The sequence below is a fragment of the Amborella trichopoda genome, chromosome 7, assembly GCF_054954075.1.
Source record: "Amborella trichopoda isolate Santa Cruz 75 chromosome 7, AtrichopodaSantaCruz75HAP2 v2.0, whole genome shotgun sequence".
NCBI classification, from domain to species: Eukaryota; Viridiplantae; Streptophyta; class Magnoliopsida; order Amborellales; family Amborellaceae; genus Amborella; species Amborella trichopoda.
This window is the reverse complement of record NC_142342.1, coordinates 33,132,552-33,276,730: the sequence shown is the minus strand read 5'-3', so window position 1 is coordinate 33,276,730 and position 144,179 is coordinate 33,132,552. Positions and strand designations below refer to the sequence as shown.

General features: G+C 36.1%; 2 protein-coding genes, 1 non-coding gene and 1 pseudogene across 10 annotated transcripts; all 4 read left to right on the top strand.

Moving 5' to 3' along the window:
• Positions 1 to 30,767: 30,767 nt before the first annotated feature.
• ABCG3 (ABC-2 type transporter family protein) lies at positions 30,768 to 76,078 on the top strand. 8 transcript variants are annotated; one of them, XM_088872749.1, is made up of 13 exons: positions 31,082 to 31,275; positions 31,368 to 31,416; positions 31,556 to 32,080; positions 32,370 to 32,449; positions 49,459 to 49,745; positions 49,907 to 50,078; positions 50,458 to 50,571; positions 50,668 to 50,796; positions 51,403 to 51,594; positions 59,118 to 59,204; positions 75,176 to 75,448; positions 75,611 to 75,696; positions 75,803 to 76,078. In XM_088872749.1, exons 3-13 carry the CDS (start codon positions 31,606 to 31,608, stop codon positions 75,852 to 75,854), a joined length of 1,947 nt encoding a protein of 648 aa, XP_088728875.1. In that variant the 5' UTR covers positions 31,082 to 31,275; positions 31,368 to 31,416; positions 31,556 to 31,605; the 3' UTR covers positions 75,855 to 76,078. The 8 variants fall into 8 exon arrangements, with proteins under 8 accessions (XP_088728876.1, XP_006833150.1, XP_088728875.1 ...); XM_020662463.2 differs by having other exon boundaries at positions 75,589 to 75,696; XM_088872750.1 differs by lacking the exons at positions 31,082 to 31,275; positions 31,368 to 31,416 and adding an exon at positions 30,768 to 30,878.
• LOC148781355 (U6 spliceosomal RNA) lies at positions 33,044 to 33,149 on the top strand. The gene has a single exon (XR_016060044.1). It is a non-coding gene; the product is annotated as a U6 spliceosomal RNA (small nuclear RNA).
• A 3,550-nt stretch (positions 76,079 to 79,628) lies between the features above and the next one.
• On the top strand, positions 79,629 to 82,388 carry LOC148781354 (glutathione hydrolase 2-like). The gene is made up of 3 exons (XM_088871050.1): positions 79,629 to 79,773; positions 81,519 to 81,589; positions 82,086 to 82,388. The coding sequence occupies exons 1-3, from the start codon at positions 79,629 to 79,631 to the stop codon at positions 82,386 to 82,388; spliced, it is 519 nt and encodes a 172-aa protein (XP_088727176.1).
• Positions 82,389 to 82,779: 391 nt separating this feature from the next.
• On the top strand, positions 82,780 to 85,197 carry LOC148781353 (glutathione hydrolase 1-like; annotated as a pseudogene).
• The last annotated feature ends 58,982 nt before the right edge of the window (positions 85,198 to 144,179 follow it).

Below are 144,179 nucleotides of genomic sequence, written 5' to 3'. Positions count from 1 at the left end.
AGTTCCATATTACAGATCCGTTACAATGAATTGAAATCGAAAAGACCATAGATTTTGGGCCATAATGTGGGCCGATTTTGGGGATTTTGGGAAATCGAGTTTTAAAATTTAATTATTTTTTAAAAAAATAGGGCTTTTAATGAATATAGTTTATTGATGCATATGGTGTGTGATTCAATTTTTTGAATTTTGATATCATTATTTTCCTTCTTTTTTTTTTTAGAGAAAAATCGTTTTTTGAACATTTTTTTAATGTCATAATATTGAAACTTATAAGAGGTTTTATTTTTATTTTTAATCATATGATATGGAAATGTTTTCTATTTTTTAATCATATTTATTATAATATCATAATTAATAATTATATATTCTATAACCAAATCTTGTATTTTATTTATTAATTTATTTTTTACTATAGTTGTAAATGAAATTTTTTAGATTAGATGATATTATAAGACAAAGTTTAAATTTATTCTTATTCATATAATAAAATAATTATAAAATATAACCCAATAATTCTAATTCCAGTATATAATATTATAGTTAGTTAGGTAGTAATAATTTCGGATGAATAAAAGGAATTAGTAAATGTTGGATATGATACTAATTTCACATTACCAATGGTGTTATTTTGGTAATATTATAATGTAGAAGTGTTTTTCATATTTCTTTGAATCATTTTGCCACAATATTAAAATATTATAATAAATAATTATACAAACAGAAACAATATCTCAATATTGCGTATTTTTGCAAATAATGAAAATACATAATGTAACACCCCCATTTTTTTGAAATTTAAAAAACACTTTTTTTAAAAAAGAAATAGTCATTTTTTGAACTTTTTTAAGGCAAAAACTAAAGATCCAGCAAACTCTCTGCTTCGAATTGCAAATCTACCGATCCGATATGGTTTTTAAAGTGCCTGATCTGGATCACTGATCTCTTTTTTTAAACCTTCTTGATATATACAATTCTAACAAATAAATAAATAAACATATTACGCTTATCATGTATCTTATAACAGTCCGCAAACCTACATCCACCAAAGGCCACCTAGGATGGGCGACTAGGATGATCCCAATTGTTCCTATTGTCCATCGTGGATATCCGGATCAGCTCCCGAACCATGCTCAATGGGATGCGGATGCATCCTCCCAATAGCCATCGTGTATGGTACTGAAATTTGCAACAAACGTATATTCATGATAAATTTTATTGAAAGATATTATTCTATAAGATTATTTGTATCTAGTATAAGAAGTCGCAATCACTTCTAGCTATAACATATTAAATTGAATGGCTAAGGATGTGGAGCAAAATTTCAAATAAATTTTACTTAGATTTTGAGCATGCAAATATCAAACTTTCAAATTATTCGATTTCACATCTAAGAGTTAAGAATGATTATGGCATTTTATGTTAATAGTGAATAGCATTATTGAATATTTTTTGCTATCAAGGCTCTCATCCCTGTTCATTTTTACCTAGGTAACATGGTCACGCATGCATGTACTTTTCAATTTGTCCAAACACACCATGGACATGACATTTATTTCCGATAACTTTGACACTCCTTGGTAGCCTTTGTCATCGCCAGTTATCTCAAGGTTATATAAATGATGTATAGAGGTGTAATGACTTAATAGCTAATTTTGATACGCTAATACTCGTATACATGTTAAATACTTGCTCACATATTATTATATAGGGAAAATTATATAAATATCTATTTTATTTACTATTATTATCAAAATATCGAAAACTTTTCATTATTACACATATATCTGTTTTTTCAACTTTGCCCATTTCGATGATATTGGACATGTCGGTTTAACTACTTTTAACCCTACTTCTCTCTCACTATGAACTTTTAGGACTCCTCTCTCTTCTCCCTCACCACAAAAAAAAAAAATGGTTTTCTGGGTGGTATGAAAGTTTTCACAAGTTTTCTTTAATATCATTAAATTTGGGGAACCAATGGCTAGTACACTCTAGGTTGCCCTGATATCCAAAAGTATGAAACTTAAGCTTCCTTAAAATCGTCGATCCGATCCGGAATCAAGCGATTCGGATCAGATATAAGCTACGCCGTTCCTGTTCAAACGAAAAAGCAGGGTCCGACCCATCCGTACCATTTTAAACACCATTTTCCTCTTGTCTCCCCATATTCATGATGTGTTTCAATAAAAACACCATTTTCCCCTTGTCTCCCCATATTCATGATGCGTTTCTATTTTCATTTTAATCAGTGGTTTAAAAATTATCGATTCGATCCATAATCGAGCGTCCTGATCGGATATAGGCTACGTCGTTCCGTTATAATCCGATCCAAAATCGGGTAATCCAGATAAGATATAGGCTACACCGTTCCGGTTCAAACGAAAAAACGGGGTCCGACCCATCCGTACTACTTTAATAATATAAAAACACTACCATTACCATACTAACGTCTTTAATAATATAAAAACGCTACCATTCCCACACTAACGTCAGGAACCGTGACTATTTATGTCAGCCATACACATCCATGCACTTGACCCCAGCTTCAACCCGATTGGTGTTGATTTTGCTCTGCAATTGGTTATATATGTTTACTTTGTCCCATATCACTTCGATGTGGGACTATTTCTATAGCCCAACATTGCTACAAAAGCGTGCACTTTATTTTTAAACAATAGTTACAATTTGTTCCAAATTATATATAGTGTTCGTATTAAGTAGGGATATGTGTGTTCCATAAATAAATCTTTCTCTCTCATATAAGGACAAATGAAATGGTGTATAGTTATTTTTAAGATTAATAATATTTATTTATTTTTAATATTTAATATTTATAAGATTAATAATTTTTATTTTATTTTTTATTTTTATAATATACAAACATAAAGTACATATAATTAATCTTTAATTATATATAATTACAAAAATAAAATTTCATATAATAATTTACAAAAATTAACATAATTATATGAAATTATTTCACTAGCTCATAGGATATTAAAAGAAACAAAAAATAATTATAATACTAGGTTATAGATCATTAAAAAAAATATTAGTTTATGAGATATTTTAAGAGAGAAAAATAATACTAGCTCATACAGCTTTAGAATTTATTTCAAGTTGCTTTATCAATTATCTCACATTGCAAACATAAATTTCTTTATTTATTTTTCTAATTTTATTAAAATATGATTGCAAATTTATGTTAATAAATTCTATATTTATATCAACACTAATTATTATACATTATATTTATTTATTTGTGAGGGTCATACCCTTGTTTTTTAATCACATTTATTATAATATTGTAATTAATAATTATACTAATTACAAAGATAATCAAATCTGGTATTTTATATATTAATTTATTTACATTAAAAATTATGCAATATATTATTTTTTGTTGTAGTTGTAAATTAGATTTTTAAATTAGATGATATTATAAGACGAATTTCAAATTTATTATTATTTATATAGTAAAATGATGATAAAATAATAAAATACAAACCAATAATTCTAATTTCAATGTATAATATTGTATTTAGTTAGGTTTTAATAAATGGTTGATAAGAATCTTCATACAGGAAAAGAACATCCTAATATTCGCATATTGATGAAAAAAAATAAAAAGTTATTAATATAGCACTCTCATTTCTTATTGGATTCCTAAAAAACAACATTTATAATCATTTTTAATATTTTTTTAAAAAATTTTTAAGGCTGAATCCGACCGATTTGATATTTTGGTGGTCATTTTTTCATCGTTTTAATCTATTCTTATTGTAGTCATATATGATTATATACTTCATCTATGATAATTCTATAATTTTTATTTTTTGTGATATAAATTTAATGGTTAACATAAGTTCATACAGTAAAAGAACATTTCAATGTTCACATATTGATGAAGAAAATGAAAGTTAATAATGTAGTACCCTCATTTCTTATTAAATTCCTAAAAAACAATATCTATAATGAATTTTAATACTTTTTTTGGATTTTTTTAAGGCTTAATCCTACTAATTTGGCTGATTCTCGATCCGGATGGGATTTTGGGGTGCCCGATCCTGGCCACTAATTTGGTTTTTAAACCACTGCCCTTGACAAAGGCCCCTTTTGTCTCTGTCCTCTGCTTATTCTAATAAATCTATGGGTTTGTAGAATTTGTAGGCTTCTTTCCGGTAAATCTTAGGGTTTTCTTCAGTTTTGACACACCATTTTTGGCCTCAAAGCTCTATATCTAGTTTTTCTCTGGGTATTTAAGTTTATTTTCCTTCCTTTTTGAGAAGGCTGTGAAGACTTCGATGGCTAAGAAGAAGGTCGCTTATGATAAATTTGATAAAAATAAATAAAAAAATGATATCTGTTGAAGAAATCGTCGATGATGATTAAGGGTTTTTCAATATCAATTTTGTCATTTACTTGAAGAGTTTCAGCGTAGGTTGGAAGTGGGATGGCGGCCATTGACGCAAGAAGATTGACTTGAAGAGTTTCAGCATAGGTTGGAAGTGGGATGGCGGCCATTGACGCAAGAAGATGAAAATAAGATTTGTGTAATGAAAAATGCTTGTTGGGGTGTGGGTTTTTGCGGTTTTCAGGGGGGGGGGGGGGGGGGGAATTAAATTTAAATTTTTCAAAATCTTAAATTTTAAAAATTTCTGTTTTTTAAAAATTGAAAATTTTAAAAATTTCAGTTTTTGAAATACCAAAATGGATAGTTTCATCTTTTTTTAAAAAAAGTGTTATGAGGTAGAAAAAACAGACATATATGTAATAACAGAAAATTTTAGGTATTTTAGTAATAACCAAAAATAAAATAGATATTTACATAATTTTTCCTATTACAATCCTAGGTCTTCATGTGTGTGTATATGTGCCACACACATTGCAATTTTTTTTTTTTTTTTTTTGATAATCACACACATTGCATTTCAAGGTAATTATATTAGAAGGATAATGTCATTTAAGTGATTAGAACCCTATACAAAATATTCTAATTAATATATCTTTAAATCTACTCAAATTGTCCCAATTGAAATTTGGGACCTTGAGCAAACATGCTATTTTATTAATTTGACATACCCAAGAGGCTCCAACCAAATGATGTGACTTTTGCTTCTTCTAGGTAGGAAATGTGTCTACTTGCTCAGGGTTCGCAATCTTGAACAAAAGCATTTTAGACATTTTTGAATCACTTTTCAAAGAGGTAGTGAGTGAAATGAAACTAAAAAATATGCACCCCTCATGTTAATTGGGAATTTGTTAGTTCCTTTAGAGCACAACCGTGCTGGATTATTTTCTAAACCAACACCTTTTTTTCATTTGAATGTTTTATAGTTCATTTAGGGAAATTTATAAAAAATCTTATTTTATTATTAAAATTTAAAATAACCCTCTATATGTCATCTGTTATACTCAAGTCCCACATTTTAAGAGCTTATAATCCATTTTAATTTTTTTTCTATACATTAGATTAAGTTCAAAATTTGGGGTCTACCATCAGATACATGTAAAACAAATAATAAAAACAACTCAATAATAAAAATAACCAAAATACGCCTACAAGATTGAGGGGTATCTTTTGTAATTTTATTTTTAAATTTTTATTTTTTATTTTTACAAGTGTGTGATAATGAGAAGTATGCATGTTTGAAATTTGAGCTTAAATAAAATGTATGAAAAAGAAAAGAAAACTAATATGCATTATATGTGGTGAGATGAGTATAAAATGTGAAATATAGGAGACTATTTTTCAATTCCAAAAAAAAAAATTTATTTCTCTATAAGTTTTCCTTTCCTTATGTTGCTATGAACTTTTTAATTGCTTTCCATTAAATCCAGGATGTCGTGGACTAGACCCTAGTGACCATGTGGTGGTTTCCATTCCCACCGACAATATCCTATTAACACCTTAAAAAAAAAACTCCTAAACTATTTTAAAAAATGGGTAGGGGCATGTCTTTCTCATTGAAATGCCCCAAAAAAAAAATATATAGTTTAGACTCTCCCAAGGATATTTTTCCTTCCATTATCATGGATAAAAGGAAAAATTAGGTTCCTTCATCTAATTGTGCCAAATATCTACTATTTTGTGGCAAAAAAGTGAGACAAACGCGATGGAGAACTATTCCAACACAGGCAGAGGCAGATACGATAGAAAGGAAAAAGTTTATATAGAGCCGAAGCTCTAAAGAATCAAATTAGAGCCCACCTCAAACCTTTCACTTAGGAAGTTGTTTTGATGCCTAAATATCCTCAAATTGATTATCTCAACATTAAGATGCATGGACATGAAAAACAAATGGATTTCAAGTTTTGGAAATAGTGCATCTTGTAATTCATTTTTGGATTGTCAATTTTCAAGATTTCAAGTTTTTATAGATATGCTCGATTTATACTATTTTTGAAGCTTTAAGTTTTATAATTAACGATAAAAATATATTTTAAGGCTATCACAAAGATTTTCAGTATTGAAACCACATTTCTCGACACTATTTGGAGGTGCGCTTTATTTTGATTGTTTAGAGCCTCGGCTCTATATGACATAGCCATAAATTTCAAATAGTTAACTATAAACCACCCTTGTATAGTTTGGCGTCTTCTACCACTAAATAAAAGCTTGAATGACGATAACGAAATGGTGGAACACGATTCATGTAGCCGATCCCAAGTAGTTGGAATAATGACCACTTAACAAAGGCTAGAAAAGACCAAACTTCTTAATTTCTTGAACTTACAAAACAGCTGCTATTGAATTGCTAGCTATTTGATATTTTTAAAGCTAAAATTTAACTATTAAGTTCAAGATATTCATACCACTAAGCAAATGCATTTGAACTAGCAAGTAATTATTCACATTAGATGGAATTGTGATCAAGTTTGAAAAAGTTGGGTGGTGATGTACAAATTAATTATATAGAAATACTTTGTTGACATAAAGATCCTTACCGAATCCCTAGTTTGGACTTATAAGTTGACTTCAACGAAACTTAAGGAACCTATTTTATTTCTAAAAACCGACTTAAATGCGCCTTAGATTTGAATGTACCCAATTTTGCCTATTCTAATCAATCCAAAATATAAATCAATAGGCAAACTTATTTTTGGGTTCTATTAATTTTTTCTTTATTTTATTTATTTCTCAAGAGCATGTAAGAACAAGTAAACTTGGAGTCAAGTGGAAGAAAATGATGATTTCTCTAAGGAAAAGCTATTCCTTTTAATTTTTGGCCTTATCACTTTGTACATATTCTCACTCCCTTTAAATTTTCCCTTAGAAGAGTAAAAGAATATAATGGTATTGATAGCTGACACTGGTTAATGGTGGATTGTGGAGCATTGTAGAAGCTTTTTGCCAGTTGGTCATGTGGTTAACATCTAGATTTTGCTAAGTAAGAGATATAGTAATGATCATGCCCATATCAATATAAATAAAGGAAGTATTTGAACTTAACATAAAATTATTTAAGACATTGCTTGCACTATTATTGTTGAACCCACCGTTACCACTAGCCCTAAACGCCACAAAAGTAGGGCATGTCAAAGATAATAATCTTATTTCTCACCCCTTGACAAAAATGTTGTTCATATTCATCGATTTTTTCATCCGTCATCATCATCATCATCATCGTCAAACCCTTTACTCAACTAGTTGGGGTCGGCTATAGGAATCGTGATCCACCAATATACTCTATTAATGGTCATACCTTCAGTGAGACCATAAGTCCACATATCGCTTCTCACTACTTCCAACCATGTCCTTTAAGGCTTACCCCTTGCTTTTTTTTTAACATTCTAATTGAACTAAATTGCACCTCCTAACATGTGTTGTTTGGGTCAACCTATATGGACTTCCTATTCAGGTCTACTCTCCCCCATTTTATTGGCTATTGGTGCCATACTTAAATTTTCCTAAATGTATTTATTTTGAATTTTGTCCCTTCTTGTCTTGCTACTCTTCCATTTCAATATCCTCGTCTCCACTACACTCATTATATGGGTATATTGTTTTGTGACCTCCCAGTAATCTGCCACATAGAGCAAATTTGGTCTCACAGTTGTCCTATAGAACTTGCTCTTCAGCTTCATTGGTATGCGGTGATCAATATATTAAAATGTTAAACCAATTTCAATGATCTTATAATGAGTGGTACTAGGATTCTACAAGGTAGTGGATGTATATCCCAATGCTTTCCTTTTCACATTTGTATCCTAATTGACTAGAATGTGATTCGGATATTGTCTTCCCTCTATTATATTTTTTGATAAGATAACAAGTTGGCATGCATTTCGTAAACAACTACACTTAGACTCAACACTATGAAATTCAATAAGATCACTAAAAATTAGCCCACACAATAAATTTTCATTTTTGTTACTAATTTTCATGATATCATTCTTGAGTTGTAACGATTTTAAGTTTATTTTGTATAAAAATATTTTCACAAGTGATACTTTTGGTAACAAGAGCTGCAATATATGATATGCAAATTAATTAATGGGTTCATACTTTCATACAAGAAAAAGTTTATATAGAGCTGAGGTCTAAACAATCAAATTAGAGCCCACCTCAAAAATTTCACTAGAAGAGGTAGTTTTGATATGCACATATCCTCAAATTGATCATCTCGACATCAAGATACTTGGACATGAGAAAAAAATGGATTTCAAGTTTTAGAAATAGCGTATCTTATAACGCATTTTTGGAGCGTCAATTTTCAAGATTTTCAAGTTTTCATAGATCTACTCGATCTACACTATTTTTAGAGCTTTAAAGTTTATAATTAAAGTTGAACATGTATTTTAACGCTATCACAAATATTTTCAGTATTAAAACCACATTTTTCGACTCTATTTGAAGGTGCGCTTTACTTTGATTGTTTAGAGCCTCAGTCCGAAGTCCATTAATTTTAATAGAATTTGAGTGCCGGAATGACCCATTTGACCTCAATTGAAAAATACCGAGTACAGGAATGACACATCCCAGCCATCCACCATCGATCCATTGTTCGAAAATTATGTAGGAAATTTCGTTGTGGCCATTTGCATATGTAGGCTTATTTGTTTGTGTTGACAATTGCATCCACCACTTTGAATTCAAAACATACCGTTGAACTACCTGAAGAAGTAAATGACTCATGAGTTAATTTTCCTTTAATAAGCATAGTTTGGAAAGGCAGGGGTCAGGGTGGCAACATGCCAGGCTTGGGCCGGCCCTGGCCCTTGTCTCTAAAGGGATAGCTCAAGTCGGGCACGGCATTACATGCCAGAGCCGGGCCAAAAAAATAAAGAAGAAAATAAGAGAAAAAGAGTCGGGCCAGGCCGAGTCAGGTTTGCACTGGCCCTAGACCTCCAGCCATAGTTTGGGACCTAGGCCCTTTAAGGCCGGGCCGGGCTGGCCTACCCAGCCCATTGCCAACCCTGGGGTACAGAATTACAATTCACTACCCTTAAGGATCCAAAGGTATCGACGGGGTAGGGTTTACGGTGCTTTTTTTTTTTTTTTTTATGCTATTGAGTGGACATTCAAAATGCTGCTAATAGGTGGCCTTTTATAATGAACTAGTCCAAGCTTGGCCTGGACCAGGGCCATTTCGGCTCTCTCCAGCCCGAAGGCCGGCCTAGGCTGAGGCGGGCCCGTCCTAAGCCTTGCTTGCTATCAGCCCAACTCTTAGACATCAAATGTGAAAATTCAAGAGTTCAAGAAAAATGTTTTGTGCTTCGGACCCGGTTTCATATATAATATGATTTCATAGATAATAGTACATCCCCATCCTATGATTTCATAGTACTAGCCAAAGGACCCAGTCTTATGCAGCCAAGCCCGCATATGTAGAAATTTTAAAAACTAGAAATAATAATTCTTATAATAAAACATTTGGACCGTTAGTTTCTATTGTTTTTAGATGGAACACCTATTTGCATCCATCTTTAAGATTGATGCTTTGCACTTTCTGGACCTCATATGTAGAAATGAGGTCCAGCTCGCATGAAACAGTTTTCAATAGCCAAGTGACCTTGGCTACTTTTTCACTTTAAAAAACATTTCCTCTTTCCCGCTTCCTTTATTCTTTGTTATCTAAAAGAGAAAAAATTCCCATTTTACACTAACCAAATAAGTAAGGAAAAAGTTAATAGAGCGTTGAGGTTCTAAACAACCAAATTAGAATGCACTTCAAAAATTTCACTAGAAGTGGTTATTTTGATGCCCAACTATCTTCAAATTGATCATCTCAACATCAAGATGCCTAGACATGAGAAAAAAATGGATTTCAAGTTTTGAAAATAGTATACCTTGTAATGCATTTTTGGACCTTCAAATTTCAATAGATCTGCTCAATGTACACTATTTTTTAAGCTTTAAATTTTATAATTATAGATGAAATTATATTTTAAAGCTGTCACAAAGATTCCCAATATTGAAAGCACATTTCTCGACACTTATTTGAAGGTGCACTCTACTTTGATTATTTAGAGCCTCGGCTCTATACAAACCACACCCAATAAATAAACAATTAAACTCCTTTATCATTCCTATATATCTTAGTGAGAGAGAAAGAGCACACCATCTTAGTTGAATTTCACTAAAAAAAGGATGCGATGAGAAATATTTTACATTTGTTGGACTTTTAGTACCAATAGGAAATAATATTAACTTTAAATTATTTAAGGCTGCAATTGTAAATTGCTAATCCTTGTGACCTATTGGTTGTTAAAACAAAGTTGCTTCCAATACGTCTTGGGAACGAGCAAGGAAAAGGAGATGAGAAGAAGATGAGAAAGGTTTATTATAAAGGGGGTGGTTTGTATAGAGCCTAGGCTCTAAACAATCAAATTTAGAGCTTAGAATAGTGTCAGACGAATAGTGTCAAGCAAATGTAGTTTCAATGCTGGAAATCTTTTTTATAGTCTTAAAATATTTTTTTTTATAGCCTTAAAATATATTTTCATTTTTATTTATAAAGTAATTTTTTTTTTTATAGACTTAAAATATATTTTCATTTTTATTTATAAAGTAATCTTTTTTATAGCCTTAAAAATATTTTGTTTTTCTAGCCTTAAAATATATTTTCATCTTTATTTATAAACTAATGTTTTTTATAGCCTTAAAATATATTTTTATCTTTATTTATAAAGTTTGAAGCTTCAAACATAGCGTAGATCGAAGGATCTATGAAAACTTGAAAATCTTGAAAATTGACAGTCCAAAAGTACATTACAAAATACACTATTTAAAATATTTTTTTTATAGCCTTAAAATATAATTTCAACTTTATTTATAAAGTTTGAAGCTTCAAAAAGAGTGTAGATCAAAGGATCTATAAAAACTTGAAAATCTTGAAAATTGACGATCCAAAAGTACGTTACAAAATAAACTACTTCCAAATCTTGAAATCTATTTTTTTCTCATGTCCATGCATCTTGACGTGGAGATGATGAATTTGAAGATATTTAGGCATCTAAACTACCTCTTCTAGTGAAATTTTTGAAGTAGGCTCGAATTTGATTGTTTAGAGCCTCGGCTCTATATAAACTTTTCCCTATTCTAACATACCTATTTTTTGTCATTTGCCCCTAACTCCGGGGTTTTCATAGTATATTACTCTATTTTAAATTTTCTCCTCTAATATCTTGGTTTTTTGTTTTTTGAATAAAAACCACTAGTAGAATTACATGCGTTATATGTAGAAATGAAATATGCGGTCGTATAAATATTTAAAAATTTAAAATTTATCATATTAGCCAATGTTTAAAGATTGGATCAATAGGTCACAAGTCATGGGAATTCGAACTCTATGTAAACGGTTAAGAGGAGCTAGCACCATATTATATAACGCTGACTAAATAAAATGTTGATTTAGCCCAAATTGAGATTGCAATTTTCAAAACATTGGTATTAATGCTCTTAAATAGTATATTCATGTCCATCCACATTAAAGACCAATAAAGTTAAAAAAAAAAAATTACAGAGAAAATATAGTTAAATGACCAAATCACCTTAAGAATATACTAAAGTGGTTAAATGATCTTTTTTAACATTGCAAGGGTTGCTTACTCATTTCTTTTTCAATTTATTAGTGAAATTAATGGTTATTTGCAAGGGTAATTTGGGTACTTTTGGCATATTTTTTTTTTTGAAGAGGCACCGAAATGAAATACAAATTAAAAAGCAACACTTGCAATCATAATTGGGATTATTGCTCTTGTAAAATGGTTTAACCCATTACTAATATTTTTTTCAAAGTCTAATATGATCCATATGGTCGTGATTAACAAGATTATGGTGAGTGTTAACATAGTCTAGCTAATATGTATGATGGGAGAGGAGGATTCTAGGTGCAGCTGTATGAATGGGCTTAGGCTAGGCGGTCAGAATGGTGGGAGCCACAATATGACATTTTGACCACAGGTAAGGGACCCATCCCCACTTAACTAAACAATCCATATATAGTGGGACCCCTCCCACTTCCATAAGCATGCAATATATTGATTAAATGGTTATAACCTTGTGGCCAAGATGACCATATGGATCATTATGTCTAATGTTTTCAGGTCTCTTCATTAGGGCATACCCAATTAAGATTTTGGTACGCTTTCTTTATGAACTGACATATATTATACTATTTTGTAATATGCCTCATCATTTTAGAATTTCCAGAACTTCTTTTCACTAAAAGCCTCTTATTGCCGATTTGATAATTGGAATTAATAATTCCTTGGGAGCTATAAATTTGAACTCATGAAAGCTCAATATTTGATGTCTGAAACTAGCAAATATTATATTTGATAACCTATTTTGAGTTCTAGAAAGTATAGTAATCTATATTTGATGGAACTTAGGATTTTGAAAATTTACAGATATGATAATTAACTAGTTTCAATGGTTCTCTAAAGTTTTTATCATGAGATGATGATATTTGTTCAATGACAGAGTTATTAAAATCATTCGTCATCCACAGTATAACTCATTCAAATCATGAAAAAATAGAAAATAAAAAGGTTATAGTCTTGCATTAAATTATATTTGATTTATTAAGTTTTATTTCAAAATTACATAATTTATTGTGCCATAGCCTATTCATGATAGTGAATGCCCATTTTTTATTTGAAAATTATGTTATTTATATAATTAATCATCTATATTTGTGGGAAGTTGGGCCTAAGAGATTGATTTCAACTATGAATAGTGTATTATAATTCTTACACTCCAACGAGCCATTAAGAAAAACCAACTTAAAGCCTATTTGTTGAATAACTTTTCTTAGATCTAAATAAAGTGTACATTAAGTTGCAGAATGAAGGTATTCTCAAGGGACCAGGGATAGCAGTTCAAAAGAAGCTAATCTCTAAAATGGTTTTATGAAAGATGTAATAAATAAGATTGAAGGTATTGTGTTAATCTATAGTGCAAACAATTCCTCCACTGCTCATTTGCTTACATTTTTTTAGGTGAGAATGAAAATAAGAAATTTATATTACTAATGATCAAATAAATATATCCAAGCAAATAAAACAATAAAATTAGCCACATATTTCAATAAAAAGTAAGAAATACAATCAGACATAAGACCATTAAAAATATCAACCACAGAGTCCACTAAACATAAAAATAATTCCAATAAAGATATCTCTAGACATGAATAGATGCTACATAAGATAGACAATATCCTTTTACATGACATAGAATAAGAAGACAAAAACACACACTACTGTAAAAAGTAAGACTTTAAATGGTGGCTGAAAAGCACGACATAATATCTTGTTTTAGTCAGGCCCTTTAATAGGCTGCATAGCTCCACATGATTAGCAATATATCAACTAAAAATGTATCTCAAGTATTTAGAAATTATGACTTAAAATTTGACCATTGTTGCACAACTACAAAAGATGCCATTATGAAAGGAAAGTCAGTATAATCAAGAATAAACATAGATGAGATCTTTCAAATATTAAACTAGATGTAAATTCGAAAGAAATGATTAAGCCATCATTAGAAAAATGTAATTTGATACTAATATGCAAGTTGTAGTTACAACTTTTTTGTTTTTGTTCAATGCACAACATCCTAAGATGAAGAGAACCAAATCATATGCTATTTCCATAGTAACAAACTACCATAAAGAAAAATAAAACAAAAAAAACTAATAAAGCAATGGCCATAAAATATATATCAATAAAAAATGTACATAGTATTAACAAAATCACAGAATATCCACAATGTTCATATAAAATCAGATAAAATACCATAATTTTTTTTTAATGTTAACAATAAGATTTCATTAATATAAGCAGATGAACTCCAAAATTACAGATACATAGAGTAAAAATAGGTAAAGAAGCCATAATTCAAAGAAAGACCAGCCAACTCTACCGAAACACAAATAATCACTAAACCTTGAAGAACCTACTCTATCGACAAGCTTAGAAATCCCACTGACCACTTGAAGCAAGAATGCATATTCCTCACTAATCACTGAGCCCAAGACACATCAACTCAAAACCACTTCAAAGCATCAGTCTTACTACAAGAAACACACATGCCGGGGTTGGGGCGACACCCAGATGGCATCTAAAAAATCTCGATAAATCCATGGCAGTATCTAAAAGAAGGCGGCGAAACCGCCGACCAAAAGATGGGTTAAACATATAGAGCAAGATAGGAGAAGGTGAGAAGAGGAACCAGATAGGGGGCAGACGAATAATCAAGACAAGAAGACAAAGATAAAGGCCGTTGACATCTCGTATAGGATGTTGTATAAGGCCGGAATTAGAGATCTTACTCCCAAAAGGAGCACAAACCTCCACGACAGGGAGAAATACCCTTCAGCAAGGCCTATCCTGTCTTGGGCATTAACCACAAATGACAACAGGGAAAGTGGCCTTCAGCAAGGCCTATTCTGTCTTGGGCATTAACACAAATGACTTAATACAGGGAAATTCCAGTCTCATGAGGAACTCAGGAGCCCTGAAAAAACCACAATAGGATCTCAGATCCCTAAAAAAAGAAGACCTCATATTAGGCTTTAACCTTCATAGAGGAGGTGAAAGTCAAGGAAAAGTGAGGAAGAGATAGAAGACCTAGGATGAGGGGTGGAGAAGGTAAGAGATGTAAAGAAAAGACAAAAGGAGAAAAAAGAAAGGGAGGGGGCGAGAAACCCCCTTCAACATATCAAGAGACTATCTGATAACCTAAAAGTGAGATAGCAGTCTAGAAAGGCAAGGAAAAAAAGGTTGGAAAGCCTAGCCTTTAATGAAGAGGAGGAGAAAAAAAAAGGGCTAGAAAATCTAGTCTTTAAGAAAGAGGAGGAGAGAAAGAGAGAGGAGACGAGAGAGAAGAAGAGAGATAGAGAGAAGAGAAGTGTTAAGCTAGAAAAATAAGGAGAAACATAAGCTAGATTTGCCTTGCCGTAGTCTAGATCTAGCTCGCAGAAAGCTTAATTATAGAAGATCTGGAGGTGTAGTTGTTAGGCAGAGGTGACGGCGGTTACTGCTGCTACAAGGCGGTGGCTCTCTCCACCAAGGCAGTGGCGGGGGCTGGGGCTAGGTAATGACGGTCGCAATCAACTCTTAGTTTTTGGTTGCAGGGAGGAGAGCGACTAGGGTTTCCGGTTCGACGACCTTCAAAGCATTTGAACATTCAAGGGAGAGAGAGAAAGCAATATAATTAAAAAAGAACATAATTCTTTTGGATTTAAATGCATAATAGTCTTCAAATGGAAAAATGAAGATTACGGATCAACGTAGACTAATAATAAATCAAAAAATATAGGCAGTATTGACACAATCACCTAACATCTATAATAAAAAAAGGTCGTAACCCTTTGCTGGTCCTGCCTTCCCAGGGTCCTGAGAGGGGTGAGCTGGAAACAATCCTAACTTTTGGCTTTTTATGCACAAAGTGGCCACTTTGGGGACTTGACCCATGCACTTTTCGTCACGACCTCGCCCCTTGACCACTACCGTACCAGCCGGAGGTCGACAGAGTGAACAATCGCAATTAGAGGTCACGAACGTCACTCAGGTAGGAGTAGCTCAACATGTTTAGAAATGCGGAATCAAATCAAACCACAAAAGAAATAAAAATCTATTCAGCCACATAATACCGCCCAAATTAGAACCATTATCTACATATAAAATCTCCAAAGGTTCTTTACAATTCTGTCCAAGGCATTACCAACCTGACAAAAACAAGACAGTAATACATCAAAACAACATTGTGGCACATCCACTCGACACCTACTATCAAAAAGTTCCTTGATCAATCTTGAGCTTCAGCCGCCTGCCACCATTGTCTAGTTGACCCCCTCAAGAATAGTCGGTTATCACTCAACACAAATAGAAAAATAAGAAGAATGAGCCAAAAGCCCATTAATTGGATCAGTGCCCTTGCATTCCCACCTAGATGCATATACATAATAACATGATCTACGGTTCATCAGAAATTATACTGGCATCACATAGTAGGATCGTGCATCAAAATATATATTTGGCATATAAAAAGAGTAATATTCAGATTTCAAAGTATTAATTGTTCTTGAGATGGAAAATACATCTATGCTTATCATAGTTACAATCAGATGTTCATACAGAAAGCCTAAGTCAAACAAGCAGAACAGATCTATTTACTCCCGAAGTAGAAGCCACATCAATCAGGCTAAGCTAATCCTGTAACTTGAGACTTTCTACCATCATTCGGGAGGGAGGACAATGATAAATGAAGGCCCCATTTTGAAATGTCATCACTCATGCACACAATCCCCTACGCTCTTTAGGGTTTTTGATAGGCTGAGGCCTTGCAAGACACGGCCCTCTCTTTACGTCTTCAGGAAAGATGACGTTATACTATCATTAGAGGGCCCAATGCGTAGTGCCCATAACAATTTGAGGAGCGTGACCTTTCATGTCATTTATAGTCACTTCTTGATTCGACCCCTATCATAGGAGTTGAGATACAGTATAGCCAACTACCAATGGATGACTCATTGCGTAGTGGTCATAGCACATATAACAGTTTCAATATAACAGAATCACAGTATCCACTACCAATGGATGACCCATTGCATAGTGGTCGTAACTCATATAACAATTTCAATATAACAGAATCACAATATCCACTACCAATGGAGGACTCATTGCGTAGCGGTCATAGCTCATATAACAGTTTCAATATAACAGAATCACATACAATAGAATCACAATATCCACTACCAATGGAGGACCCATTACGTAGCGGCCATGACACATATAACAGAATCACAGTATCCACTACCAATGGAAGACCCATTGCAAAACGGTTATGGCACATAAAACTGAATCACATAAAACAGAATCACAATATCCACTACAAATGGAGGACCCATTACATAGCGGTCATGGTTCTTAAAACATAATCACAGTATCTTATTTTGTTGCAATTTCAAACAGTGATGTCTTGTCACAAATAGGGCTATAATGCTTGATGCATTTGTAATTCGGAAATGGTTTCAGGAACAAATTTTTACTAGACAGGCTTATATTTCAAATGGGGGTGGTTTGAAAGCGTTTAGTCCCCGTTTGACCCCTCAAAAGCTCATTAGAAAGGAGGCATCCCATTTGAAACCTGTTGTGCAATTGGGATAGTGACATATCCCATGTAGCACAGTTATAACTTTCAATCCATAAGGAATTTTAAAGTGTTTTCAAAACCAAAATTTGAGTAAAAACATGTATCTTTCAAATAAGGGTAGTTTGAGAACATTTGGACTCTATTTGGATATTCAAAAGTTCGTGACAACCAAAGTAATGATTATGGATTTTATGATATATGTCCATAGTGACATATCTTCGCAAATAATTGTATAATTCCCAAGCTATGAGGAATTTCGGAATGTGTTCAACATGTGATTTCAAGCATACTCATAGATATTTCAAATGGAAGTGATTTAGAAGAAAACAAACTTCATTTGATAAGTGAAAAGCTATAGTAACAGAGACAATAGTTTTAGATTTCAATGAAATCTGCTAACAGTAACATGCTTGCACAATTTGAAGCATATCTCCTCATTTATAAAGAATTTGAGCAAATCTTAAACATGAAAATCACAATAGACACATACATATTTTCAATGGATGTGATTTGGTGTTATTTGGATGTCATTTAATAGGTTAATAGAGTGCCACAAAAACATGAAACTTTCCAAGAATTTCATAGTGCAAACATGACATCTCTCAAGTAACAATCAATTACTCCCAATTTAGGTTAGACATTAATATGAAACCTTTTTCATCTTGAATCACTTATTTTCATGATCAACAATAGTAATTTCAGTGCTCATCTTGTCTTGCAAAGGAGGCCTAATTTCTGGAAAACAAGGCACAACAAGATACACATGCAACTATTGTTCCCCAAAATTCATACAAGTTCATGCTTAATTTTCACATTTCCACAACTAAATGCAAGGTTTTTGATCCACTTACCTTATGCGTGCAATGGTGTTCCTAGATTTCCTCCCACAACTCACTCCTCAAGCTCCTCAATTTAGGCTCCAACAAAGGTTAGAAAGGGGGCTGCAAATGCTAAGTGCTTTGGCTTGTAAGAGTAAGAGCATGACGTGAGGGAAAGAGAGAGAGGCTTATGTACTCCAAAAGTGTGAGGTGGAAGCTTGGGGTTGCCAAGTGGCAGTTCAGCGACATGCAATTTGACAGGTGGCAGTTGTGGCAGCATGCAATAGGCAAGTGGTATCCATGAGTCATGCACAGGCTCGGCGATATCTTGCACTTCTCTTCTTCTCACTCTTCACTGCCGTGCGCACTTTATCTTCTTCTTCTCTCTCACCGCCTTGTACACTTTCTCTTCTTCTTCTTTCTTACCGTCGTGCACACTTTATCTTATTATTCTCTCTCACTACTGTGAGCACTTTCTCTTCTTCTCTCTCTTCACCGTCGTGCACACTCTCTTCTTCTCTTTCACCGTTATGCGCACTTTCTCTTCTTGTTCTCTCTTACGGCCATACACACTTTCTCTTGTCAAAAAAGTTTGGGTCATTACATCATCCCCTCCTTAAATAGGATTTTGTCCTCCAAATTATGTCTTAGTTAGTCAAACAACTGGGGGTACTTATCCCGGATTTCATCTTCTCGTTCTCATGTCGATTCTTCTTTTGAGTGATACTGACACACGGACCAGAGAAATTTCTTTATTGCGTAACACATGCACTCTCCTGTCTAGTATTTCAATCGGTCGTTCAATATAAGTCCAGTCTTCTCTGATCGAAATTGGTTTATAACTCAGAACATGAGACAAGTCTAGCTGATATTTCCTTAAAAATGATACATGGAACACATCATGAATATTCGCCAACTCAGGTGGTAGGGCAAGTCGATAAGGCATATTCACAACTCTTTCTAGAATTTCAAAAGGCCCAATAAATCATGGGCTCAATTTTCCTCTCTTGATGAATCTCATAATACCCTTAGTTGGCGATTCCTTCAAGAAATTTTCGATCACCCACCTCAAACTCGAGGTCTCTCCTTCGATTATCAGTGTAACTCTTCTGCTGACTCTGAGCAGTCTTGAGTCTCTCTCCGAATCAAGAAAATATTTTATGAGGTTGCTTAAACAATTTCTGGCCCTAACAGCCTCCTTTCACCGACCTCATCCTAACAAATAGGTGATCTACACTTCCTCTTATACAGGCCTCAAAAGGCAACATTTGAATATTGGCTTGGAAGTTGTTGTTATAAGCAAATTCTATCAGAGGCAAATGGTCATCCCAGCTGCCGTTAAAATCAGTAACACAAGCCCTTAACATATCCTCCAGGGTCTGAATAGTCCTTTCTAACTGCCCATTAGTTTGGGGGTGGAAAGCAATGCTAAACATAAGCCGTGTCCCTGTCGGACACGATGCTGACAGGTATTCCATGTAACCTTACAATTTCTTTAATGTATAACTGGGCAAATTTATTCAAAGTATAAGTTGTGCGGACCATTAAAAAGTGAGCTGCTTTAGTCAGTCGATCCACAATGACCCCAATACTATCATGCCCAGCACATGTTCTAGGCAAGCCAGAGACAAAGTCCATAGTGATGTGTTCCCATTTCCACTCTGGCGTGGGTAAGAGTTGCAACAGTCCGGTGGGTTTCTGATGCTCAGTCTTCACTTGCTGGCATATCAAGCACTTTAGAGACAAATTGTGCTACTTCCTTTTTCATATCATTCCACAAGAAAGTCTTCTTCAGGTCCTAATACATCTTAGCATTCCCTGGGTGTACAGTATAACGGGAGTTGTGTACTTCCTCCAAAATAGCCTGCTTCACAGTCTCATTATTCGGAACATATACCCAACCTTTAAATCTTAACGAATCATCACTGATCACAGAGAAATTATCATTTCTTCCCAGCTTTATTTCTTCTAAGATTTTCATGAGTTGGGGATCTTCCTTTTGTGACATTCGGATCTGTTGAAAGAGCTGGGGCTCCATCCTCATACAAGCAGTCATTCTTACCCCATCACTAAGGGGTAGGGTTGGGTGCCACTCCACTTCATCTTCTAATAGTTTCATCTCTCGAACCATCAGATGTGCCATTGATACCATGGGCTTTCGCCTCAAAGCATCTGCTACTATATTGGTCTTACCCGATTGGTAATTAATGGTACAGTCATAATCACTCAGTAGGTCCATCCATCTTCTTTGCCTCATGTTTAACTCCTTCTGAGAAAATAGATACTTGAGGCTCTTATGATTTGTAAATATTTTAAATTGGGCCTCATAGAGATAATGTCTCCAGATTTTCAAGGCAAACATTACGGCCGCGAGTTTCAAGTCATGAGTTGGGTAATTTTGCTCGTACGACTTTACCTGTTTGGAGGCCTATGACTTTCCCTCACTGCATCAACACACATCGAAGCCCTTTATGAGAGGCGTCGGTATAAACCACAAAATCCTCACTCCCTTTTGGTAAGGCCAGTATCGAGGCTGTGGTTAGTCTCTTTTTCAGTTCTTGAAAACTTATTTCACAATCATCTGTCCACACAAACTTCACTTCTTTCTGAGTTAGGCAAGTCAGGGGGAGCGTTATCATTGAGAACCCTTCTACAAAGCGCTTATAATATACTGCCAGTTCCAGAAAACTGCGGACCTCAGTCACATTTGTCGGTCTTCCCCACAGAAGTACAACTTCAATTTTACAAGGGTCGACTGCAATCCTGTCCTTAGATACAACATGCCCAAGGAAGGTCACGCTCGGAAGCCAAAATTCACTCTTCCCAATTTAGCATACAACTTCTCTGCCTTTAGAGTCTGAAGGACCATTCTTAAGTGCTGCCCATGCTCTTCCAGGTTTCTTGAGTATACCAAAATATCATTTATAAGGACCGCCACAAAATCCTCCAGAAAGGGTTTAAAAGCTCCATTCATCAAATCCACAAAGACAGTCGAAGCATTGGTCAACCCGAATGACATTACCAAGAATTCATAGTGCTTATACCGGGTCTTGAATACGGTTTTAGGGACATCTTCTTCCTTGACCCGCAGTTGATAATAGCTTGACCGAATGTTAATCTTAGAAAACACTTGAGCGCCTTGAAGTTAGTCAAAAAGGTCATCAATTCTAGGCAAGAGGTATTTATTCTTTATAATGACTTGGTTCAGCTATCATAAGTCTATACAAAATCTTAAATTCAGATGTGTAAATTCTATACATCTTTCTTTTACACAAATAGGACAGGTGCACCCCAAGGTGACACACTGGGTCAAATGAACCCCTTTTTCAACAAGTCTTGCAATTGTTCTTTTAGTTCCTTTAATTCAGCTGGGGCCATCTTATAAGGGGCTTTACAGATGAGAACGGTGTCTCAAATTCTACTTCTCTGATTGGAGGCAAAGAGGACAACTCCTCAGGAAAAACTTCAGAATATTCCCTCACCGCTGGTATCTCTTCTAACTTGGTCTGGACATCCTGATTCTCTACTACATAGGCGAAATACCCAACACATTTTTTGGCCAATAGGCGGGAAGCCTGAAGGGCCGAGATAAGGTGTAAAGGGGAGCCATCCTTAATGCTTACAAAGTTCAACTTAGGCTGATTTGAGCGTCTAAAGGTTACAATTTTATCATAGCAATTTATTGTAGCGTAATGTGTGGACAACCAGTCCATGTCCAAAATATCATCAAAATTTGAATGTATAACAATATCAAGTCTATAGGTAAGACACATCCTTCAAGCAAGACTCTACAGTGTTTATAAACAATATCAGTTTCTAAAGATTCCCCCATAGGTGTGCATACTACCATAGGTGCGAGAGTATGGCGTGAGGGAAAGAGAGAGAGGCTTATGTACTCCAAAAGTATGAGGTGGCAGCTTGGGATTTTCATGTGGCAGTTCAGTGACATACAGTTTGACAGGTGGTAGCTATGGCAGCATGCAGTAGGCAAGTGGCATCCATGAGTCTTGCATAAGTTCCGTGGCGTTGCACACTTTCTCTTCTTCTCTCTCTTCACCGTTGTTCACACTTTTTCTTCTCTCTCACCGTTGTGCTCACTCTCTCCACCGCTGTGCATACTTTCTCTTCTTCTCTCATTGTCGTGCGCACTTTCTTTTCTTCTTTTCTCTCACCACTGTGCGTACTTTCTCTTCTTCTCTCTCTTCACCGTCGTGCACACTTTCTCTTCTTCTTCTCTCTCACCTTCGTGCACACTTTATCTTCTTCTCTCTCACCGCCACGTGCACTTTTTCTTCTTCTTTTCTCTCACTGCCGTGCGCAGTTTCTTCTCTTCTGTCTCTTCACCATTGTGCTTACTTTCTCTTCTTCTTCTCTCTCGCCGTCGTGTGCAATTTCTCATCTTCTTCTCTCTCACCACCGGGTGCATTTTCTCTTGCTGGGAAAGTCTAGGTCGTTACACTTTCGCTAGTTACCTGAGCGTTTAACTGTCACACCAAGTGACAACCCCTACCTAACATCTACAATGTCCTTATAAAATAAGAAATAGCACCATTTTTTTTTGTATTCATTGCACATCCTCATTCAATGGAAAATAAAAAGAGAACAAAATGTGCTGCCACTTTTATAGTATCAGCTTCTCATAAACGAACCTAATAAACCAATGTCCATAAGTTATAGATCAAGAAAAATATGGATTGTGCTGACAACCACACGATAGATACAATGTCCATATAAAATTAAAAACAACACTATAGTTCTTTAGTCTATTCTATGCAAAATATCCTTCAAATAGAAAATTGAATCGAGAACTAAATAGAGAGCTCTTCCTACAACAACAATCAACATAAACAAAGTTAACACACCAACATCCTTAAATTATAGATCTAGAAAAAATATGGATAGTATTGACACAATCACACATAATCCACAATATCCAAATAAAATTAGAAAGTTTTATATTCAATGTGCAACATCCTTCAAATGAAAAAACAAAGACATAACCAAATAAGCTATTATTTTTATAGTAACAAATTGTCATAAACAAAAGCAACATTCGTAAATTGTAGATCACAAAAATAAAATAACATGATAAACATGTGATAAATTATAGAATAAGCAATATAACTATGAATCCCACAATAACAAATGAGTAAGGAGTTAGTAGAAGTCTCAGTTACATCAATGTAATTTTGTATAACAAGTGATAAAACTAAAGAAGTGAGAAAAAAATGAAATACAAAACATCATGGGGTTGGGGCTAGTACCATAGGCACTGACAATACTTGATTTGGAGCCAATCCCTCAAGCACTAGATGGTGGTGCAAGTTTTGGAATTAGTTCCAATGGGGCCAATGCTAGACAAAATGGAGCTAATCCCCATGGGCCCATTGAGAAAAACAATGGAGCCGGTTCCAAAGGGTCAGTCGCAATGAGGTGTCAAGGAACATGAAGCTGAAATCTCCTGACGAATATTAGCACGAGGGGTAGGAACCCATACTTCTGAAATCTATGAAAGAAAAAAAAACAAAAATGAAACAAGAAAGAACTGACACACAAAGGCAAAAACAACTATAGGGTGGAGAATCTCCAATCACTTCACCAAAGAATCTGTCAATGCAATGTCTCCCAGGTATTAATCATGAATGTGTGAGGGTGTGAAGTGGTGGTTTGCCAATTTAGCCAATTGTTTCTTGATTTGAAAATACGATGACCTCAAGCAATGGATAATCAAAATAAAATAAGCACATATATAAAGACGCAAGCACTCGACATTAACAATCGAAGATAAATTTTATTGATAGAGACAAAGAGTACGCAACGAGAATTTTTACTCTATATTAAAAGATTCAGACTCTTCTAGACCGATTTTCTCGAATCCCATAAGACCAACCTAATTGTTGGATACCATGGGAGACCCAGTAACCAGTGTAAAAAAACCATAGGAGAAGTGATAATTTTTCTTCATAGGGGCCAATGGTCAATCCTCCTCTATGTCGGAGTTTTGAGCTCCAAGCGAATGCAGTGCTCTACAATCCATTCACCAAAAAGGCTTTTGGAAGATGATGGATCTCACCTATGTGGGTCTCTCTAGCTTTCTTTCATTTTGGCATAGGGGAAGTATATGTTCTCAGGTTTTTTCACTCACTAAACTTTCTCACTCTAAAACCTCTAAGGCCGGAGTTAAGCAAGTGAGACTAACCTTTAAAAACTGGAGAGGTTGAATGTTTACATAGATGGGTTTTGAAAAGTTGGTGTATTAGATTTTGGGTAGAGAAGAGGGAAAAATTTAAAAACAATTCTTAGCCAAACTCAAGATTCAAAAAAATTGGGCATCATAAAGCCCAAAATATCACCCTTAATTCCTCCAAAAGGCGCTCCAACTCATTTTATCGTATGGGGGCCTTGTTCTTCATCTTCTAACGCCAAAATGACCATTCGTGGCCACCAAAATGCAGATCAAAGCGAGACAATTGTTTTGTAATAAATTGATATAAAAACTCCAAGATTTTGAGGGAATTTTTATCTATTTTTAGTTTTTGGAGTTTCATACAATTTTCATAAACACATTCCGCTTTATATCATCCAAAGATGACTAGATTTCTTTATTCGAAAGTCGAAAAATAAAAGGGCTCACCGTCCCTGGTGTTTCACAACAAAAACCTCACCAAATTACCCAAGTTATGGTCTCTTGAATGCTCCAAAATCACAAAACTCTACACAATCACAAAATTAGACACAATTTGGCCCTTGGATGTACTTCGATTCACCCCTTGATCGTGACTTCGCATATACCAAGAGTAAAGTCTTTCGAGTCACGATCGCAATGCACCAAGTCCCATGTGCAGGTGTTCGATGCATATAGAGATCTCATCGAAATACTGACAAGAGATCTTATAGGCTGTAATTGGCATGTCATGAAATTCTATAGACTTCTCTCTAAGTTTATATCCACCTTTCAAGCGAGCATATCTCTCGTGCTATGTATAAAAAATGAAGCTCTCAGTGAGGTGAACATATGAGAATTTTAGCTTGGAACTCCACTCTATTTGGGAAAAATCTTGGTGAAAAGTTCACCCAAAATTGGCTTATGTCTTGCATACTTATTTTTCTATCCCATTTCACATAACTTTCTAACTCGTGAGTTCTATGCAATGCCATTGGTTCCTTAGAAAATGAGGGCAACTAGTGCCAAAATGACACGGGATTCAGAAGTCTGAGCCTCTTTAGTTCACTCATGAGGGTCTTGGGACTATCCGAGGTCCTTTTTTTGAAGTTCCTTTGTAATTTGGCATCTTAAGATCATATACAACCTATTTATTTGTAGATAACCCCCTCGAATATTTTGGTTAAAAGAATTCTTAAAAACCTCGATTCCGAGCCAAAGGACTACAAAAAACGTGGTAGACCATAGGTGACCTAATGCCAATATAATTGTCCCAAACCCACCCAAAACCTATCTAAACTGTAGAAGACCCCAAGATCTTTCTAACGGTTTAAGGATCGCCTGAATCTAACTTACCGTTAGAAAGTTAAAACCTGAGGGAACTTGTTTGATAAAATCATCATTCAGTCCCTCTAGGGGCTAGACATATGTCAATGTATGACTACTAATGGGCTTGGGAGACCCGTCTGATGCACTGAGCACTGCTTGAGTCACCTAGGCCTGCGTCGTGTAGCCCGTTGGGTGCAGGGGTGGACCAATGACATAGTAAAGGCATTTTCTAATTGGGATAAATGCGAATAAAATTAGATAAATCAGGAAAAATCAGAAAAAAAAAAAAATTCAAAAGTATAAAAAAAAATCCCCAATTGAAGCCTATAAATACCCCCTTCCAAAACCCAAAAAATACGTAAGAAAAATTTCTGAAAATAGAAAAAAACTATAGAATTTTTTTTAAAAAAATAGAAAAAATCCTAAAAGACTTCAAAAAATCTAAAAAAATCCCAAAATTCATATTCAACATTAAGAGATCCTGAAACATCCAGAAAACTAAGGAAATCCTCCTCCAATCCCTAAGAAAAGCTTAGTAGAATGTACCTAAAATTCTTAAAATTTTCCTCTATCTTAGGAACCCTAGATCTAGGTCAAAAAACCTTAAATCTACTAATTCCATGAGTATAATGCATCCAAAAAGAGATGGTGGCGCAAATTAGAAAAATGATATGATCCAAGCTTAAAACTACGACTTCTAGGTTTTTAGAGGTAAATATCCCTTTCTTTCTCCAATTTATTCTATTTTTTAATGGACACAATTTCTATGTGGTCAGCCCACATATTGTAGAAATGCAGGCTTGACAATAACTCTATATTTCATATAATTTGATCTTAATTTTTAGAGAATATATAATCTTTAACATAGAGATCATGAATATATATATAAAAAAAAGAATTTTAAAACTAGAAATAACAATTATATTAAGAAAATATTTTGACCGTTAGTTACAATTGTTCTAAGGTGAGTGATTTGAGGTAAGACTTTGTTTTGTTTTCATAAAACCTAGGCCCTATAGAAACCGCATCCTTTTTTCCTTGCATTGACCATTATTGCAAAATATGCATTTTTTTTCCATCCCGTTTCCATTGTAAAGGGAGGTAGTAGGTGCAAGTCTTTCCACTAAAATCAGAGGGAGGTTAAGTGATTTGCTCAAAGATTTTTCCCTTGGACTCGCTCATATGGTCTTCAAGCAGTGATGTGGTTGAAATTCTTTTAACTCACACTTCCGTGGTTATGACAACATATCTTGGCCCATGTGTGTGCAAAAAAGAAACACTTATATCTTTTGATAGATTGGAAATCCATGGAAATAAAAGGGGTCCCTTCTCCACACTTTTTATTATTTTTGTATCTATCTGCCAATAACGTGATCTGGTCTTGGAGATATCTCATACCATGAGCAATTAGGAATTCCATAGAATTAAAAAGGAGGGCCCCTTCTCCATACTTTTCATTCGCACTCTTCTTTTTATAATTTTTGTAGCAACCCAACAAGATAGTATGTCCTTGAAATAAGCTCACATGCTCCCTACATGCTCAATTGAATACCTAATTTATGCACAGATTTGAAGCATTTCAGGGGGAAATTACTAAAACTTTCCCCAAGTCCGGTTGTATTTGGGCTAGTATTCTTTGTATTATTTCTTAAAACATAAAATCGAGGTTTGGATCTAGGGCTGAGAATGGGTCGGATCCATTGAGATCCAAATTCGGATATGAAAAGTATGCATGCGATCAGGATTCTGATCCCCCGTTTGTATCCAGAATATTCGGATTTGGATTTGGATCCAAAAAGTATACATGGGATCTAGATCCGAATCCAAACTTGATCGGATCCAAAAAATTCTTTTATATATTATTTTATATTCATAAAATAATATATAACAAAAAAAACTATATAGCATATATGTATATATAATCTAATATATAATATTCTAATAATTGGGATGTATCCAGATCAGATCCACTTGTACTTGTATCCGATCCAAGCACTATTTGGATCCAGATTTTGGATTCAAATCTGACCCATCATATCCAAATCTTGGATCCATCTTCCAGATTCGGATAGGGTTTAAAATTTGGGTTTCAGATCCAAACTGGGTAAATTCTCAGCCCTACTGCTTCTTCTTTATTGGTCGTGGGGGATCCAAACCAATTATTATTTCTATTAAAAATGGATACAAGAAATCTTAGGGAAACACAAAGTAGGGGTGACAAAGGGTCGGGAAGGGGTCCAGGTTTGGCTAGATGCCGACCTAGACCTAAAAATATACTGTGAGAAACTAATACGGAACCAAAAATAAACGAATATAGACTCGAAAATATACTATGAGACTCGGACCTGACCCAAAAATCATTATATATATATATATATATATATAAATGATCTTACTTCTCTCCCACCAATGTGTGTCAAATCCCAAAGGATCACCATTAAAATTGACACAGATTTTTAGAAAAGTCAAGTCTTACACCTAGGTGATAACATTTGTAGAGATTCGTATCAACTTTGGTAATGGTTCTTTAAGGTCCTACACATATGGGTGGAGGAGGGTCCTATAGGATCATTACTTTTATATATATAGATATATATATATATATATATATATATATATATATATATATATATATATATAAGTCACACTCATTTTTTAATTGTGGTTTGTTTTTTATGGCATTTACTAAAAGGATTTTATGCTCTGGTGGGAGCACACTCCCCCTTTGCTCGCCCACCAAAACCCACTTGGAGTATTTTCAAGCCATGTATCTCTTGAACCTAGTGACTAACTTCGCAAAAAAAAAAAAATCTATCATATACTAGATATTCTTGAATAAAATAATGCTCCAATATTGTTCAGGACAAAATCCAAGTGTTGAAGAACTCGATATTAAAAATTTTTGTGAAAATAACGAATATTAATAAAAAAAAAAATTCTCTACAGCACTATTTTGTCAAGAAGTTCACAGCAAGCTCGTGAGAACATACTACAAGAACTTTATTAATTATGAAATAAGGATGTTCAAAGCTCAAGGCCAAACAACCGAGTGGGGTGGCAACAGGCTGGTCCTTGACCAGCCACTATTGGCCCTGGCCCAGGCCCTAGTCCCCATAGGGCCGTTATAGACCCGGCCTACCCATGACTAAGCCAAAAAGGCCCTGGCCTAGGCCCAGCAGGACTAGGCTAAATAAAATTAAAAACAAAACAAAAGAAAAAAAATAAAATAAAATACGGTTGGTCAGCCTTACCCTCAGGCTGTTGTTATCTGAGTCTAACCCAGCCCTCAAGCCACATTTTATGGCCTAAGCCCTAATCCTTTTGGACTGGGCTGAAGGCAGGCAGGTCGACCCGGCCCATTGCCACAGTTAGAGTTCAGTCTTCTAAGAAGGTTTGCTCCCTCGGGCACCGAAATCTTTTCCGTGCACCGAAGAGGATGTTGGAACTGGTGGGTATTTTGGTCATTATTAAAACTTACCGAGGATACTTTAGTCCTATCTTATTACTTTAAGCCCACATTCGCGCCCTTTCCCTCGCATGACCATAAGCAGCATGCACAGTGAAATGAAGGCACAATAAATGAAGGCTTTATTCAGTCAAAGGAAGAGAACTCTCTCTCTAAATTTTGTAAGCATTCACTGTCTCTCATCCCTCTAGAAACGTGCCCTCAAATTTATTTTTGTCTTTGTCTACAACAGAGAGCACCGTTCAAATCACTCTCACTACAAGCCATTAGCCCCTTGTCAACTTACTCCCAGTCTAGGACTGCGGGTAGAACTAAAAAAAGAAATTATAAAATACATCTTAAAATGAACTATCGATGCAACTTACTTCTATTTTAATTTTTTTTCACACTTTTTTCTTCCAAAGAACCTTTCCTCGCAAAACCGCCCCAACCCAAAAATAACATAAAATAAGACTAAAATACGCTCGTTTCTTTTCACATGGCCTTCGGCTCCGGCAATGGAGGACCACTCGCTGGCAGTCCTAATGTGCACTCTGGTAATCACAATGTGCGCTCCGACAGTGCTTTGTTTAACCTGCATTGTTCCGGCAAACAGAGAACTGCGCTCCGGCAGTGATACTGCACGCGCTCCAGCAGTCCGCTCCGGCAATCTGAGAATGCGCTCCGACACTGAAAACACACACTCTGACAGTTCGCTATGGCAATGTAGTACTGTGCTCCGGCAGTGCTTCTTGACATTCCACTTTGGCAATAGTATACTGCGCTCTGGCACTACTTTATTTGGGATCGTGAATTGATTTGGTTTGTATGAAAATGGCATTTCTGTCAAAATATTAAGAACTTTTTACCTTGGAGGGTTTTGCGATGAAAGGTTGTTTGGGGAAAAAAATGTGAGAAAAAATTGGGGTGGGTGTAAATTGCATAAATAGTTTATTTTAAAGTGTATTTTGTAATTGTTTCAAAAGAATAAAAAAATAAAAAGATAGGGGCCAAGCCGAACGAAGCGAGCCCATGCCCAACTCTCGGGCCACATTTTGTCTCCAAGATCTTAGTTTTTAGAACCTAGCCAACTAGGGCTGGCTCGGCCATCTGACTAGGGGGCGGAAATGGACCAGACCCGAATGGTATACCTGATCCGGGTCCAGGTATGGATAAAAAATTGGACCCAGCAGATCGATCTGGATCCAAGTCTTGGACTCGAAAGCCATTCCGTCCGGGTCCAGTCGGCCGATAATACGTTTTGAGTCCCTATATGACATACATTGAAATATAATTCAATACATAAATGTTCTAATTTTTGTGTCCTATCCAAGTCGTTGTTTTTTATAAACCCAAACCCGACCCGTTGCTTCCCATTCTTATGCCCAACACAAGTGGCGTAGCGAAAGCAAGGTAAATGGGGGCTCTTTAATTTGAGTCAAAAGAGAGTCAACCTCTCGTCCCTCCAGACAGCAGAAAACGGTGTCCGAAGAAGGCTCTCTCTCTCTAAAAACGGTAAGTACTGTACAAGTGTCATGCTTACTCTTTATTTCTTCACTCACTATGGCAATGTTTTTACGATTTTGTTTGTTTCGTGTCTCTTTTCATAGCTGCATCTTGCTTTATTGCAGCCTTGGATTGCAATCACTGACACTATATTCTCTTGCTTTCCATCAAGGCCCACTTTCTCTTTCTAGACTTAGGGTCCTGTGCTTCCTTCGCATTTTTGTGCTTTGGGGTCTGTGTAAACATGAGAGAGATGCTTCATGGAAGCTACCGCTTTCTTTTCGCTCTCTGCTTTTCGGGTTTGAAGCAATGAGATACAGAGAGAGTAGATTTCTCTCTCGAAACATATTGGGTTTTGGGTTTTTGGCGAAGATAGGTTTCGTTTTGGAGTGGGGAGAAAGAAATGGTTACTGATATTTTCTCTCTCAATCATTTTAGGGTTTGCGTTTGTGAGAAGCTGCTTGTTTTCTCTTACTGGTTCCTTTTTTACTGTAACAGTGCATTTCTCTCTCTAATGGAGTTCTGAAAGTATACAGAATGGTTGCAGGCACTTTCTCTTCTCTTCATTTTGTGACATTTGGTTTCTCTCTCTAACTAGTGCAATAGAGTGATGGGTTTTTGAAATACATGTAATAATCACAGAGGTTCTCTCCATTTCTTCATTTTGTGGCATTTTTTTATTTCAGATGAAGCTCTGAGCACATGGACTTGTAGGTTTATCTGAAGAAAAAAGAAAATGGAAGAAATACAAGCTTCTTCAGATCATTATAGATCTTCATCTTCATCCGCAAGTAGCCCTGCGACTAGTAGGGTTCCATCAAGTTCATTCTTCTATCTGAGAAAACCAGGATCAAGCAAGCAACCCATTTCATTTGAGGACTCTCCAGAATGGGAAGATGCAGAGACTGATCATCCACGACGCGAAGAAGATGCAGGCGATTCAATTAATGTGGAAACCATGTCTCCTTCTCTGTCTAAAATCAACAGTGGATCTGTTCCCTCTCCTCCATTGCAGGGGACTTCGACGCCTGTTCGGAGGATAGCAGGGGCTTCTCTTGTTTGGAAGGACCTCACTGTCACCATAAAGGGGAAGATGAGGTACTCTGATAAGGTTGTGAAGAGTTCTAATGGCTATGCTTTGCCTGGGACCCTCACTGTGATAATGGGTCCTGCGAAATCGGGGAAGTCGACATTATTAAGGGCGATTGCAGGTTTGGTTTCTGGAGTTGTGTGTGTGTGTGAGAGAGAGAGAGAGAGAGAGAGAGAGAGAGAGAGAGAGAGAGAGAGAGAGAGAGAGAGAGAGAGAGAGAGAGAGAGAGAGAGAGAGAGAGAGAGAGATGGATACGTGATTATTTGCTATTTCCATGGTAATCTAGTAATGCATTTTAGAGATTGTTTGCAATCTGGCGTATGAAAACAAATTTTTTTGCTATCTGGGTATCTGTTTTCGAGATTGTTCAGTGTTAAAAGAGTGATGGTCCTTTTTCCTTTTTCATTTAGGAAGATTGCCTGATTCAGCCAAAATGTATGGAGAGGTGCTTGTGAATGGGGTTAAAACGAGGCTTCAGTATGGGTCATATGTAAGTGACTGATTTTGTTCAATTGTTTACTTATATCAATGGTTTATTCTTACTTGTCATTTTCACAAGAACAAACTCTTAGTGGCTTGAGATTTTTCCCTCCTTCTGTATTATGTTCTCCTCTTAATTACTTTATTGGATAACGTTCATGGTTAGTGCTGATCTTGATAGATATGCTTTGAATCAAAGAAATGTTGTTTTGAATGAAAATATTTGGTTCATTTATCATTATAGTGATCCCTGGCATTTCCAGAATTTGCAAAAGTATTTTAATAGAAAAAAGTTAAAAACTGAAGGGGATGCTTATAATTTTCTAATACACATGGTGGGTGCAACCTGGCCTCTTCATTAACTGTAAGTGTCCATGCATTAGTGGGACCTCTGTGTTTTGTAGTTTTGGTATATTAAGTTTAAGCTTAGGTTTTCCATATCCTACACAAATGCAAAGACAAATTTCATATTCAAGGATTTTAATATAAAAATTTGATAGTTGTTTTGGATAATTATATAGTTGCTGCACAATTTACTGCATTCCTCACATAAATTTTTCAGTTTAAGATTTTCAGCTTATTGGCATTTCATTTCAGTTGATGATTTTTATCTCTCGAGACATCCAATAAAATTGGAACAGTACCGAGAAGATTAGCATGGCCCCTATTCAAGGATGACATGCATGATGTAAGAAATGTGCCCTTTTTTGTAATTGAGCGAAAAAAGATGATCCATTTCAGAGACTTTTATAGTTGCTGCTCAATTCACTACCTTCTTCATGCATGTAATGTAGGTTTTTCAGTTCATGATTTTCAGCTTATTGAAATATGGCTTTTAATCAAGGTTTCCCATGAATCAGTACAATGATCCTATAGTGGATAGAGCTTGCATGTATATGATGGCCATCACTTCTTGCAGTTTATGAGTAACTCTGCTCAAGGATGCCATAAAAAGGCTTATTGTCCACGTTTGATTTTCACTTTCATGTCTAGCCCAACATTGTTTTCTATCATTTTCCTTTCAGTGTAGGTGGTAGTGGTTGAAATTCATAGTTTCAAAACTAGCTATAAGAAAGTGGGAAACATGTAACTTATACACACACACATGCATACGAGATTGAGAGGATAGCTCTGCGAAGTGATTGTCATGCTACACCTAAACTGCTCTTGTCGATGGTTACAAAGATTTTGAGCAAGTTACTCTGCAGAGCTTCAAATTTTCGAGTGGTTTCAGGTTTTCATACTGGACATGGTGGGCCTAGTTTATCACACTCCGAATTTGCGGATGGTACACGTATATTTTGAGATGCATATGTGGATCAAGTAGATATATTGTGGTTTGCATTATAATGGTATGAAGTGGTGACTGGTCTTAAGATTAATTTGGACGATGGTGGTTGACATAAGGGGGAAGAAATGTTGTTCATGGCATAAATTAAATTTGGTCTCTTCCTGACAAATATTTGGGCTTTCACTTTGTATTGGACAACCACAGAAGAGTTTGTGGATCTTGTGGTGGGGAGTATGTTGGGAAATGTTGGATGTTGTTCTTTTTGGGGACACTTCCACTTAATAAAGCTACTTTGGATAATCTGCCTGTATACTATATGTCTCTTTTCTGTACACCAGCTGGTGTGGTTGATAGACTGGAGAGATTGCAATAAAATTTCCTTTCAAGTGGGATTACTGAGGGGCATAAATTTCACTCGTTTGTTGGGAAGAGGTGTGTCATCTAATGCGATATGGGGGATTGGGCATTCTGAAGATTTAGGTATATTTTGAGATGCATATGTGGATCAAGTAGATATATTGTGGTTTGCGTCATAATGGTATGAAGTGGTGACTGGTCTTAAGATTAATTTGGACGATGGTGGTTGACATAAGGGGGAAGAAATGTTATTCATGGCATAAATGTTTGGATGTTAAATTTGGTCTCTTCTTGACAAATATTTGGGCTTCCACTTTGTATTGGAGAACCACATAAGAGTTTGTGGATCTTGTGGTGGGGAGTATGTTGGGAAAGGTTGGATGTTGTTCTTTTTGGGGACATTTCCACTTAATAAAGTTACTTTGGATAATCTGCCTGTATACTATATGTCTCTTTTCTGAACACCAGCTGGTGTGGTTGATAGACTGGAGAGATTGCAATAAAATATCCTTTCGAGTGGGATTACTGAGGTGCGTAAATTTCACTCGTTTGTTGGGAAGAGGTGTGTCATCTAATGCGATATGGGGGATTGGGCATTCTGAAGATTTAGCCATTTTGGCCAAGTGGCATTGGTGAGTAGGAGAGAAGAGTGAAGAGTTGTAGAGGGAGGTTATTCTCTGCAAGTATGATTTATCTAAGTTCTGTTCGAATACGAGGTTTACGAGTAGACACACTAGAGTTTCTGTGGTTTGGGTTGCCATCTGGATTGTATGATGATTTTTCTAGACAATTATATTTGTGTTTTGTGGATGGAGCACAACATATGATTTAGGCTAGACATTTATTGTGGGGACAGTGCACTGGGGACTATATATCCAGCATTATTGGGGATTTGTGTGGACTTTGATGACTAAGTCATTGATTGTTTACAGAGGTTAGGGGGGCAGGGTGACTGGTGCCTGACTTTTTATGAAGGGTCTTTCAGATGATGTAATGGGAGAGTTAGTAAGATTCTTGTCTAAGTTGTGAGGATGTTTATGTCCCGATTCAAGGGGTGGATAGGCTGTTTTGGAGTTGGGATAGTCGAGGATGCTTTACTGCTAGATCCTTTTATAGCCTCTCAAGTGATGATGACCAATTATCTTGTCTTAGGGTCATGGCTCCATCCGGGTTTAGCTTTTGGATGGTCGGCATGCTGTGGGAGTATATTAACAATTGACTGCCTTCAAAGGCACAAGGTATGCAGATTCCCAGTGTGTATATTTTATGCTCAGTCGAGTGAAACGACAAGTCGCATATTCATTGTAGGTATGCCTATGTTCATAGCATAGTTGGCATTTAATGATCGATCCCGGCTTCTGTGGAGGACCTTCTGGTGATTTGTTGCTCTATGGCAATCCCACCTGGATTGAATACTGTAGAATTGAGCATTATGGCCATAATTTGCTGTATTTGGAAAGAGCTGACTAGTCGTATTTTTAGGGATCAAAGGGTGCAAAATTTGGTTCGTAGGGAGAAGAGTAGGAATATGGTTATTTCGCGCAACTCTGCTTTGATGAGAATTTCAAGGATTTAAGGCCATTGACTTATTCAAGAGTTGAAAGATTTTGGCCTTTTAAATTCCTCCCTTGCTTCACCCCTTATAGTTTGGGTTGCTCAGATGGAGTATTCTGTTGAGCTAAATTTTGATGGAAGTTCATGGGGTAATACAGAACCAGCATAGCAATTATGCATGACTTATTTGGAGATTAAGAAAGTAGGAATCTTAAAAGCTATTCGGGAGCGCTAATTATATGCGATTCATCAGTGAAGGCTTCTGAATTGCTTAGAAGTCTATGGATCTGCCCTTCTGTCTGAGGGATCGATTTGTAGTAGAAGGGGATTGTGTCAGTGTCATAAGATTGGGCCTTAAATGACTACCCTATTTATGTAGGGTGACTATGGTATTTCGTTGGGTCTTCAGACATTTCTAACAGGAAGAAGGTGACCTTCGTTCAAATTCTTAAATGAGGTACCTAGGGTGAACCCTTGCTAATCAAGGGGTTCTTCAAAAATCACTCTATATTGGCACAAGTTTTTATTTTTCAGTTTCTTTGTAAAGTTTTATTTTATTTTCTGATAATTTCTTTTTATTTTATTTTAGTCATAAATTTTATTTTATGATAAGAAAGTTCCAAACTGCCCTTGAGTCCCACAATATGAACAGTGTTTTTTAATCAGATCTTTCTGAGGAGAAGGCATAATGTTTGTCAGTATCCCTATGATCACAGCTGATAAGTTTCTCCTTTACCATATTAAAAGTGGGTACTGTTTTTAAAGTAGTAAAAGACCTATGAGGCAGGCTTTCAATAAAATGAGTCACTATAACTCAAAGGGCCTTTACTTAGATTCTGTGCAAGTTGAAGCAACCCACTTAATGTGGCACAGATCAATATGATCTCTACTCATAATGGTTTTAATGAGAACACAGGATGATATATTCCAAGTGTGTGGACTCTCGCGGAAATATCTTGAAGCTCAAAGGATGTAGGTGATTTGGATAAAGATATCACTCAGTATAGGGGTCCTGTTTCTTTTGTTTAAGAAGTCTTGTTGGTTCCCCTATGATTTGCTCATATTGATTTTGCAAATTCTTTGAATAAAGTATGTCAGTAAATGCAGTCTCAAAGAAGACTCCATCAAGAAGCAACACAGAGAATTCTGGATACTTGGAAGGAGCTGTTAATCGTGGTGTTTTCAATTTGTGTGGAGATTTTTCCGTATTTGCATATTGAGATGTTGATTGAGTAGGATGCCAAGACAATCTGTGACTGACATCAGGATACTATATTTTCTCGAGAACCAGTTGATTTCTTGCTGAACCAACAGATACATGAATAGTACCTGATGAAGTACTACAAATTATAGACAGTACGGCTGTTGATATTATGTAGTTTAAATTTCTTTCGTCGTGACAATTGTGTAAATATCAAACACCCAGCTAGATAGTTGAAGTACGCTAAAATATTGCTTGTAATCCTCCTGTTTTAAAATACGAAAATGAAATGCATTTGTAGTGGCTGAAGACTTTCTTTTTCAATTGGTGCAGCCACAAGAATGTCTAACTCAACATATTCCTTTTGAGCTGCATAATCCAGATATTCTCACCCAAGTTCCTTCCTAGTGATTCCATTATTTAGAGAAAGATATCCCACACATGTACACATCTTTAGCTTGATGGAAAGTGTTAATATTAAAATCATTTATGTCAAACCCTAAATATGAGTGTTCTTATGACCCTAGATGTCGAGGATGTAACGTCCTCAATCTATTGAACAAACTCTAAAGAGTAAAGAAAAAAACATAGGAATTCTATGTTCTTGAAAAGAGGCAGTGGTAAGACTGAACAAAAACTGTGCGAGTTGTGAACGATCATATCCTAGGTTATTTAGAGCAGACCGGACCTACCGGTTTGGATTGAGAACCACCGAATTTGTGCCCCTGTCTGTCAGTCCAAAGCCCATGAACCTCATAGAAACAAAATTCAATAGGATAGGAAAGAGTATTACTCTTTCCTTTTGAGACGAGAATGTAACAAGATAGGAAAGTGTATATTGCATGTAAAGAGACAGGAAAGTGTATATTACGCCATTGTATGATCATTACATATACAATGAAATAACCACCACAAGAATTGTGTGGGGCACAGTTATTTTTTTCAAAGAGTTTCTCTTTCTAAAATTTCTTTATGCTATCAGAGCCATTGCTGCTTGTGATGCAATTCGAGAAGCACAGTCGATAGAGGGTCTCCAAAGGTTAGTACCTATTTTCACGTTGCTTTTATCTTCACGTCACTCACCATATCAAAGAGCTTCACTTTTATTTTCATCCATACAACACTCTTTCATTGATGCATATCTTACTAAACTTCAGACGTCCCTATTTTGCAAACTCATACAAAGTACAAACCTCTAATGCCTAGCCCTTCATACTTTTCCATCCTACATACTAATCCCATTATACTTTCCCCATCATACCATCATATTTTCCCATCATACAAACTTTACATCTCATCCATAACCAAATCTGTCATTGTGTCACACAAACCTCTCATATCTAGCCCATCATACGTACTTTCCCCATTATACCATCATACTCTCCACAATCATACGTACTTTACATATCATCCATAACCAAACCTCACACGCCTAGCCCATAACCAAACCTTTCCCCATCATAATTTAATCTTCATCCACAGCTCCTATACTCTCTTTAAAACTCTCGCTCACCTTTCTCAGTCGATCCATCTATCCTCAAAATACCTCTTTATTCTAATGGACACTTCATCCTCACCAAACAAATATCCCTATCCCTCCACCCTTAATATAGGAAACTTTGTGTCTATTAAGTTGACACAAAACAATTATATATTATGGGAAAATCAAATGCTCTCTCTCATTGAGAGTCAGGAACTTTTTGGATTCGTAAATGGTGATTACCTACACCAAGTCAAAGGATTTCGTCTCCGGATGGTAAGAGTGAAATAAAAAACACAGACTACAAATTGCTAAAGTTCGACCAATTTCTTAAAGCTTGGATCACAGGGACACTGTCAGAAGAGTGTCTTAGTCTTGTGGTTGGCCTTAAGACTTCTACAGAAGTATGGAAGGCTTTGAAGAATGCCTATGCAGGTAATTCTCAAGTTAGGGAGTTCCAACTTACCTAGCAACTCCAACTCTGCGATAAAGGGAATTCGACTCTATCAAAATACATATGCAGATTCAAGAGTTCAAGAGTATTTGTGATGATTCGGTTGCTATTGGCATACCTGTACCAGATGAAAGAAAGGTATTTTGGCTTCTTAATGGACTTGGTTCAAAATATGAGAGTTTTTCTATTGCCCTGCTTAAGTCTCCGATTCCTTCATGTTATGAAATTTTATCAGTTCTTTAAAGCCATGAGATTAGAAATCAGCCTTTTGTCTTAGAAGAACACTCATATCCAAATCAGAATATGGCCCTTGTTGGACAACATAAATTTTGGACGTAATAAAGGTACTAAAAATTACAGAGGTAGAGGCATGCACAACTTTGGTTGTCAACAATTTTTCGATTCTTGGGGGCGTGGATTTGCTGAAACGTGTCAGAACAATAATAGGAGACGTTGTGTGCCTCAGAGAAACCAAGAAAGTGGTGGTGCTTAGAAGCCCTAGTAAAAGTGTCAAAGTTTTGGAAAATTTGGACATACTGCATTAAAGTGTTAGCATCGATTCAATCATATATACCAAGTAAAAGACATTCCTCAAGCTCTTGTTGCAATGACTATAGCAAATTCCCAAGACTTGGAATGGTTCCCAGACATTGGTGCCTCATCTCACATGACAGGAGATCCAGGTAAACTGCAAAACCTTCTCCCATATAGTGGTAGAGATGCAATCATGGTTGGCAATCGTGAGCAATTGACTATTTCACATGTTGGTGATGCAAATATTGATATTGGGTCTGAAAAGTTTAACATTTTTAATGTTTCTTTGGTGTAAGAGATAAAAAAGAATTTACTCTCTGTTAGCCAGTTTACAAATGTTTTTCCTTGTTTTTTAGTTCTTATCAAATGGTTTTCGGATCAAGGAAATGAGCACAGGGAGAACTCTAGCCAACGGGAGTAGAAAGGGTGGACTTTATGCACTTGAGGATGTGAAGGACGCTTTATCTTCTAATCGAAATAAGAGAACATCAGAAGATGTTTGGCATCAATGACTCGGACGTCCTCAAAATAAAGTAGCATGTTACTTGGAATCTAAACAATTGATTAATGTTGATGCATGTAATAACACGCATTTTGTTTGTGTTAGTTGTCAGATGGGAAAAAGTCGCAAACTCCCATTTAGTAGTACTGATAAGACCTATACGAAACCAATTTTTAAGATTCATTCAGATTTATGGAGTTTTGCTCCAGTTTTATCTAATCAAAGGTATCACTTTTATATGGCATTTGTGGATGATTATATTCGTTTTTCTTGGATTTATCATTTAAAAAGAAAATCTGAATTTTTCTTTGCATTTGTGAAATTTCATCGTATGGTTGAAAGGAGACACGAGAAACTAATACAAATAATTGTGCAATATATATCATGTCCAGGAATTGTGCAATAGAATTGTGCAATAGATATCATGTGCAGGAACCTCAGAACAAAATGGAATAATTGAAAGAAAACATAGAAATATTGTAGAATTGGGTCTTATAATGATGTTTCATGCCGGAATTCCTAAACAGTTTTGGGTTGAAGCTTTCCATACCACAATCTTTGTAATAAACATGATTCCCTCAGCCAATTTGCAAATTGGATTCACCATATTCTTTCTTATTTGGCCACCTACCAGACTATTCTTCACTCCGGGGTTTTGGTTTCAGTGTTTTCCGTACCTTCGAGGCTATGCTGCAGATAAGTTATGCCCTCATTCTCTTCCATGTGTATTTTTGGTTTAACGTATTCAACATAAGGGTTACAGGTGTTTTGTATTCACCCACAGGACAAGTCTATATCAGTGTTTTAAAATGCGGGCTGCGGCCTTGATGCAGTGGGGGGCCGATGCGACGATGCGGCTCGATGCAGCCCGGATGCGGGTGCATCGCAATGATGCTGTCAATAAATGTAAAAAAATTCTAAAAAATCTAAAAAAATAAGTTAATGCATAGAAAAAAATTATGAAGGTCATATATGTGATAGTAGGTATTTTAGTTTAATGATTAACTTCAAAACTATAGCTGTCGAAGATTCTGTATCCAGTTATCCACTATCCTCTGATAGAAACTAGAAACTTGAAACTAGCTTCATAAAGCATTCAACAATCAACAACCATCAGCACAAATTTGCACCATAAGCACAACTATAATTAAACACAACTATCAACAACCATAAGTACAACCATAAGCACAAAATAATGATATTACAAAATACAAATCAAAAGTCAAGCTCAAGAAGAGTTAATAGTTAATAAATAATAACTTAATACCATCATCCATTTTGAGAGTCAATTTTGAAATTTGAACTTCATGTTTTCAAATATCAATCAGACATGTCATCTTGAGAGTCGTCATGCGCATCATCAATATCATCCTCGACGGCCTCCATGTATTCTTCTTCATCGGTCTCCTCTGAGTCAGCTTTTCGACCTCTAAAGCTAATGTGTGAGTGCGACTAGACCCAACAGCTCCTCTACTCCTTTGTGCTCTAGTGTTAGGTCGATCTTCTTCATTTGCCCTTGTTGCTAGCTCGACATCAAGCCATGTAAGATCCTGACCCTCAAACACACGCTCTTGTCTTGGATCCATGGTCCACTCACTTATGGAATCACCATCAGCTTCATATAATTGAATAGGGTTGAGCTTCGTGCGATTTTCATACCTCTCCCTAAGCTGCTCGTTATACTGAACATAAATTGTATGGAGCTGTGGTAGAAATTTGAAATCAGATAAATTAGATTTTAGATTAGAAAATTGAAATTCAAGAAATAAGGATTAAGGATTAAGGAATTAGGAGTAAGGACTTACATGCTCAAATGCACTCTAATTGCGCTCACAACCAGATGAGCTACATGTGAGATTCAACACTCGAATAGCGAGACGTTGTAGATTTGGTGTCTCGCTTCCATATAATGCCCACCATACAGCTGTATAATATTTTAAAATTTAGAATATAGTTAAAAATTAAGGGTATAAAATAAACAATGGAAATACATAAAGTAAGAGATAAGTAAGATTATTTTTGGTCTGTAGTGTCCCTATTTCGAGTGGCAATATCTCTCCCAAAGTTTTTCAAGGCTAACTTGAACTTAATCAATTCATGGCTCTGGATCTCATCCTGGATATCTTTGTCTGGCACCAATCTCTCCAGCACATCTAAGAACCCGCCATTTATTACACGATCTGACTCAATGGATGGGTGCTTGTAGTGTAGGGATGGGTTTAGAAAATAACCGGCTGAATGGAGGTGCCTGTGAAGTTGGGTTACCCATCTCCTATAAATAATTTAAGTATAACCTTGCGCATATTTTCATAATCCTTTAAAACATCTTTTATTTCAGTTCTTGCCCTAGTCATTGCCTCATGTATGTAGCCCATGGCGGGTTTCGCATCACCATCAACCAGTTGAAGGACTCTCACTAAAAGGTGAGCCACCTCCAATGCAATAATTATTTGACTCCAAAAAGATGTATTCAGAATAATTTTTTCAGCCTTTCTCCCATCCTTATGCTTTGACCATTTGCTTTGATTCCATTGCTCTGAAGCAAACATGGTTCTCAAGGCACTTTTTTGCTCGGCTAGGCTTCGAAGAGTGAGAAATGACGTGGCAAATCTAGTGATACTCGGTCTCACTAATTCTCTCTTCTTTTTAAAAGACCTCATCATGCTTAGGACTATGGTGTGATTGTAAATAAATCCAACAACAAACATAGCTCTTGAAATCACCCCATTAAATAAAGATGTTGTACCCATTTCTTTAAGCATAAGATTAACACAGTGAGCTGCACAAAGAGTCCAAAACATATGTTTCCTTTTCAAAGTCAAGAAATACCCAGTTGCAGCATAGTTGGCACCATTGTCAGTGATAATTTGTACCACATTTTGCTCCCCAATAAAATGGACAATCTCATCTATCAAGCCAGATAAGTATGTACCATCATGTGACTTGTCTGATGCATCTTAACAAAAAAAGGACCTGTTGGGCAGTTGACCAAAAAATTAATGAATGCCCTTGATTTCCCATCGGACCAACCATCACACATAATAGTGGCCCCATATTTCTCCCACCCTTCTCTCTGAGAAATCAAAATTTTATTTGTATCAAATTCAACATCCTTCAACAAGGGCTCCTTAACCTCATGTAGTGAAGGAGGAATAAGTCCTGAGCCATATTGCCCAATTGCCTGGACCATACATGCAAAACTATCTAGAGTTATAGCATTAAAAGGAATGCCGGCCATGTAAATCCACTTTGTAATCCACTTACATACCGACTTCCTTTGTTCATTCTTTTATTTATTGTCAATTGTGGTTTGTTTTGTTTTTTTCTCTCTCCTGAACCACAATTTCGGGGTTAGGGGTGAAAAAAGAATCCATTGGCCCCTTAGAGAGAGGTATTCTTCTCTCAGCACTACCACCAATATTTATAACCCTCTTTCTTGAGGTTGGAGTATGAGTACCCCTTTGCCTCATAGCAACTTCAGACATATCATCATCATCATCATCATCATCAACATCATCAAATAATTGCAAATCATCAAGTAATTCCCTTCTTTTTTTTTTTTCTCATCTTTTTTCAATCTATCCAAATATTCTCTAATATCCTTTTTTATATCATCTGTAGCTTGTGGGCATGCTCTTACATTCGCAGAAATTCTACCTAAATGCTCTTTTTGTCAAAAAATACCACCCATATAAGTATTTCCACAGAGCACGCATATCACACAATTTCTATCTTTCGGATTTTTTAGTTTAGCATATTTCCAAGCCGGATCCTTGTTACTAGAAGATTGGGAAGAAGACATTGCCCCAAAAATAAGTATTACAGTATTATTGTACAAGAAGGAATAAAAAGTTACCGATTCTGTGAAATAGTGCTCGAGTTCTTCACGGCCTCTGAAATCCCCAATTTCTTGTCACAAATTCACCTTAACATCCCCAAATCAACAATCAAAGGCATCAAATGAACATCCAAGTATCAAACAATCGCCAAATCGAAGATTTGGATGAAAAACAAATTTTCACCAAATTTTTTTTTCCTTCAATTTGATGCAAAAAAGCCACAAAAGTGGCTGGAAATCTTCGTTTTGGGGGTATAATCCCCCCCCAAACAGTTTCCCTAAACTTTGGAACTACAAAAAGACCATTTTGCCCCTCCATGAGGGGCAAAATCAAAATTTTTTTCCACGAAAACAGATGTGGTGCGATGTGGGATGCGGCCTTGATGCGGCCTGATGCGGCGCATATGCGGCCGCGTCTGTCAAAAGCGCATATGTGCCAGTTCGCGATGCGGTTGCGAGCCGCATTTTAAAACACTGGTCTATATCTCTAGACATGTTATATTTGATGACAATATCTATCCTTATGCTAACCTCAATTCTTTGTTTGATAGTGCTCAGGTTCAGGGGGAGTTGTTCGCTTATACAGAATGGTCAGAGTGTTATGGGCTTGACATATAAACTCCTTCCACTTCTGATTCGTTACCTCCACATAAACTATCCCATATGGGATGCCCTTGATGTATCTGGTCCCTTAGGTCTTGCTTTGCCCATCACCAATGTTAGTTTCTCCAATTTCTTTTATAGATGAAGATGTCACCATTGCAACACCAATCCAAGATATCTAGGATGATACAACACACAATCATGGTGATGAAAATGTTCACTCAAGAGACCAACCAATCTAATTTTTTACTAGCCTCTGAGCATTCTCGTCATCACATGGTCACAAGATCTCAAGATGGTACTCGAAGACCTCAGATTCTCCTATCCATGGCGGGAATCTCTAGTGCTCTTACTTTTGAATCTATCCCTTTTAAACATAAAACCATTAAGTCCGCGTTGGGTCATTGTGCGATTGAAGAGGAAATTGAAGCCCTACATGTTAATTCAACTTGGGAGGTAGCTCCTTGTCATCCAGGTATGAATATTATTGGTTGTCGTTGGGTCTGTAATATTAAATTAAAGTCTGATGGTAGTCTAGAGAGACTTAAGGCCAAACTAGATGAAAAATGACAATCAGGTTGCTGGAATTGATTTCTTGAAGCATTTGGTCATGTTATTAAGCTTGCTAGTATTCGGATCGTGTCATCATAGCTATTGTGTGCCACTAGCCTATCAAACAGATTGATGTGAAAATTGCTTTTCCTGTATGGCTGTATTTATGGAACAATCTCATGGCTCAAAATATCTCAATCATGTCTGCAAATTAAAAAAAAGCGTTATATGGTCTCAAGCATGCACCACGGGCCTGGTTTGATCGGTTTAGTGCATATTTATTATCATTGGGGTTTTATTGCAGCATAGCTGATTCATCTCTATTTGTTTCTCACACTACTCAAGACACTATTATCCTTCTCCTTTATGTTGATGATATTATTATTACTGGTGATAATTCAAATGTTTTAGAATGGTTCATGTCCCAACTTGGAAGGGAATTTGCAATGAAATATCTTTGACCCCTCTTCACTACTTTCTTGGCATAGAGGTATCTTATTTTTCGGTTGGAATTTTTCTATCATAAAGCATATATGCTTGGGATCTGCTTTGATCGTGCTTAGATGATCGGTGCCAAACCTATTTCAACATCAATGGCAATGAAGAATAACATTCATGAGACTTCTGCTCCATTTCTTGGTCCATCCCTTTGTTGGAGCATTATTGGTGCACTCCAATACATTACTATAATACGGCCTGACCTTTCCCATAGTGTTAATACAATGCGTCGATTTATGCATGTCCCTTCAATTGCATATTTTCAGGTAGTGAAGCGAAGTCTTTGTTATCTCAGTGGTACACAATCCTGAAGTATAAGAGTCTTATCTGATAGTTCCTTTGAGTTATATGCTTTCTCTGATGCAGACTAGGCTGGGTGTCCAAACACTCGCTGTTCGACTACTGATTTCTGCACCTATCTTGGTTCCAATTGCATATCTTGTAGTGCTAAAAAGCAATTAACTGTGGCTTGTTCAAGTGTTGAAGCGAAATACTGATCTATGGCATCCACTGTCGCAGAATTGACATGGCTTTCTTTTATTTTTCGGGATATTGGGGTGCCTCTTCTTCAACCACCAACACTTTTTTTGTGACAATATTCGTGCTCTCTACATGAGAGTCAATCCTATTTTTTATTCGCGGACAAAGTACATTGAGTTAAACTATCAATTTATTCGTGAAAAGGTTGCTCTTGGATTACTTATCACTCGATTTGTTTCCTCTCGCAATCAAGTAGCTGATATCTTCACCAAGTCTTCGCCATGAGATATTTTTCGAGATCTTTGCTTCAAACTTGGGCTTCAAATGGCTCCTTAGCAGAGTTCGAGGGGGAGTAATAAAAATAAAATTCAATAAGATGGGAGAATGTATTACTCTTTTCTTTTGAGAGGAGAATATCACAAGGTAGGAAAGTGTATATTGGCATGTAACAAGATAGGAAAGTGTATATTACGCCATTGTATTATTATCATATATACAATGAAAAATCCACCACAAGAATTGTGTTGGGCAGAATTATTTTTTTAAAGAATTTTTCTCTCTAAAATTTCTTTAGAACCGCCCTAGCCATTGAATTGGAAAATATCTGGTTCAATGCCTTGATTTGCGGATTCGACAGGTCTAAATTTAAGAAGCTGGTCTCTATATGGGTCAAGAATGACGATAATCGACCTTGTTCTTTTTCATCGTTAATGGTAATTTTAATAAGTTTTGGGTGCTTTTTTCATCCTTCTGAAATTGTTTAGGGTGTTTTGCTCCCTTTGATCTTTTGGAAGGGTTTAAGGGTTTAAAAACAAGATTTTGGAGAGAGCAAGTTTGGTGAGTTTTGCTTTGTCTCTCTCTATCCAAAAAACTCCAAGTCATGGAAAAAATGTGGCAATTCTTCAAGGGATTCCTACCACTGTCTCTGCGTTAGTTCAAGCCCCAAGTAAATCAATTTATCCTATTTTTTGGTTTATTTGTTTTATATTTACAAAAAAGTAAAATTGATTTTTTCATTTTTAGGGGTGTTTTTTGGGTAAATCAGTAGAGGAGAAGGCCCCTTACCATTTTTTTCATTGATATCATGAAGCAAAGGAAGAGCTATAAAATCTAGTGGTCTAGAGTGCCAAATGGTGGCTTTTGAGAAGGCGGTGGCTTTCTTAGCAAGTGTATCGGCTATCATGTTGGCCTTCCGGTATATGTGAGAAATGGTCCATGCACGATCAAAGAATTTGTGTCTGCAATTGGCTACAACCGTATGGAGCACCCATAGAGCTTTGCATTGATCATGTAATGAATTAACAAGCAAGGAGGAATCACAGTCAATTTGTAGGGGAAAACAATTCAATTGGATAGCCTGGTCTACTCCTGCTTTGCAAAGCATGGAACTCTGCATAATTTTTTGAAGCACCATACTGAAGTGGTTTCCAAATGTAGCAATAAAAGACCCATCATCTCCTCATATGACACCGCCTCCACCTGCACGTCAGGGGTTTTGAAAGGAAGCCCCGTCTACATTTAATTTAAAGTAACAGAGAGAAGGGAACGACCATGCAACCGGTTGGGGATCTTTATTCTTTGCTGGCGCCATGTGATCTGCAGGTTGTCTATGATTGCTTTCTCTGATAAGTGGAAAGGCCAAGCTTTGCATCAACTATTTCTCTGACATGAGTTATAATCCTTCTGAGTAGCTGCTCATGTTTGGAAACCTTCCTTGAAAAACTCGATGATTACATTCTTCCCATAGTAGCCAGACTGTGGTAAAGATAAGGATAACCAAACATTAAGGAGACCATTTGATTTAAACCTGAGTGTGACCCAAGTCTTAAGCATAGTTGCAATGGATGTGTCTAAGATGAATCTTTTGCTGCATGTGCATGCAACCAATGGTGGCAAACACTATCATCATTAGTCTAGGAAAAGGGGCATAGCAGCTCCCCAGAGGATGTCATGGAGATCCCTCTCTGTTATAAAAGAGAGAAGGTTAGAAGTTGATGGTGAAGAGCCAGCCAAGAAAACCATTTGGCCTTGGGGTGACACTTGGAAGACCATAATCCTTCGAATATTGATTGAATGGAACCCTTTCGCCAAATAAAACTCCATGCCTCCTTAATGGAGAACCGTCCATTATGAGAATGAACCCTTATCAGAATATCACTCTGGGGATGTAGAGGAATTGTAAAAGCTTCGACCTCCTTCCCTCCTTCCAGATTCCAATCAAAGGAACAGATGTAGGAGATGGAAGCCTCCAAGTCTGAGGTTAGCCCTGCAAATAATATGCAAAAAACTGATTTTCATTTTCAAATCTATGCAATGGTTTGTTTCTTTTGTTCAATATAATTTTTTTTAAATCCTTAATAGTCTAATTTTTAGGTATCTGGTTGATTATGTGCATTTTCTTTTGTATATAAATATTAGGATGTTTTGTTTTCATTTACTTCAATGAAACTATGTAGAGTGCTGATAGATGAATATTCCATATTATGAATTATGTATATTTTTATTTTTTTTGTTTTTGTATAAAAAGTTTTTATATAAATTTTTTATATTGTTTTGGGTGGTTAGTGCGTACATGAATCTTTGAAATATGTTGCGTTGTGGAAATATTTTCATAGTAAGGATCTTGTGTATTGATATTAATATTGATGTGATTATACAAATAATTGATTTTCTTGTTCAATTGTTTAACTCAATACTCATTTAATATTTTCCAATACAAGTAAGGGTTTCTTTGTGTTTTACTGTTTTATTCTTATTGGGTATGTCTATAATTTTGCAATGGCCGATGTGTTCTTGTTCATGTATCTTTTTGGATGTAGGATTGTGATTGGTTTGATGTGTCATTGTGAAGTATGGACTCAGGTGATTAATTTGCGTGGTTTGGTAATTTTGTAATGTAGTTTGGAGATGGCATTGGGGCTTTGGGTGGTCTTGGTGTAGGAGATTGGGAGTGTTTCTATTTTTTGGTTACTTGGTTAAGAATCAAAAGTTTCTTCAAGTGGTCTAATAAATCTAAGTCCGAGCATGGGGGCATGTCAATGGGGTACCAACTGCGAGTGGAGATAACTATGAAAAATGTGTCCGTTTATTATAGGAAAACAATAAAGGAAGGAGGCATACACAGGTATAAGGATCATTTGGCTCAGAAGACTGCGAACGTTGCCAAGTACACCAAGTTCCTGCTCATGTCATGTATGAGATTTCAAAAAGCATTGAAAGTGGATTCATTTGTTTTTATCATGTATGTATATTTTATGTATATCAGTTATGTAACAAAGTAACAAACTAACTTGTGGATGCTTGGATGTTGACTTGTGGAGTTGTGGAGGGTGAATTGTTTTGTTGCATTATAGTACATAACTTCATAACTTTATGACTTTTTGCTCTCAATTTCATTATATTGCGTGATGAATTAGTATTTTTATTGGAGTGCACTATGACATGTGGTGTGTTACTTGGACATAGTTTGTAATTTTGGATTCTGACCTTGTGTATCTATAAGAGTATAATTTCTTATCGGTTTTTGTACTATTCTGAATTTTTTTTTTTTTCAGAATTTCCCTACTTTTCTCCTTTTTCCCCTGTTTTTGCAGTTTTATTTTTTTTACTTTTTGATCAATGAACCTGTTCGAGAAATGCTTAGGCTCTTAGTGATGTATAGATCTAACTTTGCAGGGATATGTTGAGAAAGAAGACACTTTGATTGGATCCCTTACGGTTCGAGAAATGCTTTATTACTCAGCACTTCTACAGCTTCCAGGCTTCTTCTCTCGAAAGAAGGGTGTAGTTGAGGATTCCATTTTGACAATGTCTTTGGGGGATTACTCTGATAAATTAATAGGTGGTCATTGCCGTATGAAAAGCCTTCCAAGAGGTGAGAGGAGGCGTGTCAGCATTGCTCGAGAGCTTGTTATGAGGCCACACCTATTGTTTATCGATGAACCTCTCTATCAACTTGACAGGTTCTCTCAGAATTCTCAATCCAAGTCAAGATTTCCATGCTATTTAGAGTTTACAATCTAAATTACCCCTAAAACGTTATACATTACCCTGTATCTATAGATAATTCATCAAGTGCTTCATTTTGTTTGAACTTTTTTTTTTGGGTCTATCTTCACTTCAGTGTGTCTGCACTCCTTATGATGGTGACCCTAAAGAAACTTGCCAGCACGGGGTGTACAATTATTTTCACCATGTACCAAAGCAGTACAGAAGTATTTGGACTGTTCGACAGAATTTGCTTGCTCTCAAATGGAAATACTTTGTTCTTTGGAGAAACCCTGGCATGCCTGCAGGTTTGTTTCTCCTCAAATTTAATTTTGTTAGCTTGTGCATTGATTTAAATTTAGGCTAGTTCTTTATCTCTCGGGCTCATGAATGACTATCTATATGTTAGTGTAACGGGTTTTCCAATTTTGACAAAGCCTTTCAAGTGCTTTTAACTGGATGAGAGAAGATGGTGGTATACTATACATGCCTACAATAGAACAATTGAAACTTTATAACTATGAAAAAAGAGGAAACAAATATAGAATTCAAAGTATTTCTCTTGTGAAGAAGGTCTCTTCTCAGAATGAAATATGTATGATCTTTTGAAAAAAAAAAGAAAAAACGAAATTTAAGTTTCCAATATATTGATTTATTTTGGAAAAACTGGTTGGATTGTTGATGCAGCATTTCTCAAATGCTGGATTTCCTTGTCCTATCATGCAAAGTCCTTCAGATCACTTCTTACGTGCTATAAACACAGATTTTGACAGGATCATAGCCATGTGCAAAAATTGGCAGGTAGCTTCTCTTTCAGTTGAATGTTCTTATTAATTCTTTCCATTTTAAACTTCTAGCGGCTTCTATGTGATTTATATACATAACAATTTTCAACAGGATGACCATGGGGACTTTTCATCTGTTAATATGGACACTGCTGTTGCGATCCGTACCCTTGAATCTACGTATAAAACATCTAGTGATGCTGTCGCAGTTGAATCTATGATAGTGAAACTGACTGAAAAGGTGAATTTTTTCCTTCTCCTTCTTTCTCTTTGTTTTAATTTTCAATGGGATTTCTTGCTCCTCTGGTTCTCGCCGATCTGTCAAATACTTTTTAATACTCCTTGTGATAATTCCAATGTGATGCATAGAAATCCTGCATAAAGTGTGCAATTGCTCTAGAAAGGAATTATTTTCTGATGGGTGCTCTAGAGAAGAATTTAAAACATGCCAGTTAATATACTTCTGAAGTGACCGTTGTCCTTTCGGTCGAATGCATTTATACTAAATTACACGTCTTTTAGATACCAGACTCTGGGAAAAATTAGTCACTAAGAGAAAAAGAATATTGATCCTGGCACTGTTTTGATATACTTAAATTCTGGAGCACCTGTCTGACTTATGCTGATTTTCTAGGCCCTGTTTTGATATTTCATATTCCTTTATCTAGACATGAATGCTAGCGGACTTGTGATAGGTACTCACTAGAGTTATGTCTGTTATTACACTCACTAAGGAATCTCTATAAAACTACATGGTTTTTACAACTTCCAAAACCTTTTAAGGTGGAATTTCTTCTGTATGTATGTTGTTTTTAATTGGCTCGTTCTTTTTGGGATTATGGTGCAGGAAGGTCCACTCCTCAAAAGCAAGGGCAAGGCTAGCGGTATCACACGTGTCGCAGTTTTAACTTGGAGGTCCTTGTTAGTAATGTCCAGGGAATGGGGATACTTCTGGATTCGACTTCTGCTATGCATACTTCTTATGCTTTCTGTTGGTACAATATTTTACAATTTGGGGCATTCTCTGTCATCTGTAATGGTGAGTTTTCCGTCTTTCCTATCATGCCATATGAAGCTATATTTCTAGTACAACTATCTGATACATTTTTTCCAAAGCAACTCTATCCAATTGATACAAATTGAAATTTCCTAGAGAAGACATAACATGTGGATCTATTGATAGAAGTTGTGTTTATTAAATATATAGCTAAATATTGACTACTCATTGATTATGTACATAATTGTGGCATTTTAGTGATTGTCTAATTTGTGTTAATGTCCTGCCTACAAGGGTTATTTCAGTCATTTTATGTCAATACATGTATATAAGGTACTCCACCATCCTGTTCCATCTAGGAAATTATTTTAATACTTCATCAAGGTTCTTAGTGATGGAATCCCAAAGTTTTTATTTTTCTTTTTACGAGAAGAGGTTGGCTATGTTTGATAAGTAGGAAATTGTACGGCCACCATCAAGGCTAGTTTTCCATAAAAAAAGGGTGTAAAAAGAAAAACAGTAAGAAACAGAAATCTATTGCAATGACAAGGCTGGGTGCTCTATACAAAAAGGGGTGTAAAAAGAAAAAACTGTAAAAATAGGAAGGGTTTTGAGAAGGAAAACAATGCATCAAAGGAACTAGCCCAAAAGTGGTGGACTGTGCCAAAAATATATGGGTCTGTTAAGGGTCAAGATAGGAGAAAGAAATGGTGAGGTGAAGAAAGAGGAAGGAGATGGGCGAGAAAACGAAGGGAGAAAAAGAAGACCAATAACAAGGGAAAGAACAGAGGCTCGTCATGTATTACGGCCTGTTTTTTGGTAGGGGAAGAGAAAGGAAAGCCGTGAACAGCTGCTGGGTGGTCTGTGGAATTACCCAGAGTAGACCAAGAGGCGGAGGAGTTCGGACCAAAAAGTTGAGGTGGCCTGGCAGTGGAGGAAAAGATGGTCAGCAGTCTCTTCGTCTTGCAAGCATTTTATTTAGTGGTTTTGCTAATGGTAGCCCCTCTTTTGAAGCTGGTCAACAGTTAAAACCCCCCCGTGGGCCAAATTCCAGGCAAAGTCCTGACCTAGGGGGAAATGGATGCGGACCATATCCCTATGAAGGTAAGGTTTGAAGATGGTCTATGCTACAGGGCTGTGTAGAGGGAAGCAACTGCAATGATCCTGTTAGTTGTTGGTAGTCGTCTCCTTCTAGAGTAAGGAAGAAACCATGGAGTAGATCTAAAAGGACAGTAAGATGTGTGGCTTTGACTTCCGAGAGTGCCCTCCTAAAAACAGGGGCCCTAACAATACAACCACAGGCATCAATGTTAGCAGCTATGGAGAACAGGAAGGGTAAATGTCCAGCTAAAGTTTGATTTCCGATCCATATGTCTTTCCAGAACTTGATTATTCCCTCGACTACTACACTGGTCCAGTCCCCAGAGGCATGTTGGCGAGGGATTTTGGGGAGCCACAGCCCCCTTCTTCAGTGCCATATTTTACAGAAATGACTTCCTTCATCAGATGCGCATCTTTCACTGCAAATTTCCTCCCCCAGTTTCCTAAGAGGGCTAAATTAATGTCTCAAAGTCTCTTGATCTCTAGGCCCCGTTCTTTCTTGGGTTTATGCACTTTATCCCAAGCAATGGGGTTGAATTTGTGTCCTTTCCACTGCCTGACCAGACGAAGTTTCTCATGAGGGCCTCAAGTTGTTCAATAACAGCGTCCAACAAGTGCTTCCTGGATTAACTTGAACAAAGGGGTAGGCCTAGACATTTTGATGGCAGGGATTCAGTGGTGCACCTCAGATGGCGACCAAAGGATGGCACCTCTTCGTACGTCATTCTAGTGCCTATCATACTAGTTTTGGACAAGTTAACCCTCATCCCTGTGGAGACCTTGAAGAATCTGTGGAATAACCAGAGACCATCCAGCTGTGATGGGCAGGCGTTGCAGAAAATTATAGTGTCGTCAGCTTACAGAAGGTGGGAAATGTTTGTGCAACTACAGGACATCCTGAACCCATGTTACATACCCTAGTCGTGAACAAGAAGGGTAAAAGGGGTCGCTTTGTCTTAGGCCTTTGGAGGCCAAAAAATACCCTTCAGGAGTCCTGTTTATGATGATGGAGAGTGACGGGTCAAAAATGCATCCTCTAATCCAATTCTACGCCTTTGATTGAATCCCATCCTTGCCTGAACGTCGACCAAAATTGTGCAGTCGACTTGGTCATGGGCTTTCTACCAATCCAATTTAATAACTAAACCCTGTCTGCAATCACCTTGGCCTCCATTTAAGTTAGGGACCCTTTTCTCTTTGCTCATATTCAATCATCATGATGCTGTAGTTGATGTAATGTTGTCTATGTTTGATAAGGTGTGTCATAATCCTTGTATGTTTATTTTTACATGCAATGCATCAGCTGTACTCTAGTCGCTAGATGTTTATTCTTAAGGCTCTTCCCAAGTTTGAATTTTGGGATGAGAATCTTTTGTTTGCAATCAGGATTTCACTTCTATTTGCAAAACTGACCACCGGGGGAGCCATCATTTCTTAATTGATGCTTTACAAAATATCTTTCAAATACATGTGAAGTTGCAAACAATGTCTTTATTAGAAAAAAAAGTTGTGAACAGAGTCTTTTTGGCACTGAATTTACAAGATTTGTAACACTTACACATGAGAAGCCTGCCGAGTCATGGTTTCTTTAATTTAGGTCAGGGTAAAGAGCATGGTCTATAGACTCAGATTAATTCCAGGTCTGTAGCTCGAGATATTCTGGATAAAAATTATCTAGTAAGGTTTGAGTTTTGATCAAGTTCCGACTTTTTTCTATATTTGATGAGGGAAAACATACTCAAGGTCTTCTAAATTTATTTTTCAGTATTAAATATATATGTGTAAGACGTTCACTCTTACCTTAACCAAAGAACCTGAACTCAATATCCACTTCTGCATTGATTTAAGGAATTTTTTATCATCTGGATTTGTTTTTATCATTGAACGCAATGTCCACTTCCAGATTGATTTAAGGAATTTTTTATCATCTGAACTCGTTTTATCGAAATGACCAATGATATGCCTACTTTTTTTCTTTGCTGAAAATTTCCCCTACTTTGCCCTATTATTTCATTTTGATGGTTGATGATTCCGTTGTTTAGGATTTTTTATGCCAGCGTCTTGCAGTTCCTTATGTGATGGGCACTGTGTTCTATTGTAAATAATACAATAGAGTTGGCCCAAATCTTCTTTTTCATATCTCTATTGTTTTAAGGGGAATGGAGTGATATTTTAAACGAACTCTTCACCAGTGTTTCAAAAAGCGGATCGCCCAGCGCCTGAGCGGCCGCCTAGGTGGTTCTGGGGGCCTGGGCGCATCGCCTAGGCCTAGACGCCCAAAAAAAGTGGATATCCCTAGGCGCCCAAGAACCCGCCTAGGTGGCCACTTGAACTAGCCTAGGCGGCCGCTCGGGCGGCTGCCCAAGGCCTGTACCCCGCCCAGGGGCAGAAATGCCCCTTGTTCAGGGTATTTTTGGGTTTTTTTTAATACGAAAGGTACAAAATTGTGGGTTTTAGGTTCATTTGAAACCTAAGACCCATTAGAGCCTATTTTAGAGAGAGAAAAACCCAAAAAAAAAAAATTATACTGGGCTGCCCATGTTCTGGGCACCCGCCTAGGCACTGGGCGGCCTGTACCCCCCCGGCCGCCTAGGTGCCACCTAGCGCTTTTTGAAACACTAATCTACACTATTTTTGGTGTTGGTAGACACTTGCACCTCCCCGTTGAGTGCAATGGAAAATTTTGACCTATTGCACTTTTATGTAATTGAATGTCCTACTCAAACCTATCGTTAGCGATATATGATCAATGAATGATAGATATCTCTTATTGGAGTGACTTAGATTGTGTCGGTTAGCCTCATTGTTTGTTATTAATTTTGTTAATATTATTTTTTGGAAGGAAGTTGTGTGTGTGCTTGCGCGTGTGTGCTAAAAGAACTGGTTATGTGGAACTCAAGGTATTAAATTTAACATTTTTTTTCTTTTATTTGTTTTGGTAGTGAAAGTAAAGATCCCAAGTTGTGTCTAAGGTATTAATTTTGATTTACAACAATATTTAGTGGCATTGTTCCAAAAGGCGGACCGCCTAATGCTTAGATAGTCCAGAGGGCATGGGACCTCGCCCAGGCCTAGGTACTAATAATAGGCGGCCTGCCCCTGGTCAGCTCTCTCTCTCTCTTCCTTCTTGATTCTATTCTCAATAGTTGTTTGCTTCTTTGTTTTCTCTCATGCAACCTTAGGGTCCGGCCAGGACAAAAAAAAATACATAGGCCCTCTAACCCGAGGCCACTTAGGTCTCCCACTCCTAGATGTAAGTACAACTCCCTTTCCCTTCTCCCTTGTCTGGGATATAGCAAGCTATTCCACCTTTTGACACCCCTCCTGATCCTATCATCATTGACACGAACCCCAGACCTCTGGTCTGCTATGGATGCCTTTGTCACCCCTTTTTTCTCTTTTACAATACTCATAAATTTTTTTTTCTCCTATTTAATAGCATCAGGAACGTTTTCACATGAGGCAACATCCCCTTGATACTGGCAAGATGTTTCTTAAACCGATTTACGCCCCCATTTGTATCATTTTCACAATAATTGCATCTTATGCAGTTTTTAGATCGCTTCTATTAGATCACGACGAAGACATCTCAAAATAATACAAGCAATCTAAAAAATAAAATTTTCACTAATTTTGATTGCTCGATCTCCAATCTTCTACTGTTGAGATATTTTCTAATCCCAAAATCTTTTAAAAAACCCTCTAATAGATCTGTAAAACCTGCAAAACTAAATCTAATATCAATGGATGATGTTTAGATTAACTCTTCGATCCTATGAAAATCACAAAAATCTAGTTTGAGGTTTCTCTCTCTCTAAAATGGGCTCTAATAGGGTTTAGATTTGAAATGAACTTAAACCCTGCCTTTTTCCCCTCTTATTTTTCTAAAAGGAACCTTTGGGTGGGGCGCCCGCCTAGGCGAGTGCCCAAGCGCTTAGGTGGCCGCCTAGGGGTAGGTCGTCTATTATTACCTCCTAGACCTGGATGAAGCACCCAAGCCCTCTGAACTGCCTAGGCAATAAACGGTCCGCCTTTTGGAACAATGATGCTATCTCTTGGGCTACCAGAAAAACCAGTCCCCCCTCCCCCTGCTGCCCTCTCCCGCCGGTGAGGCTAGCTTATGAAGTTCCACCATATTCACTCTTTTTTAATGGGGACTTAGGATTATTTTTAATCTTATTCTAGGGGTGGCTAATGTAGTAGCAGAGAGACGCGCCAAGGGAGCTACCATGCAGAACCAGCCACCATACTTCATTACTTAAAAGCTCCGACTTCCTCTCTTCTCCTTCACCTCTACTCTCACTTTCTCATCCCTCCTCTTTCTCCTCCTTTTCTAATCTATCTAGGTTTGTTGTGACCTACATCTTGTAGGCTGACTTTTCTTTCACTTCTTGGATAACTTTCTCTTTTATTTCTGTACTCCATTTTGCATTAGAGCATCTGATCTTGTGGATCGCCTAAAAAGTGCATTTTTGTCCTACACATTAATACTACAGTTAACATTTCTCTCTAAAGATAGAGTGTAGGCTCGTTTCTTTCGATATTTGCTGTGCGACTCGTTGCTTTTCTGAATCTTTATATATAAAAAGTTAATTATATATTTTTCTTTTGGCTATTTGTGATGCCTTTTCAGATCTTTGCAATCCTATCATTTCCCTCGATTGCTGAAGGTTACGAATTCTGGAATAACTAGTTGTAAATGAAATGATGCTTTTTCGAATTTGTAATTTTCTGATGGATCATGTTCAACTTGAATAGCTTCAGCTTGAATTATAGCTACTTCCAATTTGGGAATCTGATGTAATGGCTAGTGTCGCAACAAATAGAATTCCTTTATAGGAATGGATTTTCCATAATATCGGGGGTTGTGGATTAGGTGGGCCGACCTGCCCTTGGAGTGTGGTTCAGCGACCTGAGAGCAGAATTGCAGTTGGAGGGCACTTCCATCTGACAGGGATGCTGCTCCCATCTAGTAATGACCAAGGACCAACGTTTTTCTTGTGTTTCTTTCTGCATTTGCCATTTATTTACATTATTCTACAAAATCTACTGTATGCCTCCAGATTTTTGCCATTGATGAAGATGAATTTGCTATTTTTCCCTTCACAAGATATAGGGTAGATGCCTTGTGTAATATAATTACAAGGAAATTTTTAATTCTTCACTTCTAAGTTCAAGTTGCGGTACGCCTTCAAATTCAGTCACATATCAATAGGAGTCCCTATTACAGACCAGTTTATTATTTTAGTCTCAAATAGATCTTGGAGGTGTGTTGTGTTGTAACTATGCACTAGCATCATATGTCCAGCTGATTTGTTGGTTGTACTCTTGCTTTTTGATCATAAATTCTATGTTTAAAAGACCCTAAGTTGAATGGATAAACATAGGGATTTATTTATGTAATGGATATTAATTTATTTTAATTATGTTTACTTAGTTAACACTGTGTTCGATGATCTAAGAGTTTTATGGAAGGTCAACTGCATGGTTTTGTGACTCACCCGAGTCCACTTGGACATGGGCTATGGGCGATTCCGAGTATCTCTGAGTGGTGTGTACAACTCAGGTTGCATAAAAAAAATTAAAAAAATTCAACAAATTGTCAAAAATGTTGGAATAGCGTAGAATTATTATTTTTACATTATTTGGATGTTTTTGGAAATGATTGGTGAGTTTTTTTTCCCATAATCACTGTTATATATTTTCCTTTTTTTGGATTAATCTGCAATTTTCCTTTATTTATTTATTTTTGAGTCTGATAACATTGTATTGAAGGAAAAGAGAACATACAAAGGTACAAAAAACTCCTCTGGGGCAAAGTCACCGAGAAAGGTGACAAGAAAAAGCGAAATTCAATAAAACAGAGGACTATTCTCGCGAAGTGCAATGTGCACCATCAAGCGCCCTTGTGCCTTGCGCATGCTTCACGTGCTCTGCACAAGTGGCCACACTTTCTCCTTTGTTCCATGAACCATTTTCGTTTACCTGACCCACTACCAGATTTGTATAGATGGGGCTTAAGCATTCACCTTACCCCAAAAGGCTTGGGAAAGATAGGTGAAGTTTTTAAATTTTTTTAATTGTATTTATCGTACAAATGATGCTCCCGACCTTGGGAACTTCTAACAAGTGATGATCCCCTGTTCCTGCTCCTGCTTCAGTCCGCCCACCCAATGACTGTGGGATTCTCTAGGTTATGAGAAACTAGACACGGGAATTATGGATCCTTATAGATCATGTAATTGGGCTTAAGTGGCCATTCTTTGTTTCTGTGTATTTGGATTTGAAATTATTTGCATCTTATCTGGTATTTCCTATGAGTGCTGAGAGGTAAATTGTAATATGAAGATACTCATTATATGTCGAATAACCTGGTTATTCACACCTATTATTCTTAGGTAGTTACTGTAGATACTACATGCATGTTGCCCAATGATTCTTATTTCATCTTCTCATGGTTGCAGGTCAGAGTTTCTGCAGTATTCGTCTTAGTGTCATTTCTATCTTTGATCAGTATTGCTGGAATGCCTGCTCATATAAAAGAAATCCAGGTAATCAAGTTCAACAGGTTCTTTTATAGCTTGATTCCTTTGCATAAATTTAATCGTTGGTGCATATAGTTAATTTGTAATACACTTGTATGAGGTTCTCTGATTTGGTCCTTAAGTAAGATTTCCATGTCATTTCTGTAAGAAATGTTTCTTTATTCCATTTAGTTTATGTGCTTGTTTATATCTATACTTTATCTGGTGGTATTATAATTGTTAATTCATCACATGGATGCTATTTTCAATTGTAATATGAGGCTGTCTTAGTTATTTTTGTGTTGTGTGAATGAATTTCAGTGCTTGGACTAATGTGCATATGGTGTACTTTATTTTGTTAATACACTTATCTTTCTTTGATTGCATATGAAATATTCATGTTTGATTGTTGATTTGTCGGAAATGGCTCTCCCTTCTTTTATATGTTCCTGGATTACTATTTATTGCACTTGGGAAGTGCTTTTTTCACTTTAGATGTTCTCTTTGGTTCAGTGGAGTAGAACTTTATTCTTTACTATGTCTGTTGTCTCACAAATTGTTGTTGATGATGGTTTGCTACCCTTGCTGCCTACTGATCCTCTCTGTGATGGATGCTTTCCTGTCGAGCTATGGGATCTCAAGGGCACTTGTGTTGTATGACATGGATAATATGTCTTGACAGCATAGGCTCTTTGAGCACCTTAGAAAGGATTTTGCCTATGTCAACTGAACACTGTTTCAAAAAGCGGACCGCACAGCGCCTGGGCGGCCGCCAAGGCGGATATTGCTGGGCGCCCGTCTGAACCCGCCTAGGCGGCCTCCCAGGGCCTGCGCCCCACCCAGGGCCAGAAATGTGGCTCTTTGAGGGTATTTTTGGGTCATTTTTTAATATTAAAGGGGCAAAATTATGGGTTTTAGGTTCATTTGAAACTTAAACCCATTAGAGGCTATTTTAGAGAGAGAAACTCCAAAAAACAAAAACTTTCTACTAGGCCGCCGGCCTAAGCGCTGGGGGGCCTAGACCCCCCCGACCGCCTAGGTGCTACGTAGCGCTTTTTGAAGTACTGCAATTGAATGAAGGAGAGGGACTTCCTTCTAGAGATGACTAGAAGTAGAACTGTACAAAGGTTTGTAGGGGTATCCAAATGTGGTTGTAGGAAAGCAAGCTTGAAAGATATGTGGAATAATGAAGGTCGTTCCTATTGTGGCCATTTCTAACCCCCTTCGTTTGATGTTTTCTTTGACCTGGAGGAGGAGAACTGCCATCTCAATTAGAATGAGTTGCAAACATTGAGTTGCTGTCCCACCTCATTTCGGGCTCAAAGGTTAGCAAATCCTAGTGTGAATCAGAGTCACAATGGGAAATAATCTTTTTTATCTACACATTCGAACTTGAATACCCTCAGGTGCATACTCATCACCGCTTAGGCTTAGGTTAGAGTTTTCAATGTCCCCCTTTGGGATTGGCTTTACAAAATATGCTTTGAGGTGGGGCATTTTTTGTGGGGGTTTCACTGAGGTACATTGGACTTCTATCTCTAAGATGTTGCATTTACTCATACGAAATGACCTTCTTCATCAAGGGCATTGGTTAGGTGCCTCGATCTCGCCCTCCGAATCCTTTGGGGATCGGACGACGCACGTCGCGGGTTTCGAGGGGAGACCTGGGACGTTTTTGACACACATATATGGTAAAGGTTATAAGACAGGTGGGTCAGACCTCACCCTTTTCCTCTTTGATGAACGTACACAAGCATGTGCATTCAAAAAGAAGAAGAGAAGAAAGACAGGGGAGAGAAAAAATTCAACTAAGCGAGAGGATCAGAGCGGTGATTAGGCTGGTGGATAATTGGCCTGACGTGGTAGCAAAACGGGCTCCGCAATTAAGACCGGTTCACGGAATCACTACTAGACGTCGTTACCAATACCGAATAGCTAAGCACGATGGTCGATCTGTCGTGGCAATAAGGCGGGCCAAGTAATCCTGGCACAACAGCATTACGGCTAGACGACTGGACTACCATGAGAGGCTAACCTCTATCCCTCTTAGTGGAACGAAGGAGTGGCAGAACTAAGGTATGAGGAAAGAATAAGAAGAGAAGAAGAGAAAGAAGGAAGGAGGGAGAAGAAGGGAAGAGAAGAGTATGAAAGACGAGAGGATAAATGAGAGAGAGGGAAGTAAGGTGCAGTCGGGGCTAAGCGTTACCGACTGTGTTAAAAGGAAAAGAGAGAAAACGTAGTCGACGCTAGGTTTCGCCTACTGTGTTGTATAGAGGAGAAGAGAGAGGAGACGCAATAGGCGTTAAGCTTCGTTGACTGAGACAGAAGATGAGAGAAAATCAGTTGGCGCTAAGTTTCGTCGACTGATAGAAGAAGAGAGAGATATCCATTCGACGCTAGGTTTCACCAACTGACAGAAGAAGAGAGAGGAAACCAGTTGGCGTTAAGTTTTGCCGACTGACAAAAGAAGAGAGAGAAAACCAGTTGGCGTTAGGTTTCGTCGACTGACAGAAGAGAGAGAAAACTAGTCGGCGTCAAGTTTCGTCGACTGACAGAAGAAGATAGAGGAAACCAGTCGGCTCTAAGTTTCGTCGACTGACAAAGAAGAGAGAGAAAACCAGTCGGCGCTAGGTTTCGCCGACTGACAGAAGAAGATAGAGGAAACCAGTCGGAGTTAAGTTTCGCCGACTGACAGAAGAAGAGAGAGGAGACCAGTCGGCGTTAAGTTTCGTCGACTGACAGAAGAAGAGAGAGGAAACCAGTCAGAGCTAAGTTTCACCGACTAACAGAAGAAGAGAGGGAAAACCAACTGGTGCTAGGCCTCGCCAGTTGCATTAGAAGGGGACAAATGGAGATGAGAAGAAGAGAGAGAAAGAGATAGAGACGAGAAGAAGAGAGAGAAAGAGATAGAGATGAGAAGAGGAGAGAGAAAGACAGAGACGAGAAGAGAAGATGAGAAAGAGATAAAGGAGAGAAGAGATGATGAGAGAGAGATAAAGACGAGAAGAGAGGATGAGAGAAAAGAAGAAAGAGAGATAGAGTTAAGAAGAGAGAGAAAAGAAGAGAGAAAGAGGGGAGGAGAGAGAAAGAGACAAATACAAGAAGAGGATAGGAGAGAGAGAGGGGAGGAGAGAGAGGGGAGGAGAGAGAGGGGAGGAGAGAAAAAGTTACGTACCCGAAGGGTATCGGCCCCTTTCTTCTCTCTCCACTCTCCCTCTCCAAGACATACTCACAAACTCAAGCAGGAATGGAAATTTTATTGAATCAATCCAAAATGAACCGAAGGTCCCTTATAATTTAGCTTTGCATGTATCTATAGAGTTGGGCTAAGACATGGGTGTATGCCCAAAGACTAGCTAAAATTGAAGATAATTACAATTTAATTAAATTTTAAGATATTCTAAACATGGGTGCAAAAGGACTGTTTTGCCCCTGCTTAACAATGTGTGGAATTCTAGAACAGTCCCTGCTGCTGCTTAAGAACTTGCGTGATCTTCCATGGCTAACCCTTGGTCGTTCTGATGCCTGTTTGATCGAAAGATTATTGTTTTCTTATAGGGCTCGGTATGATGATCGTTTTGATATTAACTTCGAGCCATGAATCATGTTTTTGAGCCATGATCATGAGATTTGAATTTTGGATGAATCTTGAAACTTCGAATCGATTGTGTGCTCGTTCCTTGATGTTTCTTTGTGATTTCTTCATTGAATCACACTGAGCATGCCGTCACGATCATGTTGCAATGAACGTAGCTTGATTTTGATTTTGTCGTTTTGAGTTTTTGGTCTGAATCTTGAAATCCGGCGGCCAGAATTTACGACAGCTTTGACGCCTTCGTTTGTGAAATCCAACCGTTCATTGTACGCGAGGTTCGGACCAGAGATAGCCTCGGACCTCATGCACATAATGCAATTGATTTCATGCCGATCAGGTATGCGAGCGTCGTGATCTGGCTGCTCGAACGAGGAGTGCTGCTGTTGAATTTTCTACAACTTCCTTCACGTATCAGCGACTTTCATTGAGTTTTTCTCTCTGCTTGAGCGTCGTTATAGGGCGTACCATATATTGAATTGTTCGTCTTGATGAGACGAACACGCTCACCAAATTTGGGAGCGATCCGACTTGGAACAAGTGAGATATAGGCCTCGAAAGTGACTGCCCGTGACTGTAAAAACAGCCACCTTTAATGATGTTTTAGTGCCGGTTGGCCACACGGGAATAGTGCGCGGCCTACCCCTTTTTAGTCTTTTACCCATAACTTTGTCCTGGAGTGCCCGATTAAGCCGAAACTTGACCCTTAGGGGTTTTTGACCATGCCGGATCCAATGGCGGTGGTCCCACAGCTGTTTGACACACCAAAAGTATAACTCTAGTTACGGGGTCCATTTCAGGGTGCTAGAGATTGATTTCACTGAAATTGTTTCTTTGTGTTCAGTGCCTTAGACATGTCTGGTCGTGATGAAACCTGGTAGGTGGTCTTTTGAGGCGATGATGACGATCCCGACCAATTCTGAGGCAATTTTGAGAATGTCGAGTATTTCCACTGTTTTGTAGACTTTATTAACCTGTTTCCTACCAAGGACCAAGGTGTTAAAAAATACGTTCAAACAGCTTGCCCCGCCGAAAGTTGTGCTTCAAGAGAAGCGAGAAGGACGATCATTCGGAAAATTTCCTTCGGCTTTTACTTTTTTTCTTCCTTGCCATAGGACCACGTGAACACTGAGGCGATTCATGTAATGGTGTAACTAGGCTGCTCAGACATAGGGATGCATTGTTCGCGGGTCCATCCATAGAAACTTTAGGGGGAGGAGATATTTTTGAGGGATATTGTCGAAGTCCTCACCCATGTGCAAACTGTTGTTGAAGTTGAGGATTTTGTATGGACCTCGTCAGTCAGAATCAGACCCGTCTGGCAATTGAGTGCCATGTGGAGGGGCATTGTTCCCATTTGGTCTGGGTTCGTTGGTTTGCTTTGGTAGGCGCTATTTGCTGCTATACCAGGTTTGCTTTTGACATTTAGAGTATCACTATGGGTCTCGTCTACCGAGTCCAGTCGGGGGTAGGTTCTATTAGCTGATCCCGAAGGTCTGGTCGTGCCGGCTAGACGAGCTGACGTCTCTGGCAGGTTCTCCCCTTGCTTTGTCAGTTTCCTGCCTTTGTAATGTTTGTTTCTAGAGTGTATTTGTGACCTCGTGGGCCCATTTGCAGTATTTATTGGTTGAGAAGGATGAAAGGGGAAGATATAACAGCTGAATTTGGTACCAGATAGGTCCTTGTAAAGTTTCTCCCTCCTCCTCGTGGTCCCATTTGCAGTATTTATTGGTTGAGAAGGATGAAAATAGGAAGATATAACGGCTGACTGTGGTACCAGAGAAGGCACTGCGGCACTGTAGACGAGTAGGGCATCATCTATTTAGGCTATTGAAGTGATCAAATGGTTGGACGATTTCGTCCATTATCTTTTGGATTTGTAAAGGTGCATTTTTCAAACTGAATGGCGTGACATCATTCGTACTGCCCCATTTGCATGGATAAGTAGTTTTGTAGTCGACATACGTGGTAACTTTCGCCCTTACTTTCTTATGATCTATATTTGTCGGAGTTCCCCACTCTCCGACTTTCATCAACTTAAAGGTTGACCTTGTATTCTCTCGTTCCTTAGTGATTCTTGACATCCCTTGAGCATGTCCTCATCAAAATTTTCTCCACCATGTCTGAACTAAGTGTGCTCCATTGTGCACTGTAACAGTCTATGCCTAGGAGAGAGTCAGCTGTTTCCCTTGCGACTCCTCAACAAATTTCAGAGGGTATAGAGCGAATTATGCTGTCTTCCCCCATTACTGTGCCACTCACTTCTGAACTCCTCTCACCTCATCATTCCCACTCGTGCTACTTTTCCTACTCCGATCAGGAAGTCTTGGGCTAGGAAATTTGGAAGGGAGCTCTCTTTCCCAGGGATGTTTTGGATGGTGAAGTCATTGAGGGAGAACAATGCCTGCCATCACACAGGCTCCATCCTTTCCTGGATTCCTTTGAGGGGCTTGCAGTCCACCCTCAGCTTGAAAGATTGATTGAGGATGTGGATTCGAAACTTTTGGATGGCGTTCAGGGCTGCAAGCACTTTCCTCTTTACAGGGGCGTGCTTTGTCTGGGCCTCATTCCATGTCCCCAAAGGCATATTGAACAATTTCCTCTCCATTTTCCCCCTTTGCTTTAGCACACCTCCCCATCCAATATCTGGCGCATCAGTCTCCATTATCTTTAGCCCTTCTTTCGTCAGGCAGTGCTACAACTGGCAGCTTCCAGATCTTTTCTTTAGCTCGAACCACCAGCCTAGTGTGCTCATGCCCCCATGTTTTGTTTGACGTTTTCCTAGGTAAATTTCTAAGAATCTTTCTATCAGTTATCAGTTCAACATAGTAGTCTGACAGGTAACTAAGGCAGCCCAGGAACCTTTGTAACTGTGTTATATCTTTGATTGAGTGGCCTTGCACATGTATCTTCCTGTTTTTGATCTTTTGCCATAAGAATTCGATCTCCTATTGAAAAAACTTACAATTTTCTCTTTGAGAGAGCCATCCTGTATCGCTTTAAAAGAGAGGGCCATCCCGTATCACTTTCAAAGGTTCTTGATATCAAAGCCAGCCCCTGCTCTGGGGGGATGGGGGGGGAGGAGGATTGCTGGGAACGAAGGAACTGTAGCACTGTTTTACAATTTGACGGTACTGCAGTCCCTTAGGAAACAAAAGCAGAATGGAAGATGAGAAACATGATTGCATCTCATTTTCATCCTTTTAGGCTAGTACATATTGCAGTTGGGACCAGGAGGATAAGGAAGTCCCCTAACTACATGGTCTTTGGGAAATAGCACCTATTGTTATATTGGTACTGGGGTAGCGAGGTCTAGTCACTTAGGTTATGATCCATGATACTAATTGGGTTGTGGCCTGCCCATCACTTGATAATGTGGTGAGGAAGAATTGAAAGATGTACAAAATATTTGACCCCTCCTCGCAACCAAGGGAACAACATCATAGGTCCTGTAAGATTGTTTTGCTACATAACCCTCGAGCCCCATTATCTAAGGGCCAATGGGTGTGGCACCGCACTCTGTATCATTGCAAGGGAAGGGATGTGGTTCCACCCATAAGGTTTTCGATGGTTATTCTCCCAAGCGGATGACTCAATGTCTATATGGTCGTGTGAAGCCTTGGGGTTATTAGGCATGGTTAGGTAACGACCTTCCGGGTGATGTCTGCATGTCTGGCTGCAAAATTTTCAAGAAGTGATATACTGCACTTGGTCTAAGAAGGTTGAGGACCTTAAACTTTCCCTTAACCCGTCCCAAGCCCAGGTAAAGGAGGTGGGCTGTGTAAGGTAGGTAGCCAATGTAAAACTTAGAAGAACTTTCTAGGAATCTGAAATCTACATTATTTGCTTATGCTGGGGCGTTCCCTGTAAGCTAAGTGCTACACTAAAACCCGGTTACAGTGAGAAATGAGCTTGGGTTAGCTAGAGCGTTTCCCATAAGCAACGCGCAACAATGCTGTCTGGTTGTAGTGAAAAATAGGCAAGGGTTCCCATGACACTATGGACAAGCGCAAGTAAAGAAGCTAGTCCATGAGAATTGGCTCCAATAGGTGATCAGACGAGAGTAGATTTAGGTGTGCTGGCCATGTGCAACACAAACCTAGTACAATACTTGTTTAGAGGTACGAGTTGGTTCAAGTCGAAGGTTAGAAAAGGGCAACTAGTAGGCCCAAAAGGGCATGGTTGTAGTGAGAAAAGATATGGTGACTTATAGCCTCACTGAGCGTATGGTCCTTGATAAAGCAAAATGGCAGACTAGGATTCGTGTAGCCGACCCAAATAGTTAGGAAAAGTCTTTGATGATGATGATGTCTTGCACTAAATCCACCTCGGAGCGGAATGACTACAGGTTCCATGCTCTACGAGAGCATACAGGGGGTAACAACCATATTTTAATATGCTAGTGAGCAACAAGCTGGGTAAAACATAATTGTGCTCATGGTAAGTGGAAACAATGTATTACCGGTCCTCCATTATATTTTACTTTCAAAACTACCTCGTGTGGGACAATTATGGGTACTAAGCTCTACACAAGCATACATGGAGTAAGAATGATAGTTCAATCCATCGGCAGGTGATTGGCAGGACCGATGGCCATAGTTACAATAAGCGGCATGCTCCTACTGATTTGTATGTTTCGTGCCTACCTAATCAACACGGGTGAATATTCAAGTCTTGTGCTTTACATAGAAATGCAAGAGGTTAAGGCCACTGTCTAACTCTGGCTCTCATGATTAGCTAGGCCTTGGAGGGGTGACTTGCAACATCCACACACATGCCGGTATTCTCTATTTGGAAAGAGCGATTGACTCTATTATCGACCATGTCAGAAGGATTGCATTCCTTGACCATTGCTCTCAGCATGTCAAAGATATGGACAGTTAGGAAGCTATGAATTTAACATCCAAGCTTTATGGTGTAAAACCCTGATGAGACTTCAGGATTCCGCCATCCCACCCCAACACGGTCCTTCAACAAGAAGAGATGACAAATTACAGGGTGATTGGAGAAGGCATGTTTCTTGTAACCTGGTCTCGAGTGACCTTGTCAAGAAGAAGGCAGCCAAGAAGGCGGTTGAGAGCGCAGTAGTGAAGGTCAATACTTGCCTTCAACGCATTAAAGCCCAAGCTTCTCAAAGGGATTAATAGCTTTCCACCAACTCTGTACATTTACAGGGGAAGAAAAGCATTGGAATGCCTTCCCCAAAGACAAGGGGTACTTTGAAACCTGCCGCTCCTTCCCTGGTCATTACCAACCCTTCTATGAACCAATGGACAATGGTAACCTTCCACAATGGTAACCCTTCTCGAGTCTCTAAGGATTGAAGACCCCATAGAAGGGAAAGAGGAAAGTATTGCCTCTCTTGCATTTGATCTTGATTCAAGGGCCAGTGAACTAGTCGTGGGTGTGGAGGAATCCTCACCCCAGAGAAATTGAGGAGCTCCAGCAACGTTTGGTTGAGAAGGAAAACCAAGCTGAGGCCATAAGGGCAAAACGGTACGCAAAAATTGCCATGCATTCTACCAAATTAAATGTGATGGCTGCTCAACCCGCTATCCCTTTGGGTACAAAAACTTGATTGTACCTGTTGTCCTGCCTGCAATGGCCCCTTCTTTCAATTCAACCTCAATCACAAAGGTCGGCATTTAGTCCATGGTCATGGACATGTTGAAGAAGCTACAACTGCCTGGGGCTCAGCCGACATTCAGGCCTATGTTAGAGCTATTTGTTTGACCCCAATTTCTACATAAACACTTTTTTCATTTTAATAAACAATCACAAAATAAAAAAAAAATTGAAAACACATCCTACAAAATGTTTTGTTAGCCCAATCAACATAGGCCATCTTTTTTAGTGAGATGCTTAGATCTAGACCTTGGTAAGAGCTTTTCCCTTTCTAAATTTTTTAAATGACTTTATTATCATGAAATAAATAATGTTAAAAAAGAAAAAATAATTTTGAGTTCGTAAAGGTCTAGATCTTGAAATTCACCAAATGGATGGTCTAGATTCATTGTTGAAAGGGGACTCATTTTGACAATATTTATGGTGCAAAATGAAATTTATTTTTTTGGGGATTGACTTTTGAAATGAAGAGAGGGTGTGCAATTTTGAGGTCATAAAAATGTCAAAAACTTGGTTTCGTAGAATATTACAATGACATGGTGGCATGAAATCACTATATATAGAAATGTATATGATGAGACTGTATACTTTGGTACAATGAGTTCATAATTACTCTTGATTGCTTGATGTAAAATCTGGTGGTTGGTGGTGTTATTTACTAGGATCAAAATCCTATTTTTACTTTATTTTTATTGTTTTGAACTTTGTGATACATCTCTAATTGCTAGATTTCATATATGACAACCAGGAATGGTTGTGATCTTGTTCCAACTCTCATGCAACGGTTCTATAGTAATATAATGGAACAATCTTCAACAGTGATTTCAAAAGCAGAACGCCTAGCGCCTGGGCACCCGCCTAGGCGATCCAGAAGGCTTGGGCGCATCGCCTTGGCCTAGGCGGCCAAATTAGGCGGGATATCCCTGGACGCCTGCCTAGGTACCTGGGAATCCGCCTAGGCGGGTGCCTAGTGTCTAGCCTTGGGCGGCCGCCTAGTGTCTAGCCTTGGGCGACCGCCTTGGGCCTGCCTCCTCCCAGGGGCGGAAATGCCCATCGGTTAGGGCATTGTTTGGTCATGTTTTTAATACTAAAGGGGCAAACTTGTGGGTTTTAGGTTCATTTGAAATCTAAAACCCATTAGAGCATATTTTAGAGAGAAAAACCTCAAAAAACTAGTTTTTGATGATTTCTATAGGATCAAAGGGTTTCTCAAAGTTACGAGAAATTGATCAGAGCATCACCCATTGATATTAGATTTAGTTTTGGATGTTTTATAAATCTATGAGAGGGTTTTTTAAAAGGATTTTGAGTCCTTTGAAACATCTTTTGATGTACCCTAAATTCCTAATTCTTATGTGTTATACGATTATACTGTTAGACTATAGAGTCATTTTTCATTCTAATGGGCCACCTAGGTTCTGGGCGCCCACCTAAGCGTTGGGCGGTTTGGACCCCCCTGGTCGCTTTGGTGCCACCTAACGCTTTTTGAAACACTGATATTCAAAAACCATGTTTTGACATTTATGTGACCCCAATTTTTTAATCTAAAACCCATTAGAGCATATTTTAGAGAGAAAAACCTCAAAAAACTAGTTTTTGATGATTTCTATAAGATCAAAGGGTTTCTCAAAGTTACGAGAAATTGATCAGAGCATCACCCATTGATATTAGATTTAGTTTTGGATGTTTTATAAATCTATGAGAGGGTTTTTTAAAAAGATTTTGAGTCCTTTGAAACATCTTTTGATGTACCCTAAATTCCTAATTCTTATGTGTTATACGATTATACTGTTAGACTATAGAGTCATTTTTCATTCTAATGGGCCACCTAGGTTCTTGGTGCCCACCTAAGCGTTGGGCGGCTTGGACCCCCTTGGTCGCTCAGGTGCCACCTAACGCTTTTTGAAACACTGATATTCAAAAACCATGTTTTTACATTTATGTGACCCCAATTTTTAAATATTCACTCTTTTCGTTCTAATGAATGATCACAAAAAAGAAAACTTTGAAAACACACCTTAGAAAGTGTTTTTTTTTTTAACTTCAATTAATATAGGCTGTCCATTTTAATGAGGTGCTTATATCTAGGCCTTGGAAGGGTTGTTTTGAATTCAATTTTTTAAAAATTGATTGATTATTGGGATGAAGAGGTTATACAAATTCCACAAACCTGGTTTTCTACTCTATATATATATATATATATATATATATATATAGGGTGTAGTTGGCATATGGATGCATCCGTAGTTGTAGAGGAAAGGTGAACCTTCAAATTTTATCATGGTTTATAAGTTTGATGTAAAATGTTCTTGGGATTATCTCAAAATCTATTTTTATATCTAATTATAAAATTTTAAATTTCAAAATGGTTAAAATCAAGTAGATCTATAAACATATGAAAATCATGAAAATCTTGAAAATGGATGGTGTAGATAATATGTTGTAAATTGCACTATTTCTGAGACTTAAAATCTTTTTATTCTTCATGGTCATACATCTCGATGTCGAGATGATCAATCAAAGGGTTTTTCAACATTAAAACTACGTTTTCCGATGGATTTTTGAGGTGCATCCATAGTTCTACAGTTAAGGTTGCAACCTTATGTAAAATATTTCCATATATATATATATCTATCTATGTATGTATGTATGTATATGGAAAAACCTAAAAAACGCCCCTAGGTGAAATGCTACGGTGTTTCTCCACCGCCACAAGACTTGCTATGTTCGTGGCATGTCGTCAGTTGCGTTTTTGCGTGATCTTTTGACAACCACGGACATACTAGGTCCATGGCGATCGAAAAATGCATGCCGCTCGATTTTTTCGGACAGTGATGAGTCAATGAGCAAAAACATTGTTCATTTTCTCCCAGAGGCGTTGCATAGATGCTTCTTTCATATATATATATATATATATATATATATATATATATATATATATATATATATATATATCTATATGGAAAAGTCCTCCCAACGCCTATAGGCGAAAATGAATATTGATTTCGCCTACCCTCATCACCGTCCAAATTTCATCGTGCGGTCGCGATTGTCCGGTAGTTTTTTATTTTTCATTTTTTTCTACGAGTCAGAATGACTTGAAATTTGAAGGGTATGTACATCTTACTGAGGCGCATCTAATAAAAATATAAAAAAAATTATCCGCGAAAACGAAATTGGCCAAAATACCCCCGAAACGTTTCACATGTATTTTGGTCAATGTTTTTCATGTGAAATATTTTTTTAAATTTTTCGAAGATTCCCCCATGTTTGATGAATACATACTTCAAATTTCAGGTCATTCCGAGTCGTAGAAAAAAATGAAAAATGAAACACTACCGGACAATCGTGACTCGGCGATGAACTTTGGACAGTGATGGGGGTAGGCAAAATCACTGTTCATTTTCGCCTATAGGCGTTGCGTAGTGTTTTGTTATATATATATATATATATATATATATATATATATATATATATGGGAAAGGATGGAATCAGCCTACTCGTATGGGTATAAATATGCCCAGTGGTCAGGATAAGCTTGGGCAAAATCGACGTCCACTATTGTTTTTCCATTTCTCTCTCTATTCTCTGCAACGTCAATTCGAACCTGTGAACTGTTCACCTTATACTCTCTCTTTCTCGTACCACTCAAAACAGTCACCTGACAACCCCCTTCTCTCTCTTTCTCTCTGTTCACATTAGAGCCACTCTTTTTCTCCTCTCTGTAATTAGCATCTCTCTCTTGCCACAGCAAACATCCAACCACAGTCTCTCTCCATTTCTCTCACCACCTCTCTCTGCCATTAGCGTCACAACCACTCTCTCTCCTTCGCTGCCAGTAGCCTAACAACTAGAACCCTCACTAGCTCTCCATTGATGTGCATCTTACAGTCTCTCACCCTCCTCTCTCTCTATTGTCTGTCTCTCTCTGTTTTCAGATTATGAGTTGTCTTTTTTATTGAGTTGAGAACCAGGTAACCTTTTATTGACGATCATCGACACACTTCTTTATTCCACAGACCGAGTAAAGTCAGTTCAATTCAAAGAGAGAAATCTGAATGAGTAGGCTCAAGGACGTTTTGCTAGTGCATAAAGAGATTTTTTTGCATAGAGTTCTCTTGCTTTTTTAAAAAACAGGTGTTCTCAAACACAGCTTTTTGGTGAATTCCATCTCCATTAGGTTGAATTGGTAATTGAGAATTTCAAATTTGGAATGGTCTCAAGAGTTTAAATTGGGGCATGGGAAGGGTTGATTTCCATTTGACCTTAAGGTTTAAATTGGTTCCAATACCCTTCTTTTAGCCAAAATATGAGTTCTTTATTTGAGGTAGCTTTGGATACCACCTCTATGCGTTTTAGCATTGTTGGGGTGGTAGTGAGATCCGTGATATATGATTAAACCCCATACAAACAAGAACGAACATAAAGGGCTATAACAATCGGTATATTGATCACACAAATAAAAGCCCCACAAGACAGGTGTTCCGAGTACAGGGGTAAGAAACGGATGAAAATTACAATAATACAAAAGGAGAGCAGAAAGAGTTGGACATGGTTTATTCTTCATACTTTTGTCGAGGATGTTTCATGCTATTAGATGGGTGGTTGTTCAGCATTGTGTTAGAGGAGAGAGGGTTAATCACCCAAAAACCCATGGTTTTGTATGTGGAGCATGATGGGTTATGAGAGAGAACCAAACTAGTGAGCTTCCAATATCTAATTTCTTAAGCTTGATCTTCGAAGTACCATCAAAGCTCATTGTTGTGTGAGAGAGAGAGAGGCGATGCCCTACACCAAAAGTTGTCGTTATTGTTTCAGAGAGCCATTGACTCTAACATCGAAGAGAAATGGGTCTCATTATTGGTTTGTGCGAGAGAATAATGGTAATTTTTGTAGGCACAAAAGGCAAACCAGATATTGAGGTTTTGGATTCCATACCTGAAACTCAGATCCACCGTAGCTTGCTTCGTTCCTTTGAGAGCTCATATTATGTGGGCATGCAGCAGCAAGAGAGAGAGAGAGAGAGAGGACAATGAAGAGAGAAGGGCGAGAGGCTGTAAAATGCACATCAATGGAGAGCTAGAGAGGGTGCTGGTTGTGAGGCTAATGGCAGAGAAGGAGAGAGGGGCTGGCTGTGACGCTACTAGCAGAGAGAGAGAGAGAGAGAGAGAGAGAGAGAGAGAGAGAGAGTGGTGAAGGTGAGAGAAATGGAGAGAGAGAGAGACAGAGGTTGGTTCTTTGCTGTGGCAAGAGAGATGCTAACTGCTGAGAGGAGATTGAGTGGTGCTAATGTGAAGAGAGAGAGAAGGGGGTTGTTAGGTGACTGTTTTGAGTGGTATGAGAGAGAATACAAGGTGAACAGTTGGCAGATTCGACATGACGTTGGAGAGAATAGAGAGAGAAATGGAAAAAACAGTAGTGGACGTCAATTTTGTCCAGGCTTATCCTTGCCGTTGGACGTATTTCTACACCATACACGAGTGTGCTGATTCCATCCTTTTCCTAGATATATATATATATATATATATGGAAGCATCTACAAAATGCCTACAGGTGAAGTTCTACAGTACTTCACCTACACCTCATTACCGTCCAAAGTTCATCACACTGTCCTAGTTGTTCTTTAGTAGTTGAATTTTTTTAATTATTGTACTAATCAGATTTATCTAAAATTTGGGCTTGCATACATATGACCAAGTCGCACCAAAATAAAATATTAAAAAAATAATAGTCATAAAATAAAATGACAAAATTACCCCTTAAACTTTATAGGGGTATTTTGTGTAATTTTTATCATTTAAATTATTTGTTTTATATTTTATTCATGTGCATCTCTCTAAGGTGCACACACCTACAAAATTTCAGATCATTATGATTTGTAAAAAAAATATTAAAATTCAAAAATTATCAAACATCTGTGACCGTGTGATGATTGATAAACTTTGAACGGTGATACAGCCGTAGGTGAAGTATTGCAGAACGTCACCTATAGGTGTTTTGTAGTGTTTTTCTACATATATAGGGTTATGTTAGGATACTCGTGCATATGAGTATTTATTTAATGTACTTAATATTTTTGGACACTCAATACCCTCACCTCACTATACAGTAACCTTGTTATCTAGGGGTATTTTAGGTAATTAATCAGGGGTAAAATAAAATTTTTAACAGAAAGAAGAGCTTTTATTAACTATATTAGATGATGAAATCATTGTGACCTCACCCACATAGGAGCAATGATTGTTTTTTAACCACTAATAAATGCCGTTAGTTTCTTTTAGAAATATCTATTCTACTCCTAATGACGAATACCCTTATTAGTATTATAAAACATGAGTGTCTAAACAAAGTTGAGTATATTAAGAAAATACTCATGTGTGAGTACCCTAACATAGCCCTATATATATATATAGGGATTGTCTACAAATAGACCATTTATCTTTTGTACATGGAGGTCACAATCATTCCCACTCATTAGATGTTAAATTGGATGCCTAGGGGTGAGTCACGAAGTCCGAGGATTTTTTTCTTGGAAATTTGTGTCTATTAAATGACACTTTTACAACCACCCACTTTGAATTGTTACCCCCATGTACAAAAGATGATGGTCTCTTTATAGACAATCCCATATATATATATATATATATATATAGATATTCTTACATGTACTCTGTTTTTGGTTTTGTATTGTGTGATTATGTTTGACGAAAACATTTGGACCTTCAAGATGAACTGTTGTACTCATTAAATTTTGTGTTTGTTAACTTGTTCTGTAATGCAGATTTACACACATGAAGAATCAAACCAGCATTCAGGAGCACTAGTTTTCTTGCTTGGACACCTCCTCTCTAGCATACCTTTCTTATTTCTCATCTCTATTTCCTCATCCCTGCTCTTCTATTTCTTGGTTGGCATGAGGAATGAATTCAGCTTATTTATGTATTTTGTGCTGAATTTATTCATGTGCCTCCTAGTAAATGAAGGCCTTATGATGGTTGTCTCTTCAATTTGGTTAGAAGCATTCAAGGCTATAGTAACCATGGTTTCCATACAAGTAAGTAGGGCTTAATTTTCCCGTATTGACTGTCGTAGGTATTGACTGTCGAACTTGATAAAGACGAGCTTCCATTTCGATACATTGTTCATGGCTTTTTTACTCTCTGTTTTGTTTTCTAAGTATGATTTTTATTTCAGGTGTTGATGATGCTTGTGGCAGGGTATTTTAGACACCAAAATGACTTCCCTGTACCATTATGGAAATACCCTATGTCATATGTTGCTTTCCACACGTACTCTATTCAGGTAACTATAGTTTATGGTAATATGTTTAGGTGAAAAATAGGTGAACACGTCATCTGGGTCTTGAGTTCTTTCTTTCTCGCCCTCTTATGTCGATCCAATGTTGTAGGGTCTCTTGGAGAATGAGTACATTGGGACCTCCTTTGCAGTTGGGCAAGTAAGATCCATTACCGGAGTTCAGGCTCTTCGTGGTATATACAATATTCCTCCTGATGTCAATGCAAAATGGTCAAATCTACTGATCTTGTTTCTAATGGCGATTTGCTACCGTATCATCCTTTTTGTTTTGCTCCGATTCCATGTGAGGCAAAGGTTGGCTTCTTGTAGATTGTTTGGACTCAAAAGATAATGAAGAAAGCAATGTAAATCCTTGGTTTTCTCTTTTTCTTTGTTCGTCTTTTTCTTTTTTTCTGTTTTGGGTTTATCCCTGTTTTTGGATTCATTCTTTAGCGACAAATATTTTTGCGATAATGTGTGGAAATTCTGACTTGGGGCACTTGGCAATTGTATCTCAAGAAAGCCAAAGTCCCCCCTTCTTTTGAGTTTTTTAGTTATACATAGTTGGCTAACAGGCAGGGGAAACTTAATTTTTTCCACCCATCAAAGTCTTCTAGAAGTTTAGTTAGTAGGGGCTTCTAGAATGAATGCCCTAGCTTTGTTCCCTTCTTCTCTACCCTTGAAACTCAAAACTCTCTACCCAAACCCAACAAAAGTTCATGGGCTCTCTCTACTCTATATGCGAGTCCAAAAACCTAAGCTCTCATTTCCTGTACCTTTCGAACCTATAAGCCAGAGGTATGGTTTGTGCAGAAAGAGAAAACAGAAGGCATTTGGATTGAGTTTGGACGGAGTTTTGTGCAATGGAGAGAGAGAGAGAGAGAGAGAGAGAGAGAGAGGGAGGAAAATGAATTTGGTTTGAGACTTAACAGATTGAGCTAATCTATGAGAGGTCGCTTCTACAGCTATGCCCATGGATGTGGCCAGTTACCAACCTGAGTAATATATATATATATATATATATATATAGCAATGATCCAATGCAACGGTTGTATATGATGGAATGGCACTTCTAGAAAATCATGTTTGTTGTATTTGTAGGACTCTAATTTTTGTGTATATACTCTCTTCATCTCAATAATCAATTCCCCCAAAAAAAATAAAGTTCAATTTGTACTCAAGATATGGTCAAAATGAGTCCCCTCCAAAAGTAAGTTCAGGCCATTCATTTTGTGATTTTCAAGATTTTGGTCTTTATAAACTCAAAATTATTATTATTATTTTAACATTGTTCATCTAATGATAATAAAGTCATTCAAAAAAAAATTGGAAATGAAAAAATCCTTTTGAGACTTAAATCTATTTATGCATCTCACTAAAATGAACTGTTTATGTTAATTGAGTTAAAAAATTACTGTGTTTTCAATTTCTTTTTTTTTTTGTGATGGTTCATTAGAATAAACAGAGTGTATATTTTAAAATTTGGATCAAACAAATGGCCATAAGATGGTTTTTTAAGATTGTTGCATCATATTATTATACAACGGTTGTGTGAAATCATTGGTATATATATATATATATATATATATATATATATATATATATATATATATATATATATATATATATATATATATATGAGCAATGATCCAATGCAACGGTTGTATCATAGTATAATGCAATGACACTTTAAGAAAACCATGTTTGTGGTATTTGTATGACCCCAAATTATACACTCTCTTCTTCTCAATATTCATCTCAATAATCAAATCTCCCTCCCCCCCCCTCCATTAAAATAAAATTAAAAATTCAATTTGAACTTTAGGTATGGTCAAAATGAGTCCCCTTAAAAAACGAATTTAGATCATTCATTTTGCGAATTTCAAGATCTTAGCTTTTATAGAGTCAAAATCATTTTTTTTTTCTTTTAATATTGGTCATCTAATGATAATAAAGCCATCCAAAAAAAAGTAGAAATGAAACAAATTTTTTTAAGGTCTAGATTTAAACATCTCACCAAAATGAATGGTTTATGTTAATTTGATTAAAAAATACTTTTTAGGTTGTGTTTTCAATTTTTTTCTTTTTTAATGATTGTTCATTAGAATGAAAGAGTGTATATTTCAAAATTTGGATCAAACAAATGGCCATAAGATGGTTTTTAAGGTTGTTGCATCATATTACTATACAACGGTTGCATGAAATCATTGCCCTATATATATATATATATATATATATATATATATATATATATATGGAAGATGCTAGGGTGAGTCCACTTGCTTATAGGAAAAAATGAGACCAATGGCCCAGTTTGAATCTGGGCCGATCTGACGATCACGGATGTTCGTTAGTGTTTTAATTTTAATGTTTTTTTTACAAATCTAAATCACTTGAAATTTGAAGTGAGTGTACATAAAAAATAGGTGAATTTTCAAAAAATATCAAAATATTATTTTACATGAAATAAATTAACCAAAATACCCCCGAAAAGTTTCGGGGTATTTTGGTCAAGTTCTTTTTGGCGAATTGTTTTTTTTTTAGATTTTTATTAGGTGCGGCTTGATGAGAAGAACATATACATAAAATTTTAAGTGATTTGGATTTGTAGAAAAAAAATTAAAATTCCAACACTACTAGACATCAATGTTCGTCAGATCGATCCAGATTCAATTTGGCCTGTTGGACTTATACTATTCCATGAACTAGTGGGGTCACCCAAACTTTTTCTATAATCTTATGGTGGAGTGCTATATTGTAGGGGTTAAATTAACAACGCTATCAAGTCGACTTATATGTCCTTGATTCCTTAAAAAAAAAATGTGATATCCAGTTTGAGTGACATTCGCCCGATAAGTTTGTGCAGTAGACTTTACAAGTCATTGTAGAACTCGGCATAAGGCTTCGAGATATTCTCCCTTGGATTATCTGGAGACCACAATCAACTTTTATTTAGGGTCGATAATATTTTACTATCCCAATGATGTGCCGATTCAATGAAACTAGAGAACAAACCAAGACTAGTGAGCAAAATTGGATCCTATTATTGGGTTGAGTTGAGTGTCCTCTTTTAGGTGATGAGGTTTATGGGGTTTGTTTCATTGAGTAAGTTCTATTGGATATTTTCTGATATTTTTGCTAGTATAAGAAGCTAAATTTATCTTCATAACATTCGAAAACCTCAAATTTACAGGTCGTCATTATGCCAGAATTTACTCATAACCATGACTGACTTTTGTCTCATATTGATCTAACCTTGGAGTTCCACATACATTGCTCCTACATTGCGTTCATTTCAGCCCCTCATTTTTTGAGTATATTTTTTTGAGAATTATTATGAGTCATGTTTCGTTATATTTGTTTCCCATTTATGTGATTAAACTTAGATCTATGATTTTGTGATATCAATAGTGGGTTGTTAAGTCACGAAGGATTTGGACCCCTACCCTTCAGTGATATTAAAAGGATGCATTCTTGGTACATATGTATAGTGTTGGAAAGACGTATTTTTGGTATATGGGCTTCTATAAAAAGAAAAGCTTAACATTAAACTCTTGTCTAAATCCCCATTGACTTACTCTTTTTCTTTTCTTTTCTTCTTCTTCTTTCGTTTTCGTTTTCTTTTTCCTTTTTTTTTTTTTTTAAATGAACGTACCCAAAAGAAACCCTTCTATGTCTCCATCACATTTACTCTTCTGCCTTTCCCTCTCATATTCCGATCTCAAAGTATTTAAGGCCCTTAAGGCAATCCACATTCTCAAGGTGTTTCTCTCTTGTGTTAGTAGCAAGCATCCTCATGGCCCAGCACTCTGGATCTCAAGGATACGACTCTGATAGAGTATGTGGTATTTTGTGATGATTCACCCTCTTCTTTTATGGGTAATGACCATGCCTATGTGCCCCCAACACCCATGAAAAGAAAAGAAGTGATCACAGTAATGCATGGTGCTGTGTCGGCAGACGATGGCCGTTGTTCAAAAATCGGTAGCAAGATTCTTCAGAAAGGGGGTAACGCAGTTGATGCAGCAGTTGCTTCGGTGTTGTTAGCTCGGCATCGAGTGGCATTGGTGGGGGATCTTTCATGTTGGTTACATCTGCAAATGGTGAAGTGTATGACTATGACATGCGAGAAACTACTCCCGGAGCGGTTCAAGGGTAAAAGAATGAATACATTTACTTTTTTATTACTTAACAAAAAAACGAAAAAAAATTATTGTACTCTAATTTTCAACCGATTCTTGGCTTTCATGACCTTGTCAGACTTCTAGAAATAAAAAAAAAATAAAAAAAAAGACTGCACCACAGAAGAAGAATCGGACTCAGCCGAGTACCGTGTGCTGATTTTTTATATATTTTCTTTTTATAATTGTGTGGGGTTAGAGTGGCCTTTTTTGCTATTATTCACGATCTATTGCATTCTTATGTCTAAGGTTTGAATCCTGGCTTTATTAACAAATAAAAAATAAAAAATAAGCCCTGATTTATTTTATTAAAAAATATACATGTTTGAAAACGGGTTATTAAAAATAGATGCTGACTTATTTTATTAGAAATATATATCTTTGACCACACGGTTCAACCGCATGATTCAAAACCACAACCAATGGTTTGGGCCTTATTGGAAAGGGGACCCGGTTTCTATGTGGCCAAGCCAGCATAGGTAGAAATGCGGGCCTCTGAATAAATCTATTTTGAAAAGGATTTTAGGACTTAATTTTTAAGGACATGTAATCTCTAACATGGAGATCATGAATATGAAAAAAAAAAAAAATTTAAAAATTAAAAATTATAATTCTAGTAAGAAAATATTTAGACCGTTAGTTTTTATTTTTTTTAGATGGAACACCTACTTGTATCCATCTTTAAGATGGATGCTTTACACTTTCTAGACCACATATGTAGAAATGCGGTTTAACATGCATGAAACAATTTTTCTTTGTTAAAAGGCATAAGTATCTTATAATTTATTTCCTTTTGTTGTTGTTGTCGTTGTTGTTTAACATGACATGAACTTGGCCGAGTTATTCGGACTCGGTCGAATAACTCACCTTAGCCAAGGTTCGAGTACCATGGCCGAGTCGATAATCTGAACACTATTCTTGTGTGTTAAATAGGCAAGAAAAAAAAAAGCGTATTTTTTGAACTAAATTCCGTATGAATTTAATATGAGGATCTATATTTCCTCAATTCCTCGAAATCTTCATGAAGTTCTTTTTAATGCATGAAATGATTTTGATGAAATTTTTTTAGTATTATTATTATTCGCTCTTATAATGTTATGTTTCTATTCTCGGAGTGTGGCCGAGCCCATCAATTGCTCCTCGTTCATCCCTAATACTTGTGGCATGAGAATGCAGTATTTTCAAGGGAAAATTATGGAATGCCCATGTATAACATTCGCCCCAAGGCCATTCTCGTTGAGAAGTCTCCTGTACTCAATTATCTCAAAAAAACAAATTTTTCTACACTTTTGAGAGAGAGAAATAGAGAGGGAGCACAAGTGAGAAAAATTTCACATTACTTTTCTAATTTTATTTAAAAAGGGAGCCTACATCCTAAATTATACTAAAAGTGCCTTGGGGCCGGTGAAAAAAAAAAAGAAAAAGAAAAGACAAATTACAAAAAACCGCTTGGACTTAACTTTCTTTACAACGTCCCCAACCAACTTTTTTTATCGCAACTTTTAGCCCAAAATGAACTTTATAGCAAATACCCCCAAGTTAAGAAGTCATAGTTCTTTAGACCAAAATGCTCTCATCTTGGTAGTTGAATGCCATCGGCCAGGCATTGTAAATGTGATCTGACATATTGTTGTTGCGGTCTGACAGTTATGATGCCTCAGACCGACACTTGTAAATTTGGTCTAGTTGATTATTGCGGCGGTCTTGCAGTTTTGCCGGTCTGGCGCTATAATGCGTCGGCCCGCATAATTTGCATGTGGTCCGGTAGTTATTGTTGTATGAGTTCCAGCAATAATATGTGCCGGTCCGTCATTGGTGATTGTGGCCCCTTCATGTATGTATAAGGGTGTTTTCATCCTCCAAACTATGTTTAACTTGAGAAAAGTTAGTCTGCTATAAAAGTTGTCATAAAAAAATTGGTTGGTTGGGGGAGGTGTAAAGAAAGTTTAGTGAATGGGGGTTTTTGTAATTTTTCAAAAAATAAAATGTGTTTCTGGCATATATTTTTATAGGGGGGATATTTTAAAAAGAATGTGACATCTAAGGCAAATGCTACATCTAAGGAAATTCCATAGTTTTCCCTAATTTCAATTCATTTGTGGTTTTACTAACGAAATGCCTAAATAGACATTTCTTCATGTTCCATTTTTTCAAGTAATTTTTGAACAAACAAATACTCAAATACCATAATAATGTAAAGAATTATATTTACAGGATAGGTATGCCCATAATTCCCCTGCAAAAGTACAAGGTGGACTATCTGTAGCAGTTCCAGGGGAATTATTAGGTCTCCATGAGGCTTGGAAGAAACATGGCAGGCTTCCTTGGAAGGAACTAGTGAAACCTGCAATTGCTCTAGCAGAAATTGGATTTAGGGTGTCTCCTTTTCTATCATTTGAAATGGAACAATCAGAGGATGCAATACGCAGAGACCCCGGTTTAAGAGAGAAGCATGAAAGATGGAACACTACCGTAGATTGGAGATACATGTCGACACTGAACTTGCGAGCACATTGAAGAAAATTGCAGATCACGGGACTGCGTGTTTTACAATGGTTCCGTGGGGGTCGATTTGGTTGATGATATCAAAGACAAAGGAGGGATAATCACGATGGAAGACTTGAAAGGTTATACCATTAAATACAGGACGCCAATATTCAGAAAGGTCATGGGTCACGAGATAGTTACGATACCGCCTCCCTCATCTGGAGGCGTTGGGGCGATACTGTGTATTTCTTCTTAATTTACCATATCTCTCTCTCTCAGACACACACAAACACTTTTTCGTTAGTGATTGACTACTTGAAGGATCGATTTTCCCTTATAGGTTATGAACATACTTGCTCAATATGGAAGCTCTGAAACCCTTTCTGGTCCCCTTGGACGTTGAAGCAATCAAGGAGTTGCAATGAGATTGGTACTAGGTGACTCTGACTTTGAAAATGCTGATGCAATGAGATTGGGACTAGGTGACTCTGACTTTGAAAATGCTGAACCTGTTGTAGATGCAATGCTGTCTGACGTAGTAGCAAGATAACACAACTCATGATCCTTTCTTTCCTCTTAAAAGGTGCTCATATATATTTTTGGGTAGGGAGATTTCTACTTTTTATTTTATTGTTATATTTTCTTTTATGAAAAATTGTTTCATTCAGGCTGGACCTCATTTCTACAATATACGGTCTAGACGTATAAAGTATCTATCTTAAAGATGCATGAAAATCGGTAGTCCATCTAAAAGCATGTGTAACTAACGGTCCAAATGTTTTCTTACTATAATTATTATTTCTAGTTTTCATTTTTTTTTTCATATTCACGATCTCCATGTTAAAAATTATATATTTTCTAAAAGTTAGGATCAAATTCTATTAAGATATATTTATTGCCAAGCCCGCATTTCTACAATATGCAGGCTGGCCGTATAGAAATTGTGTCCTTTTTTTATTGCTTATTATTTTTATTTATTTATTTATTATTTTTTAGGGTGTAATGTGTGAAGGTATACTTATCTTCATGGCACTAACTACATGAAACAAGGGTTTGCATTAGGATGAACATAGTGGATTTGTTTCAGCATAATGGGTCGTAACACAACATCTTAGATTCTGATTACTATTTAGCACCAAAAAGATAAAAATAAAAAAACAATAGCCCTTGCATTAATAAGAATGATAATGATTTAAAAAGATAAAGATCTTGGAAGGAGATTAACCCATATCCCCCTTTATGATTGTGAAGAATTTTGCACAAATATTGTCGTGTAAATTTCTTCATGCATGTCAATGTGCAACGCCTTTCAGTGGTTAAATGAACACTTATCTCTTGTCTAACCACATCGTGAGGATTTCAATACAAAACCATTGAGCTCTCTCTCATGACTTTTTGAACTTTAAACTTCCATATTCAAAACATCAGCATTTTCCCGCAGGTAGAGTCTAACTTGTGACCATGGCACAAGCCACTTGTGCATTGTTGATAATGAGAGGAACACAATTTCTAGACTACTTCTGTTAATGCCTTATTTGGAGCACTGTTTCGATCTCCTAAAACAGGGATAATACTCAACATTCAGATGGACGATTTCAACATCCCTACAGACATTTCAGATACCGCTATACCTTTAAGATGTGCAAACTACATCAAGCAACACAAAAGGCCCTTATCCTTCATGATGCCCACCATAATCTTCAAAGTCCTCTCTCTCTCTCTCATCATCATTATTTTCGCTTTTTCCAATTAATTGGGGTCGGCTACATAAATCCTGACATTCTGCTCTATTAAAGACCATATCTTGCTCTTTCTCTCTGTTCTCTCTCTTATATATAAGAAAATACCTTATTACTACGTATCCTATTTATGTTAAATGGGATGGATAACTTAAGGGAGTGATCCGTGGAAGTGAAGGACCAAGAATAATTCCTACAAATATATAGGTCCATCTAATGGACCCATTTCCTTCTATTTTAGCACCTCGATTCTACCGTCTGGTATATTTCTACTCAGCTTCTGCTTCTTCATTCATTCATGTTTTACTTTATGTTTTGGCGTTATAGGCATTTGCTTTATGAGTGTGGAAGATCGAAGCCAAATGCACCCCATGAGATAACAAAAGTCGAAAATTAATTCATAAAAAATATCATCATCATCATCATTAGAGCTTTATTCTAACTATTTGATTTGTTAAAATATGATTTACAAAAAAATAAGAAATGAGAGAGAGACTCAAAGTTCAAAATGAATTGTAAATGGTCTTGGGATCATGGAGATTGTAGGACCCCTCAGTCTCTCTCTGGCTCATTGGGCTAGCGAGAAATATTATTACTTGAGTGCACATATTTCTTAGGGAATCTATAATAATAGACAATTTATTTTTGGTACAAAGAGGTTGCAATCATTTTTAACTATTAAATATGAATTAATTGGATAAAAGTGCGTCACAATATTCAATAAATTTTATTTTGGACTTTTTGCCCATACAACGACACATCCTCAACCTCCTGATTTCATATCTGATGTTTAATGACAATTGTGGCCGCATTGTATCAAAATTAAATATTCTCATTATGTACATTTCTTGTTTCTTAACATATTGCAACCTAAAATTCTTTTCTCTTCTTTTCTTTTTTTTTTTTTTTTTTTTCTTTTTTTTTTTGTGCAGCTCTTACCCAAGACTTTGGAATACGAGAATTGGAAGAGAGTGACTAATGATCGCATTGAAGTGTTCAAGGATGACAGGTTAGCCCTTAAAAAGAAAGGTCATGTCCTTAAAGAAGTATCAGACAGGTCGCACTGCCAATTTGTGATCCATGACCTCCCGCTTCTCTAACAAAAGGACCGCTCACTGCCGTAAGTGGCCCAAGAAAGGGTGGGGCTCCTTCTGGCCATCTTTTCAGTGTGCCTTTGCTACTTAGTTAACGGTCTTCTTAGAGTTTGGGCTCAACAATGACTATCTCCCTTTTTTTTCTTAATAATGTTAAACGCTCTTGTTGTCACTTGGATTTGAACTCTCTTTTTGTTAGTTGGATCTGTTATCAAATTCATTGCTATTTGGATTTGAATGACTCGTCCTTGTCCTAAACCTCTTTTTCTTAATGAGTGATAATTGTCTCTCTCTCCCTCTCACTTTACTCGTTATTTGGACTTGAAAAGATGAGTACCTATGTGATAAATCTCTGCTCGGAATGTACAACGTGGAAATGACCTATGCGATAAATCTCTTCCTGGAATGTAGAAATACACACAAATTTTCTTGGGAGAAAATTACATAGGGACAATTTTTTCCATCCGGGAATTACCAAACGAGATATTTCACGTAAAAATTATGACAAGCACCTTAAGGTTTTTTGTTTTTCACAAGTGCCCATATGTTTGACAATGACAACACCGGGCTTCAAAAAATCTCACAAAATATTTATGTTTCATCACTGTCATGTGTAGAAATCACCGGAGAACCATGTCTTTTAACTAGTGGATGCATTGTCTAGTCACGGAAATGTTGAATAGAATGGACGCTTTCTCCCATGGAGCCTCATCAAGCATCCAATCTCCCTCTTTATGTTCATGAGGGTGTACTAAGATCTAACAGCTTCAACTCATAGAGTAACTTAAAAAATATTAATAAAATAAATAAAAAAATTTAAAAATTGCACCATTTATGCACGTCAAAAAATTATCATTTCAAGATAGAACATAGACCGTCCAATATTTTGAGGGTTAGAGCTAGTTATTAGAAAACTTAAATTTTAGCTTTTGAAAGTAATAACGTAGTAATCCTTAGGTGGTTCCCAAATTATCGGTTTGAAAGAAAATCCTTCCGGGAGTATGTATAGTATACTCCCACGGGAGCATGTCATACATGGACATGATTTTGTCAAACGTGACAGCGCTTATTCATCATGGGCATCTTGGACATGATTTTATATTAGAGAAACTAATATCAAATTTCTAGCTGATTATTATGTAAAGCAATTGTGACTTTACTTTTAGCCAAAAAGTTATTATACTCCCATGGGAGTATACTGTTTATTCACTCCCTCCCGTAAAACCCAACCCGGAATTAATTTTAGGACTCCAACTACAGTTATGTAACTTTTAAACCCATAGATTAACCTCAATTAACAAAACTTCCTATTACACCCTCTATGCATTTGAAAAAAATAATTCTCAAGAATAAATAGAGACCATCCATTTTTTAGATATTGAGATCTAAGTGTTGGAAAAATCAAATTTCTCGTGGTTCCTAAAATTTCAATTTAAAAAAAATGGAAAATTATGTAAATATCCGTTTTAGTTTTCATGTTATTACTAAAATACCGGATGCTTTCCGTTATTATTGATATGTTCGTTTTTTAGATTTCATAATTTTTTTTATAAAAAAAGACGAAACTACCCATTTTTCAGTTTTTCCAAAAACAAAAAATAAGCCAATTTAGGTTGTTCAAGAATCAATTTTTTTTTGCTCTCTTGTGGGTCCTATGCGTATTCTCTCTGTACATTACATGGGTAAAAATTGTTTTCTTTTAAACTCTCTCCCCCCATTACCTATGATCTTTTTTTGGGTAAGTTTTATCCTAGCGTATTGAGAGAGGAATTTGGCCTAGTCTAGATATTCCCATAGCTTGAAGAGCTTAAATTGACGAGAGATCTTTTTTTTGAAGGTAAGGCACCATGGGCTGGGGCATCAACTTTCCATTCTCCTCTGATGTAGTGGCTCAAACTAGTTGTCCCCCTTGATTTTATCAGATAACTATGACTTCAGAGAGGTAGAGAGAAAATACCCCACAAGAGAGAAAAAACACCACAACTGAGGTAGAGAGAATACACCACAAGATTTTTGCTAATCTTCTAATAGTAGAATCCATATTTTTCATAAACTTAAGGGCTCTAACTAGTTGTTCCTCTTGATTTTATTGGATAACCATGACTTCAGAGAGGTTGATAGAGAAATCGCCACACGAGAGACAAAACGCCACAATAGAGGTATAGAGAGAAGACGCCACAAGATTTCTTCTAATCATCTAATCTCATAATCCCTAATATTTATCCTAAAGTTAGGGGCTCAAACGAGTTGTTTCCTATGATTTTATTGGATAACTATGACTTCATATAGGTAGAGAGAATACGCCATAAGAGAGAGAAAATATTTTTTTGGTTATTGAATAAACCAAAATTTAAAATTTTTGGTTTTTCAATAACAATTTTTTTTTTAAATTTTCGGTTCTTCAAAAACCGAAATTGATCTGATTGCGGTTTTTGAAAAAGTAAAAATGGGTAGTTTTTTCTTTTTTAAATAATTGTTAAGAAGTCTAAAAAATGGACATATCAGTAATTACGGAAAGTATTAGATTTTGGATATTCAAAATATTGAAAGCTTATCTAATAATTAATAATATTACTAAATGATAGTTACCAATTTGTAATTATAAATTTAGCCTCACTTTGTTTTATTGAGTGTTCTAAAAACCGGATCTGCCATTCCAAAAACCGATTAGATCAGCAGGTTTCAGCCTTAAATTTTGTTTTTAAAAAAAACTAAAATTTCTTTAAAGTCTAGTTTTATTTATTTATTTATTTTTTTATTTCTGAAAAAAATGAAGGTGCATTATGATTTTTCATTATTTTACCGAAAATAGGGAAATACTGAAAACCTGTCGAATTTCATAGTGTTTGTTCTTCAACATATTCATTTCACAATCAACAATTATTGCCATTTTTATTGAAGAAATATATTATTAATAAAAACAAAACAATGTAGTGCATGAATAGTTCCTAGTGAATCTCATTGGTTTTTTTTATTAATTTTACTTTTATTATATTTCCTTTTTAATACTTTCTCATGTTTTATGGGTAGAATGTTGATGAGCCATGCCCTTTATGTTTATGTTTTACACTTTAAAAAATACATGGATTTGTCTTTTCCATTTCATTAACGATATTTCTTTTTACCTTTCATAATTATCTAGTACCTTTTCAAAGCATGAATTGAACAATTAATTTTGAGCTTTTTAGATTGTTTTCTGGAATTTTTTTAAAAAATTAATCTTTTAATTATATTTTTGGGCTTTTCAAACTATTTGAAAAAAGGGCCCTTTATTTGGTATTTTACATCTTTGGATTAAGTTAATAAAGTGTTATTGAATTGGGTTTCGTGGCTTGCATCCTCCAAAGAGCTTGAAGAAGGCCACCTTAACAAAGAAAAAAAAACACTTTAGAATGAAGCATGTGAAAGCTTACGTGTATTGTTATGTTGGTGAAATATTTGACTATCAGATATTCATCGACCGGTTGGAATTATATATTATTATTTAAATTTTGATACTTTTCTATTAATCAGATTGATATGAATATTTAGATGTATATACTGGACACCATCCTACACTATAAAATAATATTTTAAAAAATATTTCTCAATGATTTAAAATTGACAAAATTCGCCATCATATTAAAGGGGTATTTTGGTCATTTTCAAATTTGAGAGATATTTGTTCAATATTTATTATTATGCACTTTATTTTTTAGTTGACAGGGGCAAAATTTCATTTCAATCCTATTTGCAAAAAAAAATTTAAAATTCAAATAATGATATACATTTTCAATCATCTAAAGAAAAAACTACTAAAATGTGGCACATATAAAGAAGGAAAAATAGTAATATAGGTAGAAAGATTCCTAGCCATCAATTTTCATCGAATGGTTAAAAATACAAGTTACCATTTTAATTGTAATATTTGTTTTACAAATTATATCGAGATGAAAATTAGGATGTATATACTTAACAACATCATGCGCCATATAAATTATTTAAATTTTTTTTTAAAGAATTGAAAATGATCAAATTAACCCCATCATTTTTAGGGGTATTTTGGTCATTTCAAATTCTAAGAAATATTTGTTTTATATTTTTTTTTATTGTACACCTTATTTTTTAATACACATGTGAAAAATTTCATTTCAATATGATTTGTAGAAAAGTATTATAAATTAAATGATAACATGTATTTAAGAAAAAAACTATCAAAAAGTGGTACCTATAATGAATAGTAACATAGGTGGAATCATAGCTGTCGTATCTTCATCGAGACGTTGAAAATATATGTTGCCATTTAAATTTTAATATTTTGCATTTAAATCAGATCAAGATGAAATTTTTGGCGTATATGATGTATATGCTTGACGCCATCACGCACGATAAATATTTTAAAGAATTTAAAATGACCAAATGACGTCCATCATTTTTGGGATATTTTTATCATTTTAAAATTTTGGAAATATTTGTTTTAAATTTTTTAATTGTGCACCTTATTGTTTAAAAATGTTGTTTAGTACACATGTGAAAAATTTCATTGCAATCCGATTTTTAGAAGAAGAAAAAACTAAAATTCAAATAGCTGCATTCATTTTCCACCATTTGAAGGAAAAAATTACCAAAAGATGGCTCCTCTAATGAATAGTAATATACGTTGAAGGAATCCTAGCCATTAGATCTTCATTGAGTCGTTGAAAATATATGTTACCGTTAGAATTTTAATAATATTTCTACAAATCAGATCGAGATGAAATTTTGGGTGTATATGCTTTACACAACCGTATACCGTATATGAAAATATATAAAAGATGTTTTCAAGAATTTAAAATGTCCAAATTAACCCTATCATTTTTTAGGGGTATTTGGCTCATTTTAAAGTTTGGAAAATATTTGCTTTATATTTTTATTGTGCAGGTATTTTTAGTACACATGTAAAATTTTATCTTGATCTGATTTGTAGAAAAAAATATTAAAATTTAAATATTAATATGTATTTAAGGAAAAAGCTACTAAAAAGTGGCACCTACAATGAATAGATACATTGAAGGAATCTTAGCCATCAGATCTTCATCGAGTGGTTGAAATTTTAACATTTTTTTTACGATGGATATGAAATTTTGGATGTATATTCTTGACACCATCATGGACCATATAAAAATATTCTAAAAAAATATTGTTTAAAATTTAAAATAACCAAATTAACCCTATCATTTTTCAGGGTGATTTGGGCCATTTTAAATTTTGCGAAACATTAGTTTTATATTTTTTTATAGTACACCTTAATATTTTTAGGATGCATGCAAAATTTTATCTCGATCTGATTTCTTTAAAAATATTTAAATTCAAATGGTAACATATATTTAAGGAAAAAGCTACCAACATGTGACACCTATAATGAATAATAATATACATGGAATCCTGGTCGTCAGATCTTCATCAAGTAGTTGAAATGACCAAGGTATTCAATTATTTGAATTTTAATTTTTTTGGGGATTTTGGTCATTTTAAATTTTAAAAATGTTTGTTTTATAATTTTTTTGTGCGCCTTATTTTTTAGTATACACGAAAAAACTTCATCTTGACCTGATTTGTAAAAAAATATTAAAATTGAAATAATGACATGCATTTTCAAACATCCAGTCGAGATTTGATGGCCAGGATTCTACCTATATTACTATTTAGTACAAGTGCCATCTTTTGGTAGTTTTTTCCCTAAATAAAAAGTTAGGTGTCAAGTATTTTTCCAAAAAGGGTACGGCTTGGATAGAGCCTAGGCACTAAACAATCAAATTAGAGCCTACCTTCAAATAGGGTCGAGAAATGTGGTTTCAATACTAGAAATATTTTTGATAGCCTTAAAATATATTTTCATCTTTATTTATAAAGTTTAAAGCTTCAAAAATAGTGTAGCTCAAACGATCTATGAAAACTTGAAAAACTTGAAAATCTTGAAAATTGACGGTCCAAAAATGTGTTATAAAATACACTATTTTCAATACTTGAAATCCATTTCTTTCTCATGTCTATGCATCTTGATGTTGAGATGATCAATTTGAGGATATTTGGGCATCAAAACAACCTCTTCTACTGAAATTTTTTAGGTATGCTCTAATTCGATTGTTTAGAGCTTGGCTCTATATAAATTTTTTCCTTCCAAAAACATATTTAATCCGGTGTCAAAATTCTACTCGAGTCTCTTCTCTTTCTTGTTTTTTGCTGTTGTAGTAGATTCTTCGTTATGCGTCCAACTCTTAATCGGGTGTCAAAATTCTACTCGAGTCTCTTTTCTTTTATTATTATTTTTTTTTTATTTTTTTTATTTTTTTGTAGATTCTTGGTTATGCGTCCAAATCTTAATCCGGCGTCAATATTCTACTCCAGTCTATTTTTTTTTTTTTTTTTCGTCCAACTTTTAATCCGGTGTCAAAATTCGGAAATCTCTTTGCATAATTTTCATGGATGAGTCAACGGACTCAAATTGTGCATATGCTGACCCCCACTTAAATCTATCTTAAAAATTATTTTTTAATCTAAGATTTTAGGGATTCATGATCTTGGCTAAGATGATGATGAATATATATAAAAATAACAAATATTTTAAATATGATTTTTTTAAAGAAAATTTCAACACAGTCTAATTTCATTTTTAGCCTAGTGAGTTTTTTACAGCGTCCATCTTAGAAATGGACTTTAGTGAGCCAACGGGCTCTTGCACATGCTACCCATGAATGACTTTTCCAATTTTCGATGCGTATATCCGCCCGATCGAGAAAATATGAAATAGGTTTTGCAAAAAATTTTAAAAAGAAAATTTTTTGAAAGAAAAACACTTCTCATTGGTCCCATGCGTCTCTCTCGTAGCTAAAAGGAAAAAGGTTATATATAGTTGTAATTTTTTTTGGCAAATATTAAAACTTTTTATTGATTGTATGCTAAAAAAATATAAATTACAATGATAGAATCAAAGCATCAAAGATAAAAAGAGAGGGTAAAGACACGTAATTCTTAGCTAGCCCATTTGCCACCTCGCTTGCCTCCTAATAACATGAACAAAGGAGATTCTGAGCCCACAAAAAGAGTAGATATCGGAGATCTTAAGCCAAAGAGCACTCTATCAGGAACCCTTTGCTCTTGCTTACTCTATTTGATACTTGCTTACTCTATTTGATAACATTGAGATAATCTCTTTCAATTATGACTTGCAGGATTCCATAGCTAACAGTAACTTCGTAACCTTGAGTAAGAGCAATCATTTCAGCCTAATTTGCCGTAGGTAATCCACAAGGCCCAATATAGGAAAAGATAATAGAACCTTCCTCATTTATCCAAAATTACCTAGAGAGCTTCTATCAAAATTAAGTTTAAAAACACCATCACGAAAAAGAATCCAAAAGTAGGTAGGACGGTATTTTGGAACATAAAAAAATGGAACATAAGAAAAGATTAGAAGTTTTAAATTTACAAAATAGATTACTCATAGAGAATCAATCCCATAAGTCTTCAAAATTTTATCTCCCATCAAAAGTAACCAAACATACTTCTTCAAAATTTTGTCTTCCATCAAAAGTAACCAACCAAATCTGTCTGCACTTGAAACTCCTCTCCCGTCATTACTGATAGAGAATCAATCCCATAGGGTCTTCAAAATTTTGTCTCCCATCAAAAGTAACCAAATTTGCCAAATAATAGCACTTCTAAAGATCGATCTCACTCAGGGTCTTCAGAATTTTGTCTCCCATTAACGAAATCTACCAAATAATAGCACTTCTAAAGATTTTTCAGATAAAGAGAACTTTAGGTGGCAAAGATATGGTTGTAATTTTAAAATATAGAATAAAAAGTACATCTAAAAAATCCATCATAAAATGTTGTTTTGATGTTAAAAAACCCTCTAACTGATCATCTCAACATCAAGATCTACATCAAGATCTATGTATATGAAAAGAAAAAAGGTTTCGAGTCCCAAAAATAATATATCTTGTGGCACATTATCGACAACATTAAATTTTAAGATTCTCATATGTTCTTAGGTGATCTATTTTGGATATTAAGATTTCATAATTAAAAATAAAAATGGTTTCTAAAGTCATCCTTAAAATTTTTAACACCAAAATAATATCCATGATAAAATTTGGAGATGCGCCTTAATTTGATTGTTTAAAGTTCCAACCATATAACCACACCCCAACTAAAAAGAGAAAATAAATGAAAACTGAGCATGAGAAAAAGTGATAGACACTAGATGCGAATTTGACACTTGAGAAAAATAAAAATAAAAAACACTACAGATAGCATTGAGAATTTTTTTTTTTTTAAAAACAACATTTTTTAAGGAAAAACACAACATTTTTTTTTTTTTAAAAAAAAACATTTTTTAAAATTTTAAAAACCACTTTTTAAAAAACAAGTTAAAATTTAAACAACAATTTTAAAATTTTAATTTTTTTTTTAAAAAAATTTAAACAACATTTTTAGAGACTTTTAAAATTTTAAACAACAATTTAACAAATTTTCGAGACTTTTAAACAATGTTTTTTAAACAAAATTTCGAGACTTTTAAACAACATTTTTTAAACAAAATTTTTAAACAACTTTGTCAAACAATATATTTTAAAGGGAAAATATCCTATTATCCCCTATTTTTAACTTCTGTATCTCATCAGACTCAAGTATTGAAAATATTACTTGTAAGCAAAATAACTCCATCTTTTTTATCTTCCAACCCCCTAAACCCTTTTGACCATGTATTATTGACCTCAACAACTTTTGAAATGACTCTCTCTCTAAAACTCTAGCTCTCTCACATCATCGTCTCTCTCTCTCAAAACTCCATCTTTCTCTAAAACCCAAACTCTATCTCTCTCTCTCACATCATCGTCTCTCTCTCTCTCTCAAATCTCCATCTCTCTCCCTAACACTCAAACTCCATCTCTCTCTCTCTAAAACCCAAACTCCACCTCTCTCTCTCTCTAAAACTCCATCTCTTTCTCACATATGAGAAGGTGTGCTCGTGTTTGAGCTCAAGCTAAACCCCTTGGCTGGTAAACTCACCGCAAAGCAAAGAGAGAGAAATGAAGTTTTAGAGAGACAGAAAGATGGGGTTTGGATAGGGTGTCATTTAGTGCTTGTTTGGGTAAAAAATTTATGGTCAAAGGGGTCCAGGAGGTTCTAAAATAGAAAATATTGAGACTTTTTCCTTACAAGTAATATTTTCAATTTTTGGGTCTCATGAGATATGGAAGTTAAAAATAGGGGATAAGGAGATATTTTCCTTTTTTTAAACAACATTTTTAAACAAAATTTTTAAAAAAATTTAAACAACAATTTAAAACAAATTTTTAGACAACATTTTTTTAAAATTTTAAACAAATTTTCGAAACTTTTAAAATTTTGAGACTTTTAAACAACATTTTTTAATTTTTTTTTAAAATTTCTTTGAAGTTTTTAAACAACATTTTTGAAAATTTTAAAATTTTAAACCACATATTTTTAAAAACATTTTAATTTTTTTTAAAAACACATTTTTTAAGGAAAAAAAAAATTATTTTTTAAGGGAAAAAAAACATTTTTTAAGGAAAAACAAAATTTGTGCCATGCTCTCTATCATTAGGTAAAAGGGAAAATTATGGATACCCCATGAAATGTAATTTATAGAGATCCAACCCCCAAATACTTTTCATATCACACCATTAACTCAATTATTAATTTTTCTTACTTTTATCTTTCCAATCAAAAAGTTAATATGTTAAAGACTACACTACGAATTTTAATTCTCTTTCTCTCCCTTCCAATTCTCTCTCTTTGTCTGTCTCTCTGGACCTCGTTGGTCTCCCAATTGAGTGAGGTCCAGTCCAATCAATATGGGCCACACCACATCCACACTAGAAGAGAGGCTTTTCGGAATAACTTGGTCCACTAATAGAATGGTAGAGGCAAGAGGAGCTCTCGCTCATCCAGCCAAGGATCGGCTCAAATGCGGGACCTGGTAGAAAGAATAGTCATGGTTTTGGTTCTTTATGCCTGTTATCAAGTTAATATGTTAAAGACTAAACTATCCTTTCAATTCTATCTCTCTTAAGCCATTTCAATTCTCTCTCTCTTCAGACAAGAAAAATTGTTATTTTGGCTCTTGTTATGGAGTGAAAATAAAAGTCGTTATTTTTTAAAGAAAGACCTATGTGATTTTTTGCTCGAGAAATACAATTTTTTTTTTTTAATAATAATAATAACCCTTTATATATTTGGCAACAAGATCACTCACAGATGGTCTTATTTCAAACAATAGAAATTCCAAAATAAATAATACATCAATAAAATAAATCTCAACTACTTGATGCCATTCATACAACCTAATACTATGCTTGAGAATATAAATAAATAAATAAATAAAAAAGAAAAGAAAAGATGCCGAAGATTACTTTAATCGGGATTTTTACACCCCATACACAGTCACCTCATCCAATGCCGCGGGATCTGTGGTTTAGCTTCAATCTCGAACTGGGATAGCTGATTTCGGCCAAACTAGGTAACCACCCCTTAAAATCTCTACTAAACATTAACCCCCAAAAATAAGTTAGGTCCTCTCTAATTTTTCCGACCCTTTAAATTATCTTAGATCAAGAGAGGAAAGAGAGTACTACCTAAGATTTTGGAGAGAGAAAGTTAGAGAGAAATATGAAAGAGAGAATGGGGCATGCCCCTCCAAGAGAGAGAGTGGTGAGAGAGAGGTTATGGGAGAGAGAGAGAGGTTGTGTAGAGATAGGGGAGAGAGCACCCCTATTTATAGTGAATATTTAGGTTTAGGGTTTCTTAGGGTTTTTCCATAATTTGACTCTTTCATGAAATTGAATCTTGACCGTTGATCAAGGTGACTTGTAGAGTGAGAGATCTAAGCCATCCATTCCATAGATGGGCCATCAACATTATGGAAGGTGCTTGGACCATTATCTCCCTTTCCTTTCCATCAATATATTTAAATAAAATAAATATCATGCATTCCATAAAATTGCTTGATCCATGTCACATATTCCATAAAGATATGTCAAATATTATCAAGTAAATAAATACTACCAAATATAAATAAGATAAGGTCAATATTTACTATCTATTCAAATTGACCATATCCCTTTAAAACAAACTTGCTATAAAATAAATAAAGCCATGTTCAATATTTCCCTTCCAAGATTTGACCACATGCTACAAATCAAACTTACCTTAACTTAAAGACTTGAACATAAAGCAAACAAAGAATCTAAAGGGTGGGGCGTGCCACCCTTTTGTGGCACATGTGGGCTCCCACCCATATGCCACATGGTGGGCCCATGTGCAATTTGGGCCCCCATAGATTTTTATAATTTTTTTAAAAATAAAACGATATAATACATATATTTGAGTTTTTACAATTTTATAAAATCTATAACTGTATTTTTATAAGTCCAAAAATCATAATTAAAATATTGAGAGATTCATAAAAATTCAAATAATAAAACTAAAATCATTTCAATAATAAAATGAACACAATTAAATTAATATGATGGGAAAAGGGTCCATATGGTTTTAGAATTTCATTTTGTAAATATGGGGTACTCCACCTCCAACTATGGACGACAGACCACACAAGCTTTATCGAACCAATCCAGTGTTTCTTATGACCCACAGTCCAAGCAAGGGTTCATTAGAAGGTCACCAAAGTCAGGTCGATGAATCAAGAGGTTGCAATCCCAGTCTGTGGATTACAGGTCCTTCCCTAGAGACGAGTCAAGGTCACCACGACTTGATGCGACTACAGCTCTATGGTGCATAGGGGTATATCTCTCACATACATATGTTTCACCCAAAGGTGGATATCTGGCTTTCCCGAACAACCTATCGATATGCATGCCGTGTGATGGAACATGGATGAGGGTTTGGCCCCCGTCTCAGCAGGCCTACCATCACAGACAAGGGTCACGCAGTCCCTCGGCTCACTCATCTAGGCATAAGCTCCGACCTCATCAAGGGTTAACTCAAAACCCTCATCGATTAATTCTTTATGCCTAGGTACCTTGGGTTTTCCAACCGACTGGCCTAGAACGATAAGCACAGTCCGGTATAAGCAAACATCATTCGCTTAGTATGATCATCGAGGGACCACACTCCCATTGAATTTATGTTCCACTATAATAAAAGTATTTCAATACATACTCATAAGGCTTTTAAAGGTCACATAAACCTAACATCTCTCACTTGGCCTTCGAAGGCTTTATATTCTCTCTTCCTCACTTTCTCTCATCCCCATTTCTCTCACATGTCTTACAAAAACATTAGAGACAACTCCCTTAGTCAGAGGGTCTGCAATCATCAACTATGTAGATATGTAGTTGATCTCGATCTCTTTCAATCTCACATCATTTCTCAGGTGATAAAATAAGGCTTAGGCTTAATATGCTTAGAGTTCTTGTGAAACCAATGCTCCTTAGAGACACAAATAGCCGCAGTATTATTGTAGAAAATTCGCACTGCCTCACAACGTGCAGGATGAAAATTACGTTGATTAAGAAACTTCTTAATCCACACGACCTCCGTGGCTGCTAGACAGCATGCCACATGCTTGAATTTTATGGTGGACAAGGCCACAATATCTTATTTCTTTGACTTCCAAGAAACCGCACCCCCTCCAAGCATAAACACATACCCAGATGTAGACTTCGCATCATCTGGATCCACGAGAAAGCTTGCATCTGAATATCCCTCTATTGCTATTTTAGTTCCCCCCCTTATAAGTGAGCGCATAGTTCATGGTCCCTTATAAATATCTAAGAATTCTTTTTGCAGCTTTCCAATGCTCATCTTTTGGATTACTTTGGAAACGACTCATCAGACTCATGACAAAGGACAAGTCATGCTTTGTTCCCGTCATGACATATATAAGGAACCCAACTAAGCTTCTGTATGGCACTCTCTCCATGGCTCTTATAGTTATGTCTTCGGTAGGACACATGTTATTACTAAGCTTAGTCTTTTTGTCAATTGGGGTAGACATAGGCTTACACTTGCTCATACCAAACTTTTCTAGAATCCTCTGACAGTAGGTTGCTTGGGAAAGTTGGATAGTCTTCTCTGTCCTATTTCTTATTATCTTGATGCTCAACACATATGAAGCTTCTTCAAGATCCTTCATATCCAAATGTTGTACAAGAAAATGTTTCATCTCTACTACTAGGGCAATTAAGGTACTAACAATTAACATATCATCCTCATATAACGATATAAAGACCATATCACTCCCACTGGCTTTTTGATATATGCAATAATCATCATTATTTGTGGAGAACCTTGCAAGAGCAATTGTCTTCTGAAATTTTATATACCACTGTCGCGATGCTTGTTTCAGGCCATAAATGGATTTATTGAGTTTTCATACTAGGTTCTCTTTCCCTTTCTCCTCAAATCCCTTAGGTTGGGTAATGTAATTTTCTTCTTTTAAATCCCCATTTAGAAATGCCGTTTTGACATCTATTTGATGAACCTCAAAGTCAAAATGGGCTGCTATAGCTATAAAGATTCAGATGGATAGAAATCTGGCAACAGGGGAAAAATTTTCCTCATAATCTATCCCTTCTTTTTGGGTGCAACCCTTTGTAACCAACCTAGCTTTGTATTTTTCTATTTTCCCTTTAGAGTTCAACTTTTTCTTGAAAATTCACTTACAACCAATGACCTTACGTTTTTGAGGTAGGGGTACTAATTCCCATATATGATTATAGTTAATGGAAGCATACTCATCTTTCATGGCTTCTACTCAATATTCCTTTTCAGGACAAGTCAAGGCTTCATGGTGAGTTCTAGGTTCTGAATCTGGATCTTTCCCAACCTTATCAAAATGTTCTCCAAGGTAAACAAAATGTTCTAGGTAAAGAGGTGGTCTACTGACTCGGTTACTTCGTCTTGGTTAAGGTATAGGGAGTTAAGGAACATGTTGGGTTGGTTTAAAAGTTTCAGATTTAGGGTCTCGAACTACATCCTTGTTTTGGGCCTCCTCATAAAAGTCAGCTTGTTTTCTACTCACCCTTGCTTCAAAGAACTCTTCCTCGAAGAAGTGAGCATCGTGACTTTCAATAAACGCACATGTTTCAAGGTTGTAGAATCGATACCCCTTATCATGATCTGGGTAACCAATGAAAATAGATTTGACAGTTTTGGGTTGCAATTTGGTTCTATTTTGATGTGGGATAAGGATATGGCCTGAGCAACCCTAAACCTTCAAGTGTTCAAGGGAGGGAGTGTGACCTGTGAAAATTTCGTGAGGAGTACGTGGGACAGCTTTTGTGGGAGTCCGATTAAGGATGTAACATGCTGTTAATAAAGCTTCTCCCCAAAACTCCAATGAGAGATTTGCATGCCCCATCATACTCCTTACCATTTCCACTAAGGTCCTATTTCTTCTCTTAGTTACACCATTTTGTTCAGGAGTATAAGGCATGGTGTATTGATGGATGATCCCATTTTCAATGCACAATTTTCTGAAAAGGTTAGATGAGTATTCCCCCCCTCTATAGGTTCTAAGGACTTTAATTTGGTTTGATTCTTTACCTGGGCTATATATTCTTTAAATGTTTCTAAGGCTTCTGATTTTGCATGAATAAGGTACACATAGCCATATCGCGAGTGATCATCTATAAAAAAGATAAAATATCTCTTTCTACATTTGGTGGTCACATTCATAGGTCCACCACATATGTTACTATGAATGATTTTCAATACGCTAGCTCTTTTTGCCCTGGTGGTATTTTTTCTTATTAATTTTTCTTGCACACAAGACTCGCACACTTTCGATAAATCTCCCTTATAATTTTGAAGAATCCTTTCCCTTTTTAATTTTTCCATCCGTTTGATATTAATGTGTCCTAATCTCATACGTCATAGGGTAGCATGCAATTCATTAGGGGACGAGACAAAAACAATATTCTCTTTTATTTCAATAGTAAATAGCCCATTTACAAGTCGTTTAGTCATGATCACATCTTTTCCCTTTTTTACCACCACTTTCTCCCCAATGAAAGTGGTTATGAATCTATCTATAGACATCTTAGGAACCGAAACTAAGCACTTCCTCATATAAGGAGCATAAAGTGTTTGCTTTAGAATCATGGTGCTCCCACTTTTCAGTTTCAACTCAAAATCTCTAACTCCAAGAACATCAGTCTTTTGATTTCATCCCATGTTAATATGTTGCTGTCCTGGCCCCATGGGAATGAAAGAACGGAAACCTTCTTTGGTGTTTGTGACGTGAGCCGTAGCACCCAAGTCAAGACACCAAGAGGCTCCCTTAGGGTCAGCCAGCATAGACTCAAAAACCACACATGCCAATTCCTTGTTGGTTCTACCAGATTTGTTGAACCGACAAGTATTGGCTATGTGGCCCACCTTCTTGCAAATAAAACAAGTTCGAGTCTCTCTCTTTGCTCCCTTATTTCCAAAATCTCTTCTTTTGAAATATCTTTTATTCTCAAAAGTATTTCTTTCATTTCCTTTCTTAAATTTAAAAGATGGTTGAGATTTTACCATATGCATAGCATCCCTTGGGGTTTGCCTTGAACTCCTCATTTCTTCTTCAGATTTGATGGTCGTGATGAGTTCCTCCAATTTTGGTGCCTTTCTTCTAACAGAGATGGAAGATATGAAAGTCTCCTATTAATTAGGAAGATAATTCATTAAATGAATCACTTGCATAGATTCATTGGGCTTTATGCCTGTATATTCCAAATCTCTGACTAGCGCACGAAATACGTGCACATGATCTGCAAACTTGGTACCTTCTATCATTTTTAAATCATTGTACTTTCGCATAGCCATAATTTGTTTCATGAGAGAGGGTTCAACATACTCTCTTTCAAGTTTATCAAAAATCTCACTTGCAGTATAGATTGACTCGTCCTCAGAAGCATACAAGTTAGTCATGGCACATAAAAGAATGTACTTGCATCTGAAGTTCCTCCTCTTCCAATTGGCATACTCATCTTTGATTATTTGAGATGAGTCCTCAGTTGGACAACGAGGTCAGTCCTCAAAGAGTACCTCAAACAAGTTTTCTTCATAGAGCACACATTTGATTTTTCTTTTCCATGAAGATAAGTTGGTCACATCAAACCTTTCGGTTTTTAGGATCTCAGAGATGAAGGTACGAGTAGCCATATATTTATATTCTCAGGCAAAAATAAAAAAAAACTCCAAATGACAATCAAGTAAAACTAGCTTTGATACCAATAAAAGAAAGACCTATGTGATTTTTTGTAGGGGAAATACAAATTTTTTTTTTATTAATAATAATAGCCCCTTATATTTTTGACACCAAGATCACTCACAAATGGTCTTATTACAAACAATAGAAATTCCAAAATAAATAACACATCAATAAAAATCTCAACTACTTGATGCCATTCATACAACCTAATACTATGCTTGAGAATATAAAATAAATAAAAAACAAATAAAAGAAAAGATGCCAAAGATTACCTCAATCGGGATTTTTACACCTCACACCCAGTCACCTCATCCAATGGCGCGGGATCTGTGGTCTAGCTTCAATATCGAATCGGGATAGCTGATTTCAGCCAAACTAGGTAACCACCCCTTAAAATCTCTACTAAACATTAACCCCCCAAAATTAACTTAGGCCGTCTCTAATTTTTTCAACCCTTAAAATTTTCTTAGATCTAGAGAGGAGAGAGAATACTACTTAGGATTTTGGAGAGAAAAATATAGAGGAGAGAGAGTGAAGCATGCCCCTCTAGGAGAGAGAGGTGAGAGAGAGGTTATGGGCGAGAGAGAGAGGTTGTATAGAGATTGGGGGAGAGCACCCTTATTTATAGTGAATATTTAGGTTTAGGGTTTCTTAGGGTTTTCCCATAGTTTGCCTCTTTCATGAGATTGAATCTAGACCGTTGATCAATGTGACTTGTTGGGTGAAAGATCTGAGCCATCCATTCTATAGATAGGCCATTAACATTATGGAAGGTGTATGGACCATTATCCCCTTTTCCTTAAACCATTTTTCCATCAATATATTTAAATAAAATAAATATCATGCATTCCATAAAATTGCATTATCCATGTCACATATTCCATAAAGATATGTCAAATATTATCAAGTAAATAAATACTACCAAATATAAATAAGATAAGGTCAATATTTACTATTTGTTCAAATTGACCATATCCCTTTAAAACAAACTTGCTATAAAACAAATAAAGCTATGGTCAATATTTCCCTTCTAAGATTTGACCACATGCCACAAATCAAACTTACCTTAACTTAAAGACTTGAGCATAAAGCAAACAAAGAATCCAAAGGGTGGGGCGTGCCATCCTTTTGTGGCAAAGGTGGGCCCCCACCCGCATGCCACATGGTGGGCCCACATGTAGTTTGAGCCCCCATAGATTTTTATAAAAAGTTTTAAAATAAAATGAATTAATACATATATTTGAATTTTTACAATTTTGTAAAATCTATAACTGTATTTTTATAAGTTCAAAAATCATAATTAAATTATTGAGAGATTCATAAAAATTCAAATAATAAAACAAAAATGAACACAATTAAATTAATATGATGGGAAAAGGATCCATATGGTTTTATGAATTCATTTTGTAAATATGGGGTACTCCACCTCCAACTGTGGACTACAGACCACACAAGCTTTATTGAACCGACCCAGTATTTTCCATTACCTACATTCCAAGCAGGGGCTCATTAGCGGGTCACCAAAGTCAGGTCGATGAATCAAGGGGTCGTAATCTCAATCTGTGGATTACAGGTCCTCCCTTAGAGATGAGTCAAGGTCACCACGACCTGATGCTACCACAGCTCTATGGTGCATATGGGTATCTCTCTCACATGCATACGCTTTACCTAAATGTGAGTATTTGACTTTCCCGAACGATCTGTCGATATGCATACCGTGTGATGGAACATTGATGAAGTTTTAGCCCCCATCTCAGTAGGCATACCATCATACACAAAAGACACACAGTCTCTCGACTCACTCATCTAAGTATAAGCTCCAACCTCATCAAGGGTTAACCCAAAACCCTCATCAGTTAATTCTTTATGCCCAGATACCTCTTCCAACCGACTGGCTTAGATCGATAAGCGCAGTCCGATATAAACAAATATCATTCACTTAGTATGATCCTTAAGGTACCACACTCCCATTAAGTTTATGTTTCACTATAATAAAAGTATTTCAATACACATTCATAAAGCCTTTAAAAGCCACATAAATCCAACAATTGTGGCTCTTGTTATGAAGTTAACATGTTAAAATTAATATGTTAAAGACCAAACTATGTTTTCAATTATCTCCCTTAAGCTCTTTCAATTCTCTCTAAAGAATCAAAACACTTTTTCAATTCTCTCTAAAGTGTCAAAAACTCTCTATCTCCCTCTAAAGTGTAAAAAAAAACCAAATCCTTCCCATGTCCTATCAATTATCTCTCTAAAGTGTTGGAAAAACTCTCTCTAAAGTATGTCTCTCTAAGTGTCAAAAAAACCAAAACCTTCCCATGGCCTATCAATTCTCTCTCTAAAGAGTTGAAAAAACTCTATCTAAAGAATATTTCTCTATCTGAGTGTAAAAAAACAACAACCTTCCCCATCTACAAGCAATTCTGTCTCTAAAGTCTCAAAAAAACTCTCTAGTGTCAAAAAAACCAAACATTATCCATCACTATCAATTCTTTGTAAAGTGTCAAAAAAACTCTCTAAAGTATCAAAAAAACCAAAACCTTCCCCATCACCATCAATTCTCTCTCTAAAGTCTCGAAAAAGCCTCTTTAAATTCTCTCTCTCTAAAGCAGCGTTTTAAAAAACGCCGAGTCGAACCGGACTCGCCCTGTTCGACTCGAAAATCGTGAAAAGGGACCGGATCGCCCAAAAAATCGGAAATCGTCCGGTTCTAGAGAGAACCGGACGATTCTATACAGTGAATCGCCGATTCACTGTACGGAATCGGCGAGTCCGAACAGTGAATCGGTGATTCCGTACGGAATTTTTTTTTTATTTTTTTATTTTTATTTTTTATATTTTTTATATTTTTTTATTTTTATTTTTTATATTTTTTTTTTTTTATTTATTTTTTACTTTTTTTATTTTTATTTTTATTTTGTAATCCATGATAGATTTTTTTGTAATACTTGATCGATTTTTTTGTAATCCATGATCGAAATGTTTTTGTTTTTTTGTAATCCATGATCGAATTTTTTGGTTTTTTGTAACCCATAATAGAATTTTTTGTAATCCATGATCGAATGTTTTGTAATACATGATCGAAATGTTTGTTTTCTTTTCTTGTAATCCATGATCGATTTTTTGTTTTTTTTTTTTTTTTTGTAACCCATGATAGAATTTTTTGTAATCCATGATCGAATGTTTTGTAATACATGATCGAAATGTATGTTTTTTTTTTGTAATCCATGATCGAAATGTTTGTTTTTTTTTTTGTAATCCATGATTGAATTTTTTGTTTTTTGCTTTTTTTGTAACCCATGATAGAGTTTTTTGTAATTCATGATTGAATTTTTTGTAATCCATGATCGAACTATTTTTTTCTTTTTTTGCAATCCACGATTGAATTTTTTGTTTTTTTTTGTTTGTTTTTTTTGTTTGTTTTTTTTTGTAATCCATGATCGAATTTTATGTAATCCATGATCGAATTTTATGTAATCCATGAGCGAATTTTATGTAATCCATGATTGAATTTTTTGAAAATTTGTGATTTTTTTTGTTTAATACATGATCGAATTTTTTTTTGTTATCCATGATAGAATTTTTTGAAAATTTGTGATTTTTTTTTATCCATGATCGATTTTTTTGAAAATTTGTTTTTTTTTTTTTTTAATCCATATTATTCAAAGAGAAAACGAGAGAGATGATGATTCTGAGGCTACCCTATCCCAGCCATATTATTCATATATCGAGTCCCAACAGCAACAGTGTAGGGATGAGCACGAAATACTGTAAATTAAATGCTGAATGGCGGTTCATGCAGGGAAAGAACATATCAATAGTCGCATATTCATTCAAAAACATGAAAATTCTTAATGGAGTACCCTCATTTTTTATTGAATTCCTAAAAAACAATATTTATAATAAATTTTAATAATTTTTTCGAATTTTTTTTAAGCTTTATTCTGACCGATTCACCCGATTCTCGATCCGAATCGTCGATTCGTCGATCCAGATCTGTTTTTTGAAAACCCGATCCGGATCACCGATCCGTTTTTTAAACCATTGCTCTAAAGTGTCAAAATACCAAAACCTTACTCATCTACAATCAATTCTCTCTCTAAATGTCGACAACGCTCATTCTCTCTCTAAAACCTTCTCTCTCTCTAAAGTGTCGAAAAAACCCAAACCTTCCCCATCACTATCAATTCTCTCCCTAAAGTCTCAAAAAAGCCTCTTTAAATTCTCTCTAAAGTGTCAAAATACCAAAACCTTGCCTATCTACATCAATTCTCTCTCTAAATGTCGACACACTCTCTTTCTCTCTCTAAAATCCTCTCTAAAGTGTCGAAAAACCAAAACCTTCTCCATCACTATCAATTCTCTCTCTAAAATCTTGAAAAAGCTCTTTAAATTCTCTTTCTCTCTCTAGAATGTTAAAATACCAAAACCTTGCCCATCTACTATCAATTCTCTCTCTAAATGTCGACAAACTCTCTTTCTCTCTCTAAAATCCTCTAAGTGTCGAAAAACCAAAACTTTCTCCATCACTATCAATTCTCTCTCTAAAATCTTGAAAAAGCTCTTTAAATTCTCTTTCTCTCTCTAGAATGTTAAAATACCAAAACCTTGCCCATCTACTATAAATTCTCTCTCTAAATGTCGACAAACTCTCTTTCTCTCTCTAAAACCCTCTCTACAGTGTCAAAAAACCAAAAACCTTCACATCACTATCAATTCTCTCTCTAAAGTCTCTCAAAAGCTCTCTTTAAATTCTCTCTCTAAAGTGTCAAAAAACCAAAACCTTGCTCTCTACTATCAACTCTCTCTAAATGTTGACAAACTCTCTTTCTCTCTCTAAAACCCTCTCTAAAGTGTCGAAAAAGCCAAAGCCTTCCCCATCACTATCAATTCTCTCCCTAGTCTCGAAAAAGCTCTCTTTAAATTTTCTCTCTCTAAAGATCAAAATACCGACACCTTACCCATCTACTCTAAACTCTCTCTCTCTAAATGTCGACAAATTATCTCTCTCTCTAAAATCCTCTCTAAAGTGTTGAAAAAACCAAAACCTTCCCCATCACTATCAATTCTCTCTCTAAAGTCTCGAAAAAACTCTTTATATTCTCTCTCTCTAAAGTGTCAAAATACCAAAACCTTGCCGATCTATTATCAGTTCTCTCTCTAAATGTCGACAAACTCTCTTTCTCTTTCTAAAACGCTCTTTAAAGTGTCGAAAAAACTAGAACCTTCCCCATCACTATCAATTCTCTCTCTAAAGTCTAAAAAAAACTCTTTAAATTCTCTCTCTCTGAAGTGTCAAAAAACCAAAACCTTGTCCGTCTGCTATCAACTCTCTCTCTAAATGTCGACAAACTCTCTTTTTCTCTCTAAAACCTTCTCTAAAGTGTGAAAAAACCAAAACCTTCCCCATCACTATCGATTCTCTCTCTCAAGTCTCAAAAAAACTCTTTTAAATTCTCTCTAAAGTCTCAAAAAAAACTCTTTTAAATTCTCTCTCTAAAATGTCAAAATACCAAAACCTAGCCTATCTACGATCAATTCTCTCTCTAAATGCCGACCAACTCTGTTTCTCTCTCTAAAACCCTCTCTAAAGTGTCAAAAAAAACCAAAACCTTCCCCATCACTATCAATTGTCTATCTAAAGTCTCGAAAAAACTCTCTCTGAAGTGTCTCTGTAAGGTGCCAAAAACCCAGAACCTTCCCTAGAACCTTCCCCATCACCATCAAAACTCTCCCAAAAGGTGTCGAAAAAACTCTCTCTAAGGTGCCAAAAACCCAGAACCTTCCCCATCACCATCAAAACTCTCCCTAAGGTGTCGAAAAAACTCTCTCTAAGGTATCAAGAACCTCTCTTTAAAGTGTCAAGAAAACATGGACCCGGTTTCTATCCGGTCAAGCCTACATATATAGAAATACGGCCCACTTAATAAATATATTTTTGAGATAGATTTTAAGACTGAATTTTTAAATATATATAATCTCTGACATGGAAATCATGAATATGAAAAAAAAACTAAAAATTTTAAAACTAAAAATTATAATTCTAGTAAAAAAATATTTTGACCCTTAATTTCTATTGTTTTTAGATGGAGCACCTATTTACATCCATCTTTTATATGGATGTTACAATTCGTGGACCGCATATGTAAAAATGCAGTCCAGCCCGCGTGTAACAATTTTCCAGAAAACATAAACCCTCCCCATCACTATCAATTCTCTCTCTAAGGTCTAAAAAAGACTCTCTAAAGTGTCTCTCTCTCTCTAAACCTTACTACTATCAATTCTCTCTTTTAAGTGTCGAAAAAACTCTCTCTCTAAATTGTCAAGAAAACCAAAACCCTCCCCATCGCTGTCATTTCTCTCTCTAAAGTCTAAAAAAACTCTCAAATGTCTTTCTCTCTCTAAAGTCTCAAAAAAACTTTCAAATATCTTTCTCTCTCTAAAGTGTAAAAAAACCAGATCCTTCCCATCCCTATCAATTATCTCTCTAAAGTGTGTCGAGAAAACTCTCTTGACTATAAAAAACTCTCCCTAAAGTGTCAAAAAAAACACACTCTCTCTAAAGTGTCAAAAACAAACGAAAACCTTCCCCATCTCTCTCTAAAGTGCCGAAAAAACTCTCTCTCTTTCTATAGTGTCGAAAAAACCAAAACCTTCCCCCGATCTACTTATATGTTTAATCATTTTAGGTAAGAAGCCATTCAGATGCTCTCTCTCTCTTCAAGATGGCAATCCCTAGAGTGCTACTGACCTTGTTTCAGGTATTTCCCCCCTCTCTCTCTCACTCAGAGAGAATGTTAATATTCCTTTACTATCTTGTTTGCAATTGTTTTTCTTTTTACGGTAGAGCTATACATTTCTTTTTTGCTCGATTTCTGAACACAAGTTCAAGTTCTTATTGTCAGTATGCTAACACACTTTTTTCCTGTTCATTCACTGTTGACAGCTGGTTACGAGAGGTTTAAGAGCCATATTCCCTACAAAGACAAGGCAGCTTCAAATTCATGATCTCCCTTCTTCAACTTCTGCACCAAATACAAGTTTAGAACCAGTGCCATATGCAGCATTTGCCCCTCCTCTTAACATCCATCAACAATATCACTACCTGCACCACTCACCTTGTACCATCTTCATCAATCGCGTATTTTACTTCTCCTGCGAAAGTCGAGCTTCTGAAAACTATGCGACTCTCCCACTCTATACAACAGAAATTAACGAAAACGGGAAAAAGGATCCCTGGATTTCGAGCAAAACGATAGCCATGGTGGCCATTGCGGTCGTCATAGCACTCATAAGCATGCAGTGCGACTACACAGGATGTAGCCCGATTCCATCACCTGTTTTTTGGCCTTATCATGTTCACTTCAACGCCTTTGTGATTCTTATAGTGCTAGCTTTTGCTACCTCTGGTACTGGCCCAAGACTTGGTGACTATTTTCCTTTACTTGGGAAATTCATGGAGGAGATGGGTGTCATAGTTTTGAGCATAGCGTTTGGATTGGCTATTTGGTTCGTACTTCCCTTGCATTTGAGGTGGGTTTCCTGGGTCTCTTTGCTTCCTGTTTTGTCAAGATTAGTGCTGCAAAGTTATAAAGCCTTGTTGCATTATTTCGACAACTGGGTTAAAAAGAGCTGGTGTGGAGAAGCCTGATAATAGTTATCTTGTAAGAATAAAGGGCCTTTCCAAAAGCCCTTAGAGAAAAATAAATTTTAGTGCTTGTTTTCCATCGTTACGTACAAAAAAATAGTGCTAAATATGGATCTACCGTTAGTAGGAAAATTTGTGTGCTTCTCTCTCTCTCTCAGCTAGGTCTGGTTGATGGCCTGTCGACGTTAACCTAGATTTGGATGGACTTATTTTTATAGATAGAGAATATGGATGTCGGGTTTACTTGTTTAGAAAAATTGCATAAAATCCTTTAGAAAAATTGCATAAAATCCCTAAAAATGGACTTTCTAAACATATTAACCTCAACCTAGTTTTTTTTTTTAAAACCATGTTTCCTAGCAAATACCTTCAATTAAAAAAAAAAAAAAGAAGAAGACTAAATTACCCCTCATTTGGAAAAAAAACGAGACTAAAATACAGTCCGACACTTCACCATGACGGTCCAGCGTTCGGAAAACCTGTTCCGACCGACACGTAAGTCACTGATTTGGAACAGCCTGGCACTTCACCATGGCGGTCTGGTGTTTAGCAGTTCGGGGTTTGGAAGAGGTCGTTCCGACGTTTTACAAGTGCGGACCGGCATTTGTTTCTGGATTAATGAACGATCCGGCATTTGTAAGCTACTGTTTGGAAAAATTGCGTTTGGAATAGGTGGCCCAGCAGTATACAATTCCGGTCCGATAGAATGGATAGGTCCTGTAGTATACAACTGCGGTCCGGTGTTTCCTTTCATTGGGATCCGAAAATGATTTGTTATATACAGAAAAGGTACTTTCATCAAAAAATAAACTTTTTGTATTGAGGATGTTTGCTATAAAACTTAATTTCCAAAAAAAAAATATACTAAGAAGAATTGGGGCGGTGGTAAAGTGCCTAAAAAGTCTACGTTCAGGGTTTTGTGCAGTTTTCCCTACTTGTTTTGTAAAGATAACAAGGCAGTCTCAAGTCTAAACATAGGCTTTCTTGATGATGATGTGATTAAAAAAAGTTTTTGTTTTTGGGCACGTTTTCCATGCTTCGCTTATAGCATAATGGGAAAAGTTTATATAGAGTCGAGGTTCTTCACAATTAAATTCGAGCCTACCTCAAAAATTTAACTAGAAGAGGTTGTTTTTTATGCCCAAATATCCGTAAATTGATCATCTCGACATCAGGATGTATAGACATGAAAAAAAAAATAGATTTCAAGTTTTGAAAATAGGGTATTTAGTAATGTATTTTTCGACCGCCAATTTCAAATTTTCAGAGATCTATCGATCTACACTATTTTTGAAGCTTTAAGCTTTTCTACTATTTTTGAAGCTCTAAGCTTCATAAATAAAAATGATAATATATTTTAAGCTTAGGCTGTATACAAACCGCACCTTAACATTGTTTTAAGATTCAGTGACCCAATCAAATTCAGTGACCCAATCCAAATATGGAATCAAGCAATCCGAATTGTGTATCGTCCAACCTGTTCCGAATTTTAGTATTAAAAAGGATTCAGCGATTCTACTAACATTGTTTTAAAATACAATGACCCAATCCCGATATGGAATTGAGCGAAACATGTATCGTCCAACCCATCCCGAATTTGAGAAATCAAGCAATCCGGATCAAATATCTTCCAACCCGTCTCGAATTTGAGTACTAAACGGAATCCAGATTCTACTATGATGATGTCATGTAATTTTTCAAAATTCATGTGACCCAATCCCATTAACATTTTGAAATTCAACGACCCAATCTCGAATCGAGCGATCCGAATCATGTATCATCCAACCCATCCCAAATTTGACTATTAAACGGGATCAATGACCCAATCGCGATCTGAAATTGGGCAACTCTTCCAACCCATCCCGAATTTGAAAAATCCCAAATTTGAGTATTAAACGGGATCAGTGACCCAATCCCGATCTGAAATCGGGCGACTCGTCCAACCCATCCCGAATTTGTGAAATCAAACGATCCCGATCAAATATCTTCCAACCTGTTCCGAAAAATCAGGCGCATGGAATATCTTCCAACCCGTCCCGAATTTAAGTATTAAACGTAATCGAACGATTCTACTATGATGACGTCATGTAATTTTTGAAATTTTTTTCAAAATGTGGGATTCAATTCTCCCTCAAATTTTCAATGTGGGACAATTGCCCACTTTCTTCATTTGCCCACTTTCTTCATTGAGACGGGCAAACTTAGTAAACTTAGTAAGTATAAAGGCACTCGAGACGTGCAAATTTATTAAGTGTAAAGGCGCGTGCAAACTTTCTTTAAAAAAGAGACCCCTGTTTAGAATATTATAGTAATATTATAATAAATAATTATATTAATTATAGTGATAATCAAATTTTATATATTATTTATTATTATATTTATATTATAAATTATATAATGTATTATTTTTTGTTATACTTGTAAGTTAGATTTTTAAATTAGATGATATTGAAGACAAATTTCAATTTTATTCTTATTTGTATAGTAAAGTGATTATAAACTATAAACCAATAACTTAAATTTCAATGTATAATATTACAGTTCATTAGGTTGTGATAGTTTTGAATAAGTAAAGAGAATAATAAATATTTGGTGTGATGCTAATTTCACTTTATATGAGAAATTATTTTTTTAATCTTATAATATGGATGTGTTTTCTAATATTTTCAATCATTTTGATGTAATTTTATAACACTATATTATAATTAATAATTATACAGACATCCAAACCAGAAAATAACGTCTCAATATTCACATATTTTTACAAAGTAATGAAAATACATAATGCACAACTCTTAATTTCTTTTAGAAACTAAAAGAACAGTATTTTTAGAGAATTATAATAATTTTTTGAAAAACTTTTGGGACAAGAATTATCGATTTTGCCGATTCTCCGATACCATCCACCTCCGACACGGGTGTGAGTGTGACCAATTCGAGTCACCGATCCGTTTTTTTTATACCTTGCTTCCCCTTATCCAACTGTTCATTCTATATAGACGACTAAGATGGTCCTAATCACAATGTCACGTCTCTACACTATTTTATTTTTAAGCTTTTTTTTTACATAATATTTTGATACCAAATTTTGGTGTCCATCTGTCTCTTAAACTCGTACTTGTAAAAAAATATAAAACAAATATTCTCAATAAAATAAAATGAACAAAATACTCCTAAAAGTTTCAAGAGGTATTATATTTTATCAAAAAATTATTTTTAATATTTTTTTAGGTTCACCCCAATGAGAATATGGCACGTACCAAATTTCATATTTATACAATTTGTATAAAAAAATTAAAAATAAAATACTCTGAGACGTCAGATCTAGATCAAATGGTGAGTGACTCACTTGATCAAAATTGGACAGCTGGATAGGAGTGGAAAAATATATCTTCTATTGTAGGGGAAGTATAGAAACTTTTTCCTTTGTTTTTCGGTGTGATTTGTATTAGTTTGCAACCATTAAACAATCAAATTAAGGTACACTTCAAAACTTTGTCGCAAGATGTAATATTGGTGTATGGTGTGAGAATTTATTTTTATCTCTAATTATAAAATTTTAAACTTCAAAAAAATGATTCAAATCAAGTAGATTTATAAACGCATGATCGGCCGAGTTAACCAAAACCAGGCACTGATCGAGCTTGGCTTTCTAGTTCTGGGTATTCACTCGACGGGGTTAGAGCACCCCATAGGACCAAGCCATACCCGGTTTGATTTTTATGTTAAACTGATCGAGTTAGAAACAAACCGGGCGGTTTTGCTAAGAACCAACCGATTTATCAAAGGGTGCAGTTGGCATACGGACCATAGTTAGCAAGTCGAAGGATAATATAATATCGGGAGACCAAAACATAGGCAACAAATCGATTTTATTTCAAAAAGTTGGAGGAAAAAATCGGATCTAAAAAATAGATCGCAAAAAAATAAGGTAAGCTATAGAATCGTGAATATTTAGGATTTGGTTAAAAAAAAAGTAGTGAAAAAATCGGATATGTAATGATGATAAAATATAGGATTATGATTTGCAGCTATTGTATAGATATACTAAAGCCACTAAACAATAATTTTACGGCCTACTAGTGTCATTAGAATAATACTTAACAATTTTTTATTGAAACTTTAAATAAATCCAGCAACAATGCTTACTTTGTTGTCACATCATAAAACATTGTGAGTGAAACAACAACAACAATACTAAACACAAGAACTAATTAGTAAATAACAAGAATTGTAAACTAAGGTATGGAATTATTTCTAAAAAAAAAAGCAAAATAAAAAACACCCTCAATATAGGATTGTAGCTAATTAAAACAAACACAAAGACCCAAATAGTAAAATAGTGGTCCATCAAAAATACTATGTTGTATACACCAATAAAATATAAAAAATAAAATAAAATATAAAATTAATCAAACTTCTTTATGCATAAAAAAACCCAAAAGGCTCAAGAAAATTTGAATCTCGCACTAAATAGCTACCTAAATCTTTAGTATCATTGAATCTCTCTCTTGCTCTTTACAATGATGCTATGGGTTTAAAGGAAAAAAAAACAAATAGATTTTTCATTAGGTTGTTCTTCTTCTAATTTTGCCTATCATTTTAAGATATACGATTGTTTAATTACTTTTTGTTTGAGGAATATATTGCTTATATTTTTGTACACTTTTTTTAAGATAACTCATTGGTGAAATTTTTGATAGAATTTTATTTGTTAAATCAAAAACTTTAATTTACTCTCATTGTTAATGTATTTATCTTTAAATCAAAATTCAATAATATTAAGTTAATAAAGAAATAAATTTATAGGGAAGAAGTTTTTTTTTAATTTTTTTTTGAAAAAAGATAAAATACAGATTTATATCCGTTCCATTAAAAATTCATGATTTTTTTTAAGATCTTTTTCTAAACATATTTCAAAAAATCGATTTTTTTTTGAAAAAATCGTGTTTTAATCGGAGGCTTGCTAACTATGGTACGGACGCTTCCATAGGTGTAGAGGAATGGTGTCCTTCTAATTTTATCATCGTAAATAATTTTGATGTAAAATGTTATTAGGATTATCTCAAAATCTATTTTTATATCTAATTATAAAATTTTAAATTTAACAAATGGTTAAAATCAAGTAGATCTATAAACATATGAAAATCTTGAAAATAGACAGTGTAGATAATATGTTGTAAAATGAACTATTTTTGAGACTTAATTTTTTTTTATTTTTCATAGTCATACATCTTGGTATCGAGATAATCAATCAAAGGGTTTTTCAACATTAAAACTATTTTTTTCAATGGATTTTTGAGGATATCCATAGTTCTACATTATAAGGTAGCATCCTTATATAAACTTTTTCCTTTATCAAAAGCAGCCTACCAATACCCATCCGATATTGTTTCTTTATTTTTTTCTAAACGTCACTCATGGTATATATGTAACTTTTTTCATAATTCAAAGGTTGATTTTAAACGAATTTGAAATTCAAATTCAAAGGTCTCTCTCAAGGGCAATGGGGCACCTGCTCTTCTCTCTCTGTCTGTCAAGGGCGACGGGCCCTGCCTTTTCTCTTTCTAACTTCCTCTCCCTCTCTCTCTCTAACTTGCTCTAGCTTTTTTTTTTTTTAACATTAAAATAGCATGGTCTACGGGAACCACACTTATTTTTTATATTTTTTGCAATAGTTACTTGAAGTGGGTATTCATTTATTTTTCATAATTCTTCCATTTGCCTAAATTCAGGGATATAACAACACATATTTCATACTTCATCCTACCTCCCATACTCACCCCAATCACACCTTATCCCAAATGAGAGCCTCACTTTTTTTTTTAGTCAAATCTCAACTCTTAACTTTTTTAGTGGTAGGGCTGGCACGGGCTCGGGTCCCCGTGGACCCGGATACAAAAAATTCAATGTGTACCCGGACTTGGACCCAGACCGAGTCCAACTTGCTCGTCATACCCGTACCTGTACCCGAGAAAAGAATTTGGATCCGGACACGTGCTTGTACCCGACGCCAACAAATTTTAAACCTCTTTGTATGCATGGACCCGACCCGAGAAATTCCTAATCAAGATTAAACAGTTTCTCTCAATCAAATAATTCCCAGAAAAAGACTAAATTCTGACTGCAAAAATATCATACAAATTACAATAAAATAACAATAAGTGACGAATTATTATATGAAAGGACATACCCGTCACCCAATTTTCCGTCCATTTTATCGAAAAAAATACCAAAAGGAACACCCAGAAAACTTACACCAGAAAACCAGGCCACCGTACTCCCGAACTGCAAAGAAACCCTAGAAAGCACCAAAATTGCATACTCCAATCCTCCCCCTCTCTCTAGAATCTCTCTCGCCTTTCTCTCTCTAACTGTGAAATGGATTCCCGGGTGGGCTTTGTTGCGTCCTCATAGAGAGAGAATGCAAAGAGAGGAGCGATTGTATTCTCTGGATCTCTTCATAAGAAAGCTCTTCAACAAACAGAGAGTGATTTGAGAAAAACCGGCAACCGGCAACCGGAAACCACACTCACCTATGTGTAGGAACTTCGAAGTTATAGAGAGCTCGCTTCAAAGCGAAGACTCAGGAAGAGTGGAAGAGTTGCAGAGGCCAGAGGAGAGGAGGCATTTTTTGTTTCGGGGGCTAAAGATTTAGCCTTGGATTTTGCTTTTGTTAAATAGCAAGGTAAGATAATTACTAATTAGGTATTTAGGGTATAGTTAAGTTTAATAATTAGCAAAAGAAATATACTTAATAATTTTTTAATACAATCTCAATAGTTAATCATTAGTTAATTAAAAGTATAAATATAAAATTATTGCATTAATTAAAATTTTAAAAATCTGGGTAGGGTCAGGTCCACTGGGACCCGGACCTTACCTGCCGGTCCAAGGGTTGGACCCATAGCCGGACCTGACTCAGGTATACCCGGCAAGTCCCAAGTCGGGTTTGGATCTGCTGCCACCCCTAACTAGTGGGTATACCCGGCAAGTCCCAAGTCGGGTTTGGATCTGCTGCCACCCCTAACTAGTGGGTCCCAGTGAGCCACCATTTCTTCTTTGTCTGTTTATTTCTTCGATCACTGCCTTTTTACTCTTTGCATCTTTAATTTATTTACAGTGTATGTCACATTCAAAATTGTGTGTTAGATATCTCCCTAGCTTTTAATCTATATACAATATATGTCATATTCAAAATTATGTTGTATATCTCTTTAGTCTTCATATATGAATTTATATAGAAAGTTGTTTCAATAATTATTTTTCATTAATTTTATTTTTTTCAAGATAAATGTAGTTAATAACAAAATATAAATAATTTAAAATTTTCATTTTTTATTTTTTATTTTTTGGTTTTTTGACCCATTTTAAATAAAGTTTTTTACTCGACTGACTCGATCCAGTTAACCAGCCCGGTTCCGAGTAACTTGAATCTGGCTCATGGCTTTCTGAGGCCAGTTCTATTTTTCGTACACTTGTCTAAAAAATACATTACAAGATGCACTATTTTTAAGACTTGAAATATCTTTTTCTCATCATGCCTATACTTTTGGATGATAAGATATCAATAACATGTTTTTACTTTTGGATGACAACATATCAATAACATGTTTTTTCAATATCTAAACAATCTTTTTCACAGGATTTTAGGGGTGCACTTTAATTCTACATTTTAAGGTATGAACCTTATATAAACTTTTTCCTTTTTATTCTCTCCATCTTTTCTCTTGCTATTGCCTCAATGCTGTGCGACATGACAATGAGAATCAAAAGTTAATCGATGAAGATAGAAAGAGACGTTGCCGAGGACAACTAAACGGGTGAGGTTTGCACAACGTGACACCTTATACTATACAAGTGGAGCGCATGTCCAAAATCTGTTGAAAGATGTAGATATGGTGTCAAAAATCTTACATGCATAACAATCAATATATAACTCTAATTATGAAATTTAATCTAAAAATAGTATGGATCGAACAAATCTATAAACACTTAAATTTTTTGAAAATAAACAATCTAATAAACTTCTTAAAAGATTCATTATTTTAGAACTTGAAATTTTTCTTTATATCCATAGATCTCAAGGTTGAGATGATCAATTGGAAGGTTTTTCAAGTTGAAAACATTTTGATTTTTGAGACACACCTGATTTCTATAGTACAAATTAGCAACCTTATACAAAGTTTTAACCAACTAAAAAACCTTACAACTTTGTATAAACTTTTTCATAACTAAAAAGCCTCAAATAGTTAAGGATGCAGTTTCTATACGGCCAACACTTTATGAAAATAAAGTAAAGCCTCACCTTGAATCCGCATCCAGAAAGCACTTTAGGTATCGAAAATCCTCAAGATGGCTCTAAAATCAATTTTCAACATTGAATATAAAATTTGAAGCTAAAAAAATTGTGCATATCTTGTAGATCCACTTATGTTTAGGGAAAAATGGACGATCAAGATAATGTGTCATAATATACAGTATTTTTAGCATTTGAAATCTTAATTCTTTTTCATAATCATAATTATCAAGGTTGAGATGATCGATTTAAAGGCTTTTGACGCCAAAACTACAGTATCCAGTGAGTTTTGAGGTGGGCTTTGGGAAAATGGTTTGGGCTGCAAGCCTATCAAAACAAGTAAAGCCTCAACTCAAAACTCATTGAAAATTGCAACTCTAGCGTCGAAAAACGGTCAAATCGATCACCTCGTCTTTGACCATTATGGTTGTCAAAAAGATTAGGATTTCAAATCCTAAAAATAGTACATATTGTAACAAACTATCTTGACTGTCCATTTCGCCTTAAAAATAAGTGTTTATATATCGATAAAATTTGTACCATTTTTGAGCTTCAAATTTCATAGTTATTGTTAGAAATTGATTTTAGACCCTCATGACCAATGCCCAAAATGCTTTTGAGATGAGGATTCAAAGTGAGACTTCACTTATTTTCATAAAACTTAGGCCTTATAGAAACTGCTTCCTTACTCATTTTGACAGGTTCTGAGATCTCCATTCACTCAAGTTAGAGAGGAAGACGAAGAAGAAGATGTGCAAGAATAAATCGTATGCTCGGAGAGAATGGTCATGTTTCCATATTTAAAAGTAGATAAGGAGTGATTTTTAAGCCAATAGTTAGATAGATAAAAGAGTCTCTATTTGAGGATGAAGACCTTTAAGGATTGGATATCATGGAAGTCTTTGCTCTCTGCAAGACCACTTTCCATCAGCGATAGCTTCCTTGAAGAGGACGAGACCCATGGGCACAAAAATGTTGATGTGACAGGTTTGGAGCTTTATTGCTTGCTGAATAGATTTCGAATTTAGATTATGAGAAAACCCATGTTTAGTTTGTTCTTTTTTGGTTGAAACTTTATGGATTAGAGCTGTGTCTATTATGCACAAATTACATAACGAACCCAATGCTCAACCTAATTGTAGCCTCCATTTCAATTCTTACTTCTGCTTTTCGTTTATCTAATTGGTTATTTGCCATTGGCTTTGATGAATAATTCTTACTTCTGTTTTTTGTTTATCTAATTGGTTATTTGCCATTGGTTTTGGTGAATTATAGTCTTGGACAAAGAGCAGCTGATCCTTTTGCCGAATAAGGAATTGTTTCATCACTCTTTGTGGAACATTGAAATGTCACCATAAGCTCCAAAAAAAAACAAGATAAAAATAAAATAAAAAGAGAAATGTCACCATGACACTCTTGGTACATGTACAAATTATAACACCTTATTGGTGTTAACAAAAATGTTTTGATAATTAAAAAGAAAAAAGAAAAATCTTGTTAGTGTAAAGTTGATAAGTTACACAAGATTTGGAACAGTGTTAAAGGGCTCTACCCGAGTTACTAGGACTCGCTTCTTGTTGTAGAACCCAAGATCCGAAAAGGAATCACTATTGGAAATCCATGGTACAACATCAGTATCAGAAGGGTACTCCCCAGTAAGGAGTCGATTTTAGATTTTTACTATTTTATTTTATTTTAATATTTTACGTTTTAAGTATTTTTTTGCCCCATACACTAATCGAGGGAGTTAGGGCCCAAGTTCCGAGCCTAAGCTGGGTTCCTCAATATTAGATTGGAAATAGCAAATTGGTGTGGTAATAAGTTCAATCTTGTTTCTTTTTAGTTACATGTTGAAAATTATTTCTTGATTTTTTTCGTTGTCTATTTAATTTTTATTTTTTCTTTTATTTTTGTAAGTTTGAGAACTTTAACCTGATATAACTTTGTTGGGTCTTTATGCCTTGTGTTATGTGAAGAGCCGTGCTTTCCCTTGCCTTTTGAATCTTCTAGGAAATTTTTTTTTTTTTTGGGTGAATCATCAAATTCTTTTTGGGTGAGTCGGTGGGGAGAGGGAAAAGCCTGGACTTGGGCTCAGACTTGCCAGCAACCTGAGTCCAAGTCAGCCATTGAGCTGAGTCAATTGAGACTTAATGAGTCCCAAAAATGTAAATGGTTCAATACTGATGCAGGGAGAAAATAAAACCAGAAAAAATAACAATTAAAAGAGAAAGGTTGAGAGAATATACCTTCTCCCAAGATCTGCAAGGGAATCCACCTTGAAAACAATTTCAAATCAAACTCTATTCAATTCATTCACTGCTTTACAAAGAAGGGAAATCTCCCTTTAAATAGACTCAAAAAGAAGATAAACAACTGACTTTCCTATTTTATCTCCCTTAACCTATTTTCTTGATCATCCCTATCTTCTCTCTTAACCATCACGTACCAAAAAGATAGATACCCCACGTTTTATTCCAAGCCTCAAAGCATGCTTATTGTTAAAAAGATAAAACTCCATTTAGATTTAATCTTATCCTATTTACATTCCTAAACTCATTAAACCCAATCAATCAATACCAACTCATGCGATCAATATCAACTCACGCACAAACTCATGCCCACTTATCCCTACACACCTCCTTTTCTCTGCATCATTCTCCAGGGGTTGGGAGAAACTCGACCTCGAGCTTATCGAACTCAAATCTTTTAGGGCCTTCTCAAAAGTTGGTGATGAAGTCCCACCATAAGCCTCGATACTTTTTCTTCAATTGATTCAAAACTGATTTAAGGAATTTCTTCACGATTGATGTAAAACTCTTTGCTTAGATGTAAGAAATTTCTTCACGACTGATGTAAGACTCTTTGCCTACAACTGTGTCCCAAGAGTAATTGTTGAATATGAGCTTGGGCTGATTATTCCTAACTAGGAATGGGTCCAGCTTCAAAGACACACCATATGATGAACACCTTTGACCATGGAATTTTGGGATATCGATTTTAATGTCAAATCTCGTCATCGCTCTATAGGACGCGGCAGCGGTGGATCTGGCCTGTAAATTTTTTCATTAAGCTTGAAATCAACGTTTGGGGTTTGTCGTGGAATTAGTAGTACAAGATGAATATGGTTGTGAACACCTTCTTCACGATGAAGATTGTTTTCCATTCGTTGCAACCTCTGATCCAACCGTTCTATTTTTTCCATTCGTTGCAACCTCTGATCCAATCATTCCATCCATTCATCTCCTGATTCATCGCATGTACTTCAGTTCGAAAATCCTCTACGGCTTAGTCAAATTTTCTGTAGCTTGTCCCCAATGATCATCCATAACAGCAGGATTAGCTTGATTAACTTTTGGTGGCATTGTGAAACAAACCAGATATCTTTGGATCTAACCTTCTCTTTGTATATCTAACTTGCTCAGATACTAATTAATACAGGGATAAATAAAACCAGAAAAAATAACAATAAAAAAAAAAAGGTAGAGAGAAATGCAAGGGAATCCACCACAAAACAATCTCTTCACGAGACCAAATTCTATTCAACTCATTCACTGCTTTACAATGAAGGGAAATCTTCATTTAAATAGATTAAAAAAAGAAGATAAACAATTGACTTTCTTATTTTATCTCCCTTAACCTATTTTTTCAATCATCCCTATCTTCTCTTTTAACCATCGCGTACCAAAAAGATAGATACCCTATGTTTTATCCCAAGCCTGGAAGCACGAGACCAAATTCTATTCAACGAAGGGAAATCTCCCTTTACATAGACTTAAAAAAAGAATATAAACAACTAACTTTCGTATTTTATTTTTGTTAACCTATTTTTTTGACCATCCCTATCTTTTCTCTTAACCATCACATATCAAAAAGGTAGATACCCACGGTTTATGCCAAGCCTGAAAGCATGCGTATTGTTGAAAAGAAAAAAACTCTTTTTAGATTTAATCTTATCCTATTTACATTCCTCAACTAACTAGCCTCAGCTCACGCATAAACTCATGCCCACCTATCCCTATGCATCTCCTATTCTTGAGTTAAAAGATAAACTCAAAAAAAGCTAATAATAATAAAAATTATTATTTTTTTCTCCACATCAAGTACTTTATAATATTCACTCTAGTTTCAATGTTTTTATAAGGGGCCAGCACCCTGTTGGTCCAAGTGACTTGAACAAGTCCACGTTTGAGTTGGTAATTCTTTAATCACTGCCTTGGAGACTAGTGGATATTATGGAATAGATTTTTTAGAGAGTTGGAAGCTGTATATATCTGTTTTATCCATGGATGATGAGTATCTAAGTGCAAGGGAGATTCACTATCAAGAGGGAGTTTGAAGGACTTCTGGTTTATTGTGATTCTCAGTCCTCTTTATGACTATTTCCATCATTTTGTCTTTCTATTTTTTATTTCTTCTTTACACTATGTGCTCTGAGGGTGTTTCACTCATGCAAATTTGCCAATTCATGCTCTATCTTCGTTATTCAATTAAATATAAAACAATTAATTTTGTTTTCTTGTGGATATTAATGTGCCTTGTATATGCTTGAGAAATGTTAACCCCTTATGAAATTATTTGATACCAAGACTTCCCCTGTGGTTAATGACCCTTCTTATTGCTATTTATTTTGTCATACAAAGTGATTCGTCTCTAGGAGAAGACCTGTAATTTATAGACTCGGATTGTGACCCCTTGGCTCATCGACCAGACTTTGGTGACCCATTAATGAACCATTGCTTGGACTGTGGGTCATGGGAAATACTAGGTCGGTCTGATAAAGCAAGTGTAGTCCATTATCCACAGCTGAAGGTGAAATGCCACTTGATTCTTAATTCAATTCCTAAACCATATAGATCCATTTCCTTTCATATTAATTTAATTATATTTGTTTGATAATATAAATTATTTTAGAATTATTATTTCAATTTTTATGAGTCTTTTGATATTTTAATTATAATTTTTGGACTTATAAAAATAAAGAAATTGATTTTACAAAAGTATAAAATTCAAATAATATTTTAAAAATTATTTTATTGATTTTAAAATGCATGAAAATATCATGGGGGCTGATTGTGAACATGGGCCCACCATGCATCTAGAAGGTGGGGCCCACATGTGCCTCCCATGGGTGGCACACCGCATCCTCTTTGGATTCCTTTCATTTGTGTTTTGGTAAGAAGTAAATTGTAGCATGTGGTCAAATATAACATGGAAACATATTGACCATATATTAATTAAAGAATAATGATTCTATAGGACCCTCCCCACCTATATGTGCCCAAAGGATCACCATTCAAGTTGGCACGAATCTCTAAACAAGTTATCGCATGCGTGTGGGATTTGACTTTTCTATAGATCCGTACCAAATTTAATGGCGATCCTTTGGGGTCTACACACATGGGTGGGGGAGGGTCCTATAGAATCATTTCTCTTAACTAAATATCAAAGAGAATATTGACTTGATATGATTTGAAAGATTCTCATGGAAAATATAAGGCGGATTATGCTATTTTATGGAGTGCATAATATTTTAATTAGATTTAATTTATTTAATTTCTATTGAATGAAAAATGGATAAAAAAGAGAGGATAATGGTCCATGCACCTTCCATAATGTTCACGGCTCATCTATGAAATGGATAGCTCAGATCTCTCACCCCACAAGTTACCCTGATCAACCGTTCATATTCATTATCAATAAAAGAGGCAAACTATGAAAAACCCTAAACCTAAGTTTATATTATAAATAAAGGTGTACCCCCTATTCTCTATACCTTTCTCTCTCTCCCACAACTCTCTCTCTTCTCTCCCAAAGGGGAATGCCCCACTCTCTCTAATGACTTTCTCTCTTTACAATTTTCTCTCTAACCCTCTCTCTCTTACTCCTATAGAGCGGCACGCCCCAACCCTAGAGTTCCCACTCTCTCTCTCTCACCTTAAAAATACTAAAGGTTGGGAAATTAAGGTTAAGCAAAAAATATTAAGGTTAGAGATTGTAGAGATTTAGAGGTGCATACTCAGTTTGGCCGAAGTTTACTTTCTCTGTACAAGATTGAAGCTAGACCGTTGATCTTGCGCCATCGAATGGTGGTGACTCAGTGTAAGGTGTAATAAGCCTGGTTGAGATAATCTCCGACATCTTCCACTTTTGTTTCTTATAATTTTATCTTTATATTCTCAAGCATAGTATAGATTGTTTTAATGGCATCAAGTTGTTAAGATCTTGGTTTTATTGTTATGTTGATTTTATTTTGAAATTTATCTTGTTGTAATAAAGACCACCTGTAAGTAATCTTTTGCCAAAAAAAAGGGGTGAAAGAATAATAATAATAATAATAATTTATTCCCCGGTAAAAGATCACATAGGTCTTTCTTTCATTAGTATAAGAGCATAGTTACTTGATTGCCATTAGTAGTTTTTTTCCTTTTCTAAGTTCTGCTTGAGAATTAAAGACATGGTCGCACGTATCTTCCTCTCTGAGATCCTAAAAGCTAAAAGTTTGATGAGACCAATTATATTTCTTGGAGAAGAAAGATTGGATGTGTGCTTGAGGAGAAAAACTTGCATGAGATGCTCTATGAGTGTTGTCCTCATCATTCAAGTGACGACTCATCTCGAGCAATAAAAAATGAGTATGCCACTTGGAAGAAGAAGAACTTGAGATGCAAGAACATTCTTTTATGCGCCATGACTAACTCATATGCTTTTGAGTATGAGTCAATTTCTACTGCGAGTGGAATTTTTTATAAACTTGAAAGAGAGTATGATGACCCCTCTCTCATAAAGCTAGCCATTGCCATGAAAAAGTATAATAATTTAAAGATGGTAGAAGGAACTAAGTTTGCAGATCATTTGCACACTTTTCGTGCACTAGTCAGAGAGTTGAATGACACAGGCATGAAACCGACTGAACCCATGCAAGTGATTCATCTTATGAATTTACTTCCTAATTCATGAGAGACTTTTGTATCTCCACTCTCGGCCAGAAAGAAAGCACCAAGACTGGATGAGCTTATCATGACAATCAGGGGAGAAGAAGAAAGGAAGAACTCAAGGCATGCACTGACTACAAGTCCAAGGGAGGCGGTACACATGGTAAGCTCTCTACCCTCTACTAAATCTAAGAAAGTAAAAGGAAGAAACTATTTTGAAAAGAGGAGAGATTTTAAAAGGAGGGATTTTGGTAATAAAGGAGGAAAAAGAGAGACTAGGACTTGCTTTATATGAAAAAAGGTGGACCACATAGCCAATAACTGTCGATTCAACAAATGTGAAGGAACCAACAAGGAATTAGCTTGTGTGGTTTTTGAGTCTATGTTAGCTGACCCCAAGGGAGCTTCTTGGTGTCTTGACTCGGGGGCTACGACCTATGTCACAAACACCAATCAATGCTTCCGTTCTTTTACTCCCATGGGGGCCAGGACAACAACATATTTATATAGGAGGAAATCAGAAAACTGATGTACTTGGAATTGGAGATTTTGAGCTGAAATTGAAAAGTGGGAGTACCATGATCCTAAAGCAAGCACTTTATGTTCCCGATATGAGGAAGTGCTTGGTTTCGGTTCCAAAGATGTCTATGGCTAGATTCATGATTACTTTCATTGGGGAGAAAGTGGTGGTCAAGAAGGAGAAAGATGTTATCATGACTGAACATCTTGTAGACGGGCTATTTACTATTAAAATAAAAGGGAATATTGCTTATGTCTTGTCTCCTAATGAATTGGATGCTACCCTATGGCATATGAGGTTAGGGCACATTAATATCAAATGAATTGAAAGATTGAAAAAAGACGGCGTTCTTCAAAATTATAAGCGAGATTTATCGAAAGTGTACGAGTCTTGTGTGCAAGGAAAATTAATAAGAAAAAATACCACCTGGGCAAAAAGAGCTACTAGCGTTTTGGAAATCATTCATAAGAACATATGTGGATATATGAATGGATCACAAAAAGTGGTAAAAGATATTTCATCACTTTTATAGATGACCACTCGCGATATGGCTCTGTGTATCTTATTCACACAAATTCTAAAGCCCTAGAAAAATTCAAAGAATATAAAGCCGAGGTAGAGAATCAAACCAACTTGAAAATCAAAGTCCTTATAACTGATAAAGGGGGGAAATATTCTTCTGAACTTTTCAAAGAACTTTGTATTGAAAACAGAATCATACATCAGTACACCATGTCATATACTCCCTAACAAAATAGTGTAGCCGAGAGACAGAATAGGACCTTAGTGAAAATGGTAAGAAGTATGATGGAGCATGTCAGTCCTTTCCTAGACTTTTGGGGAGAAGCCGTGTTGACGGCATGTTATATCCTTAATCGGACTCCCACAAAAGCTGCCCCACTTACTCCTTATGAAATTTTCACAAGTCATGCTCCCTCCCTTGATCACCTAAAAGTTTGGGGTTGTTCAGTCCATGTTCTCATCTCGCATTAAAATAGAACTAAACTTCAACCCCAAACTATTAAAACCATTTTCATTGGCTACCCAGACCATGGCAAGGGGTATTGATTCTACAACCTTGAAACATGGGCGGTCATTGAGAGCCACGATGCTCACTTCTTCAAGGAAGAATTCCTTGAAGCAAGATTGAGCAAAAAACAAGCCAACTTCTTTGAGGAGGCAAAAAATAAGGCTATGCTTCGAGAACCCGAACCTGAATCTTCCAAAATACTTGAACTTGAAACCAAACCCTCAAAAACAAAATGAACTTGAGCCTGAACTCAAACGAAGTAACCGAATCAGTAGACCTCCTCTATACATAGAACACTTTATCTACCTGGGGGAACATTTGATAGAGTTGGGGAAGATCCAGATTCTGAACCCAAAATTTACCATGAAGCCTTGTCTTGTTCTGAATGGGAATATTAGGTAGAAGCCATGAAAGATGAATATGCTTCCATTAACCAAAACCATATGTGAGAATTAGTACCTCTACCTTGAAAACGTAAGGCCATTGGTTGTAAGTGGATTTTCAAGAAAAAGTTGAACTCAGAGGGAAAATAGAAAAATATAGAGCTAGGTTGGTTGCAAAGGCCTTCACCCAAAAAGAAGGGATAAATTATGAAGAAACTTTTTCTCCTGTTGCCAAATTCCTATAAATCCGAATCCTTATAGCTATAGCAGCCCATTTTGATTTTAAAGTTCCTCAGATGGATGTCAAAACAACCTTTCAGACTGGTGATTTAAAAGAAGAAATTTACATGATCCAATCAGAGGGATTTTAGGAAAAAAGAAAGGAGAACTTAATATATAAACTTAATAAATCCCTCTATGGCCTTAAATAAGCATCGCATCAGTGGTACATAAAATTTCAAGAGACCCTTGCTCTTGTAGGGTTTTCAACATATAATGAGGACTACTGCATATCTCAAAAGGTCAGTGAGAGAGATGCGGTCTTCATTTCGTTATATGTGGATGATATGCTAAGTGTCAGTAGCTCGATTGCCCTAGTAGTAGAGACGAAAAGTTTCCTTGCACAACACTTTGATATGAAGGATCTTGGAGAAGCTTCATATGTGTTGTGCATCAAAATAAAAAGAAACAGAAGAGAGAAAACTATCCAACTTTCCCAGGCAACATGCTGCAAAAGGATACTGGAAAAGTTTGATATGATTGAGTGTAAGCCCATGTCAACTCCAATTGACAAAAAGACGAAGCTCAGTAATAAAATGTGTCCTACTTAAGATGTTGATAAAAATCAATGGAGAGAGTACCTTATAGGAGGGCAGTTGAGTCCCTTATATAAGCCATGACGGGAAAAAGACCACACTTGTCTTTCGTCATGAACTTGGATAGTTGTTTCCTAAGCAATCTTGAAGAGGAGCATTGGAAAGCAGTGAAGATAATCTTCAGATATTTAAAAGGGACCATGAACTATGCACTCACATACAAGGGGGGAACTGAAATAGCAATAAAGGGATATTCAAATACAAGCTATCTCGTGGATCCAGATGATGCGAAATCTACATCTAGATATGTGTTTATGCTTGGAGGGGGTGCAGTTTCTTGGAAGTCGAAGAAACATAATATAGTATCATTATCCACCATAGAACTGAATATGTGGCATGCTGTCTAGCGGCCAAGGAGGCTGTACGGATTAAAAAGTTTCTTAATCAGCTCAATTTGCATCCCATGCATTGTGAGGCAGTAAGGATTTTCTGTGACAACACAACGACAATTTGCTCATCAAAGGAGCCACGGTTTCATAAGAATTCCAAGCATATCAAACCCTATTTCTATCACCTGAGGAATGAAGTGAGATTGGAATAGATCAATATTAGCTACATATCCACAGATCTGATGATCGTAGATCCTCTGACTAAGGGCGTTGCCCCTAATGTTTTTGTAAGACATGTGAGAGAGATGATGATGAGAGAAAGTGAGGAAGAGAGATTGTAAGGCCTTCAAAGGCCAGGTGGGAGATGTTGGGTTTATGTGGCCTTTAAAGGTCTTATGAGTGTGTAATAAAAACATTTGATATAGTGGAACATGAACTCAATGGGAGTGTGGTCCCTTGTGGACTGTACTAAGTAAACGATGGTTTGCTGATACCGATATGTGCTTGATGATCTAGTCCAGTCAGTTAGGAAAAACCCATGTTACTTGGGCATGGAGAACAAACTGATGAGGGTTTATGGGTTAGCCCTGACTATACTAAGCAAACGATGGTTTACTGATACCAATCTGTGCTTAACGATCTAGGCCAGTCGATTAGGAAAAACCCATGTTACTTGGGCATGAAGAACAAACCGATGAGGGTTTATGAGTTAGCCCTTGATGAGGTCGGAGAACTTGCCCAAATGACTGAGCCGAAAGACTGTGTGACTCTTGTGTGTAATGGTAGACTACAAAGACAAGGGCCAAAACCTCATCCATGTACCATCACACGACATGTATATCGATAGATCGTTCGGAAAAGCCAGAAATCTATCTTTTAGGGTGAAGGGTACGCATGTGCGAGAGATACCTCTATGCGTCACAGAGCTGTGGTCGCATAAGGTTTTGGTGACCTTGACTCGTCTCTAGGGGAGGACCTGTAATCCACAGACTGAGATTGCGACCTCTTGGCTCATCGGTCAGACTTTGGTGACCCACTAATAATCCCCTGCTTGGACTATGGGTCGTGGGAAAGACTGGGTCGGTCGAATAAAGCAAGTGTGGTCTGTTGTCCACAGTTGAAGATGGAGTGTCCCATGATTGTTAATTTAATTCTTAAACCATATGGATCAATTTCCTATCATATTAATTTAATTATATTTGTTTGATGATATAAATTATTTTAGAATTATTTCAATTTTTATGAGTCTTTTGATATTTTAATTATAATTTTTGGACTTATAAAAAATAAAGATATTGATTTTACAAAAGTATAAAATTCAACTAATATTTTAGAAATTATTTTATTGATTTTAAAATGTATAAAAATATCATGGGGGCCCATTGTGCACATGGACCCACCATGCATCTAGAAGGTGGGGCCCACATGTGCCTCCCATGGGTGGCACGCCCCACCCACTTTGGATTCCTTTCTTTTGTGTTTTGGTAAGAAGTAAATTGTAGCATGCGGTCAAATATGACATGGAAACATGTTGACCATATATTAACTAAATATCAAAGAGAATATTTACTTGATATGATTTGAAAGATTCTCATGGAAAATACGAGGTGGATTATGTTATTTTATGGAATGCATAGTATTTTAATTAGATTTAATTTATTTAATTTCTATTGATGGGAAAATGGTTAAGGAAAGAGGGATAATGGTCCATGCATCTTCCTTAATATTGATGGCCCATCTATGGAATGGATGCTCAGATCTCTCACCCCACAAATCACCCTGATCAACGGTTCATACTCAATCTCAACAAAAGAAGCAAACTATAAGAAACTCTAAGAAACTTTATACCTAAGTTTGTATTATAAATAAGTGTGTACCTCCCTATTCTCTACATATTTCTCTCTCTCCCACAACTCTCTCTCCTCTCTGCCAAAGGGGCACACCCCACTCTCTCCCCTCTGACTTTCTCTCTCTACGACTTTCTCTCTCCTAAGCCTATAGAGGGGCACGCCCCAACCCTAGAGTTCCCACTCTCTCGCTCTCATACTAAAAATATTAAGGGTTGAGACATTAAGGTTAAGCAAAAAATATTAGAGTTAGAGATCGTAGAGATTTAAGGATGCATACTCAGCTTGAACGAAATTTGCTTTCTCGATACGAGATTGAAGCTAGAATGTTGATCCCGGGCTATCGGATGGTGATGACTCTGTGTGGGGTGTAATAAGCCCAGTTGAGGTAATCTTCGACATCTTTCACTTTTGTTTCTTGCAATTTTATCTTTATATTCTCAAGCATAGTATAGATTATTTCAATGGCATCAAGTTGTAAAGATCTTGGTTTTATTGTTATGTAGATTTTATTTTGAAATTTATCTTGTTGTAATAAAGATCACCTGTAAGTGATATTTTGCCAAAAAAAGGGGTATAATAAGCAAAAACATTATTCCCCGATAAAAGATCTAAAGGATCACATAGGTCTTTTTTTCATCATTGGATTGCTAGGTTGCTACCCACTCCCGAGTGATTGGTAAAATTTTATTGCAACCTAGGCTGCAGCATTGGATTTATGCCAACCAATTATTTGATAATTTAGAAGGTTGCAGATGGCAGCTAGAAAACATGAAAGTATTCTTTACTACTACATGTGAGAACTCATACTGATTCCCTCAGAAATCTACTGAAACAATCATAAATGTTCATTGAATCTGATAGTTTAAGATATTGAATTTCTATATATGTTAATGAATGTCTTACTAGTGCTAATGTGCTCAATGCAATCACATGTCATTTCTTCCTGTAATGATTTCAATTTCATTGTGGTCACCATAATGCTGAGCATGTTCATCTCATACTATAATTTCTCTGATATATATACTGGGGAAATAAGTATGTCATTCATCAACAAAAAAAAATAATTTTGGTGAATGCCCATATTCTATGGTAAGTTCTTGCATAATGGCTTCTCAAGTATCATCTAACGCGAAATGAAAAAAGAAAATCAAGTGTTATGCAGTCCCTTCCATGGAGCTCTTGAATTACCTGCCCAAATTTCTTGGAATTTCGCCTTTTTATAAGAATGAAAATATTTAGATGGTATGTGAGAAACAACTGACCATTGGGTCATGATGGACCATTGAAATAATGGATTGTGGGCGAGAGAGTGGCACCACTAGGACATGAGATTACCCCTGTGGTGTTTCACACTCTCTGACAATCATACTCCATCACTTCAATGGACTATGACGATCTAACGGAATATTGTTATCTCATAGCCCAATGGATTATTTGATACTTTCCTTTTTGTAAATTGGAGTCTCTAAGATGATCTTGCTTCTTTTTTTCTCATCAATTTTTTCAGATTCAAGAAGGCCCCCCTGGTTCATCAGGGAATGCAACTACAAATTCTGCTTGTCCTGCTAATGGCATTCAATCTGGCGGATCTTGCCTCTATTCACCACCTGTGCTAATGGAGGATTGTCATTCTTTTCACCACTTTCCTGATGGTAAATGCAGTAACATATTGGAAAAACTCAATGAACTTAAAGTGAACCTTTTGTGCCTTGTTCATAGACCAATCATCACAGAATCTTGTTATTGCACAGGTCTTGTACAGATTAGAGCTCTCTAAGCAAATAAGACCCAGTGATTCCAATGCCAATATAGTTTGTCTTAGCATATATGGAGCTAAAGCAATAGCAAGGGAGCAAGAGACGGTTGGACAAGGTGGCAGTCACCTAGACTTTTCGATTAAGGTTCTTCTTTTGGGAAAAACAGGGGTTGGCAAGAGTGCAACTATAAATTTCATTTTCAATCAAGTAAAAGTATCTAGTGATGCTTCCCGCCTGCCTTTGAAAAGATTCAAGAAATAGTTGGCACTGTTAAGGTTAAGGTTATTGATACCCCTGGTCTTCTTCCTTCACCTTTTGACCAATGACAACTAAATCGTAGAACCATGCATTCTATGAAAAGGTTCATTACAAAATCACCCCATGAAATTGTTCTCTGTTTCGATGGACTCAATGATCATAGAGACTTTGGGGTCTGCTAGTTGGTTCAATACTATCATTGTTTTAATCCATTCTTCGTAAGCTATTCGAGAAGGACCCTATGAGATATATGCACACCACAAAACGATTTATTATAAAAAAGAAACATCAAAAACTCTGAACAGTTTGAAATGATCTGTCGTTCAAGAGCCAACCTTTGACATTGTGACTCGTGCTATCCCAACTATTTAGTTAGATTGGATAACTAAGTGTAGGGCCAATACACTTTATGCTTGGGTAGTATCACATGTAATGCTTCCCCTAAAACAAAAGAGAAAGTTATACAAATATCTATATAGTTTACATTATTTAAAATTTACCAAAAGAATTTCCACCATTACCTTAATACCCTATTTCATAATTTTTTAAAATTACCAAATTGCCCATATTTTGAATCTTTAATATCAGAAATTGTATATTATATGAATTTTGTTAGTTTTAAATTTTGAGATATTCAAGTTCCAAAAATCTAGAATTTGGGTTTTACTTATTTTTGGATATTACAAATCTTGAATTTTAGGTTTTGGATATTCTAAATATTGAAACCTCATCTATTAATTAATGATATTACTAAATTATAAGTACTAATTTGTAATTATAAATTCAGCATCACTTTTATTTATTTATTTATTTTTGAATTTGATCTTTTAAAAATATTCTTATAATAGATGTTTATTGTTTGAAATGTAGTATAAATTGACATATTTTAAAAATATATTGAAAATAAAGTGCAATATAAAATTTACTTCGGAAGGTTTTTAATAAACTAGTTTTATTTCATTAGAAAAAGCAATTTTTTAAAATTTTTTTTTTTCATAAATTTGATAAAAACCCATGAATATGACATTGTACTCTTCTAAATTAATTTATTATTTACATATCAATAATTTTTGTAAAACTTGTAAATTCTCAAAAATTTCGAGTGAAGCTTCATTCACTGAAATTTTGGTGGGAGAAATGATGTTTTGTTATTAACCTATTTTTTGGGTAGATCAGTGGAAAATACTGGCTCCTACCTATTTTTATAAATAATTAGTAGTTTTCGAATGCATCAGTGGGGATGGAAACCTAGATCTGTAGCTGAAACTCAAGTGGTGCTACCACCACGACTCAACCTCATTCTCAAAAAAAAAAAAAAAGGTAAGTCAGTGGGGATTTGGGCCTCTATCCTTTTGGAATAGAGTCAGAGACCGCATTATGGGGCTCGACAATCCTACCGCCAAGGCCCCAGGCCATTCTCAAAAGTTGACAAGTCAATAGGGATATAGGAAAATGTTGTTTTCATAGGGCAGTAGCCCTATCAAAATAAGTAAAGCCTCGCTTTCAAAGTCATTGAAAATTGTAGCTCTAACGTAAAAAAAACCTTCAAATCAATCATCTCAGTCTTAACCATTATGATTGTAAAAAAAAATAAGGATTTCAAGATATAAGAATAGTATGTATTATAAAAATAATTGTTTCATGCGGGCTGGACCGCATTTCTAGTTAAGAGGTGTAAAGCTTCATCTTAAAGATGGATGCAATAGGTAGTCTATCTAAAACCAATTATCACTAATGGTCCAAATGTTTTCTTAATAGGTGTGGTTTTTATAAGGTTGCAACATTAAACAATCCAATTAAGGTGCACCTCCAAATTTTATCATAACATGTAATTTTGATGTAAAAAATTATTAGTATTATCTCAAAATCTATATTTATATCTAATTATAAAATTTTAACCTCCAAAATAGTTAAAATCAAGTTGATCTATAAACATATGAGAATCTTGAAAATGGATGGTCTAGATAATGTGTTGCAAGATGTACCATTTCTGATACTCAAATTTTTTTTGTTTTCGTAATCATACATCTTGATGTTGAGATGATCAATTAGAGGGTTTTTCATTATTAAAACAACAATTTTCAATGGATTTTTGAGGTGCATATGTAGTTCTACATTTTAAGGTTACAACCGTATATAAACTTTTTCCTTTCTTAATATAATTATTATTTCTAGTTTCATTTATTTTTTCATATATCTATGATCTCCATGTCAAAGATTATATATACTCTACAAAATAAGATCAAATTATATTTAAAAAATATATTTATTGCCAAACTTGCATTTCTAGAATATGCAGGCTGGCCGCATCCACATTATAATAAACTATATTGACCGTCTGTTTAGCCCTAAAAATAAGTTCGTTTAGCCCTAAAATTAGAGCTATCATATAAATTTGTGATGTCCAAAGTACTCGCTGAATGAGGATACTAGCTGAGGTTTTGTTTTCTTAAAGCCTAAGCGTTATTGAAACTACATCCTATTGAAGAGCGACAAAGGTAGTGGTGACACAAACTACTTGTTTGCTCCCTCAAAACAAAACCAAGCTAGAAGTCCTTTCATGACTCCAAACTATACAAATCTAGATACCATAGTTAATAAAAAAAATAGATGTCAAGTATATTTCCAAAACTATATTAAATATTTATTTCAATGGTGATTACACAAATACCAGGGGGACTACGAAGGAAAAGTTTATGACCAAATAACCTCCTCCCGAAATTTTGCCGAAATATGAGTTTCTTGCCATTTGCCTCTTTTTAAATATTGCTTTTTGACGAGTAAAAAAAATTATTAGAATAAAAGTGATTACAATATAAAAATTAAAATAATACTGAAGAGACAATCAAGGAGTCCGACACTCCTTTCTTAGCTAATTCAGCAGTTTTATTTGCAACTCTGTATATGTGATGAAATACAACTCTGTATATGTCATAAAAGGCTGCAGTAATATCCGAAGATAACTCCACCACTTTGTATGATAAGGTTAAAAGCCACCAAGGAGGTATTGACAAGCCTTTGAATCAGTTAGTGATATTGTGAGAATCACCTTCGATGATCAAATTATTTTGCAATCATTTTCCCTATAAATTAGCAATCCTTGTAACAATGATGCAAATTCTGCCTGATTAGCAAACACCAATCCACAAGGCTCTGCATAGCAAAATAGAATATGACCTTCACCATTACGACATACACCCCCCACGTCTAAAGGACCTGGATTTCCATATGAAGAGCCATCAAAGTTCGATTTCATATAACCCATTGCTAGTGGATTCCATATGCATCGAGGTTTAATCTTAATAGACCTTTGCAAAACCAATTTAACAAATTTTTATTCAACATCTTATCTAGAAATCCTCCAACCAGCCTTTGTAATACCAAATCAACTCCATGTGGTAAAAAATAATTTTGCTTTGTAATTCTCCTATTTCAATAGCCTCGCCATCAAGGACACTATTCCTTTCCAACCATATTTCTCATATAAGAGCAACTCTCAAAATATCCCATAATAAATTGCCTATTTTTGGAAGCCCAGGAATCTTCAACTGAGTCATAAAGAAACTAGTCGAAGATGGGATAGGAAAGGAGACACCTACTTTCTACATCGCCCAACACCATAAATTGAAGGTAAATGGGCAACGTAAAAAAAGGTGATCTACAATTTTTTCACCTTGTTTACATAAAAAACAAACATTAACGATGATCTTCCATCTTTTTCTTAAGTTATCAACCGTTAATATTTTCTTTTGGGATAAAATCCAAATAAAATTTTGAACCATATGAGGTATGCACCATTTCCAGATGTCCCTGAGAGAAGATTGAGTCCATCTAGCCCTGACGTGGAATAGTAAGTTGTACACAGACTTTACCGAAAATGTTGCACTGGTTTCTGACTCCCAAATAGCCGTATCCTTTGCAGTATTTGATATATATAGGCCATCCAAAGTATTGAGTATATCAACATACTGATCCACCGCAATAATAGGACTGCGATTGTAAAGGCAATTAATGTCCCATACCACATATAATCCTTCTTTAACACCAACCTCGTTAACCTTCGCCATAGGAGAAGAACTTCTAAGATAAATATCTGGATATAACCATTTAAAAGAGATATTTGAAGCCCATTTAGAATGCCAAAATAATTTTGAATCACCATTTTCCAACTACCCATCTCGAATAATCAAGAACAAACCTCCGCATAGTGGATATTGCCCTCCACATATAAGATTGTTCTCTCCTTTGTCTTTTAGCAATAGTAAGATTACAAAGATCAAAAACATACTTAGCTTGAAGTACATTCTTCCACAAACACTTCGTTTTGCATAACACGCACCATCATTTCGCTTGCAATGCTTGATTTACAAATTTTAATTTATGAATTCCCAATCCCCCTTCACTTTTTGATGTACATACTCGATCCCAACTAACTCGATAATATTTCTTCTGATCCTTATCTGATCCCATAAGAAGTTCCTCATTAATTTCTCCACTTGCTTTCATGATATTACCTATCATACCTAATAAAGGCATATGATAGATTTTATCAGAGTAACTCTACCTCCTAGAGATAAATGTTTAGATTTTCAAATGTATAATTTCTGATTAGCCCTCTTTAACAACTGGGTCCCATACTGCCTTAGGTAACCTACGATCTAATCGGGGCATTCCCAAGTATGTAATTGGAAATCATTCCTTACAATTTAAGATCTGAGCGAGATAACTAACCACTATATCTTGGCAACCAACACCAATTATTGAGGTTTTCTCAAAATTTATGTTAAGGCCTAAAGCAAATTCGCAGCATCTTAAAAACCTCCTGATAGTCATGATCTGGTCCACATCTGTCCCACAAAATAATATGGCATCATCAGCATATGATAGATGAGAGATAATGAGCCCCTCATTATCTATTTGAAACTCAGAGAAACCATGTCGATGAACCACATTATTAACCATCAAACTAAAGACCTCACCAACAAGGGTAAATAAGAGAGGGAAGAGAAGAACCCCTTGCCTAATGAATCTTGTGGCCTTAAAAAAGCCTTTGGGACTACCATTCACCAAAATTGTGAAGTGCGCAGTTCAGAGACAACTAGAAACTAAAACTCATTATGTGTAGAATTTCATCTAGAATTTCACATTCCACTCTGCCACAGGCCTTCTCTATATCCAAGTTCACAAGAACCCCCGGCATACCATTTGCATTTTTTTATTGGCGGTAGGATTCGGTGAACCCTTGGGTGTATACTGTATTTTTTAGTCCCTAGTATGAGAAGCTCATAGAAAAGGATAGAAAACCAAAAAAATTGTTTGCCTAAGCTAACAAAGGAAATTAGAGCGAGAGAGATAGATAGGCTTATATACAATGTGCTCCTACAAGAGCAAACTACATGTTTGCTTCCTCAAATAAAAATCAATGTAGAGCACTTTTCATGACTTCAAAGTGTATAAATCTAAATATCATAATTAATAAAATGGTAGATATCAAAAATATTTCGAAAAATATATTTAGGGAAGATATCTTCATGCCTCATATTTTAGGTTTCATTTCACAGCAGACTCAAGGTTTCAAAAGATATCTTGGGGGGATAAAAATTGTAGATTTTATTTATTCTAACCCCATGAGCTAATTTAAACTTATTTTTTTAGGCCAAACAAATCTAAAAAAGCATGCCTTTTCTAAAAGTGATCATTCCAAACTTCTAGAGAGAGAAAAAGGCTTCATGGAGGTGACAGGTTATCGGGAAGAGAGAGAGGTGTTTGGAGAAACACGGGAGGAAAGAGAGAGTAAGAGATGCAGGAAAAGAGAGAAAGAGAGAAGTTTGGGGTATATAAGAGAAGTGAGAGAAAGAATTGGGTTTAGAAAGAACATGTCTTTCTCACATTTGTTTAAGTTAAAAAATAGGTTTAAAGTGGCCAGGGGTTAGAAGATGTCTTTTGAAACCTTAGGTTTATCAAGAAATAAAACTTTAAAATAGGGATATTGAGATATTTTTTCATATATTTAATTCGGTTTCCAAAATTGTAGTGCACTAAATTTTCATGGATTTGAGTTTCTACGTTTCCCTATCATAGATCCATATGAACACACTTACCCCACCTATGTGGGATCCCTTCTTATACCGGAGACGAGCGATGGGCCGAGAATCTTATGACTTCTTAGCATCTCTTTTTATAATTTTCGTAAAGTTATTTGACTGACGCACATATCTGCCCGTAGACCATCCATCATCAATGGTTAAGATTAGGGCATGAAAAATCGAATTGAGCTAGTAACCAATCAAGGGGTGGTTCCAAGTTAATAACTTGGAACCGATCTGGTCAACCCGTCATGGACCAGTTCCAAGTTAGTAACTTGGAACCAAACCTGTTAACCAGTCCAAGTCGATCAAGTAAGTTTTTTTAAAAATGAGTGAAAAAGCCCAAAAAAAAAAGGAAAATATGTAAATTTTATTTATATTTTGTCATTATCTACAATTATCTTGAAAAAAAGATAGAACTGATGATAAAATAGAAGAAATGAAGAGCAAGAAAGAATAAGTTGATAAGAGGTGATTATCGAATGTATTTCCTATGTATATCAATAGAATGGAAAATACATAAATATATACAGAAAAGTTACACGATTTTCTCCATGAATTTAGGAGATAAATCTGAAGAGATAAAATTCCCAGCAATAGACTCAGCTGAACTTTTGAATAAGTCTAATACTTCCCCTCAAGTTGGAGCATGGAGGTTTTGGACGCCCAACTTGGCCAGTAAGAATCTGAAATTCTCTCGACCCAACGCCTTGGTAAAAATATCAGCCACATGGTGTGAAGAACCAACAAAACATGGTTGAATAAATCCCTGTTGAAGCTTTTCTCTTACAAGATGCCAATCTAGTTTTATGTGTTTTATGCGTTCATGATAGACTGGATTACCTGCAATATGAAGGGCTGCTTGGTTGTCGTAATAAAGAGTCATAGGCTCATTATGAGAAATGCCAAGGTCTTGAAGTAAAAATTTGAGCCATTGAAGCTGACTAGAAACTAATGACATGGACTTATACTCGGCTTGCGCAGATGAACGTGAAGTTGTGGTTTATTTCTTAGTTTTCCAAGAAATTGGCGAGGCACCGAAGAAAATACAGTATCACGTCGTAGACTTACGCGTCATTGGACAACTGGCCCAGTCAAAATCACAATAGGTTGTGACATGAAGTGAGCTGGAAGCAGATAATAGGATACCTTGGGCAGAACTGCCTTTGAGAGATCTAAGTAATTTGAGGGCAACATCCATAGGAGGTTTGCAAGGGTGTTTCATGAATTGACTACGAATTTGAACTGAATACACAATATCTAGCCTTGTTATCATCAAATAAATGAGCTTGTCCACAAGCCGACAATATGAAGAAGCATCGCCAAGGAAATCACCGGTCAAATTGTTAAGTTTTAAATGTTGTTCCATTGGTAAGTCACTAGTGCGTGCTCCAAGAAGTCCCATGTTGTCAAGTATATCTAAGTGTATTTTCTCTATGTGAGATAAATACCCTTGGATGAACGAGCCACTTCAATCTGCAAGAAATATTTTAGGGGGCCAAGTTCTTTGATATAGAACTTCCTATGCAAATACCGCTTAATAGTCTCAACGGAATCAACATCATTCCCGGTGAATAAAATATCATCGACATATACAAGAATAAATATAGAGTGGGACCCTGAAATCTTGGTGAAGAGTGAGTAATCTGCCTTAGATTGTCGAAAGCTAATTATGTGTAAAGCAGAGGAGAACTTAGCAAACCAATTTCTTGATGTTTGCTTTAAGTCATACAAAGATTTATTTAAATGGCAAACTTTATGCTCCCCCTGTCTGGAAAAACCAGGAGGAATCTTCATATAGGCTTCCTCGGCAAGGTCCCCGTGTAAGAAGGCATTAATCACATCGAGTTGTTCAACATACCATCCCTTTATAATGGCTAGAACAAGCAAGCAATGGACCGTAACCAATTTTGCTATCGGGGCAAATGTCTCGTGATAGTCGAGGCCCTCTATTTGAGTATAGCCTTTAGCGACTAGACAAGCTTTATATCGTTCAATCCTTCCATCAACATAGTATTTAACCTTATAGATCCACTTACAGCTAATGGCATGTTTGCTAGGTGGGAGAGAGGTAACGGTCCAAGTATGGTTATCTTCAAGAGCTTTAATCTCCTTGGCCATTTCCTCTCGCCATTCTGGGACTTTCACAGCTTAGGAAAAGGTAGAAGGTTCAGGAATGGTCTGGATAGTTGTAAGGAAAGCTTGATGGGAAGGTGAACTTATGAAAATCCATAAATCTAGAGAGAGGAAAAGTTGTACTTAGTGCATGTCGCAAAAGGGGACATTGTGGATTTGATGTGGAAGGAAGTTGGGAAAAAGAACAATAATAGTGCTTAAGTTGGGCAGGTGGTTTATGGGCTCTAATGGACCAGTGAGGTTGGTCTTGGATATTATTAGTAGGTAAAGGGGAATTGGAGGGCTCAGTGGGTGGGGTATGATTGGAGGTGGGGTCCGGTTGAGGTAAAGTGGAAGGGAGGGAAGATGGTGATGGCGAGTGCAAGGGAATGTTTTGAGAAGGAGAAGATGGTGGTGGGTCCGAAATGGGTGATGATGGGCCATGGTCGGTGGCAAATAAACGTAAGACATGGTTGGGGTTTGTAGCACGGTGTTTGGATATTGGCATATGGGAAAACATACTCATGAAAAATGACATCGCAACTAGTGTACATTTGATGAGTGGAAATATCAAAACTTCGATAGCCCTTTTGAGCAAAGGGATAACCGATAAAAATACTCAGTTTCGCACGGTAATCAAATTTCTCACGGTGATGAATATTATATGCAAAACACAAGCAAACTGAAAACATGAAGATTATTATAGTTGGGTTTGGCATGGAATAAAACATCATAAGGGGATCGATTATGTAACAGAGGGGAAGGAATGCGGTTGATTATATAGGCAGCTGTGGGGACACAATCTCCCCAAAATTCAAGGGGAAGACTTGCCTGAAACCGTAAAGCCCCTGCAACTTCAAGTAAGGGATGATGTTTACATTCCACTACACCATTCTATTGTGGTGTAGCAGCACAACTGTTTTGGTTTATAATTCCTTGATTTTGGAGAAATTATTGCATATATTTGGAGAAAAATTCACTCACATTATCTGAATGAAGAACTTGAATATGGGAGTGGAATTGGTTTTTAATGAGACCAATAAACATTTTCATATAAAAATTGACTTGAGATTTGTGTTGCATGAGATATGTCCAAGTAGAGCGTGAGTAATCATCGATTATAGTAAGAAAACATTTAGCTCCACAAAGAGAAGGAACATAATATCCTCCCCAAATGTCGATATGAATTCAACAAAATGGAGCATTGGAAGTAATGCTACTTAAAGGGAAAGGTAATATAGTTTGTTTTGCAAGGGGACATACATCACACAATTTATTCTTGGAAACTAAAATATAAGGAAAACTAGAAGAAAGATGATAAAGGCGAGAAGAGGAAATATGCCCTAAACGGCAATGCCACAAATCGATGGTTAGGGAAGTAGTGGTGAAGGTTGCGGGCATGAGTGGTCGTTGGAGGAGGTATAATCCACCTTGTTTATTACCCAATCTAATTGTCGTCTTTGAGGACAGGTCCTGCAAGATACCTGAGTCAGAAAAAAAAGGTTATGGAACAATTGAGATTCTTTGTGAGCTGATTCACAGATAAAAGATTTTTCTTGAAGGAAGGAATACAAAGAACATCATGTAAGGCCAAAGAAGGGGACAGATGTAATGAGCCAACATGAGAAATGTTGGTGTGCTGTCCATTTGGTAAAATAACAGGTTTAGATAAAGCAAGAGAGGTAGACTGTAATAGTAATGAAAGATCACGAATCATGTGATCAGTAGCACCACTATCGATAATCCAATCAGGAGAACAGACGTTAAAGGAAAAATGGTGCTTACCAGAAAGATTGGCTGCAAATTTGGAGCTACCTGAGCTAACAAGAGAGAGAAGTCTGTGATATTGCTCAGGCGTGAAAGTCATGGACTTAGTGGACGAGGCATCACGGTCAAAAGTAGGCATATTGGCTAGTAGGCCCGCATTAGAAGGTGATTGATTGCAGTTTGCGAAAAAGTTTGACATTGTGGCTAAAAAAGACGACGTCGCTTTTGTGGTTGACATCCACTTGGTTGCTGCTGCCAGTTGTTACTTTTACATTTTGAAAAACCATGGAGTAACCAACAGTTTGAACAAAGTGATTATCATGCCCATAGTGAGGGCAGCCCCTTCCTTGTTGTTGCTGTTGTGTTGAAAAAGATTGAGGGGCAGGACTGCTCTTGCGAGTAACAGGCATAGCAAAGCTCTCAACCAATGTTTTTGGTTGAACATGTAGATTGTGTTGTCTTTCCTCCTGTAGAAGTAGATTATAAGCTTTGTTTTTGGAATTCAAAGCTATACGCATAGCACACGCCAGTGGTAATAGTTGTTGCCAGTAAGAACTTTGTGGACAAGAAAAATCCCAAGACTATTCGAATGGTGAATGTAATATGGGGAAGATAAATAAGCATCCACAGAGATTCTAGAAAGAACATTGGAAAGCCGTGTCTCAGAAAAAGAATCCAATGGGTGAGTGGGTTCTGTCATGGCGGAGAAGAGGTGCTTGTTAAGCTTACAAGACACAACTTGATCAGGAGTCACAGCCGTTCACACGATGACTTAATTTATGAGATTCACAAAAGTCTTTGTTGCACCCAAGAAACATGCATGCTTGCTTCAATTTATTCCCTTGATAAGATGAAGAAAGGGGTTTCTAATGAGGTCTTGGGTTTCACAAATAGGCTGACTTGTCATATTTGGGGTTTCAATTGGCAGCCTTTATTGCTAGTCGCAATTATGGGTCCGGTGATTCCACATGCCCATCCAATTGCTTCTTTCGATGGAATATCTTCAGCTAGCATTGGTAGGTGATCCCTATGTTCAAAGTCTTTAGAAAGAGTAGAGAAAAAAATAATGTTAGCAACTGGTGGTGGGGTGGGCTCCAAGATTTACAGGGAGAGACCTCTCAAGATTGATGGTAGATAGAGAGTGACATGTTTGCAAATATATATTTGCAAAGAGATATCATTATTTTGTAAAGAGAGAAACCCTTGTTGCTTTGGGCACATAGAGAGAGAAGGGGAGGGGCAATGAGAGAGAAACTATAGAGCAGAGAGAGAGAAGCAGGTAGGAAACTTTCCTTGTTTCATAAGATAATTATGGTTACGTGCTCTGCAAAACTCTAAATAATCACGCACGCCAACGAAAGAGAGGTATTTCACGAGAAGAGAGAGAAGCAGGCAATGACGACAAGCAAGAAAGAGACGGATTTCATGGACCATTGAGAGGTCTACTTAGCCAAAAGAGATGGGGTCGATAAGCTCCTTAAGATCTCAAGGTAAGCCTCAAAAAACACCATCTCCTATGCAATTTTACCATATTAGACCAGAGGTTAAAGAGCTTCAAATCGAGCATTGGGGTAAGCAGAAAAGCTTTCAAGTTGGGCAAATTCATCTAGGATCTGAAAGCTTTGATGCCACGAAAAGAGGTGATTATCGAATGTATTTTGGGATAAGGTGTGATCAAGTGAGTCATCTGATTGAGGTAGGATGATGTAGGAATAATTATTCTCATTTTGAACCTAGGTAGAAAGGAGAAATGTAATAGATAAACGAATAGTATTATTGTAAAAAAATATAAAAAATACCCGTGGTCCATGAAGACCACACTATTTTAGTGTAAAAAATAAAAAGAGACAAAGCAAGCTAGAATGAGGGAAGGACGGGAAGTTAGAGAGAGAGGCCCCCTGCCCTTCTCGCTTTCTCTATCTCTCTCTAACTTCTTCTCTTTGGCCATATTGCTCTTAACAAGAGAGAGAGAAGGGCAAGGACCCTATTGCTCTTGAGTGAGAGAGAGAGGGGGAGGGGAGAGAATGGGAGAGAGATTGAGAGAGAGAGAGAGAGCGAGAGAAACAGAGAGATATTTTTAGAAAAAAATAAAATCGGGTGGGACTGGCCGATTTCTGATAAATCGCTCGGTTCTTCAAAAAATTGCCCAGTTTAGTTCTAACCCGGTTGGTTATGGGTTGGTCCATTGGGGGGGGGGGAGGGTACCCCGGAACTAGGGAAAATTGGCTTCGACTAGTGCCCAGTTCCTAGTTGGACCAACCGATTTTTCCTAAACAGGTTAAGATGGATTAGAAAATATGGAATCGGTTTTGAAAAAAACTAAGAAACGTATTTGAAGGAAAAACATTTCTCATTTGTGCCATGCATGTTTGGATTTAAACCGGTTGGTACCGGCCTGTTTATGATAAATCGCGTGGTTCCTAAAAACATTGCCCAGTTTAGTTCTAACCCGCGTAGTTATGGGCTGGTCTTGCGAGGGAGGGGGCGTCCGAAACCCAACCCAAACCCCACATCACCGCACCGCCCTCCCCCCGCCCCACCCTCGAGAAAACTCAATCGAACAAAACCTTTTAGACCTACTCTCCTGGCCGGTATCATCCATCGATCTCACATCTCTATTCCACAGTTAAACCATTGTCCCAAAAGAAAACCTTGGGAACAACTGAGACTTTCTCTCACAAAAAAGGGAAACAACACAAAATCTATTTGGGAACCACTTCTCTATAAGAAACCAGTTTTTTACTCTGCAGGAGACCAATCTCTTATTCTACAAGAGGCACATCACAATGTTTCTTTCCATATGAAGCTCTCTTCTCTCTGATAGTGGCCTTACTTCTCATGCACGGGAGCCCCCTACCTCTTTCTCTCTCTCCAGATGAAGCCAATTTTCCATATAGTATCCCAAAATAGGGCATACGTATTGTTTTCT

Bases quoted from the DNA above. Each gene is read 5' to 3' on its own strand.
- ABCG3 (XM_006833087.4), top strand. From the start codon at position 31,606: ATGGAAGAAATACAAGCTTCTTCAGATCATTATAGATCTTCATCTTCA. The intron at 32,450-49,458 runs GTAAGTGACTGA...CTAACTTTGCAG, and splicing joins GGCTTCAGTATGGGTCATAT to GGATATGTTGAGAAAGAAGA. The intron at 59,205-75,175 runs GTAATCAAGTTC...TCTGTAATGCAG, and splicing joins CTCATATAAAAGAAATCCAG to ATTTACACACATGAAGAATC.
- LOC148781354 (XM_088871050.1), top strand. From the start codon at position 79,629: ATGCATGGTGCTGTGTCGGCAGACGATGGCCGTTGTTCAAAAATCGGT. The intron at 79,774-81,518 runs GTTGGTTACATC...GCGGTCTGACAG, and splicing joins ATTGGTGGGGGATCTTTCAT to TTATGATGCCTCAGACCGAC. The intron at 81,590-82,085 runs GTCTGGCGCTAT...TTATATTTACAG, and splicing joins GCGGTCTTGCAGTTTTGCCG to GATAGGTATGCCCATAATTC.